This window comes from Microcebus murinus, chromosome 23 (genome assembly GCF_040939455.1).
Source record: "Microcebus murinus isolate Inina chromosome 23, M.murinus_Inina_mat1.0, whole genome shotgun sequence".
NCBI lineage: Eukaryota > Metazoa > Chordata > Mammalia > Primates > Cheirogaleidae > Microcebus > Microcebus murinus.
In genome coordinates, this window is record NC_134126.1 from 23,467,908 (window position 1) to 23,612,086 (window position 144,179).

The window sequence follows — 144,179 nt, forward strand, 5'->3', positions numbered from 1 at the left end:
ATATAATGTATGCACGTCCTCTTTAAATCATCCCCAGCTTACTCAGAATATACCTAATACAATGTAAATGCTACTTAAATAGTTGTTATGCTGGATTGTCTAGGGAATAATAAGAAGAAAAAAAAGTCTGTATATGTTCAGTAGAAAGCAACTTTTTAAAAAATATATTTTTTTGGAGACAGGGTCTCACTCTTGTTGCCCTGAGTAGAGTGCCATGGTGTCAGCCTAGCTCACAGCAACCTCAAACTCCTGGGCTCAAACGATCCTTCTGGCTCAGCCTCCGAGTAGCTGGGACTACAGGCACGTGCCACCATGCACGGCTATTTTTTTTCTACATATTTTAGTTATACAGCTAATTTCTTTCTATTTTTTAGTAGAGACAGGGTCTCACTCTTGCTCAGGCTGGTTTCGAACTCCTGACCTCGAGCTATCTGCCCACCTCGGCCTCCCAGAGTGCTAGGATTATAGGCATGAGCCACTTTGTATGGCCTCTTTTATTTCTTTCCTACTACAGCTTTCTGAGTTCCCTGTGAATCTTCCTTCTATTCCAGAACAAAGGCAAGCTTTCTCTCCTGCTCCCGGAGGGAGTCAAGAGGGGCCGGGCATTTTCAGTCCCCTTTGGCTGGAATTTCCCAACAGTCTCAGAAGTGACTTTGGGTGTGGCTGGAACAAAGATATTTAAGGAAGAAGGTAGGAGGCAGTAAGAACGGAGGGATTGGTGGCTGCCAAAAGAAGGACGAAATGAGTGGCCCAATTTAATATCTATTTGGGTCACAGGCACTATATCCTTACATATGGCACTCCATCAATGGAAACAGTGGCTATTTTATCTGTCCAAATCCACCCCCTCTCTCAAATCCCTTCTTTTTTGGGGGGGCACGGGTAACAGAATTTACACACACCCTTTCCTCTGGGAAATATCCTTTTCCTACACTAAATGATTCTGGTGGGGCTGCCAATCACAAAACCCTTTTCACCTCATGGGGGTAGGCATGTGACCCAGATGTGGCCAATCAGAGTCTTCGTTGAGCTTGTATATACAGATGCTGGGGTTGCTAAGCAGAAATTAAATAGAACTGAAACTATTTGCAACCATTGCCACTCCTTGTGTGTAGGAAGCTCATTTCTAGTAGGAGAAAATAAAGGAAACTCACAGAAAGAAGCAGAGTTGATTGTGTGTGTGTAGGTGTGACAGAGAGAGAGATTGAGATATATATTTCTTTCTATCCCTGAAAACTTTATTTTAGCTTCTTGACTATGTCATAATGTAAACTAGCAATACCTCTGAAAACTGAATTTTTTTTTTTTTTTTTTTTTTTTTAGTGTGAGCTTGTTTGAGTTGGGTTTTCAGTACTTACAACACAGAGAGAGTCCCAATAGACTCCTGCAATCCTAGGCAATCCTATGAAGTAGTCGAGGCTCCAAGAAGTACTTTGTCCAGAAATCACGCAGGCAGCACTGGGAAGCCAAGAATCGCAAGAGGTCTCCCCGATCCCAGCTCTACCACGATGCCTCCCACAAGTGGGTTAAACCTGGTCCTGCCCCAAAGAAACAAATTCTGCAAGGAAAGTTGGACCTTCACACAATTGTAAAGCAAGACGGAACATAATGCTATAACAAAGATACAAGTAAGATTCATTGGGGTCCTCAGGGGAGAAAGTATTTAAGACCAAATTGTGTCTCAAGTCACTGACTCAGAGAAAAGCTTCAGGGAGCAGGTTACTGGATTAAAACCTGGTATGCCCCCAGCTGGGCCTTATCTGGGCCTGGTTTGGGGAGGATTCCTGAATATTTGGATGCCCACAAAAACCCCAAAGTGACCAATGTCCCAAAGTCATTTTGGGTTTTCATGGGCACTGACCATTTGTCGATGTATGATCAACAGCTTTCACACCCTGAACAAAAGCTTACTGCTGCGAGCTGTGGTCACTATTTGCAGCTCTCAGAGTTGTTCGTGACTCTGCCACTCATATTTGCAGTTGCCCCGAAACCTTTGCATTGAAGAGCTGTGCCTCTCCCCATTCCTAATTACTACTCTGCTGCTCTCAGTCGGCTTCTATTACTTCCTTCTCCAATCACGTGAGCCTGCAACTCCTCAGGGCTTGGGAAAAGGTAAGCATTTATTTCCCAAGCATCTACCAAGGGAAATGAATTTGCACGTGCCATTTGCAAGCTCTTTGCAAAGAGTACAGTACATTCAGTTGTCTCCTAGAATCTAAAAAAGTGGCTTTCAATCTTTTCTTTTTCCTACTATAGACCACTTTAAACTGGGTGAAATAGCCCACAATCTACTCCATCTTTTTCCACATGCAAGTGGAAGGAAGAATAACTCAAGAGACCTGGCCGGGCATGGTGGCTCATGCCTGTAATCCTAGCACTCTGGGAGGCCGAGGCGGGTGGATGGCTCAAGGTCAGGAGTTCTAAACCAGCCTGAGCAATAGCAAGACCCCATCTCTACTAAAAAAGGAAAGAAATTAATTGGTAAACTAATTTATATAGAAAAATTTAGCTGGGCATGGTGTCACATGCCTGTAGTTCCAGCTTCTCGGGAGGCTGAGGCAGGAGGATTGCTTGAGCACAGGAGTTTGAGGTTGCTGTGAGCTAGGCTGATGCCACGGCACTTTAGCCCGGGCAACAGAGTGAGAGTCTGTCTCAAAAAAACAAAAAACAAAAAAACAGCCCTACTGAGAGGCTAATGTAAAGTACATTTGGGGTATTAGATGTACATGTGGTTTTTGCAATTAAGGCATAAATGATTCATATTCAAATTGCAATGCATTATTGTCTTTAGGTATAATTACTGGAAAATTAAAGGCTAAAAATACAGTTAAAACAAATACGTATCACTACTCACTTTAAGGTTCAAAGGTATCCCAACTAACTTGATAATGATGAAGCTAAATGAACAGTAAATTATAATTAAAAGCAACAATGGTAGCAATTGGAGATCTTGACCTACACACGACAAACAGCACCGATGATAGACGGAGACAAAACCCCTACCCAGACAACATCAGGGATAGTCAAGTCTCCATGGGTACTTTGTGCTACGCCAGCCTTTTCCCAGAAGCCAAATTTCTTGATGGAATACATAAATCAAAATTCTCAATAAAATTTGGTAGTTCATTGATTTTTGTTTATGAATTCCAGATTGGAATAACCTGCAATAATTCACTTAGCAAGCTGTTAGTAAGCAGGTCTTAGATGTACACAAGACAAGAGTGTATGGATTTGTAAACAGTTCATCCGAAAGGACTAACATTGCTTTTTTGGATCAGTTTGAGGCCCATCAGGTGAGTCTTGGGTAGCATTTAAGAATCACTGGGAGGAAGGCATTGGACACAGCTGAATTGTTATTCCCGAGAGTCGTAGACCACAAAACATGAGATCTGAGAACCAGAGACATTTATTCCAACCCTCTTGCTTTCTATAATAAGAATTACACCAGAACCATGGGCAAAAGCTGATCATTCCAACCTGACACCACCAGTTAGTTTAGCACGGAGGTTGATGTGACTTGAAGTTTTTCGCACTTGCTAATTTAAAAAAAATAAAGCAAGCAATCGCCTCAAAGCAATCAAGATGGAGATTGGCAATTCACAGAAGAGTTATGATATTTTATCTGTGGCTTAAAAATTAGATGAAAGGAAGAATCAGAAGCAGTCTGCCAGAAAATCTAGTAGCACCAGACTCCAAAGGTTGCAATGACTCGGGTATTTCTACCTTAGAGAATAATTCTTTACAATTGCATAACACTTGTAACCTCTCAAAACACATTTGCAATCTCCAGGGAGGAGGTGTAATTTCTCAGGTGACCTGAGACAGTTCACAGTTTCCTGACCTCCTTTTTTCTTTCCTCTTTCCTCAACCTTCTTCTTGGGTCTTCATCTCTCTTAATTTTTTCCTTTCTCTCTCGTTCTCTCTGTTCAGTTTCTCAGCTGCTGCTTTAATGGCTTGGTCAGGCTTTGCTCTTCCTGGAAATGAGCCTACAGGGCTTTTTGGGGTTACTCAAAGTTCAAGAGGTAGCTGAACCTGGAATCAAAGTCTAATTCAACCTAGGTTTCTTGAGGTTTTTTTGTGTTTTTTTAAATCAAAATATTTGGCTTTCCAAAGGAGTCAAGTAGGGCCAATCACATTTACGTTCTGGAGATAGGTTCTTTAGAGAGGTAATCAAATTAAAATAAGGTCAATAGGCCGAACAGGGTGGCTCAGGCCTGTAATCCTAGCACTCTGGAAGGCCGAGGCAGGTGGATCGTTTGCATTCAGGAGTTCGAGACCAGTCTGAGCAAGAGCAAGACCCCAGTCTCTACTAAAAATAGAAAGAAATTAGCCAAACAACTAAAAATATACATAGAAAAACTTAGCTGGGCATGGTGGTGCATGTCTGTAGTCCCAGCTACTCAGGAGGCTGAGGCAGAAGGATTGCTTGAACCCAGGAGTTTGAGGTTGCTGTGAGCTAGGCTGACACCACGGCACTCTAGCCCAGGCAACAGAGTGAGACTCTGTCTAAATAAATACATAAGGTCAACAGAGTGGGCCCTAATCCATATGACTGGTACTTTTATAAGAAAGGAAAATTTGGACGCAGAAACAGAGGGAAGATGGCCATCGACAAGCCAAGGAGAGAGGTACAAATCCTTCCCACACGGCCCTCAGAAGAAAACAGCCCCACCCGCATTTTGATCTCAGACTTCTGGCCTCTAGAACTGTGAGAAAATGTATTTCTGCTGATTAAGACATCCCGTCATAAGCCCTTGTCACAGAAGCCCTAGCAAACTGTCACAGGGAGCAGCAGAGCCTGGGACACTAACTTTTCCTACATCCCCACAAGACTGTTGTAAGAACGAAATGATCTAATAGAACTCAAGCACTTTGCAAATAGTTAAAGCTACAATGAAGAGATTGGTATTGATATGGTAGCATTCTCTGGCTACCATATTTAAAACTACTGTATTTTAAAAATTACCTCTCTTCCATACATACACACTGAATCCCCTTCCTAGATCTATTTTTCTTTACTTAACACTTACCACCTTTTAGCATACTTTATATTTTACTTGTTTATTTCGCTTATTGTCTATCTCTGTCCACTGGAAGCAAGGGTCTATGGGGACAGGACCTTTCTGTTTTGTTCACTGTTAGCCTTTCAGCACTTAGAACTTTGCCTGGCACCAGGCAGGTCCTGAGTACACACTTGCTGAATGAATGATAAATGCACATTTGCATCCTCTCATCTTTATCAGGCTATTGCCTACTGATCGTTTGAGGCTGAACTCAGGTATTTTCACCCTTAGGAAACCTTCCCAGGCCACCTTCCTCTTCCCTAGTTTGGAGTTTCTCTTCCATTCTCTTAAATCGATTTTCCCATCATTGCACTGACAACATTGCAATTCTGTGACTCCTACACCGTGAGCCCTTAAAGGTGGGGACCATCAAGGTATATATACCTGTCACTCAAGAAGGCGGCTTTGTACACGACCCTTGGTGGGCACCCTGGGCTTGCTTGTTGAGTGAGCCAGTAACTAAGGAGCAAGGGAAGGGTGTGGGCAGAGGGTGGATCAGAAGTGGCCTCTAATGGGGTGCTGATCCTATAGCGTAGGCTGCAACCCACGGGATGGAATAGTCAATAACACTGGACACTCACAAGGAAGCTCACCACCGCACACCGTTGGGTGGCACGGAGGAAATCACAAGTGAACAGTGAGGCCATCTGGAAGATGACCTCAGGAATTTGAAACAAAAGAAGTAAAATAAAAATCGACAAGTCAGAGCAGAGATATGCAAAGTGGCCATAAAGATCAAAAATGAAAGGGTCTTGGATATACAAAACAGGAGTCTCCCTTGATTAATAAATCCAGTTAACATAACTGAATACAGGTCGGGCGCGGTGGCTCACGCTTGTAATCCTAGCACTCTGGGAGGCCAAGGCAGGTCTGGATCGCTCAAGATCAGGAGTTCAAAACCAGCCTAAGCAAGAGCAAGACCCCGTCTCTACTAAAAATAGAAAGAAATTAATTGGTCAACTAAAAACATATAGAAAAATTTAGCCGGGCATGGTGGCATGTGCCTATAGTCCCAGCTACTCAGGAGGCTGAGGCAGCAGGATTGCTTGAGCCCAGGAGTTTGAGGTTGCTGCGAGCTAGGCTGACGCCACAGCATTCTAGCTCAGGCAACACAGTGAGACTCTGTCTCAAAAAAAGAAAAGAAAAAACATAACTGAATACAGAATGAAGGCACCTGGGACTGGGATGGGCTGCAGAGGTTGTCAATTAAGACACTTTGCATCTTCTCACCAGGCTATTACCCTTTCTCTTAGGAAAAGGAGAATGGAGGAGACTTTGTCAGCTGAGCCCCTGGGTAGAGAGTGTCCAGACTGGCGATAAAGATATAAGATCTTCCTGGGAAGTCTTTGATGTGAACTCAAGGCTTGGAAAGGGAGTGTAGTGTGATCAGCAGTCATGTGAAGGTGGGGGTCAAATATAATAGAACGATTCAGGGTAAGAATTATCTTCCCCATGAAATGAGGTGATGTTTCCAATTAAAAAGGAAAAAGTACAGGGAAGATCAACCATAAAGGTCATTGTGCTCTGAGGGAAGAATTAAGGATCTCAGCTGATGCTTCTTGTCTGCAAAGAATGAGGAATAGCATCACTTGCTTGCCAGGTTGACCCACCTTTGGGGTTTTACGATCTTGGTTGGGCGGTAGTCATCCTTTTGTCTGTTCATTCATTCATTCATTCATTCATTCAAACATTTTGGAGCTAGACACTGTGCTAAAAATCCCGAGCATACAAAAACAAGTGTTAATGACCAGTCCAACTAAGAACCTTGACCTCCTGGATTTGTGTAATCTATAATCCAGTTCAAACAAGCGTCGCCTGGCGCTCCCCCTGTGTGAGGGGGAGGTGGTGAGAAAGGGTAGCTATGACACCAGCGACAGCAAGCCTGATCAAACAGAGCGGGAGGCCCACGGCCTGCAGGAGGAGTGAAATGCCAGTCCACTGGGGGTGGGGTAGGGTCTGGGACTGAGGCATCAGAACCTCTTGCTGGGAATGTCGACTGGGACCCACTAGAGCAGACATAGCACGCCACTATTGGAGCACCACAGGCACGGCCACTAATAACCACTTAGCCAAAATCATCATGGAACTAAACAAGAGAAGATTTTAGTTAAACTGACCTTCTGAGGATGCCCGCAGAGTCACTGGATTGGGTTGGTGACATTCTTCATTAACAGTGAAAATTTTGCCAGGTTGCCTGAGACAAAACAGATGCATATGATGCCGCTCCTGACTCCCCAGGGACCTGCCCACCTGAAGCAGAAAGATTACAGTCAGCCTGGGCCGCACATCCTGATTTTTAAAAATAAACAAATAAACACTCTCCAGGTTTTGAAAAGTAAATTTCTCCAGGAAATACTTTACATAAATCATTCCCTAAAGTATATGTATTTTGTCTACTCTGTAAATATTTTGAATTTATTTATTTATTTTGAGACAGAGTCTCACTCTGTTGCCTAGGCTAGAGCGCCATGGCGTCAGCCTAGCTCACAGCAATCTCTGGGGCTCAAGTGATCCTCCTGCCTCAGACTCCAGAGTAGCTGGGACTACAGGCATGCGCCACCATGCCCGGCTAATTTTTTTCTATGTATTTTTAGTTGGCCAATTAATTTCTTTCTATTTTTAGTAGAGACGGGGTCTCGCTCTTGCTCAGGCTGGTTTCGAACTCCTGACCTTGAGCAATCCTCCCGCCTCGGCCTCCCAGAGTGCTAGGATTACAGGCATGAGCCACTGCACCCGGCCAATATTTTGCTTTTTAAACACAAGATATTCAGTGTTAACTTTGGGGGTAAAGGAAGCACTTACTTGAGGAGGAGAATAGAAAGTCTTTGCCCAAGTCATCGTCTGTTTTCCATTCATTAGAGATGTGTGGGGCTTCTACTCTGTTCCGAACCGTGCTGGGTACCAGGCGATGGAGCAGGATGGAAGGAGAAGGGAGATAACGGAGGTTGCCACCCGTAGCCCTTTACAAGCTTCCAGCCTAATGCGAGTGTTGCAGGTTGGGTTCCCCGGATCTGAGATAGAGAACTGGAAGCGAGAAGTTTATTGGGGAGAGTTCTCGAAAACAACGCCTGTGTGGGGCAGCAGGGCAGAAGGGGAAGGAGTTGACTGTCACCCAACAAAAAGCTGGTCCCATAGGGCGCTCAGAAGCTGACATGGCCCTTCAGAGATGTCTTGAATTAAGGCAAGGGAGATGTGTCTCTGTGCCCCTTATTGAATGTCACTGGGTGTGGGCTGTCCCATGGAAGGGGGAGTAGCCTTGGGCAAGACAGGTCTCTGCCATGGAGGGAAATTCCAGAAGGAGGGACTCAGCCTTGAGCTCTCAGCCAGCCACACTCCTAGAAGTTGGGAAAATGGTACCCTTGGGGCTGAAGGTGGGGATCCGGGCAGCACACGCAGCATCTGCCCCGTGGGAGGATAACACAAGGTGCGATGCGACGTCATGGCGCTATGATGAAGGTGCGCTACAGTAGAAGGAGCATTCAGAGGGTTGGAGGATCACATCTGAGAGGGAGCAAAGGAAGCTTCCTGTGGAAGCTGAGGTCCCTGGATATGCATGAGTCTCCCGCCCCCAGCCCAGAGGAAGAGCTAAAGTGAAGAAATCACACATTCTGGCTGATGGGGAAGGAGGATGGAGCAGCTGGGAGGAAACGAGATGTCTGCAGCTGTGCCTTCCCCAGCACTTCTGGAGGTGCAGCCACAGCTGGCAGCCACTCCTGACGGCAACAGGTACAGGTGTCCCCAGGGTCAGGCCCTGATAGTGCTGACAGAGAGCTGCCCACAGTGGCCCTTTAAGATCCGCTCCATGCTGCCTGACCGCCCGGCTGGCTGACTGTCGTCCCTGATTGAGCAATCCCTGTTTGGTCCCAAAACAAACTGACCTAAGGTCACCCCAGAGTCTAGAGCAAGGTTCCTCAAAATTTTTAAACAGGGGGCCAGTTCACTGTCCCTCAGACCGTTGGAGAGTGCGCACTGTGGGCCTGGGACAAGTCGGCTGCTAAGCAGGACAGGGAGCGGTGGCAAAAACACCCAGAGGGCCGGATAAATGTGCTAGGGGGCCGGCATGTGGCCCGAGGGCCGTAGTTTGAGGACGCCTGGTCTAGAGTGTGCAGGGCACTTTTCTAAGGCAGTGCCTCCCGTGTTCAAACTCATTTCTTCCTACCAAGCCAGGCTGCTCACCCCTTTTCCAAGAGTGGCTGTCAAGACTGAAGTGGGCCACCTTTCAGGGACCAGAGTGGATTGCAGTTCAGCTTGCGAGAAAATGTGTAAGGCTCCACTGCCTGGCAGAGCAAAGGGCATTTTTTTTTTCCTAAATCAGTGTTGAGATTTTCTCTTCTGTTTGAGATGCCTCCAGACTAAAGGAAAGGAATACTCCGTGGATTTACCCCCAAAGGCAACATGTCCCTGCTCCCATTTTATATTTCTGCTCAGTTACACCTCTTGAAATCCTCTGTCTCAGGCAAAGCAAAAAGCCACTGTTTAAAAGCTGAATAACGGGTTTCCTTTCCAGGGCATTGGATAATTTTGTATACTCCAACGTACAACTTTCTGTGCCAAGATTCAAAAGCATTGCTTCCAGTAGACAAAATTAAACAAAACAAAGAAAAAAAATGCATTTTCCTATGTGTAAAATACAGAGATGGGTCTTACTCAGTAATCTTTGCTGGCTGGGCCCTTCCGTGCTAAGAGTCATTGAATTATATTGACCGGAAACAGCTAAATGGAGACCCTTTGGAAGGTTTAATAGTTACATATTGCTGCATAAGAAATGACTCCAAAATTTAGTAGCTTAAAACAACAAGCATGTATTATCTCACAGTTTTTTGTTTGTGTTTTTTTTTTGTTGTTGTTGTTGTTTGTTTCTTTTAGCTCAGAAATGAGAGCATCTTCCCTGGGTGGCTCTGCTCAAGGCCACCAGGTAGCTGCAGTCAGGATGTCTGCAGGGCTGCCGTCATTTTAAGGCTTGGCTGGGGCTTGAGGATCCACTTCCAAGACGGCTCAACCCACACGCTGCTGGCAGGACGCCTGGGTTTCGTGCCGTACGGACCTTCCCTGCGATAGGGCAGCTGCTTCTGCCGGAGCAAGGGATTCAGGGGAGAGTGGCCAGGACGGAAGCCACACGTCTTCTGTGGCTCAGTCTCGGAAGTAACGCGCCATTACTTCTGTCGCAGTCTGTCGATTAGCAACGAGTCACTGAGTCCAGCTCATAAACAAGGGGAGGCAGATCAAAGAATTAGTAGACACAGTCCAAAGCCACCACAGAAGGAAGAGTGGGGCGTGTTACACAGAGCTACAGGGTGAACCTGAACAAAAGTGGGAATCGAAGTCTCCTCTTGTCGCCAGTGCTGCGCCAGTGCCCCTGCATAACCCTACCCTGCTTCTTGGGCTCAGCTTCTTGGGTGTGTTCTCACCTCCTTTCATCAGTCCATCCCAACTCTTATTTTACCCCTCCCAAGGCTCCCTGTGCCCCCAAAGGAGATGATCAAATAAGCTGATGCGCTAATCTCCTCCCACGTTAACCAGCATTTCATTAGAGGAACCTGCCTCTGCTGATGAAAGTGCAAGTGATCTTCCTGGAGAAAGAATTTGTTAGAGGGCAGCTCCCTGGAGAACGTTGTGGGGTGGCTGCCCAATGCACTCACAATGCAGTGCCTCTCCTAGAGAGCTGGTACGCAGCAAGGATCGAGAATAAATATCCAACATGCTGCGTTTCCCCGAGACTGCTCTGCCCCCTTCTAACCTCTGCGATGGCATAAGCACCAGGCCTGGTGATGGCTCCCCCCAGGGAAGTCCTATCCTATCACCTCTGCACTGAGACCACAAACCCAGGACAACCCCCTGTCCCCCTCCCATGTTTCATCTATTACGCTGAACCACCTCCCATCCCAGAGTGGACAACAGATTGAAACCAGTTTCTTGGAGTCCTTCTGGGCTGGTTTTGGAGGCTACTCCCCCCCGAGCCACCATTAATAACTGTGCACCATCTGGGGCCCACCCAGCCAGGCCTGCGTCCAGCAGGAACATGGGGAGCTGGGCCTGTGGCTGATCAGTAGTTTTCAGATTTGGCTTCAATGGTTGGTTCCAAACACCAGAGGATGGAAAAAGCCCTGCTGATGATTTTATTTATTTATTTATTCTAAAAAATTTTTTGAGACAGAGTCTCTGTTGCCTGGGCTAGAGTGCTGTGGCGTCAGCCTAGCTCACAGCAACTTCAAACTCCTGGGCTCAAGTGATCCTCCTGCCTCAGCCTCCCTAGTAGCTGGGACTACAGGTATGCACCACCATGCCCAGCTAATTTTTTCTATATATATTTTTAGTTGTTCAGCTAATTTCTTTCTATTTGTAGTAGAGAGACAGGAGACTCGTTCTTGCTCAGGCTAGTCTCAAACTCCTGTCCTGACCTTGAGCAATCCTCCCACCTCGGCCTCCCAGAGTGCTAGGATTACAGGCATGAGCCACCATGCCCGGCCCTGTCAGCATTTCTGGCAGCTGTTTGGCCTGGCTTTCAAGTGGAGAAAGCCACCTGTAAGAGGTGCATTTGCCACACAGCCCATTACTGCTCCAGAGCTGGTGATGGCAGCAGCAATTACGATCATTTATTTATAGTCTAATGGGCCAAAGCACTTTTTTAGAACTTTTACCTGAACATAGGTCTACCATTTCCAGATAAAACTATCATTTTAAGAAATTGCATCCAGGAAATTGAACTGGACAAAGACTTAGCTCAGAAACTGGAACAATATGCATACCCTAAATGAGAGGGCTGCTCTTTGGCACATAGGTCTAAGTGATTCTATACTTCTCCCCCCATCTCAGCTGTACTTACTTCTTTTCATTTCCAAGTAATGGGTGCAGGCAGAAAATTGCACTATGGGAGCAGCCAGGGACTCTACCTCCTTTCTCCCATTGAGACCTCTAGATGGATGAAGTAGGCCAGTTAAGGAGTTTCTGGTACATAGTACTAGTTAACAGCTCAGGCTTTGGAGCCCACTGTCTGGGTTTGAATCCCTAGATTGAATCCCAGGACATGTTTTTTTTTTTTTTTTTTTTTTGAGACAGAGTCTCACTTTGTTGCCCAGGCTAGAGTGAATGCCGTGGTGTCAGCCTCACTCACAGCAACCTCAATCTCCTGGGCTCAAGCAATCCTGCTGCCTCAGCCTCCCGAGTAGCTGGGACTACAGGCGTGTGCCACCATGCCCGGCTAATTGTTTTTATATATATTAGTTGGCCAATTAATTTCTTTTCTTTTTTTTTTATCTATAGTAGAGACAGGGTCTGGCTCTTGCTCAGGCTGGTTTCGAACTCCTGACCTCAAGTAATCCGCTCGCCTCTGGCCTCCCAGAGTGCTAGGATTACAGGCCTGAGCCACCGGGCCCGGCCCCCAGGACCTATTTTTAAATATTCTGTACCTCAGTTTACTTATCTGTAAAATGGTATCAATAATAACACTTATCTCATAAGCTTATTCCAAAGACTAAATGAGTTAATTCATTTAAAACAGCTATTATTATCGCCTGGCTGTTATTTTAAACCTGGGCTATATATCCAAATTAATTGGAAAGATTTTGAAAAATGCCAATGCTCAGAGCTCCATCCTAGATCAGGGCTACTCAGCTGTGGCACCATTGATATTTTGATCCAGAGAATTCTTTATTTGGGGGGGTCTCTGTGCACTGTAACATGTTTAGCAGCATTCCTAGCCTTTACCCATTAGATGCCAATAGCAACCATTGCTTCCCCAAATTGTGATAACCAAAAATGTTTCCAGACACTGCTAAGTATCTATCCCCTAGGGGAGAAAATCGACCCCAGCTGAGATCTACTGCCCAGATCAACTAAATCATGATCTCTGGAGAAGGGGGCTTGGGCATGGGTCTTCCTAAGGGTAGATCCAGGTTTTGTGGGGCTTGAAGCTTATAAAATTTGGGGGTCCTTCTTTAAAAATAAGAACACAAATTACAAATACAAACTTAGGTATGGAAGTGAATATTTAGAATGAGTAAAGAAATGACAGCAAAATACTAAAGCCTTGGAGAGTCATATCCCATTCATTTGAGATCACTGAGAGCAATATGCCAGCAAAAATTCTTCTTCATCACAACCTGGCTTTCTCTCCTGCACCTAGAATACTAGTTTCAGCATTCACAGGGGCCTGGGTGAGTGAGAGGCCCTGAAGTTTACATGTCCTGAGCAAGCTTCATGGTGAATCCACCTCTAGGTTTGCCCCTGCTGTGGTGCACTGGCTCTGGATGGAGTCCCAGCCCAGCACAGCAGGCACAAGGCCCACAAGGCCCAGCTGCCTTAATCACAATTTCAGAAAACTTGGCACTGGGAGTTAGATCTGAGGAGGGCAAGGAGCACAGCGAGAGGGAATTGAGATCGAAGCCAAAACCCAAAGTATGGAGTCACTGACCCTGGACTAGAAATTTAAGCAGTTCCAGCAACTGTGCTGAATGTTGGTGTTCGGGTTCAGCACCGATATCCTGGGCAGGCTAACTGGTCAAACCTGGAGGCCAGGCAGCGAGGAGAGGTGAGTCTTGTAGGTCAACATGATCACTCTCCATACATTCGTCAGGAACATTGAGTCCCAGGTCCGCCTGGAAACCAAATGAACCAGGCAATGAATAAGCAGGCCACACAGCGGCCATAACTAGGGAGCCAGACTCCAGGTTTAGAGAGTAGACTTGCTTCTCAGCTCCATGAGATGAGGTTGTGGGGAGAGACCAAGCGTGTAAAATACCTAACTTCTTGCATCAGTCAGGATGGGCTCCAGAACTCCATGCGAGAAGGAGTGGCGAGGCCTGGGCCTAAAGGTCAGCAGTGAACTCAGCTGGGAACTGCAGAGGCTGAGAAAATGAGGCCGAGGCTGACTCAGCGTAATGGCCACTAAACAGAGGCTCTCTTGATCCTGTGGATAGAGTTAGCTAGACCCTGCAAGCTCTTCATAACATCAGCAGGGGCTGCCCATGGAAACGTCATGGAAACTGATAAGATAAAGGGTTGAAATTAGGAGTTTTCTGCAGCCGTGAAATCAAGAGTTGGACCCTGCAGTCACTCCACCGCAATTTGGGTTGGCCAGATACTCATTTTACCAGAACTGGAGATGTGGACTACTTGACTCTGAACTTTGCTCCTCAAGGTTAGACGGGTGCACCAAGGATGATATATTGTAGCTATTTCCACTAATTGCTATCTTTAGCACACTTAATAGAGAATATTATCAACATTATTACCACTTGCTGTTTCAGTAATGAAAACTCCTGACAAGTACAATGCCTTCATTCTAACAGGAATAGACACATTTTCATCTGCAATTCCCCTAGTGTAGAGTTTTGGGGGAGATTGATGACGTCATGTGTGATGGAATCAGGCAAGGCAGAAGGGAGATTTCTGGTCTATTCCCCTGGGAAACTGTACTCATCTCTTCCTCCTACCTGTGTTCCAGTGGTCCTTGGGGATGACTGCATGAGCTCTAACTTTTATACTACGAAGCTTCAAATAAGAGGCAAACTGCAAACTAAGAAGATATGCGTAGTTAATACCCTACCTATTCACACAAGTCATGCCAATGAACCAACAGAATCCCCATTCTGGCTCCAAGTGTTCTTCTAATCATGGGTGATGGAATCACTCCGGTAATCTCGAAAATTAATTTTAAGCAGTGATTTCATCCTCTTCACTGCTCTTTTAAGAAATATTTTATCAGAATTTCTTTCTGGACACAAGTCCATCTTCTCTGTTTCCTTGCCCACCCACTGGTAATCCTGCAGATAAAAATAAAGTGATCCAAAGAAGGCAATGGTAAGAAGGAAAGGAAAAAGTTTGGATTTTTATCAAACTAGAAATTCAAACCATCCCTTAACCAATGAGGACAAGTCGCATAACATTAGAAGTATGTCCTTTTTTTCTCCCCAAATTAACCAAAATCTTCCCTATCATATTCTTTAATTCTAGAAATTCATGTTTTCTATAGGAAGTTGCTGTCTTATTCTTCCGGGTTTTCAGGTTTGTTATTTGCAAAGAACAATGTCCAGGTCTTTCTTTGCATTATGTTAATTCTCTAACACTACCTCTTTCTATGCTTTTTCTTCTAACCTCTCTGACACATTTTAGAGTCCTGAGGTTTCACCCTACTCCCTGACAAGCTGCTATGGGCATCCCCAGCATGCTAAAATGAAGGTTACAAAGGAGTCAGAGAATTGATTGTAAGAAGATCTCTTTAGTTGCTGTTTTCCCAAATGAGTTGAAATCCGATCCTGAGTCTGTCAGAGCCAGGCCAGTCTGGCCTTGACATCCACACTCTACCCACTCTTCCCCCACTGCCCATTCTCGCGGGAGGAGGAGCAAGAGGAGAAACAGAGTTGCTAAAGAAGGATTTGCTTTTGAGGGAATTCAATATCGGCTTTCATACTTTTGAATGTAACTCTACGTCAAGATATTATTAATAGTTAATAAGGTAATATCCTATAAATATCTATGATAGCTACCTCTCAGGGTTACAGCGATGAATAAAGATAAGGCATATAAAGTGTCTGACACACCCGTGATGTTTATTAAGTAGTAATTATTATTGATGCTATGAATTTGCTCCAACTCTGGAGCCAGACAGATCTGATTTAAGTCTTACCCCTGGTTGTGTGATATTGAGCAATTTATTGAAAGTTGCAAAGGCTCGGTTTCCTCATCTATAAATGGTAGGAAATAGTTCCTACTTTGTAGCATTGCCGTGAAGGCTAAATGTGATAGTGCTAAGATAAGGCATTTAGCATTGTGCTAAATCACTTTGTACATGATTAGTGATTATATTAATATTATTATGAGGCTCTTAATATTCTGTTTTTATTTGGTTTCTCCTTAATGTCATCACACATGCTATTTCCTTGTTAATGACTCTACATGGCTTTTTTTTTTTTTTCCTGTTGACATACCTATGCTTTAGAAATTCTGAAATCTACTTCGAAGACTTCCACTGGATTCCTTCCTTCTGGTCCTCACTGTTAGAATGAAGGCATAGTATTTGTTGGGAGTCTTAGTTACTGAAACAACGGCAGTAGTAATGTTGATGATATAGATACTCTCTATTAAGTATGCTAAAGATAGCAATTAGTGGAAATGGCCTACATGATCCTTGGTGTACCCATCTAACCTTGAGGAGCAAAGTTCATAGTCAAGTAGTCCTCATCTCCAGTTCTGATAAAATGAGTATCTGTCCAACCAAAATTGTGGTGGAGTGACTGCAGGGTCCAACTCCTGATTGCATGGGTCCAGAAAACCCCTAATCTCAATACTTTATCTTGTAGAACTAAGACAAAATGAGAATTAAAAGAGTGATTATAGTTTATAATGTCTATATGCTCAGGCAGTATAGATATGGTAAAACTTCAAAAATAGAATTGGGCAGGAATAGTGAACACATATGTACAAATTATTTTTAAATCATTCTCACTAACTATAATTGTAGTGGTAGTTAATATTAGGATCCTGATACTAACTGTTCAATGTTGAATAAAGTATGTGAGTAATTATGAAGTTTTCTAATTCTATTATCCCATGTGTCCTTAGGAACCAGGTATGGAATAAAAATAATACAAATGTAATAAAGATGTAATGTAGGCCGGGCGCAGTGGCTCATGCCTGTAATCCTAGCACTCTGGGAGGCCGAGGTGGGTGGATTGCTCAAGGTCAGGTGTTCGCAACCAGCCTGAGCAAGAGTGAGACCCCTCTCTCTACTAAAAATAGAAAGAAATTAATTGGCCAACAAAAAATATATATAGAAAAAGTTAGCCGGGCATGGTGGCACATGCCTGTAATCCCAGCTACTTGGGAGGCTGAGGCAGGAGGATCGCTTGAGCCCAGGAGTTTGAGGTTGCTGTGAGCCAGGCTGACGCCATGGCACTCTAGCCAGGGCAACAGAGTGAGACTCTGTCTCAAGAAAAAGATGTAATGTAAAAAATGTAAAAATGCAATGAAGATGTAATATAGAAAATGTCAAAAGAAAGTAATAAACAAACAACAGCAACAACAAAACAACCCCGTAGCCTTGAATTTGTGTGGCAGTATATGAGGCCTAGAATCCTAGAAATAAGACCAACCCAGTGGTAACAACCACTGCTGGCACTCAGAATGCAGTCTTAAAATACCATTCTCCCCTAAAAGAAACCAGGCTTTTGGGGGGAAATAGCTGATTCCAAGTCTGGGGCAAGTGATGTACAAACTGAGCCTGGAACATTCCAGATATCGAGGAAGCTATTAAAGATTGTGAAAGTCATGTCCAAAAGGACTTGGGAGCTGATGTGAGAGGCCCTCTCATTGGCTCACGATGGGGTGATTGGTGTTTCAGAAAGAGTAATATGGGGACTTCTGGTTTCCAGTCTGCTATGCAAGGAGCTCAGAAATCCCCACCTCATCCTAATGAGAAGTAACAAGTTGAAAAAACTGAAAAATCAGAAACTCTTCTTAGATCCACCAGAGAAGTGAGGTCACAAGGCAAACTGCTGCCCCAAGATTGGAGAGCTTGACAGGCAGATACAGAGAATCACAGTTTACCAGAGCAGAGACCTGTGAGCAGAAAATACCATGAAAACGCTGCCGCCGTGGGAACCTGCACGGGGTAGGGAAGCCTGAATGTAATTGACAAATTGCTGGGGGCTCAGTGTGGACAAGCTTGACAGATAAAAACCCCAGGGGGGGACCCGGTCATGGGGATGGAGCACAGTATTGTGAGATTTACCTCCCGGAGCTCAAACAGGTTCTCACAGTGAATATCTGAGAAAAAAATCCTCTGTGCTTCTGGCAGGGGGAGGAGAGAAAGAAGCATTATAAAATACACCAGAATGTTCTGTTCTTCTTAACAGGGTCCGCCCTCAGGAGAAACTAAAACCTGCTGGGGTTTTATCAGAGCCTAATCAATGTGGAGGAAGGGAGAGAGCCACCTCCAACAACCTCTGTCCTTCCCCGCGGTGAAAGAGAAATACCCGACTATAGCTACAACCCATTTTGCCATCTTGTTTCACCTAACGAGGGGAAAGCAAACAAAACTGAGATGCACTGGTGAAGGTCACAGTTCAAGGGTACAAGGTCACCAAAAGACTGAGACCTCATCATTGGACTATAGAACACCGTCCCTCCCTGCCACCTCACCACCACATCGCTAAAGGCCCAATCACCAGAGTTCCTCTTACTCAGTACCTTGTGTCCACCTTTCAACAAAAAAAATTGCAAGCCTAGAAAAAGGCAAAAAACACAGTTTGGAGAGACTGAGCAAGTTTCAGAGCCAGAGTCAGATACGGCAGGTTGTCGGAATTACAAGACCAGGATTTCTCTTATTAATGATTAATGTGCTAAGGGCTTTGATGGAAAAAGTAAGTAGACAAAATGAGGGGGAAAAAAGATGGATAATGTTAAGCAGAGAGATGAGAAGTCTAAGAAAGAATAACAAAGAAATGACAGAGATCCAAAACACTGCAACATAAATGAAGAAGGCCTTTGATGGGCTCTGATGATTTTTGATGATTAATAGACTGGGCATAGCTGAGGAAAGAATCTTTGAGCTTAAAGATACTACAACAGTGGCTGGGCATAGTGGCTCATGTCTGTTGTCCCACCACTTTGGGAGGCCGAGGCGGGAGGATTGCTTGTGGTCAGGAGTTCGAGACCAGCTTGAGCAAAGAGGAAGACCCATCTCTACTAAAAATAAAAAAAATTCGCCGAGCATGGTGGCACCACTTCTAGTCCCAGCTACTCGGATGGCTGAGGTTGGAGTACCACTTGAGCCCAGGAGTTTGAGGTTGCTGTGAGCTAGGCTGATGCCACGGCATTATAGTCTGGTCAACAGAGTTAGACTCTGTCTAAAAAAAAAAAAGACTAGAAAGTGGCTAGTCAAATATTTCTCGAAGTAGTCAAGTATTTCTTAAGTGTGGTTCATCTCACCAGTAAGAAGCAAGTGGGTATCATGTGTCTTCAGAGATGACACTCTGAAAAGGACACGTCACTGATGTAGGACTCCAGCCAAAAATGCATAACCTAAATCTAATCACTAGACAACATCAGCCAAACCTGCAATAAGGGATGGTCTATAAAAGGATTGATCTTTAAAATATGTCAATGTCATAAAGAACAAAGATAGGTTGAGGCACTGTTCCAGGCTGAAGGAGAAAAAAGGGATGTCATTCTAAATATAATGCGTGGTCCTGGGTTGAATCCCATATAGGGGGAAAAAGTTGCTATAAAAGGCATTATTGAGACAATTGATCCAATTGAAAGATGTATTGTACATTAGATAAAAGTATTTTATCAATATTAAATTTCCTGAATTTAATAACCAAACAGTGATTGTATACAGAGAATATTCTTATTCTTAGAAAACACACTGAAGTTTTAAAGGGTATAGAGACATGATATGCAACCTACTGTCAAATAATAGAGAAAAAAAAATTTTTTTTTTGAGACAGGGTCTCCCTCTGTTGCCCAAGCTAGAGTGCAATGGTGTCATCATAGCTCACTGCAACCTCAGACTCCTGGGCTCAAGTGTTCCTCCTGCCTCAGCGTCCCAAGCAGCTTGGACTACAGGTGCATGGCACCAAGCCTGGCTAATTTTTCTATTTTTTGTAGAGATGAGATCTGGCTCAGGCTGGTCTAGAACTCCTGATCTCAAACAATCTTCCTACCTCACCCTCCCAGAGTGCTAGGATTATAGGCATGAACCACTGTGCCTGGCCAGAAAAAATTTTATATAGAGAAACAAAGAAAAAGAGAGATTTATAAAGCAAATACAGCAAAATACTTAAAATTGATGAATCTTGGTAAAGCATAGATGAAAGTTGTTTGTGCTATTTTTACAAATGTACTATAACCTTGAGATTATATCAAAATTACAAAGTGCCTACAGATCACCTGAATCAGAATACTGGAGTACAATATTTGCTAAAGAGACAGATGCATGGGACATGCCACCAACTACTGAATCAGAAATTCTGGGGTGTAGAGTCCAGGAATTTTCATTAAAAAATCATTTTTGGTGATTGTTATACATATTAAAATTTGTAAACCACTGGAGTGTATTTCAAATAAAAATCAGTTATAATGCTTTCATTGGTTAATGCATTTTCTTACCTTACTCAACTAAATGATTTGAAGAATACTACTACTACTAGGAAAAAATGTATCCTGTGCTTATCATGTGGTAAGCACTGTATATATTTTATTCAATTCACACAATAATTTCTATGAGTTACTATAATTATACTCCTTAGAGATAAGGAAATGGGGGCATGGAGAGGTTATATAAATTGCCAGGGTCATATGGTTATTAAAGGATAAAGGCAAGATTGGAACCCAAGGACAATCTGACAATCAGGCCATACCCTTGCCTCTCTGCTATTGAGCCTACATGTTAAGATTATTGGCTTTGACTATCGTAAAACTGACATGTTATTCATCTCTTATGAAGTCGAGCTTTAATGGCATATTAAGGAAGAAAGCAGTGGTGCAGCGAATGCAATGAACATTATGACAAGGCATGAAATTTCCCCTGCTAATCCTCTATCCTGGAGGCAAAGCCTTGGCTCTGTGACTAAGATAAGGCTATACTCTAGCCTGTTTTATTTTTCCTGAGCACTACTGTGATTTTTCTCATCACAGATCCTCAGACCCTCTTCAACCTGCAGGCGCCAGGTGGGGCGAGGTCTGGATATACCTTCCCCAAAGACAGATCTATCCTAAGCTGGGGAGAGTTTCCTCAATGAGGTAGAATGTCATAACAGTTTTAAACTAGGAAAGGAATTATCCCTGATGAAAACAAGGAAGGGACTGGAGTATAATAAAAAGAGGTGGGCATCGCCCAAGGGACTGCTGAGCGCAGCCTCCTCTGGCATTTCCATTCTCCTGAAGCCCAGTCCACTGCAGAGGAGACAGCCAGTCCACAGAGGAGAGCCTGAGAAGTATCTCACTAGACCGTCAACAAAAAGCGTGTGACGTGAGTTAGGCAGACATTAGTCTCGTTGTCAGCATTCACAGAGCTGGCCTGGAAGCCTGCCTTTTGCTAACGTTGAAGCAAGAACCAACATCAAGTTTATGGTGAAGTGTGAGTGGAAGAATGGTAAAATCATTGACACTTTATGAAACTTTTATAGGGACAATGCCCCAAAGAAATCAGCAGGTTACAAATTGATAACTCATTTTAAGAAGGTATGAGACAAGGTTGAAGATGAAGCCCGCAATGGTAGACCATCCACATCAATTTGCAAGGAAAAAAATTCATCTCATTTGTGTCCTTGAGGACGACCAACAATTAACAGCACAAACAACAGCCAACACCAGAGACATCTCCATTGGTTCAGGCTACACAATTCTGACTGAAAAATTAAAAGTTGAGCAAAGTTTCCACTCGATGAGTGCCGGAACTGTTGCACCCAGATCAGCTGCAGATCAGAGCAGAGCTTTCAATGGAAATTTTAAACAAATGGGATCATGATCCTGAAGCATTTCTTTCTTTCTTTTTTTTTTGAGACAGAGTCTCACTTTGTTGCCCAGGCTACAGTGAGTGCCGTGACGTCAGCCTAGCTCACAGCAACCTCAAACTCCTGGGCTCAAACGATCCTCCTGCCTCAGCCTCCCGAGTAGCTGGAACTACAGGCATGCACCACCGTGCCCGGCTAATTTTTTCTATATATATTAGTTGGCCAATTAATTTCTTTCTATTTATAGCAGAGACAGGGTCTCACTCTTGCTCAGGCTGGTTTTGAACTCCTGACCTTGAGCAATCTGCCCGCCTTGGCCTCCCAAAGTGCTAGGATTACAGGTGTGAGCCACCTCGCCCGGCCAGATCCTGAAGCATTTCTTTGAAGAACTGTAACAGGAGATGAAACATGGCTTTACCAGTATGATCCTGAAGACAAAGCAATGGCTACCAAGAGATGGAAGCGGTCTAGTCAAAGCAAAAGTAGGCTGGTAGAGAGCAAAGGTCAGGGCAACAGTTTTGGGGGGCGCTCAAGGTATTTTGCTTGTTAATTTTCTGGAAGGCCAAAGGAAAATAACATCTTATTATTATTTTAATATGAGCATATCTTGAGAAAGTAAGCCAAATCACCTGAGAAAGCTTCACTAGAGAGTCCTTCACCACAACAGTGTTCTGGCTCATTCCTCCCATCAAACGAGGGCAATTTGGGGAGAGTTTTGTGGCATCCGATTTTCTTCAGTTAATAATGTAAAAAAGACTGCGTTAACATGGTTAAGTTCCTAGGCCCCTTAGATCTTTAGGGTTAAATTAAATGGCTGGTATCATTGCTTACAAAAGTGTCTTGAACTTGACGGAGCTTATGTTGAGAAATAAAGTTTATATTTTAAATTCTACCTTTTAATTTAATTTTCCCATGAACTTTTTGAAGTCCCCTTGTATATACCGTTTGTTGTACCTACGAAAAGGGTGAAACATCTTGCAAAGAATGTTAAAATTGTCACAAAACCATAATGACAATCATAAGTAAACAGTAATTTCCTTCACTATCTTCAGCATTATGAGTTTAGAAATATGACAGGAAAATGATTATTTGCAAAAACTGCCAGAAGCGCAGTTCTCATACCAATAAAACACAGATAAGCGGCTAATGGAAACTATTGTAACACTTACTAGCAGGAGGAAAAAACATTTTAGAGCATATCCAGGTGAAAGTTTTTTGCTTCATTTGTAGCAGATCTGTTTGGGAGTTAGCTTTGGTTGTTAGGCTATAAAGGTCATTTTTCTTGTGGAATACATTGATCTAAGGTGGTTTAAATGACTCTCATGTAAATATAGCAAGTTAAAGAGCCATAATTTTTCTTTATAGCCTTTGATCCCTGAAACCTATACCAGATAGTTTGTATAGGCATATTTCGTTTTATTGCTCTTCACTTTATTCGGCTTCACAGATATTATTTTTTACAAATTGAAGATTTGTGAGAACCCTGTGTCAAGCAAATCTATCAAGTGCCATTTTCCTAACAGTGTGTGGTCATTTCATGTCTCTGTGTCACATTTTGATAAGTCTTGCAATATTTCAAACTTTTTCATTATTATTGCATCTGTTCCAGTGATCTGTGATCAATGATCTTTGATGTTACTATTGTAATAGTTTTGGGGCACCAAGAACTATACCCAAAAAGATGGTGAACTTAACTGATAAACGTGTGTGTGTTCTAATGGATCCACTTCCTGGCATTCCTAGTATCTCTCCCTCTCCTTGGGGCTCCCTATTCCCTCAGACACAACAATATTGAAATTAGGACAATGAACAACCCTACAATGGCCTCTAAGTGTTCAAGTGAAAGAAAAATCACATATATCTCACTTAAAATAAAACACTACAAATGATGAAGTTGAGGGAGGAAGGCATGACAAAAGCCATGGTGGGCTAAGGCTAAGGCCTTTTGCACCAGTTAACCAAGCTGTGAATGCAAAGGAAAAGTTCTTGAAGGAAATGAAGAGCGCTATTCCACTGCACACATGCACAGCAAGAAAGCAAAACAGCCGTATTGCTGACATGGAGAAAGTTGGAGTGGTCTGGATAGAAGATCAAATGAGCCCCACAACATTCCCTTAAGCCAAAGCCTAATCCAGAGCAAGACCCTAGTTCTCTTCAACTTTATGAGGGCCGAGAGAGGTGAGGAAACTGCAGAAGAAAAGGTGGAAGCTGGCAGAGGTAGGTTCATGAGGTTTAAAGAAAGAAGCCATCTCCACAGCATATTTTTTTTTTTTTTTCTGAGACAGAGTCTCGCTTTGTTGTCCAGGCTAGAGTGAGTGCTGTGGCGTCAGCCTAGCTCACAGCAACCTCAAACTCCTGGGCTCGAGTGATCCTTCTGCCTCAGCCTCCCGAGTAGCTGGGACTACAGGCATGCGCCACCATGCCCGGCTAATTTTTTATATATATATCAGTTGGCCAATTAATTTCTTTCGATTTATAGTAGAGACGGGGTCGCGCTCTTGCTCAGGCTGGTTTTGAACTCCTGACCTTGAGCAATCCGCCCGCCTCGGCCTCCCAAGAGCTAGGATTACAGGCGTGAGCCACAGCGCCCGGCCTCCACAGCATATTTTAAAGGTGCAAGGTGAGGCAGCCAGAGCTGATGGAGAAGCTGCAGCAAGTTATCCAGAAGATCCAGCTAAGATCATTGATGAAGGTGGCTACACTGAACAACAGATGTTCAACATAGAGAAACAGCCTTCTATTGGAAGAAGATGCCATCTAGGACTTTCATATCTAGAGAGAAGTCAATGCCTCACTTCAAAGCTTCAAAGCACAGGTTGACTTTCTTATTAGGGGCTAATGTAGTGAGTGACTTTGAGTGGAAGTCAATGCTCATTTACCATTCGGAAAATTCTAGGGCCCTTAAAAATTATGCTAAATTTACTCTGCCTATGCACTATCAATGGAAATGGAATAACAAAGCCTAGATGACAGTAGAACTATTTACAGCATGGTTTACTGAGTATTGTTTACTGGATAAGCCCACTTTTGAAACCTATCACTCAAAAAAGGGACTCTTCATGGGTGCGGTTGCTCATACCTGGAATCCTAGCACTCTGGGAGGCCAAGATGGGAGGAGTGTTTGAGTTCAGGAGTTTGAGAGACCAGTCTGAGCAAGAGCAAGACCCCGTCTCTACTAAAAATGGAAAAGTTAGGTGAGTGCAGTGGCACATGCCTGTAGTCTCAGCTACTCGGGAGGCTGAGGCAGGAGGATCGCTTGAGCCTAGGAATTTGAGGTTGCAGTGAGCTACAATGATGCCACTGCACTCTGGGCAATAAAGTGAAACTCTGTCTTCACAAAAAAGACTTTTCAAAATATGACTGCTCATTGACAATGCACCTGGTCACCCAAGAGATCTGATGGAGATGTACAAGATGAATGTTGTCTTCATGCCTGCTGACACAGCATTCATTCTGCAGCCCATGGATCAAGGAGTAATTTGGACTTCCTAGTTTTATTATTTAAGAAATACACTTCATAAGGCTATAGCTACCATAGATAGTAATTCTTCTGACGGAGCTGAGCAAAGTAAATTGAAAACACTCTGGAAAGGATTCGCCATTCTGGATGCCATTAAGAATGTTTGCATTGCACTCCTAGTCATTCTGGTAAAAAAAAAAAAAAAAAAAAAAAAAGAATGTTTGCAATTCATGGGAGAAGGTCAACATATCATCATTAACACAAGTTTTGAAGAAGTTGATTTGAAACCTCATGGATGACTCTCAGGGACTCAAGGCTTCAGTGGAGGAAATAGCTGCAGATGTGGTGGAATCAGCAAGAGAACTAGAATTAGAAGTGGAGCCTGAAGATACGACTGAATTGCTGCAATCTCATGATAAAACTTTAACATATGAGGAGTCGCTTCTTCTGGATGAGCAAAGAAAGTGGTTTCTTGAGATGGAATCTACTCCTGGTGAAGATGCTGTAAAGATTGTTAAAGTGACAATAAAGGATTTAGAATATTACATTAACTTAGTTGATTAAGCAGTGGCAGGATTTGAAAGAATTGACTCCAATTTTTATTTATTTTTTTATTTTTTGAGACAGGGTCTCACTGTGTTGCCCAGGCTAGAGTGCCATGGCGTCAGCCTAGCTCACAGCAACCTCAAATTCCTGGGCTCAAGCAATCCTTCTTCCTCAGCCTCCCAAGTAGCTGGGACTATAGGCATGCACCACCATGCCCGGCTAATTTTTTTTTCTATATATATTTTTAGTGGCCAATTAATTTCTTTCTATTTTTAGTAGAGACGGGGGTCTCCATCTTGCTCAGGCAGTTTTCAAACTCCTGACCTTGAGCGATCCGCCCGCCTCGGCCTCCCAGAGTGCTAGGATTACAGGCGTGAGCCACCGCGGTCGGCCTGACTCCAATTTCTAAAGAAGTTCTTGTGTGGGTGAAATATTATCAAATAGCATTGCATGCTACAGAAAAATCTTTCATGAAAGGAAGTGTCAATCAATGCAACAGACTTCATTGTTGTTTTATATAAGAAATTGCCACAGCCACCCCAGCCTTTAGCAACCATCACCCTGATCAGTCACCAGCCATCAACCTTGAGGCAAGACCCTCCACCAACAAAAAGATTACGACTCATTGAAGGCTTAGATGGTAGTTAGCATTTTCCAACAATAAAGTATTTTTAATTAAGGTATGTACATTGTTTTTTTTAGACACAATGCTATTGCATACTTAATAGACTATACTGTAGTCTAAACATAACTTTTATATGCACTGAAAACCCAAATATTTGTGTGACTTGCTTTATTGTGATATTTGCTTTATTGTGGTGGTCTGAAACCAAACACACAATATCTTAAGTTTGATTAAGGTAGTATCTTCTTTCATACACCCTAGGGTTTCAGTGTTTAAAAGAATATAATGAGTAGTCCTATGCAGGATTTGAATCCAAATTTCATTTTTATACTTGAGTTAATCCATCTGGTCTTGGAAGTAGCACTTCCAACCTTTCACCGTGTCCTCCCAATTTTAACCCCTAAATTTCTCTCATATTTCTCCAATTCATCTTCTTCTCCTCAACTCCACTGTCACCACCCTAACCCAGCTATAATACCTCTTGCCTGGATACTCCAATAATCTCCTAGGTGGCCTTATAGGTTGCACTCCTGCCTTCCTATTAATAGTTTCCCACACAGCAGGTAAATATGATCTTTAGAAAACAAATCAGATCACATAACTATTAGGGTGACCATAGCTTGCCTAGGACTGTCCCACTTTTAGCACTGAAAGTCCCACATCCCTCGGTCCGAGGCAAACTGGGATAGTTGGCCAACCTGGGATTCTGATCAAAGCGGCTTCCAGTTATCGTTGGAATGAAACCCTTTATAATGGTCTGCAAAGCCCCACAGGGCGTCTCTTGCTTACTTGCCCAGCTTGTCTCAGACCAGGCTCCCCTTGGATGCACCGCTATGGGTGCACTTGCTTTATCTTAATTCTAAGAACTCATCATGTTCTTTCTTCACCACAAGTCCTTTGCCCTTCGTTTCCCTTCAAGAGATGTACTTTCTGCCTCCCTTCACTTAGTTAACTCAGGTTCATCCTCCACACCCAAGTTTAATCCCACATCAGAGGGATGTTAGATCCCTCTGATACGACCTCTCAGAATGTCCTGTTCCATTCTTCCAGGTCATTTACCATAGTTTGTCATTATATAATTATTCATTAGCAGTTTATCATCTGACTCCCATACCAGACTATAGACTCTTTGAGTATAAGAACCATGTGTGTTTTGTCTATCACTGTGTATTTAACTCTGAGACTACGCCTGGCACATAAGAGCAGCTCAATAAATATTCACTTCAGTTCCACTGCTAATGCCATAGGCCAGACTTGAGACTGTTGAAGCACCTCCCTGCTTCTGGTCTGTTTACTTTCCAAATTGTAATGTCCACTACTGCCATGCTAATCTTCTAGATGTGAATGCCCTCTAAATTTCTACTTGCCATCACTGTGTCTCATATTAATCTGCTGATCTGTCCCTGTATATAATTTAAAGAATATATTTATTAAGAGTATACCGTGCAGCAGCACTGTGATAGATACTTTATATATTGAATAAAATTTGTTTCTCACAACCACCCTTGACAGATGTTCTCCCTACTTCACAGGTTAAGAAACAAAGGCCCAGAGAGTTTGGTAACTAATCTATTAGGGTCATAGAGTTTATAAGAGGTGGAACCAGGATGGTACCTGATCCATAAACCCTTATATTTTTGACTTTTAATTACATATTTTAGTAGTTAGAATTGGGTTAGGCTGTGCATGACAGAAAAGTCCAAAATACAGTAATAGTGGCTTAAGCAAGATAGAAGATTATCTCTCATGGTTTTTCTCATGTTGAAGAAACTAGAGGAAATCCATCCAGGGTTAGGACAGCCTGATCATCAGGGAGCCAGACACGTGTTGTTTGCTCTTCCCAGCCTGTGACTTCCATCTTCACATCCCAAATGGCTACCTGAGCTCCAGTTTCCTCATCCCTACTTAGTTAATAGGAAAAAGGAAGATGTAAAGAAGGATGTGCCCCCATCCCTTAAAAATACTTTAGAGAAGTCACAGCTGATACTTCTGTTTATATCTCATTGGCCAGAATATAATCATATGATCACACCACACTGCAAAGGAGGCTGGGAAATGTAGTATATGTTTTTTGTCAGCTATGCGCCAAACTTTAAAAAAAAATCCTTTCATAAGGAAGAAAGGGTCTGGTAAATTGATGCCTCCCAATTTGATCTTTTTGCTTAAGGTTGCTTTAGCTATATGGGGTCTTTTCTGTTCCATACAAAGCATAGAATTATCTTTTCTAGGTCTGTGAAAAATGATGTTGGTATTTTAATAGGGATTGCATTGAATCTGTACATCACTTTGGGTAGTATAGACATTTTAATGGTGTTGATTCTGCAGACCCATGAGCATGGTATGATTTTCTATCTGTTTACATCCTCTGCTATTTCCTTCCTCAGTGTTTCATGGTTCTCCCTGTAGAGGTCTTTCGCCTCATTAGTTAAATATATTCCTAGGTATTTTATTTTCTTTGTTGCTATTGTGTCTTTGGTTGCATTCTCAGTTCAACTGCTTTTGGTGTATATGAATGCTACTGCTTTGTGTACATTGATTTTGTAACCTGGGACTTTGCTGAACTTATTTGTTAATTCCAGTAGTCTTTTTGGCATAATCTTTGGAGTTTTCTAGATATAAGATCAGATCATGAGCAAAGAGTGATAGTTTGACCTCTTCTGCCTCCAATTGGATGTCCTTGATTTCCTTCTCTTGTCTGATTGCTCTGGCAAGGACTTCTAACACAATGTTGAAAGGAAGTGGTGATAGACGACAACCTTGTCTGGTTCCAGTTCTAAGCAGGAATGCTTTCAATTTCTCCCTGTTAAGTATGATGTTGGCCATGGGTTTGTCATATATGGCTTTTATCATTTTGAGGTAAGACCCACCTATGCCTATTTTGTTACATGTTCTTATCATAAAATGGTGCTGAATTTTGTCAAATGCTTTTTCTGCATCTATTGAGAGGATCATATGGTCTTTGTTTTTACTTCTGTTTATGTGGTGGATTACATTTATAGATTGTGTATGTTGAACCATCCCTGCATCTCTGGGATGAAGCCCACTTGGTTGTGATGGATTACTTTTTTGATGAGCAGCTGAACTTGATTTGCTAGGATTTTATTGAGAATTTCTGCATCTATATCCATAAGGGATATTGGTCTGTAGTTTTCCTTTTTTGTTGAGTCATTTTCTGGCTTTGTATCAGGGTGATGTTGGCTTTGTAAAACATGTTGAGGAAGATTCCTTCCTTCTCGATGTTGTGGAATAATTTCTGCAGGATAGGCACCAGTTCTTCTTTGTAGGTCTGGAAGAATTTGGGTGTGAAACCATCTGGTACAGGACTTTTTCACTGGCACAAGAACAGAGACATAGACCAATGGAACAGGACTGAGAACCCAGATATAAAACCATCCTCATAGGGCCATCTAATCTTTGACACAAAGCAGACAAAAATATACACTGGGGAAAAGAACCCCTATTCAATAAATGGTGCTGGGGAAATTGGACAGCCACATGTAGAAGACTAAAACAGGATCCGCACCTCTCACCTATCACTTCTCACAAAAATCAACACATAGTGGATAACAGACTTAAACCTAAGGCATGAAACAATAAGAATTCTAGAAGAAAATGTTGGAAAAAGTCTTATAGACATTAGCCTAGGCAAATAATTTATGAAGAAGGTCCCCAAAGCAATGACAGCATCAACAAAAATAAATAAATGGGACCTGATAAAATTAAAAAGCTTCAGCATCACCTTTCTTTCCAAATAAAAAAAAAAAAAAAAAAAAAAAGAAGAAAAAAAAAAAATTAAAAAGCTTCTGCACAGCCAAAGAAACTATCACTAGAGTGAATAGACAACCTACAGAATAGGAGAAAATATTTACATGCTGTATATCCAATAAAGGATTCATAACTAGAATCTATATAGAACTCAGGGAAACAAGCAAGAAAACAGTCAAACCCATTAAAAAGTGGGCAAAGGACATGATTACAAACTTTTCAAAAGAAGATAGACTAATGGCCAAGAAACATATGAAAAAATGCCCAACATCTCTAAATATCAAGGAAATGCAAATAAAAACCACAATGAGATATCACTTAACTCCAGTTAGAATGGCTTTTATCAAAAAAATCTCAAAACAATAAATGTTGGTGTGGATGTGGAGAGATAGGAACACTCATACACTGCTGTTGGGATGGAAAACTAGTACAACTTCTATGGAAAGTGGTATGGAGATTCTGCAAAGCACTAAAAGTAGAATGACCAGTTGATCCAGTAATCCCACTACTGGGTATTTACCCAAAGGAAAAAAAGACATTCTATAAAAAAAGACATCTGCACTCAAATGTTTATAGCAGCACAATTCTCAATTGCAAAGATGTGGAAATAATCTAAGTGCCTATCAATACGTGAGTGGATTAATAAAATGTGGTATGTGTCTACTATGGAGTACTACTCAGGCATTAAAAAAATGATGAACTACCTATTGTATTATCCTGGATGGAGCTGGAGCCCATTCTTCTACGTGAAGTATCACAAAATGGAAAAACAAGCACCACATGTACTCACCATTAAATTGTACTAATTGATCAACACTAATATGCCCATATAGGAAGTAACATTTATAGGGTGCCGGGTAGGTGGGAGCGGGGAGGAGGGGATGGATAAATCCACACACAATGGATGTGGTGCATGCTGTCTGGTAGACGGGCACATTTGTTGGGTGGTGCAAAGGCAATATATGTAACAAAAGCATTTGTACCCTTGTAATACTCTGAAAAAAAATAAATTAAAAAAATAAAATAAGGTTGCTGGGGGGGAGTCATAAAAAAAGATAATATTTCAAATAAGATTAATTAACCTAATACAGGATCAAGAGAAATCCTTGTAAAAACAGTGAAACTTTTGAGTAGTTTTGCAAAAATTACTCACTTTATAGTAATATTGCAAAAGTAAGTGAAATAATAAATGTGAAGTAATAAAAGATGTGAAGTAATAAATATTCTTTCAACATTTCAAAAACAAAAGGAAGAAAGAGTGCATATTGGGGAAAATAATCAGCATCTGCTAAACACATGCTATAGCAAGTTCTACTTTTGACTTTCAAAATTACCTACAATTTAGTTTCATCCTACATAACTTTCTATTAATAATTTTCTACCCTTTGCTCACTTAAAACTTTGCCACAATGGGCCACTCACCTTTCTGTGTCCCAGACAAATCAAGCTCATTGTCAATTTTACTCTCCTTTCTCTCTCTCTCTCCTTGTTGGGAAGACTTCTGTCAGCCTACATAAATTCTATGCACACTTTACTGACTAGCTCACGTCCCTCCTCCATGGAAAGACTAAGCCAGTCAGTCTATTTCATCCTTCTTTGAACTCCGATTGCAAACACCAAATGACCACATAGCATAGGGACAGTTCATTACCTTCTAAATGTCTCCTCTCTATCAGCTTTCTTTCCCCCAAATTGAATGGGAGAAGCAAAGTTCTGAATACATAGCAAACGCCTAACAAACACTTACTAATTAATATATCAAATAGCCTTATTTATCTACCTTAACATTTATCTAGACCTCTGATTTATTTAGGATTTTGTCAATCTAAGTTCATTAACACAGTGTGAATTCTATGACTACTAGTCCCTCTCCCATGAAAATATACCCATCTAATGAATATTTATTGAGCACATGTTTAAAGTCTTGAAAGAAGACTTATCCCAGGTTATCCATTTATAGCTCTCACTTGGTTTCAACTTCTGAATTGATGTGATGTTTTTGCTGTGCTGTAGTGAACTGCTTCTCAAACCTATATGCACACAAAATACCTGGAAATCATATTAAGATGCAGATCCTGATTTGGGAGATGCAGGTGGAGCCTGAGATTCTGCATTTCTAAAACATCCCAGGTGACACCAGTGTTGGCAAATGTAAATAGCAAAGCTGTAGAGATCCTCAGATCATCTGCCTCAGAGCACATAAAGATGTACTCACCATTAAAGATGCTTCTTAAAGCCAAAGATCCCCGGACTCCCAGCCAGACTGGCCAAATCAGAATCTCTGGGATGGGGGCCTGGAATCTGCATTTTAACAAGCTCTCCAGGGGATTCACATATACACCCAATTCCAAGTTTAGAAAGAACTGCAGATAATTCCTATGATTAGGCATGTTTAAGAAACATGGAAATAGAGTAGGTAGCTTTTTGGAAGAATGTCATTCAGTACAGCAAAACATGGAGTAACTAAAACCACCAAATCTTGACATAAGAATTCAAACTATATATTAATAGAACTTGAATGGTTCCAAACTTTAAAAATTCCATGCTTTAAGATGCAGCATTTCAGCATGACTTTGTTAGATTCACGGCACTTAGAACAGGAGCTGGTCCAGGTTCCCCCAGCCCCACCCTGAGGTTTCTCAAGTCTGTATGGTTGCCAACAGCTAATTCCAAACAATTTAGATCTCCGTGTACGCTTTGAAGACACAGTTTAAGAGAAACAAAGGATTTGAAGGTGTGTTTCATAAAATGTTGCTTGAAGACATTTCAAGAGAAAATCATTTGTAAAGAAATGTTCTTTCCTTACCCTTCTTACTTCTTTCAACCAATTAGTATCTGCCTACTTAGGCTGTTATTGTTAGCATCCAACAATGGTGTATGTGTGTATAAAAGAGCTTTGTCAACTGCAAAGCACTGGAGAAATGCAAAGTGGCATGACATTCATTACAACAGAGTCTCAGGCAATAGGCTCAGTCCCCCAAACAATAAATTAACCTTAAACACATGCTTGGAGTAGAAGCACAGTGAAAAGTTCTGCTCAAACCCTTTCTGATTTAAGCTGATGAGAACCACAGAAAGAGCCAAGTATTGCAGAAGGCTTGGATGAGAGGGGGAAATTTAACCCAGGGAACGAAAACTAATACGCTTTAGAAGAAACATTAAATACCACTATCAGCCCTGAATGGCTTGTTAACTTCTCATGTATCAGATCATTACGGAGCAAGTATAGCAGAGCAAAAAGAGAATGGTGGGAGGGAAGTTGGACCTCTGTAACCCGACTAAGGGACTGAGTGGGGACCCAGCAGTCAGGAGACCACATCTGGTCACCAAACATTTGCCAGGACTAAGGAATTCCCTGGAGTTTGGGACTTTCAATACTAAAACTATGAAGTTCTGGGTAAACCAGCATGAGTTGGTCACCTTAAGATCATGCCAACTCAATTTCTGATCCACTGTATGTTCAACAAGCTGCATAACTTCTCTGCACCTGACTTCTCCCACTCATAAGTGGAATTATTCTGTGTTCCTTTTCTACAAGGAATTTGCTCTCTTATCAAATATCACTAAATTCCACTGCCCCCAAGATCAGAAAAAAGATGTTCTGATGGTATTTTTTTCTGAATTTTTGGGGAAACCAGAAACTTAGATACTTGTGGAGGAGAGATTTCCTGAAAACGTTAGGAGCGTGTTGTCAATGCTAGGACTTGGAGTTTTGAAAGAAAGCCTGAGATGTGAGATTCAGTGAGTCTCCTGGGGGTGGAGATGAGGGCAGAGGAAAGAGAGTAGAAACCAGTTCAAAGCAGCTAGTCAGGGTACTGTTTCCAGAAGGAAGTCAGTTCTGGGAAATTCTGTGCACAGAGTCCAGGGACATTGCCAAGCTGGAATTCAGGTGACTACAAGGAGAGCGGTTTTGGCTGGAAACAAAGGGAAACCCTGGACCTTAAGAAGACCTAGCTTTCCCAAGGGGCTAGGGAGGCTGAAAAAAGCAGCTTTGGCTTCAAACTGGAGGATGGAGTCTGGACAGACGGAATGACTGAAGGGGTCAATGGCCACTATTCCATTGTTCCCCCCGCCACACACACATAAAAGGATTAAGCAATTAAAGGACCAGCAGGTAAAAAGGTGAGATGGGGAAGCTAGAACTTGCTTGCAGTCTGAATGGAGTACCATGGAGCTGTGCACGTGGACCTTCTCGAATGTGTATAGTTTGCATGCTGGGATCTTCTCAAACTACAGGTTTCTATTTGGGCAGTTAATTGTGGCTCTATACTACAACAAGCATGCAGAAGGCAAGTGTCGAAATGAAGAACTAAGTAAAAAATGCGTGGTGTTTTCTATAAGTGCAGTAGTTACTCAGAGAAGAGTCTCTAGAGTCCTGGGCAAAGAGACAACCTTTACCTGGTAGTTAAAAGATGGCCAGGAAGAAAGAAGAGTTGGCATTGTTGATGGTGGGGAAATCTCCAAAGCAAAGCTGTAGGAATGCACTCGTTTAAAAGTAGAGGCGACTGCTTGGAAAGTAATGAGAACTAAAGTAGAATTTGTCAGTGTTTCCCAACCTTTCAACTTCATGCCACTCACCGAAGAAAATGGTAATAATAGTATGGGGTGAATAGAGGCAACCAGCTTGGTGGCACTTCGACCTGAACCTAATTGAGGCACACCAGTATATATGGCCCCATTGGTTGATAAACTCTAGAATAATGAGTAAGGAATCAGGTATAGCAGGCCCTGGAGTAAACCAGATAGAGATCTTCAGACTTGATTTGGTAGAACATGGAAAAACAATGTTGAAATTTAGAGAGGAACATGAAATGTTAAAAATAGTGCTTTAAGAAAAAAAAAACAACTGCATTACCTAGGATGGATTGGAATAGGTGATGAGTTGAGAACAGAGGACAGAAGATACTTTAATAATAAAAGGGGTAATACTGTTTTGTGCAGTTAGTGATTCAGCAGAGGTACTTCTAGCCTCTGAATATTACTAAAACCATCATTTTTAAAAGCTTGAAATAAATTTTAAAATAAAGTATTAGTAGTATGATTTCTTCTGGTCACGGTTTGAATGATGATGATGTAACATTCAAGGTATCCTATTGTTAACTTAAAAAATGAAAAGAAATTAGTTTGAATCAATTAAACAAACATTGCATTCATAAATATGTTTCCTACTACACATAAGCCACAAAGCTAGATGCTGGGAAAACAATAATGAAAAAGACAGGTGATATGGAACCCCCAATCTCAACAAAAGCCTAAAAAAAGAAAGCATCCAGGCTATTTGAATGTAGTAAGCACTGTCACAGAAGCCTATACCCAGAGGAAGATGCAATAAATTCTGAAGTGGAGGGTATAAATCCTTTGATATCTTAGGTGGACCACGAGGAATGAATATGATCAAATAGACACAGAGAAAGGAAAAGCATGAGCAGAAAAAGTGAAGTTGCACAATTTGTTCTTTTCCTAATGTGGCTAGTATAATGTGGGTGGGGAAGGGGCAGGGGAGGGGCGAGGAGAGAGTATTAAGAGATGAGTCTGGAAAAAAGTAGAGCCTCTGAAACTTGCTATCTCTCTTGGTGGAGCATAGCATGCGTACCAGTTGCTCCTAGAGAGGCACTGGGGTGTGTGCCCAGGAGCACGGGCTCTGGCACCAGAGAACCGGGAATCCAGTCGTAGCTCCCACACCTGCTGGCTGAGTGACCCAGGACAAATTGCTTAATCTCCCCATGTGTAAAATATGGGTAACAATGTGGTCCTTTCAAAGTCGTTGTGAAGAGTAAATGAATAAATGCATGAAAGCACCAAGAACATGGCCTGGAACATTGAAAGTTGAAAGTGGTCACTAAGTGCCAATGATTTATTATTATTTTAACATTATCAGCAATAACATGTCATTATTAGGGTTCTCGTGTTAGGGAGATACAATTTTAAATCTGAGCTTGTCTTGTTCATGGATGTACTGCCTGATTTTGTAGGTTCTGTGAGGGGAGGAACTTGCTGAAATATCCTTCTCCAAAACATCTCAGAAGTATACTCATCCACTGCAATACCCAAGACTCTACCAGCAGAAAATCGTTCAGGTTTTGAGGGTTTTAGGAGTTCTTTAAAAATGTTAATACTTAAGGAAGAGAGAACACTTTTTTTTTGACCCATAAGCACCTCAGCATGGGTTAGTTAACCGCACCAGGCAGGAGAGAGGGCTGAGCCAAGGACATGCAGTGTTGGACAGTTGAGAAAGAAGTTTCCCACTTAGAGTGTCCCTGATGGAGGACGAGGCCCTAGGTGGAGTCTTTGGGGCCCTTTGGAAGCTAGAGATCATCTTAGTCTTAAGAGGGGAAAAGGGAATTTAGCTGGACAGGAAAGTGGCCTAAAGGCCACAAGATTGTTAACTTCACAATATTGTTCAGGGTCAATCCTGTTAATAAAAAGGGTTGCTCAAAAGGCTTAAAGAAAGCTGCAGTCAAGTCCGGCTGATTTGACCCTCCCTGTTTAAAAAATGTGAAGGTTATAAGCCCTAGTGCATTTTATGTAAAATGATTATTGATACTAATATAGAAGAAAACATCCATATCTACATTTCCCTTTTTTGTTTGAAGTTAAAGCTGGCAACAGCCAGAATGCATGACTCTCTTGGGCTGCTGATTTCAAGGTTGCAATTGTTTTCCTAGTGATGTGGGGGCCTGTGCCAAGTCATTGCACATCTCCGAAACTGCTGGTAGCGTTTCCCCCTAGAGAGGAAATAGTTCATTGGAGCTTCAGAGCAGAAACCAGCACAGGTAGGTGAAATGTTTTTATAATTGCCACTAGGAAAAAGAGAGGGCCCAGGGGGACTCTTCTGCCCAAGGGAGCCCCTCCCTGGTTATAACCTAATTTGCTGTGTGTATGTGGACCAGATGGGTGGAATTAAATCTTCTAAGGTGTTGCGGTTAGATTGTTTTCAAATGTCTGGAGACTCCAGGAAACATGAGAAGTCCTCTTTCTCTTTCAAAGGACCATCTTCTTGTGGTTCAAGTGCGGGCTTTTGAAACAGAAACTATAATGTCTGTGGCTATAGGGTGGAGTCTATTTGTTCCCCTATTGGGATGTACATGAAGGCTCTGAAATTTTTGGCCTCATGTTTGTGCTTGATAAAGATGGCTTTAAGGCAGCAGGATAGGGGACTGGAAGCTAATTAGTCATGGAAGAAGGTCTTTGCTTTCTACAGATCAGTCCACCCTGAAGAACTGGCCATCCTGACCTTCCTGTTATAGTGATTCAGAGCATTTATACATCTCTCTGCCCATGGTACAGTGAAAATAAGCTACAGAAAAATCGCAGGAGGCTACCTAAGTGGTTAAAGGAGGCAGGGCAAAAAAGTTGTAGAATAGGCAAGAGGAAGGTATTGTATATAAGGTGAAAGAATACAAGATATACAACTAAAACGAACTTTGAAATACAAGAAATAAACATAAGCATCACATAGAATTGTCTCCTGAAGAGGTCAGCCCAAATACAGTTTCTTGTCTATTACAGGAGCTGAATTATCTTGAAATGGAATGTTTCTGTGATCAGAAAGTTAAGAAGATAACCCTCCTCCCACACCCTTGGCACAAAACCAGGGCATATCTATACCTGGAACACAATGTGTTATACTGTGTGCCGAGCTTTAAGAAAAGTCTAACAAGATTGGAGTCAGTCGATAGAACACCTGAAATGATCAAGGAGATTAGGGCTTCGATATCCTTTCCATGAGGAGCTACTGAAATAACAGAATTCTGCAGTGTAAAAAGTAGAAGGATGATGTTATAGCTGAATTGTGTGCCCCCAAGATTGGTATGTTGAAGTCTTAATGCCCAGTACCTCATAATGCTGCTATATTTGGATATAGGGCCTTTAACACATTAACTGCCATGTAAGTTGTGTTTAACTCACACTAGTTTTGAGCCCGGGGCTTTGTGAAGCATATGTAACTCACACATCTCTTTACCTTGAGCCATGTGAACTATTTTTCAAGTTGCATATAACCCATACACAGAAAACAATAAAAAACAGCACATGTTTTCATTAAATTAGAAAGGGTCATTTTGTTTTCAAAGTTTTTATTCTATTTTCATAATAAAACATGTGAGCCCAAGAAAAAAATTTTTTTCTAGTGTGGCAGTCAATGTGTTAAAGAGGTAATTAAATTATAAATGGGGGTCATTACGGTGGGCCCTAATCTAATCTGACTGATGTCCTTATAAAAAGGGATTAGGAGAGAGACATATACCCACACATCCACCCAACCACCCACCCCAGACAAGTAAATGCACAGGAAGATGACCAGGCGAATACCCAGTGAGCCAAGGTAAAGCCAAGGAGACAGGCCTCAGAGAAACCAAACCTGCCAATATGATCTCTGACTTTGGCCTTCAGAACTGTGAGAAAATAAGTTTTTATTGATCAAGCCACCTAGTCTGTGAGATTTTGTTATGGCAACCCTAGCAGATTTATACAGATGAGAACAGATATGAGCAAATGATTTAGAATTATGAAGGGTCTGGAAAAGGATGTCATCATCTCAGGATACCTCTAGGTCAGGGTTTCTTAAAGCAAGGTCTGCATAATACCCGCATCGGAATCACCTATGATCCTTTGTAAAAAGCAAGTTCCCAGGTCCACTAGACCTAGAGTATTAAAATGGTCTGATTTGAGGCCTAAGACTCTGTTTCCTTGGTAGATTCCCCAGGTGATGTTTTTGCACACTAAAGCTTGTGACCTACCATTCATGGTCCTGTCCAACCTCTGGCTCTTTTCTGGGCCTGGTCCTAATTGTATCTCATCAAGTGCCAGGTGTGTCTGCTGCTCTGGCAGATGTTCCGTGATCCAGGAACCAGTTGTAAATCCCTTTGTAAGCTATCTCCCTCCAGGTGTCAGCAAGTGTTTACCCTGCATGTGGGAAAGCAGAAGGAGATGGACCAAACGGAATCCTTAGGGGAGTTTACTCTTGATTCTGGAAAGAAATAAGCGCCTCACTTATCTTGCTTACTTAAGAATATAATGACATATTTTGAATAATAATCTACAGTACATATATTATTTCACTCATGAGATTTATTTAAAGATCTTATTACCTTGGCACCAAAATTAACACAGAAGATGCAAGGAATAGAATGGGCATATCTGACTTTTCTGTTGCTACGTATCAGTTGAGCTTATATGGAAAGTTCCCTGACATGGCCTGTGCCATTTTATGCTCTGTACCATTAAAATATAATATTAATGAAATAGATAAATAACATATAAATAAAAATAAGCTAATAATAAATGGAATGGAATCTAATAAATACTTAAGATAAGCTCTGTGTTTTCAGTTATTTCTTCATCACCAAAGAGAATGGAAACAGAAAATATTCTTCTGCATGGCATTAAGTGAATTTTCTTTCCTTCACCTGTGGACCAAAGAGGAACTGAAGTTAGAGAGAGAAAGAGTTGAGAGCCCATAATAAACGTAGTGATGAACATTTTCAAAGTAGGCAGAATAGGTTGCCTTCTGATTCAAACATGGCAGTTCCCTAGGAGTGTAAAATCTGCCCTACCCCCCATTTACAAGTGTGATTAAGGGACATAGATTTTATACGTTGGGTTTCTTAAAACTGGAATTTGGGCAGGTCATTGGGCTATTTCTCTGTTTCAGGTGGTCCAGCGTTTGAACCAGAATATAGTTATGGTATCCCAAGAGTAACCAGGCCTGTCTAGGCAGTCCCAGGGCCACCGGTTTCTGAGCACTTAATGCCAGGCACTTGGTTATTCCCTTCTTGACTGACCAAATTTCAATTTCTCTGTGTAAACCATTCATTCCCACCAGACTCCTTTTTTTAGGGAGTGGGAAGGGAATGAATGGGATATTGAAAGTGTCATTAATGTTCCAGGTGCTTTCCAGAAATAAGAATTCTGGTGCTCAAAAGACTTGATTTAAAACTCTAGACCTTGACACTCTGGAGAGATTCAGAAGAAAAGCCATGAGTGCAAATGGGTTTCATTAAGAATGAAAAAAGGACATTCAGTCTTCAAGGAGGCAGTTTCCCAGTTTGGGCAAACAGTGCTCTAACAATGCAAAGCGGCCGTTTGGGCTGAAAAGGGGTTCTCAATTTGAACCAGAGCGCTCCTCGTGTGGTGTAAGGATTGGTGTTTGTTCCTAGACCGTTCCGAGCGGCCCTTTCCCGGATTCTGGGCTGACTGAGGTCCTGGCCTAGCGGCCGGGAAGCCCCAGGGGGCCTGACCCGCGGGCGCAAGGGTCGGGGGTGCGGGCGGCGGCGGCACAGGCGGCCCGGCGAGCGGGCCCGCCGCCGCGCGTTCATTAGAGGGCGCTCTGGGGGCGGCTCTGCCGCAGTCCGGACTCCCGCCGCTTCCTCCCGCCGCCCCTCCCCGCCAGCCCGGGCGAACGCGGCCGGGCCCTGGGGACCGAGTCTCGGCGCCGCCGGGGACCGGGCGCGGGCCGCGCCGCAGCCAGAGCGGGGCCGGGGCCCACCGCCGACTCCTTCTTCCGCCGGCCCCGCCGCCGGCCATGCATTCTTCCGGCTCCTCTGGCTCCCGCAGCCCGGGTCGGGGCCCGGCCAGCCCGAGGTAACCTCCGGCTCGGCGGACGCAGGCCCCGGCGCGGCGGCGGGGCCGGGCCCGGGGAGGCGTGGGGGCGGGGAAGGGGTGTCGTCGTCGCGTGGCCCGGGGCGGCGGCGGCGGCGGCGGCCTGAGGGACGAGGGCGCGGTAGGCCCCGGGGAGGAGGCGGGGGCGCGGGGCATCCGCCCGCCTCCCCGGGACCCGCCCCGGTGACAGGTCCGGCCTCTGAGTCCCCGCCGTCCCTCTGTCCGCAGGCTGCCGCGAGGGGAGTAGGGCGCCCGCGCGCCCGCTCGCGCCGCGCCTCGGGCCGCCTCGGCCGCCGCCGCGTCCATGACCGCGACCCCTCGGCGGGGGACGCCCGCCCCCGCGCTTCGCCGCCGCCTGCAGTCCGCGCCCGCCGAGGTGAGCCGGGAGCGCGGGCCGCGCTCGCCTCCCCGACCCCTTCCACACCCGCGGAAACCGCTGCCGGCTCCACCCGCCCCCCGCGCTGCCGTCGCCTCTTCTTCCCCGCTTCTTCCATCATCCCTCGCCTCCCCGTCCTCTGGTCGGAGACCTAGTTCTCTTCATCCCCGGCCCCTTGGCTCCTACCTCTTGCTCCCCTCCCCCTACTCCCGACCTTCCTCTTTTTCGCCGTATAACCCCCCACTTTCTTCCTCCCACCTTTTAAGCTCTCTTTTCTAGGCCCCTCTCCTTTATTCTAAAAAAAAAAAAAAAATCCAGAAAGAAAGGAAAACAAAAACCCTATTGCTGCAAATGAGAAATGTGAGCTAACTCTTTTCGCTAACGCCGGGGACCTTTGAAAGGAATGCATCCGTGTGCAGGAATGGGAGCGGGTGGTGAGGAGCCCGAGGTGCTCAGTGTCTGGGAAATGTGACCGAGAGGTCTCCGTTTCGGTGGTTTCACTTGTTTCCCTCGTGTCGTCCGTGTGGAGATGACTGAGGGAGTCAAGCAAGTGGGTGTATTTTTCCTCCTTAAAGTCCAAATAGACGACCGACCGCAGTGAGACGCGGTGCGGGGACGGCACGCGCAGTGAGTGGGGATTGTATTATCATCTGCTAAATATATTGTGACATACCGCGTGCCTCGCTGAACAGCTCCCTTGACCTTGTGCGGCTCCTCCTCGAGGCCTCGCTGCCTGTCCCTCTCTGGAATTTCCCAGAGAGATCACCTCAGGTGCTGGAGGCTGTTTCTTTGTGGGTAACTATTTAGATGCGTTTCATCCATTTTCCTTTTTAAGTGAATTTTTCTTTCACCCCAGAAAGACAGGACAGACTCCAAAGTGAGAATGGCTGTGACTTTGGAAGAAGCTCCGTGGCTGGGCTGGATCTTGTTGAAAGCACTGCTGAGATTTGCCTTCATGGTCGCCAACAACCTGGTTGCTATTCCATCCTACATCTGCTATGTGATTATACTTCAGCCCCTGCGAGTGCTGGACAGTAAGCGGTTCTGGTATATCGAAGGAATCATGTATAAATGGCTTTTAGGAATGGTGGCTTCCTGGGGATGGTATGCTGGCTATACAGGTAAGAGTGAGAGCACTTTAGTTTAATGCATATGAAAAGATTTGTCATGTTATGCTTAAGTCAGGAGCCATGATTAAATATACCTCATATATTATACTTTGGGCCGAAGATGCTTTTATGCTTTGGCTATTGAAAAAATAAATAGAAGACAGTTCTGTCGAGTTTCTCTTCAGAATCTCAGTTAGGAATCTGATGTTTTCAGAAGTGTAGCTTCGTGATTATATGTTGATAAATTCCTTCAATAACATGTTTTTAATGTGATTGACATTCATTTATTAAAACCAGTCTGCAAAAGCTCTCATAGAGGAATAGTGTGTTATATAGGACTTGAGAGCTTATAAAGTTAAGATGTAAGACATGTAGCCCACAAAATTGGAAATTTAGAAAATGAACCGTATTTATGCTAAGATAGTTTAATAAGTTTGTCGTTTAATGTACTATCGTACTGTGTTAATTACATTTTAAGCCAATCAAAAAATGGCTTTCTTTTCTGTTATGTATGTTTCTTTACTAGAATCTCTGTTTTATCTCAAATCTGAGAGTATTAAATATGAAAAATTGTTATCTATGTTATGCTAATTTATCTTCTGAGTGTCCTTAAATAGATTTCTATTTCTGCCTTAAATTGCATTTCGAGAAGCAGGAGTAACGCTATTCTGAAGTGGACTTTTATAGCACTAAATGAGAAGTAGTGTTTATTATCTGTTCTAAACCTTATATGCTTTGAGAACTTATGTCTCTGCTGTGAAAATTCTGCATGGCTTATTATATTTGTTTAATTTTTCCTAAGAATTAGGATAATAAAATTCTTAGGAAATTAGGATAATAAAATTAGGATAATAAAATTCTTAGGAAAATTCTTTTCCTAAGAATTAGGATAATAAAAAAATTGAGATTTCTAGCATTTGTCAGACATACAGGCTTTAATTACAGAAATTTATAACTTGTAGGCAGACTCCTTAGAAACCCTGGGGCAGATGCTGTGGTCAGTAGAGTCTGTAAGTTCATAGCTTGGAATAATGAGAAGGGTGCTGTCAGGATCAAGTGCTGTGGCAGTTCTCCATTTAAAATTCTCTATCTCCCTCTTTCCTGCCCAGGCTGCATCTGCAGATTTTATCCATGCACACAAGAAAAGGACTGACAGTATACAGCTTTTATGGAGTCTAATAGACTCTTGCTATGTCTGAGTGTTCTCAGTTGCCCCAGATGAAGCCTTTTCTCCTTCTGGCAGTGCCATTTATTATTATGCAAGAGCTGAAGCCCCTGGGATAGTATATGCATTGCTACCTTGTCACCTGTCTTGTTGTGATTCAAATGCTCTTTGGATACAGTAAGTGAGCTTCTAGTCCTTTTTGAGGACCTGATGGTAGCAGTAGCAGTGCTAGAGAAAAAATGAAGTTCTAGTCTGTGGTGCTGAATTCTCACTTGAATTGTACTGCTGTCTTAAGATTGCTTTGCCTGGTATAGTTTTGAGCATTCCCATATATGCTATGTGGTACTAGTGGCTTTGTTCTTTCTATGGTATACTTAAGTTTTTTTGTTTTGTTTTGTTTTGTTTTTGAGACAGAGTCTCGCTTGTTGCCCAGGCTAGAGTGAGTGCCATGGCGTCAGCCTAGCTCACAGCAACCTCAAACTCCTGGGCTCAAGCAATCCTGCTGCCTCAGCCTCCTGAGTAGCTGGGACTACAGGCATGCGCCACCATGCCCGGCTAATTATATATATATATTAGTTGGCCAATTAATTTCTTTCTATTTATAGTAGAGACGGGGTCTTGCTCTTGCTCAGGCTGGTTTCGAACTCCTGACCTCGAGCAATCCGCCCGCCTCAGCCTCCCAGAGTGCTAGGATTACAGGCGTGAGCCACCGTGCCCGGCTAGTTTGTTTATTTTAAATGAGCTCATAGTATTAATATTTTCAGAAACCAGTTCTAGAAGTTCATTCTACTTAAACACAATGAAATTACTGAAATTTTTGTGCTTATGTGTATGTTATATTTATGTATAAGTGTTAGCATGATGAGAAAGTGAGAAAAATTAATTTGGCACTGACCTTCAGGTCCTAAAGAGTACAGTGGTGCGTTTGAAGTTAGTTATCCTATGGCCATAACATGGCTGCAGCATATTTTTAAGCATATTTTTCTTGGGATGTCTCTTCCTTGCTGACTATAGAACTGTGTGGTTTCTTTTGCCACCTGCTTGGGAAGTGGTCTTGGCACGATCTGCATATTTTAGTCTCTATGAAGCATCTGCTCTTCTTCAGGCTACTGCACTTTGACAATTTGATCAGTTTGTCTCATTTAAATATAGAATATTTTATGTGAATATTTTAAATCATTTTCCTATAGGTAGAATACTTGATTTCATATTGTCTGATCAGAGTCTCATTGTGATAGAACAAGAGGTCAAACAAACATACGAACAGATTTTGTTGGAAGCCACAATTGGGTTTAAAGAAGCAAACTTAAGCAGGGGTTAATGAATAGGTGTACCCATTAAAGCGTTTCAGGGTTATATTAGTCTTTCTTTGGATTATGTATTTCATTCTTCGCTTTGTAACAGTAGGAAGGTAGGCTTGTTTAATTTTTTTTTCTTTTCCTATGCCTAAGTTTCACAGATGGAAAATTGAATGTTGCCAAAGGAATTTTGCCCAGTAGATTTGGTATGTTCATGTTTTTAGAATAAAAATTACCAAAACTTTGGTGAAAAACCACTTCTGAGGAAACCTCAAATATTAATTAGGAAGCTGAAAATTGGATATTGGTATAGATAGAATATGATATTTTCAAATTATGACATTCAGTGTAAGAAGAGTCAATTTCTCAGCACTGTTGCTGAGGACTTGTGTTGATTATCTAACCTGTACTGCCCCATATGGTAGCCACTAGCTGCATGTGACTGTTTAAGTTTAAATTGATTAAAATGAACTAAAATCTAGTTCTTTGGTTTTTACCAACCACATTTGAAGTGCTCAGTACTGGGTGGCCAGTGGCCACTGTATTGGACAGCGCAGTTATAGAACCCATCCATCATCACAGAATGCTCTATTAGACAGAGCTGATAAATAGTGAGTATGACTCTCTCCCTTTTCTTAGGAAAATTGCATTTTTATCCTTTAAAAAGAACATCTTTCTCTAGTGCTAAACAGATTTCTTTTGGGAAAGACAGGAAGATTTATTAACGTTTTATAAAGTCATCTCTTAATTTGAGGCAAACATCACAAAATTGAGTCCTTTAAACTCAGACATGCTTCTTGGATGGGAAATGATGAAGCTAGTTAGTTAGCCCAAGAACTTAAATGAACATTCTTGTACTTTAGTTTGCATTCTTAGACCTGGAGAACTGCTTGTGGACACAGAGGATGGAAAAGGGATGTTCTGGTCTTTCTTCCTGTCTCTGACTCTAAGTCTTGCCAGGGGAACACATTTATTAAAAGTACACATTTATTAAAGCAGACATTGGGATTTGTTGATCCCCAGCTTGCTACTTAGGTAGCGATGGTGGTTGCTGTCACATTTCCTTCAGTGGGAACTGTACAGACATCTCATGTGGAAAAGTTTTATATTGCCTTTGCCCTAGTATTTAAAGGGTAAACCAAAAGAGATGCTGTTTAACTAATGATCTACTGATCTACTTCTGCATGCTTTATTTGGATCTGGGATAAATCAATATACTTCTCCCACCCCCAACACACACACACACACACACACACACACACACACACACACACACACACACAAAACACAATTTAAGTGAAGATTGGCAAATTTCAGAGAGAGATTTTTGTACCAAACAAAACGTGTTTATTTAAAATAGTTTATCTTGATTTTCATTTACTTATTTTATAAAGTCATTGCCTTCCAAACACATTTAATTAAAGTCTCTGTACATGAAATACTTTAAAAATATTTATTGCAAGTAGAAGCTCTAGAATTTCTGTATAGGATGAGAGTCTTAAGGGCCAGATTCTGGCTAGAAGAGAGCTGGATGCCAGGGACTTGCTGCCAAGCTGTTTTGTTTAGCAAATGCTGTTTTCCTTAAACTGAGTATTTACTGGGGAGGCTTTGGGGAAGCTGATGGAGATTAGGTTTAGTTTCCTCCCACTCCATAAGTGGAAGCTGCCATGGCTGTTTGTTAGTCTTTGTGACTTATTTAATTACTTGACAGTGCCTTTTTTTTGGTGGGATACAAATTCATGGTATGAGAATTAATTTTTAGGAATTCTATCTGACCTTGAAATTCTAGAGAAAGTTTTAAAAATATATCTTTTAGAGCAATATTTTCAACCTTTTAAAAAAATTTCCGAATATTATGGGGGTACAAATATTTTGGCCACATAAATTGCATGTGTACCACCCAAGTCAAAGCTACACGTGTGCCCATCCCCCAGGGAGCATGCACTGCACCCATTAGGTGTGAATTTACCCATCCCCTCCTTCTCTCCCACCCGCCCAATCCCTGATAAATGTTACTTCCATATGTACACGTAAATGTTGATCAATTAGTACTAATTTAACAATGAGTACATATAGTGTTTGTTTTTCCATTCTTGTGATACTTCACTTAGAAGAATGGGCTCTAGTTTGGTTCAAGTTAATATGAGAGGTGTTAGGTCACCATTTTTTTAATGGCTGAATAGTACTCTATGGTATACATATACCATATTTTATTAATCCACTCTTGTATTGATGGGCACTTGGGTGGTTTCACATCTTTGTGATTGTGAATTGTGCTGCTATGAGCATTTGAGTGCAGGTACCGCTTTTATAGAATGTCTTTTTTTCCTTTGGGCAAATACTCAGTAGAGGGATTACTGGATCAAATGATAGTTCTACTTTTAGTTCTTTGAGGTATCTCCATACCACTTTCCATAGAGATTGTACTTGTACTAGTTTGCAGTCCCACCAGCCGTGTATGAGTGTACCTATCTCTCTGCATCCATGCGAACATTTGTTGTATTTTTCAATCTTTGAGTCATAAAACCAATTTAGTGTGTCAAAATGAACATTTAACAAATGTGAAATAAAATAGAATTAAATAGAAGAGATCAGAAATATGTGTATCTGTACTGAGTAGTGCTACAGAATGCATTTTTTACTGTGAGTGCAGTCAACATTTGAAAGGCATTGTCCTAGCGGAAAGAGCACTGCAATTTAGCAACATTGTGAGAGTCGGTGGTCTTGATCTATCTTTAACATCTCTACTCACTAGTAGGGGTGAGATCCTTACCTGCTCGATGCCCACTGGGTCCTCTTTGTAACCCTAGAGCCTTAGTTGTTACCAGATGCTCTCAGAATACTCAATAAATGTTTATGTCCAGAATGAACCCTCTTTTGGCCCCAGCTGAGGTTCCTTAGCTGCCTACCTTATTGAAAGGTCTGATACCAAGATCATTGCAATCCACAAAATATAAACCTTGAACCAGATCATGTTTGATATATATATATATATATATATATATATAAAACTTTTTACAATGCCACATTTGTTAATTTAACACACCTTTATTGAACTTCTGTTATGTGTGGGAACAGGTGCCCTGGAGGTGCTGAGATGCACAAGACATAATCACTGACTTTAAGGAGCTCATAGCAGCCTTGGTGGGAAGACAGTGCACCAACAGTGAAAGTATACAGATGTCCCATGGGATGAAAGAGGAGGGGCTCCTGATCTAGCATCAGTGGTAGTTGGTGGCAGGGAGAGAATAGGGAATTTAGGAAAGTAGAGCCTTCAAAGTCCTTTTCTTTTTTTCCCTTAGCGAAATACTTCTCTTTAGGTGTCAAGTCTAACCCTGTCATCAATAATTATAATAGGCCAGGTGCAGTGGCTCACACCTGTAATCCTAGCACCCTGGGAGGCCAAAGCGGGTGGGTGGGGATCAGGAGTCCTGATCAAGGTCAGGAGTTCGAAACCAGCCTGAGCAATAGCAAGACCCCGTCTCTACTAAAAATAGAAAGAAATTAATTGGCCATCTAAAAACATATAGAGAAAAAATTAGCCGGGTATGGTGGCACATGCCTGTAGTCCAAGCTACTCGGGAGGCCGAGGCAGGAGGATCCCTTGAGCCCAGGGGCTTGAGGTTGCCGTGAGCTAGGGTGACACCATAGCACTCTAGCCCACGCAACAGAGTGAGACTCTGTCTCAAAAAATAATAATAATAATAATAATTATAATAGGTCTAAAAGACTTGAAATTTGTGTCTTTCTGGTGATAATATTAGCTAACATTTATTGATATCTAAGGCAAGTGGTGCTTTTTTTTTGTTTATTTATTTATTTTTTTGAGACAGAGTCTTGCTTTGTTGCACAGGCTAGAGTGAGTGCCATTGGCATCAGCCTAGCTCACAGCAACCTCAAACTTCTGGGCTCAAGCAATCCTCCTGCCTCAGCCTCCTGAGTAGCTGGGACCACAGGCATGCGCCACCATGCCCAGCTAATTTTTTTTTCTATATATATTAGTTGGCTAATTAATTTCTTTCTATTTATAGTAGAGACGGGGTCTCGCTCTTGCTCAGGCAGGTTTCGAACTCCTGACCTCGAGCAATCCTTCCACCTCGGCCTCCCAGAGTGCTAGGATTACAGGCGTGAGCCACCATGCCCAGCCTATTTCTTTCTATTTTTAGTAGAGACGGGGTCTCACTCTTACTCAGGCTGGTTTTGAACGCCTGACCTTGAGCGATCCACCCGTCTCGGCCTCCCAGAGTGCTAGGATTACAGGCGTGAGCCACCGCTCCCGGCCTAATGTCCTGGCCACAAGTAGTGTTTTAATTGCTTCAGTCATTCAGTGCTCAGAACAATTTTATCAGGTTGATACTACTATCCTCTCTCCTTTTGTTATTGATGTTGAAATTGAACGAGAGGTTTGTTTCTCAGTTAATTACCTTCAAGGATTAACTGAATTGATGTTGCCACAGTTTATTTTTATATTTAAAGAGCCAATATTGACCTTTAGATAATATTCCTAGAATGTGTGTTAGTTTTTACTACCCATATGCCCTTTTGGTTCTGAGGCATGAAATCTCTTTCTGAAGCTATAATTCTAAATCTGAAAGTGTATCATGGATATGGCTTTCTGTAAGAGGTCACAAAATTATTGCTTCGACAGAAATATTTGTAGTATCCTGAAAATTTCATAAAATTCCCACCTCAAGTCTATACACATATGGATAACAACTCCATTGGAATTTTAATGTTTTTCTTTTTTAAATGAGAATTCCTAGAATTTTAGTTTTTGAGTGCTTGAAAGTAGATTGTCATCCAAGTGAGGAGTTACTGCATGACACTGGTAAGGTCGACGGCTGATCTTGTCATAAATCTAGGAGAAGAGTTTTCAGTACAGCATTTTGATTTTTATATGGAAAATAATACCATTAAAGGTAAGTATTATTAAATGCTTTAAACTCAGCAATCTGGTGGCACTGCAAATTTGATATCTGGTCTTATTTCAAAGATAGCTTATAACTGAATATTTTAGGTAGTTATTTTGAAATACAGGCAGTCCCTGGGTTATAGACCATCCAACATAATGGTGTTCCATACTTACAAACAGGCTCCTAAGGCTCCCTATAAGAATAATCAAACAATTAAATAAAAAATTCGGGAACTGGTTTCTTTGTGCATATGAGCAAACCTGCACGGCATGAGCAGTTTGTTGGCGCAACATCTTTATGCTGCTGGCTAGTCTCATTCCCTTATACATAGCATCATTTTTATCTTTACTTTTTTATTTGATTTTGTGAGTCTGTGTTTACCTTTATGATCATGTCTCCAAAAGCTAATGTCTATTATAAGCCCAGGTGAGCCTGCAGTGCAGAGCGAGGTGAATACACTGGAAATAAAAGTAGAAATAATTAAGTGTTCAGAAAAAGGCCAGATGCCATTATTCGTTGGGAAGGCATTAGGCTTCAGTCACTTGACTATTGGAACAGTTATAAAGGAGAAAGTGAGAATAATGGAACATGTGAAAGGCAGTGCTCCAATGAAAGCATCAATTATTACTAAGCAGCATAGTAGATTAATTATTGAAATGGAAAGGTTATTATTGATTTGGTTCAAAGAGCAAAATAAGTGCAACATTCTTACTAGCCTAGTGTTGATGCAATATTAGGTGAGTGTTAACCTTTAGTATTCTTTTTTGAAATTTCTCTTATCTCCTATCTAAACTTTTTATCTGTTTTTTTGAATTAGAAGAAAGAGCACAATAGTTTCTGTAACTTATTATAGTATAGAGGTATTGTTATTATTACAGTATTATACTGTATTATGATTATAACACATACGAGCCATTATGGTATTGTTGTTAGCATTATTATTACCATATATGTACCATTCATCAGGGATCTGAGTTACATGTTAATACAAGTCCTACCTAGAGGCATTCTCAGGAACGGATCTTGTCTGTAACCCAGGGACCACCTGTGTGTATATTCATGCATGCACACATACCCACATGCACCATTACAGAAGCACATGGGGCATTATTCATAGTGTTTGTGATGGTGAAGACCTCAGGTTCTGAAGTCAGAAAGAGCTGAGTGAAACAGTTCTTGCTTTATTTTTTGTTTATTCATTTGCCTGATAGGTCCTTGCCTATCCTTTTGTTTTAAACTGTTAAAATTACTTTGATTTAGATGTGTCTCTAGTATATAGCATGGAGGTAGATTTTGCAGTACAATTCAATTTGAACATCTCTTAATATGAGTTGAATACTTTTACATTTTTTCATATGTCAAAAATGGTTCTGTCATTGCATTTTATTTTAGGCTGTATTTTCTATATCAATTTTAAGTCTTCCACTGTATAATCTGTTTTTCTTTGCTTTTCTGTTGTTCTGATATTGAGAAAAATTTGTGTTTTTGGTTTATTAGTTACTTTATATAACATTCTTAGTTCTCTGTTGATAATATCTGTTAGGGCTCTTCTATGAACAAAGGTAAAATGCTTTTTAATCCTTCTCTCTTCCTCTTTCTCTGTTACCCAATTTTAGTCAATAGTATTTATTTGCAATAGTATATATACTTTTACTGTTATGTATGGTTATACTTCTACTATTTGATTCATGAGCTTTAAGGCTACTCATTGACTCTCAGCTATGACATGGACATAATCAGTAAGCTTATTACACTTCTCCTTCACCCGATTTAGGTTATTTGCATTTATACAGTGTTATACCCTATAGTATTTTTGTTCTGTTTTATCAACCATATCTCTGTTTTTGTCTTAATTCTCTAGTTAAATGTATGTAATGCTCACCCATTACATATATTTTGTGGTATTTTCACAGATTCATTCTTTGGTTTGCTGAAGTTCATCTTCTGATAGTTTCTCAATAAGGGCTCATGGGAACAATATGGGCTATTTATTCTGACAACATTTTCAGAACAACTTTTTTATTGCTTTATACTTGAAGGACAGCTTAGCAGGTTATAAAATCCTTTGTTTACACTTTTTTTCATTAAGTATCTTCTAGATGTTGTACATATCTTCTGGCATTAAATGTTACTGTGGAGATGTGTGAAGCCTGCTTGAATTTTTTACCATTATTAATGACTTGATCTTTTGCCTATCTGCCCAAAGGATTCTTTCTTTCTTTCTTTTCTCTATTTCTTTCTTCTTTTCTTTCCTTTCTTTGTCTTTTTTCACAGGGTCTTACTCTGTCACCCTGGCTTGAGTACAGTGACATCATCAGAGCTCACTGCAACCTTAAACTCCTGTGCTCAAGTGATCCTCCTGCCTCAGGCTCCTGAGTAGCTGGGACTACAGGAGCACACCACCATGCCTGGCTAATTTTTTTTTTTTTTGAAAGATGGGGGTCTTATTCTTGCTCAGTTTTTTTTTGTTTGTTTGTTTGGTTTTTTTTTTGAGACAGAGTCTCGCTTTGTTGCCTAGGCTAGGGTGAGTGCCGTGGCGTCAGCCTAGCTCACAGCAACCTCAAACTCCTGGGCTCAAGCAATCCTGCTGGCTCAGCCTCCCAAGTAGCTGAGACTACGGGCATGCGCCACCATGCCCGGCTAATTTTTTCTCTATATATTAGTTGGCCAATTAATTTCTTTCTGTTTATAGTAGAGACAGGGTCTCGCTCTTGCTCAGGCTGGTTTCGAACTCCTGACCTCGAGCAATCTGCCCCGCCTCTGCCTCCCAGAGAGCTAGGATTACAGGCCTGAGCCACCGCGCCCAGCCTCTTGCTCAGGTTTGAAGTCCTGGCCTCAAGCAGTCCTCCCACCTTAGCCTCCCAAACTGCTAAGATTACAGGCGTGAAGTACTGCCCTGCCTGATTCTTTATCTCTGATATCTAGTTATTTTACTGATGTTGACTGTTTAGCTTAATTTTTCCTGGTACATGTGTGCCCTTCTAAAATGTAGATTCAAATCCATTTTTATTTCAGCAAAGATTTCTGTAAATATATCTTTAAATGTTTATTTTGTTTTATTGTTTTACTTTTCTTTTTTGGAGACCCTAGTAATATGCATGTTGAATCTCCTTTTATATATCTTTTATATTTATTACTTTTTGTTTAATCCTTTTAAACACTTTTTCATTTGTTTCTATCTTATCTCATACTGTGTTTTCTGTGGTGTCTCTTCTTTGTTCTCCTTTCAGTTTCTTCTTCATTTCTGTGTTGTGTTCTGTCAACTCACATTTCCCTTTTCCTGTTATCTAGACATTTTCCCCTTGAATTCTTATATTTCTGATTTGTGGTCTTGCTCATAGTGGTGGTGTCTTCATTGCTTTTCCTACTCTCAGGCAATAATATTCAGTTACAGTTTTTATCTTCTTCTTTGTAGTATTTTTTGATGATTATTCTTTTATAGTTGGTACATTATGCTGCTCATTTACCATTTTTCTTGCAGAACTTTTCTCTCAGTCAGTGCCATGCCAGTTACCTTTTTATTCCTTGTGACCTAATAGAATTTTCCTTAGTCTGCTATTTGTAGGAGGTTTGGGTAGGGAGGGCCAGGGTAGATTTCCAGGTTTCTGTCTCAGAGATTGTCTTTTTCACATAAGGCACCTAGGTGTGTTTCTCTGTGTTGCCACAAGTCTTCTGCTTCTCCAAACCAGAAGGAGCCTGGGAGGGCTTTTGCCACCAATTCTGGACTTCCCTCTCCTTCCTTTGCAACTGTGACTAGAGGGACACAGCCCCAGCATGGCAGTGTAAACATGCTTTTTGAAAAGAGGTACCCTGTTGCTGTCGCTATCTGAGATCTGCCACTGTTGGGCCCTCCTCGTCACATGCCACACCGGCTGTCTCTATCTCTGCTCTCCACCCCAACATAATTGTCTGCCTTTTTTGATCTCAGCCCTGCTCTCAGGTACTTTGGAGTTTTTATATTTTTGTTTTACTCTTCTCAGTTTGTTGAAAAAGGAGTTTTGTGGAGTTTTTTCTCATTGTTGCTATGTGTATAAGAAGATTCATGTCTGTAACGCTTCTATGTTCATACTAGAAAATACAACACAAGATTTTTTGTTCAACTATGTAATTATAATTCGAACAGCTCTGTACTCTAGTTGATTGTTACAGAATGGAGACCAGTTTTACCATCTAATTAATTTTCTTTGAGGTCTGTTAAAGCAAAAAATATCCCCCCCAAATATATATATTTTTACCCCTTCCAGTGGTTTCCAAACTGTTTTGATTCTTGGACAACTTACCAGCGGCACATAGTTAAGACATCCACTCTATTTCCACTTGGCTACAGTAAGAACAGTCATCAAAATGAATGGAAGAAATGAGTTACCTTTGATACTTTAGGAAGGAATGTGAATGAAATGTGACGTTAATATCTCTAGCGTCTGGTTAGTGGACCACCTTGAGAACTTTAAGGATCATCAGTGCCCCCCAATCTTTGATAAATATTGTTATAGACTAGATTCCTATGTTTACCATCCCTAATCTAAAATTGGGTTTTTTCTAAGTACTTAGCCTTTGTTTTAGGAGTTTCTTTTCAGAGTTTGCAAACCAGTGGCTGTATATGGCAGCTAGTATGTTCTATTTGGCCTTAGCACTAAACTTTAAAAAAAAATTATTTGCCAAAATTTCAATATTAGGGATATTTCACAAAACATGAAAAAAAAAAGTCCATACTTCCAGCTACTCTTGAGAAGTTAGAAGCCTGGCCTAGTTTCTGGCCTAGTAGCAATCTGTTGGAGCTGTGTGAAGGCTGCCGCTTACTCTCCAGTTCACCCAAGATCCACCTCTTCTTGTCTTACTTTGGGCCTGCTTTGGACCCCAGAGACTTGGGTAATGTTTATTTTAAAAAATTTAAATTATGATTACTAGTCTATTTATGTGAGGCATATAATCATTGTTTTGCACTTATATGCCTTAGTAATGCCTAAAACTAATAAACTCTATCATTAAAAAATGAAAGTTTGTTAGAGATCTTAATTGCTGATTTTGTGAAACAGAGGCATTCAGTAGGAACTGAAAAATGAAGCACCGTTACCAAGAGCTGTGGTCACAAGGTTTTTTAAGTTTCATGTACCATATTACTAATCTGGTAAAATGTTTCCTGCTGTTTATACACTCATTAGTGGAATGTCTCATTTCTTCTTATGAATATAAGCATGTAAAATCTAGATTTGTAAAAATTAGTTATTTCTCTTTGCTATTTCATATTTTATTTTATTTTATTTTATTTTTTTTTTTTTTGAGACAGAGTCTCGCTTTGTTGCCCAGGCTAGAGTGAGTGCCGTGGCGTCAGCCTAGCTCACAGCAACCTCAAACTCCTGGGCTCGAGTGATCCTTCTGCCTCAGCCTCCCGGGTAGCTGGGACTACAGGCATACGCCACCATGCCCGGCTAATTTTTTTTTTATATATATATCAGTTGGCCAATTAATTTCTTTCTATTTATAGTAGAGACGGGGTCTCGCTCTTGCTCAGGTTGGTTTTGAACTCCTGACCTTGAGCAATCCGCCCGCCTCGGCCTCCCAAGAGCTAGGATTACAGGCGTGAGCCACAGCGCCCGGCCGCTATTTCATATTTTAAATGTGAAAGACAAAGCAGGCCTTGTTGATTTCTGTTTCTTATTTTAAATTATAATACAGATAACTAATCAGAAATGGTATTATAAAAATATTAGTTATGAGGTTATACTTTTTCTTAAGGTTTAATAGATATCATAAAATTTTGCTAGCAAAACACTCTTCCTAAACTTTTAATTAAGTAACATTAAGAAACCATATGAATCATATATATTATAATACACATTTTGCATATGCTATTAATTTGAAGTTTTCATTATTTGACACTAAGAGAAAAAGATTCGTATATTTAAATACATCAAGATGTTTCTGAATTATCAGAAGACAAAACTGTTCAATATAGCTTTAGTATTAAGCATATATTATATATTTATATTTTTAATTGGGATATAATTCATCTACCATAAAATTCATCATTTTAAAGTATATAATTCAGTGGTTTTTAGTGTATTCATATAATTGTGCATTTATCACCACTATCTAATTCCAGAACATTTCATCACCCTCAAAAGAAACCTTGGAGCCTTTAACTGTCGTTCGCCATTCCTTCCTCCTCTTACCCCCTGGCAACCACTAATCTATGTTCTGTCTATGGATTTATCCATTCTGGACATTTCATATAAATGGAATCATACAACATGTTCTTTTGTGTCTGGCTTTTTTTACTTAGCATAATGTTTTCAACATTCATCCATATTATATGTATCAGTACTTCATTGCTTTATATGGCTAAGTAATATTCCATTGTATGACTAGACCACATTTTGTTTATATATCCATCAGTTGATGAACATTTGGGTTATTGCCATGTTTTGGTTACATTTGGTGAATATTGCTGCTTAGTCATATACAAGTTTTTGTGTGAACATATGTTTTCAGTTCTCTTGGACCTAGGAGTCAAATTGCTGGGTCATATGATAATTTTATGTTTAATTTTTGAGTGACTGCCAAACTGTTTTCCATAGCAGCTGCACTATTGTACATTCCCACCAGCAATGTAGAAAAGTTCCAATTTCTCCATATCCTCACTAGTGCTTTTTTTTTTTTTTTAATTCTAGCCATCCTAAGGGAGTATGAAGTAGTGATATCTTATTGTGGTTTACATTTGCATTTCATGTGTTTATTGGCCATTTGTGTATCTTCTTTGGAGAGAAATGTCTATTCAAGTTCTTTGCCTATTTTTTAATTGGGTTATTTGTTTTTTTATTGTAGAGTTACAAAGTTCTTTCTATATTCTGGATACTAGATCCTATCTATTTTTTCATTGCTTGTGCTTTTAATGTCATATCTAAGAAACCATTGCCTAATCCAAGATCATGAAGATTCATACCTATGATAGTTTCTACTAAGAGTTTAGCTTTCGTGTTTAGACCTTTGATCCAATTTGAGTTAGTTTTTCTAAATGATATAAGGTTCCAAACCTCATTTTTTCTTCTTTTTTTTTGAGACAAGGTCACATTCTGTCAATGGCACAATCATAGCTCACGGTAGTCTTGAATTCTGGGCTCAGGCTATCCTCCTGGTGCAGCCTTCCAAGAATCTGGGACTACAGGGGTGTGCCACCACTCTCAGCTAATTTTTAAAATTTTTTATAGAGATGAATTCCCCTATGTTGTCCAGGCTGGTCTCAAACTCCTGGGCTTAAGCAGTCCTTCTGCTTGGGCCTTCCAAAATGCTAGGATTACAGGTGTGAGCCACTGTGTCATACCCAAGTCTCATTCTTTTATATGTGGATATCAAATTGTCCCAGCATCATTTGTTGAAAAGGCTATTCTTTTCTCATTGAATGATCTTGGTACCCTTGTTAAAAATCAATTGACCAAAGAGGTATGACTTTATTTCTGGATTCTCAATTCTATTCCATTGATTTATGTCTCTTCTTATGCTGGTACCACACTATCTTGATTAGTGTAGTTTTGTAGTAAGTTTTGAGTGTTAAGTATATTTTGTTGCATTTTAATTCTTTAAAATATCATGATCCTTTCTATTATGTATTATGACTTCAATAATGAGGCTAGTTCACTACTCAGAAATGCTAATTTAAAAGTGTTTACTGAGTTAGAACAGTGTTTTTCAAGGATTAATATACATAATTGGGTTAAATGACCCTTTCCTGTCTCCATGTTGAGGAAATGTTTATTAGTTATGTATATATAACAATATTTCCTGCTTTACTCCCTTGAAAAAAAAAAAAGGACATCAGTTTTAGAAGTATTTTGTTGTATGATTGATCAGTCAAGTGTTTATTGACTACTTACTACTAGTTATTGATTTGTAAATACTATGCTACAGAGTGTAGTTCATATTAATTCCTACCAAAACAAATTTTGGCATAGTTTTTATTCTGATGGATGTTTTGGGAATAGTTGAGTTTGGTATAAACTGTGTATTCAAAGTGTACCTGTGACAAGGTTTCTAAAAAACAGATCAATATGCACATTTTTGCCTAACATGATGGTTCCATTTTTTAAAGTTAATTGAGATCCTTACAGAAAAGACAGTTGACTGGGAGCTAAGTTTATTTTGTAAAATAAAGTGTAGGTTACATGGATAAGGAAAAAGAGTATCATTTGGATACTCTTTTTCCAACATTGGATAATTGTTGCAGGTGTTTTGTATGGGTGTGATAGAATTGGTCTTTGTATGTGAGAGACTGAATTGGGCAGCCATTTTAAAGCTTAAATAATTACTTTAACCTCTGAGCCTCAGATACTTGTATACAGATGTATTTTCAACAAATGATATATACTGCTAAGTAAGTATAATGTTAGAGATAGCATGATATGTTGGAAAAGACATTGACTTTTGAGTTAGTATGAGTTTGGATGCTGCCAGCCCACTTGCTGATTGTATAACTTTGAGCTAGTTGCCTAATTACTCTGAGCCTCAGTTTCATCATCTGTGAAAATGGAGGTTATGATATTTATCTCTTGTGAAGTTTGAATGTAAAGTGAATAGCATGGTGTTTGGCACTGTATAAATGATAGCTTTCATTATTATTATTATTTTTTATTTCAGCATATTATGGGGGTACAAATGTTAAGGTTACATATATTACCCATGCCCCCCTACCCCCTCTGTTGTTATTATTAATGGCTAGGAAAACAACTATGTTAACCTTTTGGGGAAAAGCATGTCTAAATGAATAAAAGTTAACTTATGGGATAGCTTTAGAAATATGTTTGAGGATATTCAAGCTTAGCTAATAGTATAACTCAATACAGTTCTTGCTTTAATCAGTAAGTAAAATAAAATAATGTAAGCCATAGTCTAACTAAAATATTAAATAATTAAATTGTACATTTGTAAATTCTGAAATGCTTCAAAGCAATTTATGTTTAACTATCTTTTAATTAGTTCAGTCACTTATTCTAATATAAAATATTTAAGTGCCTACTTTGTGTTAGACATTGTGCTGATGGCTGGGAGTACAGTGACAAACAGGGCAACATAGTTTCTGTTCCTTAAGGAGTTTGCATTTCAGTGTGGGAGACAGACAACAGGAGTCACATGATAACTGTGTAATCACAATTGTGAAAAGTCCTGTGAAGAGCAAGTTAGGAGCTATGAGAGGATGTACCAGGGGACTTAATCTAGAGACGAGTGGTGTCAGGGAGGGAGGCCTTCCTGAGAAAGTGACATTGAGACTGAGACCTGAGGAATAAGTAGGAGTTGGCCAGGTGAAGCTAGGAGGAGGGACAGCATGTTCAGGTAGTAGAAAAGGGTTCGTCATATGTGAGGAACAAAGGGAAGGCCAGGTTGGCTGTAGCGTGGAGGGCATGAGGGCCAGAGGAGCAGGGTGGGCTGGGGAATCTAGTGAGGCCAAATCCTCTGAGGCCTTGCAGTTCATATTAAGGATTTTAGCATTTATCTGGAGAGGAAACTACTGAAGGATTTAAGAATGAAAATGATGAAATCAGATTCTTATTTGTAATTCTCTACTCTGACTGCTTTGTGGAATTGGATCTGAGAGAAGTGAGAGCGTGTGTGGTGCAGAGACCCTCTGGAAGATTCTCACTGTCTCCAGGTGAAGGTGATAGTTGGTTGGTCTAGAGGTGATGGCAGTGGAGAGGGAAAGAAGTGAACTAATTGGAGAGTTTTATAGGAGGGAAAATCGTGAGGACTTGCTGAGGATTAGCCATGGAGGATGCAGTAGAGGGACAGGTGATGGGGATGGCCCTGAGGTTTCTGGTGGGAGATGCTGGGTAGATGGGGAAGCCCAGAGGTGCAATGTTGAGAGAAAAGATTGTAAACATTTGGTATAAGGTAAATGAGAAATACGTCCAGGTGGAACTGTGAAATAGACATGTATGTACAGTCTGGAACTCAGGCAAATTGAGCTGGAAAGAGAAATTGGGAAATTATCTGTGGTATTTAAAGCTGTGGAAATGGATGAGATCACACCCAGGGAGAGCAGAGTACTGAGTAATGACAGGCCTGGTCGACTCCCAAGGGAATGCCAACATTGGGAGGTAGAAAGAAGAGGATGGCACAGACTTAGGAGGAGTGAATAGAGAAGTAGAAGGAATGCCTGCCTTAAGAGTATGGGGTCACAGAAATCAAGTGTTTCAAGGCAGGGGTCTGCTCAGTGCTGCTGAGAGTTTATATTTTGTAAGATGAGAACTGACATATCTTTTATTGCATTTGACAAGAGCAGCTTCCTTGGGGTGGCAGAAGTGGAAACTAGATTGGGGTGGGTTGGAGATGAATGATGAATGAAAAGGCATAAAATGGAAGTAAGAATGTATGACTCTCCAGAAATTTGGATGTGATGAATAAAGATGATGATAATTGTAGGAGGGATGTATGGTCAAGGGAAGGCATTTTGTTTTGCTTAGTTTTGTTTTATTTTATTTTTAAGATGGAAAAGTCTGCATCCTGACCCACTTAGAGTTGTACCTAATGAAACCAGGGTCAGCTATTAGGTCATTAAATATGAAATGTCTGGTTTCGAATAAAAAAATGTGGTTTATTATCCCACAGTCTCACTCTGTTGCCTGGGCTAGAGTGAGTGCCGTCACAGCAACCTTAAACTCCTGGGCTCAAGCAATGCTTCTGCCTCAGACTCCTGAGTAGCTGGGACTACAGGCATGTGCCACCATGCCCAGCTAATTTTTTCTATATATATTTTAGTTGGCCAATTAATTTCCTTCTATTTTTAGTAGAGACGGGTCTCGTTCTTGCTCAGGCTAGTTTCGAACTCCTGACCTTGAGTGATCCACCTGCCTCAGCCTCCCAGAGTGCTAGGATTACAGGCGTGAGCCACTGTGCCCAGCCAGTTTTGCCATCTTAATGGTAGCTTGGTTATGCCAGCAGTGAAGAAGCCTGGAGAGTGAAAGGCATCTTCCACAGCTCATTGAGAATTGAATATTTTTCCTCGCAAGAAGTGGTCCTGGAAGAAGTTGTAATCAGTTGGTGTAAGGTGTGGTGGATACCAGAGAGTTTCCAAGTCCAGCTTCTGTAGTTTGAGCAGTGTTGTTCATACCACATACGGTCAAGCATTGTGTTGCAGGAGGATTGGCTTGTCTGTGTTGACCAATCTCATCGTGTTGCAAGAGGATTGGCTTGTCTGTATTGACCAGTCTCAGCTGTTTAATCGCAACCATCCTCTTCATTTCATCCAATTGGTTACAGTAGACATCTGCTGTAATTGATTGACCAGATTTCATGAAAGTGTGGTGGATGATACCAGCACTGGACCACTAAAAGGATACCATTAGCTTTTTCTGATGAATATTTGGTTTGGACTGTGTTTTGGCACTTAATCTTTATCTAACCATTATGCCGAATGCTTGCAAATGTCAAGGAGTATCCACTTCTCATCACACGTAACAATACAGTGTCATAATGGTTCACCTTTATGTCATGACAGCAAAGAAAGGCAAGCTTCCAGACAATTTCTTTTCTGACGTTCATTTAATTCATGTGGTACCTATCTATCCAGCTTTTTTACATTGCTGATTTGTTTCAAATGGTCCAAACGTGTTAGAATAGTAATGTCAAACCTTGCTGCTAATGCACGTGTAGGTTGAGGTGGATTCGCTTCCACTATAGCTTTCAGCTCATCATTATCCACCTTGGTCTCCTGTCGACCATGTAGCTCATGTTCAAGGTTAAAATCACCAGAATGGAACTTCTGAAGCTATTGATGTACTGTGTGTTCATTAGCCACATCCTTCCCAAACACTTCGTTGATATTTCGAGCTGTCTGTACTGCATTGGTTCCACGATAGAACTCATTTTCAAAAATAATACAAATTTTTTACATATCCATGGTTTTACAAAAGTTGCTCTAAAAAATTTTTGAAAAAAAAAAAGCCAAAATGTACGTTTGAAAGACTGAGGATGTACCTTCACAATAAACATAAAACAAGAAGTATCAAAGTGAAGTGTCAGAGACATCAACTATCAAACTTAGTGCTTAAGGAAGTCGGACATATCATACTTAATCACCTAATACTTACATAGCTAGTGTATTTAGGACACTCTTCTTGGTGAAGATTGAATGAGAGAATGCATATCAGAGCTGCATACATGGAAAGCACTTAGTGTTGGCTCTGGTGGCAGAGATATGCAAAGAGGTCCAGAGCCTCCATGATCTGGTCCTGTTCCAAACGTTTTATTTAGTAAGGCTGCTATCCTGAAGCTCCTGTGCATTGTCACATTTACATTCTTCCTCTCCCTAAAATCTGTTCTTTCATTTCTTTGAAAATTTTTACCTGCCTGTCTAACTCTGTGACACCCTTCCCCACTACTCCAGTGTCCACTGTTTTCTTCCTTCTGAACCTCTTTGGCATCTGTTCTGTAATTGTGGTTCCTAACCATTGGGCTGAGATTTCCTGCAGTGCTTTGAGTTGTCTCAGGGGGTCAGGAATCCATATGCATATTAAGTACCATCTGTGGATGAATAAATAACATGTCTTATAAATATGTGCTGATGTTTTTCAAATGTATGTGTCTGCTGTTTTGATTAATAAGAAATCCTTTAAACATTATCGACTTTATAATCACATCCTGTTATAGATATTTTCACTCAAGGCTAAAAGAACTGCTATAGAGGTCCTCCACAGTTTTCCACCTTAAAAAAGAATGCCTTACTTGAAAAGGTTAGGAATCACTGCCCTACAACATAGGACATTCAGAATTCTGCTTCATGTTCCTCACTATTATTTTACCTTTGCTGTTCCTGTCTTTTTAACTTGTTATTTGCTTAAGGGCAGGGGTTGTGGTTCTGTCTTTTTCCTTATACCTTACAGCAGAGATTGACAAGCTACAGCCCTTGGGCCAAATCCAGCTCCAGGCCTTTTTTGTAGTTCCCTCCAGCTAAGAAGGTTTTATAGAACATTTGCAATCCATCTGATGGCAGGAAAACACTAACTCTGAACCCCAATTAAATAAAATGTTACCTCTCCCAAAAAAGAATTCCATTTTTCTTATTAGTAGACCTGTATTCTAAAAAGTTGTATTCAATTATTAATTTTTTAATTTGAATTTTGTCAATAAAAATCTTGTAGAAATTTGTTAGAAAACAAATTTGTTATGTAGTACCTTAATATCCTCAATTTCGCCTCTTGGCCTGCATAGCTTAAATGTTTACTATCTGACCTTTTACAGAAAAAGTTTGCCGACCCCTGCTTTATAGTAGTAGTTCCCTACACATCTGAATAATTTGAGCTTTAAATAAGTAAAAGTATATGTTTATAAGTATAAATATATATATAGATTCCTCTATGCTGCAGATTCTGATTCAGTACATTAGGACTGGAGCCTGGGATCCTGTATTTTTAACAAACTGTTGAGCTGTTTGAGAATCACTTTTAATACATTCATAGGGTTCAACCCCAAGAGATAATGAAATGAATATTGAGTTATATATCAGAGGATGACTTATTCTTTTACTTCAACATTTAGTAGCTATGAGACCTTACCAAGTAACTACTTGTTCTGCAGGTTTTAAAATTTCTAATTCTCTTATTTATAGTAAGTTTTGCTTTTGCTTTACTTTCTACAGTCATAGTTCTTTTACCTTTTGGAGTTCATTAGAACCTCTTTCAGAATCTGATCAAAGTTATGGGCCCTCCCCCTAGAAAAGTGTGCCTGTACTAGTTTCCTGTGACTGCCATAACAAATTGCCACTGAAGTGCTTAAAGCAACATAAATTTATTCTTTCTCCGTTCTGGAGGCCAGAAGTTCAAATCAAATCAAGGTGTCAGCAGGGCCTTGATAATAGCACCCCCCCCCTTTCTCCCCAGGGGAGATCCCTCACCTCTTCCAGCATTTGGGCTAAGTTTCTGGGCTTGTGGCTGCATCACTCTGTCTCTGCCTCCAGGGTCACATTGCTGCCTTCTCTTCTCTGTGTATCTCTTTTAAGGGCACTAGTCATTGGATTTAAGGTCCATCTGGATAATCCAGGATAAGCACCTCCTCTCAAGATCCTTAACTTAATCATATTTTTTCTTATAAGATATCCTGTAAAAGGTAACATTGACAGGTTCCAGGGATTTGACATGGATATCTTGGGAGGGGTAGATTTTGGGGCTTGCCACAGAACGCTTTGCACATGCTCACAATTTTAGTTTCAAGGGGGCACAACTCTTTGAAGTCCATTTACAGACCCCGTGAACCTAAGAAGGTTTGGGCTCATTTTCAGTGATAACCTATACTGTGCTCTGGTTATGTTATCTCTTCATTCTCCCCTGTCTCTGTGTCATGTCCTTACATTCGTCACCCTATTAATACCAGTCTGGAAATGATGCTTTCACATTGTGACCTTAGATTCTTCCATTTATAGTTTGCTCTTTGAGTTAATTTTCCTGATTCCTTTAGGAACTGTTTATCCTCTGATAAGACTTATTGTTAAAGCCTTTCCCAAGCCTTTTTATACTTCATTCTGCAGCAGGGAGTCTAACTTCTGTGCAAACCATAGATAACTGGCAATGCCAGGGAGAAGAGAAACTACCTTGATTGAGTACCTGGTGTACCTGGCCTTTTAGCAATGCTTATCCCTGGCTTCTCCTTTAATACTGAAAACAATCCTATGAGGGAGGTGATATCACTCCACTATGCAAATGAGCAAATGAAGACTGGTGGAAATTAAGTATCTTGCTCAGTGGGGGTGAGAGAGCTAGCAAGGGGCAGACTGGGTTTTTGAGTGAAGGTCTTGTCCTCTAAAGCCCACATTATGTTTGTTTTACCATGAAAACATAGTGCACTTCACTTTTAGTTAAATGTTAGTAATCTCATTAGGCAGGGGCTAGCTATGCTTTAGTTTCACTGGATTTTGGTCAGATTTTCAGTGCTTACTTATAGTATTACCTTGCACAATTATCTTCTCTGATCCCTAGCTTTAAATAAGACTAATACCTGGATGGTATGTCTTTTAGGGCTGTTGTAGAAATTGAGAAAATATGAAAGAAAGCTCTTCCAAATAGAAAAACTTTACTAATATGTAGTACAATTAATTAACTCGTATTTCATTTGATTATATTTTTAGTACTTTCTTTTATCTTCCTAGATTTCAAAATTTGGGCATGTGGCCAAGCCTCAAACCAGAGGATACATTAGCCCCCACTATGGATTTCTTTGCTTAAGATCTCTGAGACATTTGGCTGGTATGAATGCTTGTATTCTTTTTTTTTTTTTTTTTTTTTTGAGACAGAGTCTCGCTTGTTGTCCAGGCTAGAGTGAGTGCCGTGGCATCAGCCTAGCTCACAGCAACCTCAAACTCCTGGGCTCAAGCAATCCTGCTACCTCAGCCTCCCGAGTAGCTGGGACTACAGGCATGCGCCACCATGCCCGGCTAATTTTATATATATATTAGTTGGCCAATTAATTTCTTTCTATTTATAGTAGAGACGGGGTCTCGCTCTTGCTCAGGCTGCTTTCGAACTCCTGACCTCGAGCAGTCCGCCCGCCTCAGCCTCCCAGAGTGCTAGGATTACAGGCGTGAGCCACCGCGCCCGGCTGAATGCTTGTATTCTACTTCTTGCTTTTTAATTTTAAGGGCCATCTCCAACTTTGTCTATCTCATTTCCACTTAGGATGTCTATATTTGTGATAGCTTTCTGAGCAATTCTCTTTCCTAGGTCAGTTTTTAACTTCTCTTGTTGATTTAGGAATGTGCTATGGGGACTCTTCCCCATTTCTTTTATCCCCCTCCCCTAATTTATTCACAGCCGCTTTCATCTATAGTTAGTCTCTTATCCAAGGTTAATGTCCCGTCTTTCTTGCTTCACCTCACTAATACCATCTCCTCTCATTGCTCTTATCTTCCAGGATGTAAAGACATTCTCATCCTAAAAAAAAAATACCCCCATTTAATAAACAACTACTCTCTCTTCATTCTCACAGTTCTTCATTCCTTCCCTCTGTACCACATATTGTTGGTTCCTTTTATCTACTGTCTTTTTGATGTTTATGAGGTAATAATGTTCCTCTTATCAAGAGCCAGTCCCTTTGTTTGGATTCCATTCTTTCCTGCTTGCTCAGGAACCTGCCTCCACTGTTAATGTCCTCTCTTTAACATTCATAAAATCTCTCGAATTTCCAATTACTCTTAAAGGATTGGAGGATATGGCAGCCTGAATCCTCCTTCCCAAATATCAGCAAGAGACTGGAGCTGAGTAGTGGCTGCCCTCTTCCCGTGGGGCATGCATTCTCTAATCACAGTCCCACCACTCCCCATGGCCACGTGGGGAGCCTACTTCCCCCAGTTGTCACCTGCATGGTGACAAAAAAGGAATTTTATATTCTCTAGCCTAAATTATAGTATCTAACTTTTAAAAGTAACTCTATAATCTGAGTTTGTCTTTACAGATAAAGCCTTATTTCCTCCTCTTCTCAGTACCAACTATCTGTTCCAAAAAGTCTCTCTCCAGGCATGTTCCCCCATGACTTTGGTATCTCTTCCATTCATATTTCAGCTCACATTGATTTCTTCTTTTCCTAGCTCCTGTGGTACTTATTTTCATGTGTATTGTATTATTTCCCAGTTTGTCTTTTATTCCTAATAAGTGAGCAAACTTCTTGAGGGCAGGGATCATATTACCTCGGCTGAAAGGTTTGCTTACGTTTTATATGGAAAAAAGGGTATCTTTATAAAAGTAAAATCGTACAACTAAGCAAGATGCTGAAAATGACAAGGAACAGCATATTCAAAATTCCAGTCTCGTATTGACTGCAGAGCCTATACATCTGTTGATTGGAAAGGCTGGCAAAATTTCATCCACTATTTAAAATGTTTATCTGTTTCTTTCCTCTTTCCTTCCACCCTCTCTGTTCCCTCACTTTCCACTTTCTCTCTCTCTTTTTGCTAAACTCATATAGTTGAATTTCATAAGTTACAATTACTTCATAGAATTCCAATATACTTTTATATCTTCCACAGTGGTAGGACCGTGTGTGTCTATGAAGAGAATTAAAACCAGTTGAATGAATGAATACATCAATAAGTGCTTTGGGGAATAGTGAGCAGGAGGTGATGTAAATTAATTATGCTTACCACCTGTGTGTTTTTCTTTGCAACTAATTCAGTCAGGCAAGGAGGAGCCATGGAATTCTGTTTCTTACATTTGATTTAAAATACCTGTGAAGCAAGTGAGGGGTTTGGATTAAACTATCTCAAAATTCGTTTCTCACTCTAAATTTCTTTAAGGTCAAAACCCCTGCTGGATATCATAGTCCAATTCTAAAGCTTAGAGCTCTGGTAACAAAGCAGAGAGGTACCTATGTTGTATACTTATTTTTTGGCAATTTGGTGTAATCCTTTACCTTTAAGAAAAGTTAGAATTTCTCTTTTTCTAGTAACTCATTTTAGGAATCTCAAGTAGATACTAAATTCCATTACTTTGTTAAAATTTTCCCAATGGAATAAAATTAAAGTACCTTTGATTTAAATTCTAATCTCTGAATTCAGTGGAATGTTCTGTTGGTCAACTTTTAGATAAATGAAAGGAGCTATTTAAAAGATTGAGAAAACAAACCTTTGAGCAAATTGAGGATTTTGCACAGGTTAAAGTACTATTATTGGGATGTCCACTCTTTCCACTCTTCCAACTTGTATGCTTTTTATTTCTTTTTATTATATTAATAAGCTAGACTTTTTTTTTTCCTCAAGCAGAGTCTTGCTTTTTTACCCTGGCTAGAGTACCGGGGAGTCTGCCTAGCTCACAGCAACCTCAAACTCCTGGACTCAAGCAATCCTTCTGCCTCAGCCTCCTGAGTAGCTGGGACTACAGGCGTACACCATCATGCCCCGCTAATTTTTTCTATTTTTAGTAGAGACGAGATCTCATGCTCAGGCTGGTCTGGAACTCCTGAGCTCAAGTGATCCTCCCGCCTTGGCTTCCCTTGCCTACCCAGAGTGCTAGGATTACAGGCATGAGCCACTGCCCCTGATCCTGTAGTGAGCATTAGATTTAAGCAGAAGGCACACAGTAGGTCCTCAAGCAATCAAATCCGTTATTACTGTCATGTTAAGAAACAGTGTGAATAGGGAGCTTGCTGCTGATAACACACACTTGAGAAAATGGTGCTTAAGTATGTTAAGAATCATTCTTTTTTAGTTTAAAAAATTATCTTACACATAGAAAAATAACTAGGAGATACACTAAAAAATTTTAATAATGTTTTCTTATCCCTGGATAGTCAGATTTGGGGTGATTTTTTTTCTTTGTATTTTTTGGTATTGTTCTCATTTACTATAATGAACATATTTTAATATTCAGAAGGCTAACCCATTTTAGAAAAGATTAGCTCTCACCCTATTTTAAAATAATATTTTAAAGATAAATATTCTAATTTATATTTGAATTTTATTATAATTTTGGTTATATCAGTTTTCAGTTTTTATTTATTATGAATATATAAATTTATTTATAGCTGAACCATGTATAAAATTGTTATTTTTACTTTCCTGAAGTTTTACCTAGATTTAATAATTTTTGTTTTTTCCTTTCCTTCTCTATGAAACGATCAGTAGTTCACCCCCAATTCCTTATTAGTTTTAGATCTCTCCTTAAGTCATTCAGATGCTACTCTGTTAATTTCATCTTTTTTGGAAGGTCTTTTTGGGCAACTTCTAACTTGTTTCAGTTTGGACTGGTTATCCACTGAGCCTGGTTTACAGCTAACATTTTGATTGTCTCCTTTCCCCTATCATCCTGGAAAGTCTTTTTGCCTCTTCTGGGTTGCATTCCTCATTTCATATGTGATATGTCTTTCTCTTTCTTGGTTTATTTCCTCATTTTAGTGAAGCACATCATCCATTATCTTCCTGAGAGCACAAGGTTAGTTTTTTAAGATGTTGCACGCTAGAAAATGTTTTTCTACCCTCACACCTGATTAATAGTTTGGCTGGGTAGAAAATTATAGGTTGGAAATAGTTTTCCTTTAGGACAAGGAGTTCAATCTGTAACTGACTGTGAACAATCAGTTCAGATAACTCACTACCTTCAGAACAGCCTTTCTTCAGGATTTTGGAGATAAAACTCTACAATCTTTTAGCTTTCTATAGCTATTGAGAAGTTCAAAGTCATTCTTATTTCCTTGTCTTTTGTATGTATTCTCTTTTTCCTGTCTGACAGTTTTTGGCTCTTGTCTTTGATTCATTGTTTTGAAATTTCATGAGGATGTATAACTTAGTATGGGCCTATATTTGTCTACTGTGCTATAGTTATTAGATGTCCCATGTCAATCTGGAAATCCACAACCTCAGATGTTCTTTAATTATATCTTTGACTTCTTTTTCTCTGTTCTTTTTTCTGGAACTCCTGCCATTTAAATGTTAGATTTTGTGGAATGGCCCTCTAATGTTCAAGTCTTTTCTCTCCTTTTTTTTATCTTTTTATCTACTATTTGGAAGATTTTCCTAACTTTCTCTCTCAGTTTTTCTATTAACACTTTTATTTTCACTGTTATGTTACTTTCCAATAGCTTCTTTTTTTTCTTATCTTATGGTTGTCATCATAATCTCATCTTTTACCTCAATATAGATATTAAGGCTGGTGTCTTTTGAAGTTTTCTTTTTTGTGTGTTGTCTTTGTTTCCCTCAGATTCTTTATTTTTCTGTTTGTTTTGCTATCTCTTACATTAAGGACTTTTTTCCATGTATCTGTTAATATATGATTATATAGGGGAGGAAAAACTTCTCTGCCTTCTTAGGTTTTGTGTCTGGGGCCTGTGACTTAGCTAACAAAAGACAGATGGATAGGAGAAGATCATAAAAAGTTTATCTGATGTTAGTATTTTTATGTGGCACAGGGGGCTTTATAAAAAAGAAGTAAAAACTCCTAAGAAGCACTTAGATTCAGGATCTAACCATATTTACCATTTTAACAAAGGGTAATAAATTGTAGAGAAGTGACTAGATGAAGGAAAGGGGTTTGGGCTTCTAGGGGCAGTAAGTTGTGGGAACGTGAGTAGGAAAGATATGGGGGAAACTAATGGAATAAAAGGGTTATTTTGGTGAGGTTTGTTGTACAGACTCATCTTCATATCGACTTCCCATTTTCAGTGATAGAAATGTTTTCTTCTTCCTGATACTGTAAGAGTAACTTTCTTAAGGGGAATTTATGCCTTGCTTCTAGGCAGAGAGGGGAAGACAGAGATCCCTTCCTATATCTGCTATTTCTCAGTTGCCATCAGCAAAATAATCTATGTGTCATAATAACATATTTTAGGGTGCCATGGTTTTTTTTTTTAATTTAAAAATTTTTGAATTTATTTAATTTTTTAAAAATAAAGAAAAAAATTTTTTTTCATTCAAACTTGTTCCAACAAAGCCTCCAGAAGGGTGCCATGTTTTGATCCCCTTCAACTATTTGTTCTTGTTTTAACAGTAAAGGATTAAAATGTTGATTAGTAGTCATGCAAGTGGCTAAAGCTGGTCAACATTGAGCCTAATTGTAGGGTGATCTGGTTGTAACATTTCATTGGGGAAGCACAGATGATAATATTTTTAAATTTTTCCTCTTGAGCTGGTCAGATTTCTTAGAGAAGATTCTTCCAAACTCTTAGCGGACATATCCTGGGAGCTGAGTGGGTGAAGGGGAGGGGATCAGAGCTGGATCTTTGTTTCCAATAAGCATTTGTTTACTTAGAAGTAATATTGTTAGGGTGATTCTCATTTGTTACTCAACCTCACCCTGCTTTTACCACTGGCTTATATTGACCTAATTGTTTTGAACCTTTTAACTTAGTGGTGCTCAAATGGGATGGGAGGGGGGAGGGGGGATGTTTAGAGTTACCTTTTGGATTGTAACAGACTATTGGCTAGGAATGCTACAGGTTTTGCAATGGAAATGGATATGGAAGGAAAAATTGCTTCCCCAGAATGGCAATAGCTTCCCATTTGAAAACAGTACAACTTTAACTTAAAGCAAATGTCAATATCAGTTAATGACCAATTATTATTTTCTGCTGTTCCTTAATTCATGCTTGCCAGTGGTGATTCTGATTTTAATATTTGAAATCAGAATTCTGGAGATTTCTTTTAAGTCAGTGGCCAGAGTAGAAGTGAGAAAACTAGTTAGGATGTCACTACAGAAATCCAGAATCCAGACCAGATTTATTGGTGGCTGGGACTATGTGGTAGTATTAAAGAAGGAGAGACATAGAAAATGCAGGATACGTTTTGGAGGTAGAGTCTACAGGACGTAGAAATAGATTTAACGGAGATAGATTTAAGTGGAGGATTGAGGAAAGGGAGGAACAAAGGTGGTCTTAGGTTTTGTCTTAAGATGACTAGGTGAACAAGGGCATTCTTTGCTAAGATGGAAAGACTAGGGAAAAGAGCCAGTTCTATATTGAGTGTATTATATCCAAGATGTTGCTTCAGTGCTCAAAGACAATCTTGATTTTTTTCTTAGATAGCCATTACCTCTTTAGATTGGGTTGTTAGTCAACTGTCATTCAAAAAACACTTTATTCTTTAGGTATTATACTTCTCTACCCCTCCTTATTGCTGCCATCCACCAACCTTACTTGTCGAGGACTTTGAGGCTTGGCTTGTCCACCCTACTCTGTGGCATAATCGGGCAACTTTAGGGGTGACATGGGCAGTTTATCCAAGTTCCTGTCCTCAAGGTTGTCTGACCTGGAGCATGCTGGCAATGACAGTATGATATAGTGGTTTTGCATCCCAGTTCCTCTACCTCCTAAATGTATAACTTTGAAAGCAGTGCTTAACCTTTTGTGTCTCATTTTCTCATTTGTAATCTGGGGATGATAGTAACTGTACATCCAAGATTTTGTGAAGATTAAATAAGAAAATAATTTAAAATTATTTTCTGTTACTGATTACTAGGCACATAACATTCCATAGATGTTAGGTATTAAGATTATTACTTGTATATCTATTTAATAATATATGCCACTATTTTTTTTTAGTTATAAATAGTAGCTTCAAAAGCTACACCTTGAGCCTCACCCCCTCAAATTTCCACCTCTTAAATGATAAGTGCCATAAAAAGGACACTGATCATGATTTCCTAGTGTATTCAGGATAGTTGCTTTAAAAAAATAAAACTTACCAACACTTCAATTCCAGTGGTTCTTTTTTTCTTTTCTTAAGATAGAGTCTCACTTTGTTGCCCAGGCTAGAGTGACTGCTGTGGTATCAGCCTGGCTCACAGCAACCTCAAACTCCTGGGTTCAAGCAATTTTCCTGCCTCAGCCTCCCGAGTAGCTGGGACGACAGGCATGTGCCACCATGCCTGGCTAATTTTTTCTATATATATATTAGTTGGCCAACTAATTTCTTTCTATTTATAGTAGAGATGGGGTCTCGCTCTTGCTCAGGCTGGTTTCCAACTCCTGACCTGGAGCAATCTGCCCGCCTCAGCCTCCCAGAGTGCTAGGATTACAGGCGTGAGCCACCGCGCCTGGCCTCCAATGGTTCTTATTTCGAAGTGTACATCAGATTCACCTGGGGGCTTTTCAAATGGTCTGGGCCGCCTTTCAGGAAGTTTGAATAGAATGTTGTGGACATGGGGGTGACATCAAGTACCTTAATTATAGTTGCCCTCACTCTCTACTTCTAGGTAATCACCTCCTAGCTTGGCTTCCTGTCCTTACCAGTCTCCTCCCCAGTAATCAGTACCTTAAGCCACTTTCTCATGGCCATTCTTAATTATCATCCTCACTCCCTTTCTCTCTTGCCTCATTTTCTCCACTAACCCCTAGGCTTGGATAAACCCAGGCCAGTCTGCCTTTAACCTGGGCTAATCAGAGCCACGGTTCTTTGAGCTATGTGAGACCCATTCATGGGTTGTTTTAGCTATTTAATCTTTACTATTCATATTAGAATATCAGACTTAACATGACACAGTAAGCATATGGCTCTTTTCATTAATAGTGATTCCAAAAGTGAATTCACTGTCATGTAGTCCAATTACCCGGGATCTCTATGGTGCTATCAATTATATCTCATTCATTTTCACAGCATGTTTGAGTGGTATTAATATTATTAATGTTTCATAAGTGAGAAAACTAAGGCACAGAATGGTAAAATAGTTTGTGGCATCAGTTTGCAGGCACTAATTCTTCTTGAACTTTAAAAGGTAAGTTATTATGCTTATGTATTAAGCAACCTGTCTTCTCCACATTAATTCTTTTTTGTGGGTCAGCATAATTGCTTTAGTATCACTGTGTTTAAGGAATTTGTGATGGATTTTTGTTGTCTTTATTTTCTTTTTGAAATGTGAACTGTCCTGATAATTCTAATTTATAACTTTTGGAGAAAATGTATTGATATATAGGGGTGTGTGTGTGTGTATAGTTAGGTGATAATCTTTAGCTTTGGCTTTTAATAAGAATGTTAAAAATTCATTACAACTAGAGAACTTTTTTCCAGTTTTTATTCTGTGGCCCTTAATTCCTTTTGGAAATAGTGGACCTGACCCAATTGTTTGTTTTGTTTGTTTGTTTGTTTGTTTGTTTTTGAGAATTTATTTCACAGAACAGTGTGTCAGGATATTTTTGTCCTTCTAATCAAGTGCAGTGTTAAGAACTGTCAGGCTTCTGTACTTTAACATGTGAGTAATCCTATCCCTCAGTTAAGATATTAGCTTTGTTATATTTGCTGGTCCTGCAATAGCAGGTCATGATCTGAGGAACATGGCTACTTCACATATTAAATAAATTACTTTTTTCTACAAACATTTTTATTTTGATTTTGTTAATTACTTAACTTTCCAACAGTGGTCCTTGAAGTATGTTCTAAAAGAAGAATACCCCATATATTGGAAATAAAATTTGTTGTTGAATAAAATTAGGATTATTAAAAAATTCAACATGGCTTTATTGCTATGTCAGGATGATTTCTTGATTAAAAAGTTGATCCAGCTACCTTCATTTCTTTGATTTAGCATGCCATGTGAGTCTTGGCAAGTTGGCATTTAGTCTGAAAATAAATTTTAGCTAAGTTCTGGTTGAATGATAAAACATGGATTAACTCTTAATGATTATACTTTCAAAGTATTTAAAAATGAACATTAAAAACCATTTGTAATACATAATGTTAGATGATTATTAAAATATTCTAGATATTAAATAGTAAAATCTTTTCCCATGCTTGATAAGAAGACTGTAATTTGGAGGGAAAAGAATGGAAAGGGGAAAATTAAGGGAGGGGTTATATTAATTTCTTAGGGCTGCCAAACAAAACACCACAAGCTAGGTGGTTTAAAACAGCAGAAATTTATTCTTTCTCAAGTTTCAGAGGTTAGAAGTCTGAAATTGAGGTGTCAAAGGGCCATGCTATCCCAGAAAGCTCTAGGGGAGGATCTTTCCTTGCCTCTGCCCAACTTTTGGTGGTTGACCATTATCCCTGGTGTCCCTTGCCTTGTATGCACATCGCTCCATCCTCTGCCTCTGTTGTCACATGGCATTCTCCCTGTATGTCTCTGTGTCCACACTTCCTGCTTCTTATAAGGCACTAGTCATGTTAGATTAGGTTAAGGGCCTACCCTAGTTCAGTATGACCTCATCTTAACTTGATTCACAAATTCTAGACACATAGGAACTTTTGGGGTATACTATTCAACCCAGTACAGAGGGATCCAAATTTATGTTATGATATTTAAACCAATCTCACTTACTAGATTTATCTGCTTTATATAAAGCAAGCAGATAAGACACATTTTATATAAAAACTTATTTTTATTTACAGTTATATTCATATATATGCTTTCCTACTATGTGGGTCCAGGTATCTAGTATTTTCCATTCATGTAGCAGAGATTGCATTAAATGAGTATTTGGTTATGTAATATGTATTGGTATAGATGTGGAGCCAGGAAACTTTCCACATTACCTCTTAGTAACTCAATATTTATAGAACCAAGCTATGCTTTTCTTGAGAGTTTTAACTGCTATTCACTTTAGAATAATACTGAAATGCTCTTCTATGTTTTATATCCATGACACCTTATAGTACCTGATGCTGATTTATTGAATGAAGAGTTAATTAATGAAAGAATGGGGTGTGTGTATGTATATGTGTGTGTCTCCATAGAAGGGTGGTCAACAGGGGCATGATACGGGGAGTTTTCATTGAGCAAATATATTCTCCATTCTTTAAATGCAACTGGTGGCATCCTTCACCCTATTCTACACTGTGCATTTATTACTTATATCATTCCATATTGGTACGTAAGTGCTTTGATTGTGTAATATTCCATTGAATAGATATATCATTATTTAGCTAGTCTTCCTTTTTAAGATTTTTAATTGTGGTAAAATATATAAAATTTATCATCGTAACTTTTTTGAGACAGGGTCTTGCTGTGTGACCCAGGCTGAGGGCAGTGATATAATCATATCTCATTGTACCCTTGAACTCCTGGGCTCAAGCGATTCTCCCACCTCAGCCTATCAAGAAGCTAGGCATGCACCACTACACCTGGCTAATTTTTTTTTTCTTATTTTTTGTATAGTCAGGGTCTCACTTATGTTGCCCAGGCTAGTCTTGAACTCTTGGCCTCAAGTAGTCCTCCCTCCTCGGCCTCCCAAAGTACTGGGATTACAGGTGTGTGCCACCACCACTGGCAATCTTAACTATTTTTAAGTGTACCGTTTAGTATTGTTAAGAATATTCACATTGTTATGCAACCATGTCCAAATTTTTTCCATCTTGCAAAACCGAAACTATATACTCATTAAACAAAAATTCCCCCCTCCCTCAGCCCCTGGCAACCACCAATCTATTTTCTATTTCTGTGAATTTGAGCTGGTCTCCCTTGTTTAGTTGTTTTCATCTTTGCTTTTACAAATAGTGCTGTAATAAATAGCCTTGTATATGTGTCATTTTGCACATCTGTAGGATGAATTCCTAGAAGTGGAATTACTGGGTAAAAAAGTTTGTGCATTTCTTAATTTTGAAATACAGTGCAAAATTGGCTTCCAGTGGACCACCCCACCCTTATTTCATTAGAACTGTTACACACAGGGAACTTGACGTGAGGGTAGAGTTAAAGTGAATGCTAATGTAGAGTCAGCCTTTGGTAATTCATGTCAGGCATTTGAGGAACCCTAGGTGTTTCTTTGTAGAATCCTGATGCTTGAAAACTATGCTCAGTTTTATTTTTTCCATGAAGTTTATTTACTATAAAATGAGGCATAACTACATAGAAATAGCACTATTTTCCTTAGAGTATACATACAGGTTTTGTTGCAATGACTTTTCATCTGGTGATTTTAAATAAATTTGGCATTTTTATTAGTTTTCTTATGGTGAAAATGCATATTTTTATAATTCTTGAACATTTTTGTATAAAGTAGAATTTGAAGGGTTCAGGGAACCACCTACCATTGATGATCAGTATCAATAGTTCGAAATTCCCTTTTCCAGACTTTTTTCAGTGCATTAAATAACACATAAATTGTATTCCTTCTTTTAAAAAGTGGGATTGTGCTATGTATACTGTTTTGTGATTTGCTTTATTTAGTTAATAATATGTCTTTTTTGGGTTAGTGTATAGTGATACCCTCCATTCTTTTAATAGATGTATACTCTTCTATTATATCATACTTTTCTTGTTCATTTCCTTGTTGGTGAACATTTAAGTTGTGATGAACATTTTCATACCTAAATATCTTTGTTTATTTGGACAAATGTCCTATAGGATAAATTCTAGGAACTAGAACTTCTAGATCAAAAGTATGACCATTTTATATTTTAATGGATAATTTGGGGTTCTATAAAATGTTATATCAATGTTCTGATTTTTGTAGGAAATAAACTTAGTCTAAACTTTGAGAAATTTTAGCTAGTTGATGTGTCATCATACATGCACATCATTTATTGCTAGTATAAGCTTTTTAGTAATGTAAAAATCTTTAAAATGACACCTTTGAAACTTTTTATTCTTACAGTGATGGAATGGGGTGAAGATATTAAAGCAATTTCAAAAGATGAAGCAATGATGCTGGTGAATCATCAGGCCACAGGAGACGTGTGCACACTGATGATGTGCCTGCAGGACAAAGGACTGGTAAGCCATCCTTACGGCAACAGGGAGGCATCCCAAAGGTGAAAGTTAACAAAGAATCAATTCAAAAATCTAACTATGGTTTGGAATATGGACTTCAATTTTAGCATATATACTTTTCCTGACAGTTTAGAAAATATTAAAAAATATGTATATCATCCTAAATCAAGCCAGGAGGGGAACTTAGATACTTAAAAATAATAAATGGGATAATGTGAATTATATTTCACTAAAACTTTTAAAAAACGATTGGGATGAAAGCAAAGTTAATGTAGTTCAAATGGAGGGCTGCTCTGAGGTGAAGTGGTGGAATACCAGTTTGAAAAATACAAACACAAAAAGCAGTATTGAGGCCGGGCGCTGTGGCTCACGCCTGTAATCCTAGCTCTTGGGAGGCCGAGGCGGGCGGATTGCTCAAGGTCAGGAGTTCAAAACCAGCCTGAGCAAGAGCGAGACCCCGTCTCTACTATAAATAGAAAGAAATTAATTGGCCAACTGATATATATATATAAAATTAGCCGGGCATGGTGGCGCATGCCTGTAGTCCCAGCTACTCGGGAGGCTGAGGCAGAAGGATCACTCAAGCCCAGGAGTTTGAGGTTGCTGTGAGCTAGGCTGACGCCACGGCACTCACTCTAGCCTGGACAACAAAGTGAGACTCTGTCTCAAAAAAAAAAAAAAAAAAAAAAAAAGCAGTATTGATATGGCACACACCTATAGTCCAAGGTACTTAGAGGGCTGAGGCAGGAGGATCACTTGAACCCAGGAGTTCTGGTCTCTAGTGTGCTGTGCCCGTTGGGTGTCCACATTAAGTTTGGCATTAGTGTGGTGACCTCCAAGGAGTGGGGAACTACCAGGTTGCCTAAGGAGAAGTGAACTGGTCCCAAACAAAGCAGTTCAAAACTCCCATGCTGATCAGTAGTAGGACAGCACCCATGAACAGCCACTATACTCTATCTAGTCTGGGCAACATAGGTGAAACTCCCTCTCTTAAAAAAATAAAGGCAGTATTGTTTAAGAGAGAAGAATAAAACTGGTCATTGAATTAGGTGATCTTAGGGATCTTTAGCTGGAAGAAAATAAGGTCAATGTTATTTTGGATTTCATTTACAAAGTGAATTGAAAGGGAAGACATTAGGCCCATTTTATCCAGGCTATGTTTGAATTATTGATTTTATGTTGCTTATATTGATAACTAAAAATGTATCTATAAATTGAGTGGGTTTAAAAAAAATAAATTTTGTCTTTAGTATTAAATAATTATCACCTTAGAAATTAAAGAGGTTATGTTCATGGAAAACTAAATATATAAAAAGTGTAAGGCCGGGCGCGGTGGCTCACGCCTGTAATCCTAGCACTCTGGGAGGCCGAGGCGGGCGGATTGCTCAAGGTCAGGAGTTCAAAACCAGCCTGAGCGAGACCCCGTCTCTACCATAAAAATAGAAAGAAATTAATTGGCCAACTAATATATATATATATATATATATAAATCAGCCGGGCATGGTGGCTCATGCCTGTAGTCCCAGCTACTCGGGAGGCTGAGGCAGGAGGATCGCTTGAGCCCAGGAGTTTGAGGTTGCTGTGAGCTAGGCTGACGCCACGGCACTCACTCTAGCCTAGGCAAGAAAGCGAGACTCTGTCTCAAAAAAAAAAAAAGTGTATAAAATTGATGGGGTTGATGTTTGACCTAAAAGTAAATAAATTAATAGATGTTCAATAAGTGCTTAGTAGTCAAGATCAGTGCCTATCCAGCCTTTTTACCTTGCCAGTTTGTTTCCAATGGTCCAATATTGTTGGAACTGTAACATCAAACCTTGCTGCTAATTGTTGGATGCCAGAGAGTTTCCAAGTCCAGCTTCTGTAGTTTGAGCAGCGTTGTTTGCGTGACAAATGCAGGTTGAGATGGATCCACTTCCACTACAGCTTTCCGCTCATCATTATCCACCTTGGTCTCAGGTTGCCCATGTGGCTCATTTTCAGGATTATAACCACCAGAACAGAACTTCTCAAACTGTTGACATACTGTACGTTCATTAGCCACATCCTTCCCAAACACTTCATTGATGTTTCTAGCTGTCTGTGCTGTGTTGGTTCCATGGTGGAACTCATATTTGAAAATGACACAAATTTTTGACTTATCCATGGCTTCACAAAAATTGCTGTTAAAAAAATTTGGGCCGGGCGTGGTGGCTCACGCCTGTAATCCTAGCACTTTGGGAGGCCGAGGCGGGCGGATTGCTCAAGGTCAGGAGTTTGAAACCAGCCTGAGCGAGACCCCATCTCTAACAAAAATAGAAAGAAATTAATTGACCAACTAAAAATATATATACAAAAAAATTAGCCGGGCATGGTGGCGCATGCCTGTAGTCCCAGCTACTCGGGAGGCTGAGGCAGTAGGATCGCTGAGCCCCGGAGATTGAGGTTGCTGTGAGCCAGGCTGATGCCACGGCACTCACTCTAGCCTGGGCAACAAAGTGAGACTCTGTCTCAAAAAAAAAAAAAAAAAAAAAAAAAATTTGAAAGATAAACACAAGCCAAAACTTGCATTTAAAAGATTGAGGGGCCGGGCGCTGTGGCTCACGCCTGTAATCCTAGCTCTTGGGAGGCCGAGGCGGGCGGATTGCTCGAGGTCAGGAGTTCAAAACCAGCCTGAGCAAGAGCGAGACCCCGTCTCTACTATAAATAGAAAGAAATTAATTGGCCAACTGATATATATATAAAAAAAAATTAGCCGGGCATGGTGGCGCATGCCTGTAGTCCCAGCTACTCGGGAGGCTGAGGCAGAAGGATCACTCAAGCCCAGGAGATTGAGGTTGCTGTGAGCTAGGCTGACGCCACGGCACTCACTCTAGCCTGGACAACAAAGTGAGACTCTGTCTCAAAAAAAAAAAAAAAATAAAAGATTGAGGCTGTACCTTCACAATAAAAATAAAACAAGAAATGTCAAAGTGAAATGTTAGAGATATCAACTGTTAAACATAGTACTTAAGGAAATCAGGCATTTCATACTTAATAACCTAATAGTAACACTCTTTAGTCCTTGTAACAACCAAAATTGTCTTGCCAAATTTCTATACTCACCCAATGAAGAACCATTGACCTTATTATAATTTCAAAAGGACATAAAGAGTGAAGTTACTTATTTAAATCTCTCTAGTCTAGATGATGTTTTGATATTTAAAAAATTCGTACTTCCAGATAAAGAATAATTGATGTGGACCAATTTTGTCTCTTAAGAAATAACAAAGTGACAAACCTATCAAACATTAGCAGAGTTGATGTAGGCATCTTGTGTTTACTGATCTTTTCTTTTGAGGAATATGAAAAAGGATTAATTGTATTTTCTGAATGTGCCAGTATCTTTTTAATAAATGTCTATGAATTGAAGATTCTTATCCTTTTATAGCAATTTAAAGATAAAACTAAGAATTTGTATTTCTATCAAAATAACTTTATTAAATGTTTCATAAACATTTATTGGCTTGTAACATTTTCCCTAAAATAAGTTAGATGGAGTTATCCATATAAATCTCAGAAGATAGCTTGGCTATCCTACTGAATTTGTTTTAGGTGATCCTTCTAACTGATAGTAAATCCACCATAAATGAAAGATTAAACATAAAGGCTAGTTATATTAGTGTTGATATTTTAAACCCAGAAACCAATAAATTGTAGCTACACTTTATACTGATTATAAAGCTAAAATGTTTTATAGGTTGAATCCCCTGCTTTTTGTTTGTTTCTTGGGGCACTTTTCAACAAGTTTCATTTAGTTCAAATCTCAGTTTATTTAAACAAAGTACTATAGTTGTCGCTGCAGAGCAAAACAAGATTGAAAAATGAGATGCTGGTGATTATTTTACTCTTTATTAATTGACTTGGGGACTTAGTTCTTCACTTGGCATGTGTCTTTATTTTTTTAAAGTAATGTGATACAGTAAGTTGATGGAATGGGAGTTGTGTAACTGAAAAACTAAGGCAGAAGCTGTAATATTATATTATTAATATCTGTGGGCTTTTATAAAAGAAGCATATGGGTATCAATGTTTTGGTGTTTTCCTTATATGTAAGTTCAGTTCACATAATTTGGTGCTTAGAGATGATGTTTACTACATTTATTATCCCCATGAGAAACCAAAGTAGAGCTCATTGCATTCTTGATTGAGGCTGTAGCTTTCACTTTATTTAAGGCTTATAAGAAGGAATGCTACTTCCTCAGCAGGAAAGAACAATTAACCAATTCATTAGTTATATCCTGTTTATACTTTTAATTTTTAAATTTGCATGAAATGAAGTCTTCTACTCTTGATATAGGCATTAACTCTTGTCAGTAATGAATAATATTTTTGTAGCTTTGTATTGAGGCACTATAAATATTTTTATTCTGAGTATGACTTTCCATAAACTAACAAATATTCTTCATAACATAAAAGAATGTGTAAATCATTCTCTTATATTAGTTTTTAAGTGTTTTATTTTCGACATTGACTTTTTATATATTAGCCACGAAGGTACACTCACATTTTATAAAAGTTCTGTGCTTATTAATTAAATGTATAGCTCTCATTTGATAACTCTCACCATTTTATTTTATTGTTTCAAAATAATTTTATAATTTGTATAAGAATTGCCAGAGACTTTATTTAGAGGAGAACAAATTTGAAATCATTAAGTCCAAATTTAAGAAGTTAATTCTTCATTTGTTATACAGTGTAATGTATATACCTGTGACTTAGGATTTGAAGACTTGGAATCAAGACCTATAATGTTTCATGTAGACTGTATTAGTAACTGTGCTGCATTTGTATAATAGAAATAGCATTAGATTTAGGTTAATTAAGAGTATGCTTGAATGATTATATTTAAAAGTTGGAGACTTGGCTAGACCATAAGTCAGATTTCGTCTATCCAACCTTAAATTATGTTTTGCTTTTAAATATTTTAGGTTGTTGCTGAAATGATGTGGTTGATGGATCATATTTTTAAGTACACAAACTTTGGAATTGTTTCTCTAATTCATGGAGACTTCTTTATAAGACAGGTAAGTAATGAGCATTTTTTTTCATGGTGATAGCCTGGTCAAACTGATTCTTGATTATAAAAAGAGGTATAACAAAACCAATTATAATGGGTTGGGCCTGTTCTAGGGTCTCAGGGAGCTCTTCCTCTGAATCTTTGTTCCCTAAACATTTATTGCAGTCAAATTTGAATATGCATAAATATTAAAATGTTTATAATGCGGATATTCTAATCTCTTCTATCTAGAGGGTTACAATTCAGTTTAGTAAACATTTTTCAAGTACCTTGCACATTCCCTGCTCTTCTACTTTTTAACTATGTGAATTGGCCAAATTACTTAAACTTAATTTGAGAATAATAGATAACACCCCCAAGATGGTTGTTGTGGAGATTAAATGAAGTCATACATGTAAAGCACTCAGAACAGTGCCTGCTACCTTAAGATCATTTTCATCATGATTACCACTATCATTATCTATATTATCACTATTATTTGCATTTATAAGATACTGTTGTATGATATAGAAGAGATCTAAATTACTAGTAGAGAGATCATTAATTAATTAATATAATAATAATAAGAAATGTTTTGGGAATTCATAGTAGGAAAAGTAAGTACATCAGATTTCTGTGAATCATGAAAAACTTTAGAGAAGATGATATTTGGCATAGATCTTTTTTTTTTTTTTTTTGAGACAGGGTCTCACTGTATTGCCCAGGCTAGAGTACAGTAGTGCAGTCATAACTCACTGCAACTTCAAAATCCTGGGCTCAAGGCTTGAGCAATCCTCCTGCTTCAGCCTTCTGAGTAGCAGGGACTATAGACTGGCACCAGTGCACCCAGCTAATTTTTCTATTTTTGGTAGAGACATAGTCTCCCTATGTTGTTCAGGCTGGTCTTGAACCCCTGGCCTCAAATGATCCTCCCGCGTTGGCCTCCCAAAGTGTCAGGATTACAGGCATGAGCCACTGTGCCCAGCCTTGGCGTAGATTTTAAAGAATGGGACAGATTTGATGGAGAAAGGTGAATTGGGAACGGTCCCAATCATTAGAAATAATTCAGTATAGGAAAAAGAATCATAGCCTCTTTTCAAGTCAGTGCTACATTAGAGGGATTTATCTGATATGTATATGTAATAGTATCACATGCTTTATTTTTTATGTATGGTAATGCCACACTTATTTGGTGTTTATATACTTAGCAACTTTAACCTGGATTGTGCAGTGCCTTGCACATAATAAGTACTTAATGAATAACTGGTGAATCTGATTAAGCCTATTCTAAGAACCACAAATTCAGAAATAAGCTGGAAATGAGTAGAAAAACTTGTAAGCTCTGTGTGAAAATAGGTGTCACAAAACACGTACTTTACTCCAGATAGTTTTATGTACAGACATATTTTTGTTTTTCACATGCTGTGCAATTATTTCTTTGGGAACCCTCATTGGTTTTTCTGAGCAGAGAAATGGATAGAAACACAGACTGGAACCTGAGGAAGAAGTGGCAATGGAGATTGGCCACAAGGTCAAGACAAAATGAACAGTGATCAGAGTGACTTAACAAAGAACCTATCCTTTGAGAAGGCAGCAGAACCAACAATTGGAAAGCTTAGCAGTCTACAAAAATAAATAAGTGAGACCCAATCAAATTAAAAAGCTTCTGCACAGCCAAGGAAACTATCACGAAAGGAAACAGACAATCTACAGAATGGGAGAAAATATTTGCATGTTTACACATCTGAAAAAGGGCTGATAACTAGAATCTATATAGAACTCAGGAAAATCAGCAAGAAAAAATCAAACAACCCTATTACAAAGTGGGAAAAGGACATGAACAGAAACTTTTCCAAAGACAGAATAATGGCCAACTAACATGAAAAAATGCTCAACATCACAGGGAAATGCAAATCAAAACCACAGTGGGGTATCCCTTCTCTCCAGTGAGAATGGCCTTTATCAGAAAGTCACAAAACAATAAATGTTGGCATGGATGCGGAGAGATACACTGCTGGTGGGACTGCAAGCTAGTATAACTTCTGTGGAAAGTAATGTGGAGATACCTCAAAGAGCTACAAGTAGAACTACCATTTGATCCAGCAATCCCATTACTGGGCATCTACCCAAAGGAACAAAAGACATTCTGTAAAAAAGACATCTGCACTAGAATGTTTACAGCAGCACAATTCACAATTGCAAAGATGTGCAAACAACCTAAGTGCCCATCAATACATGAGTCGATTAATAAAATGTGGTATATGTATACTATGGAGTACTACTCAGCCACAAAATCCAGTGGTGATCTAGCACCTCTTGTATTATCCTGGATAGAGCTGGAGCCCATTCTACTAAGTGAAGTATCAAAAGAATGGAAAAACAAGCGCCACATGTACTCACCATCAAATTGGTATTAACTGATCAACACTTACAGTAATTATATTCATCAGGTGTTGGGCAGAGGGGAAGGGCATATACACACCTAATGGGTGCAGTGTGCACCATCCGGGGAATGGACACACATGAAGCTCTGACTTGGGTGGGGCAAAGGCAATATATGTAACCTAAACATTTGTACCCCCATAATATGTTGAAATTTAAAAAAAAGAAAAAAAAGCATAGCAGTTTAGTACAATCCAATGGAAAACCTAGCTGAGCCCCTTACATCATTTTCAGTTTAAGAAAATTTCTGCATTCATAATGTAGTGTAGTTAATCCTATTGATGATCCTCAGACAAGAAGAAGCTAAATTATACTAAATTATTGTTATACTTCGAAGAGATAAAAATGGAAAATAATATACTCCAAAATATTTTCCTTGTTATTACAATGCAAAGTTTTGCATGCTTAAAGACTACATTTCAAAAAATTCATTTCTAAAGAGCAACATTCTTTTCCCATCTAGATTAATAATAAAAATCTATAACATGGGGGAGCTAAGAAAAAAAATCTCTTGGGACTTTGCTACTAGACCATTTTAATAAGATTTTCCAAGAATAGTAAAAATATTTGTAGTCTTGGGAATTTAATACCTATCTTAATCATAATTCAATTCAGTAAACTAGCTAAGAAAATGTCTTATTTGGGATACATTTACTCTGAAGACTGAAGGCATACTAATTATTTTGAGGAGCTTCTATAATTGTGTTGGCTGGAAAATAATTAGCAAACTGAGCATACTGAAAGGAAGAAGCTTTGTGATATTTAATTGTAAGTTTTGGGCCTTCCTACAAATTTTTATGGATTCTTCTTTGCAGTCTTCAAGTCATCCTCTTTTTTCACCTTCCTTCACAGTTAAGATCAGTCTATCAGAATGTCCTGGTTGCTTTACTTTCAGTTTTTTCCCTGAATGTACCAATTTCTCATCAATACACTATAATTAAATCTCATCAGAGTCCCTTGTGTGGAAAACTGCAATAATGGTCTCCCAACTTATCTCCTGTAGTCTTTTTGTTACAGGAGCCAGCAATTTTTTTAAAAAAATATAAATAAGATTATGGCACTTCCTTGTTCAAAACTATCCAAAGATGTCCCCTCCAAAACTATCATTCATGCACTGTAAGTATTTGGTCTCCACCTCCCTCTGCAATTTCACTGACTTCACCTACCACTGACTTCCTCATTCATCACAAGTCCGCCACTCTGGCCTTGGTACTGTTCTTTACACGCCAAGGTTCTTTACACCAAAGGGCCTTTGTCCTTTTTTTGCTCATCCCCTGGAATATTCTGCCTCTCATCTTCACATGGCTTATTCCCTCACGTTATCAGCTCTTTGCTCAAACATCACCTCCTCACAGCAGCTTTCCCTGACCTTCTTTACCCTCTCTTTCCTCTTACTATTTTCTTCCTATCATACATCACAATTGAATTTACACTCCATAGTTACTATCTTCCCAAACTAGGGTATAAGCTCCATGAGGGACTCTTATTTAGGACTCTAGCCCTAGTGTCTAGGGTAGTGCTTGGCAAATAGTAGGCACTCAGGAAGTAGTCACGGAATTGATGAATGACTGAACTGTCAGGGGCAGTCAGAACAATTTCCTTTTTCTTCAGAAAGATTTATTTATATAAGTGCTAATAACATCTCTCTTTTTACCACTGTGTTCAAAAGGGAAATAAGTGGAGTGGGGAATCACTATTCTATTCTATGATTGGATTTTAATTTAGAAGCTGTTACTTCTAATTTTATGGCATTTTAATTTCAGATGTACCTGTACTTACTACACCTGTGTACTTTCTAGGGAAGATCTTATCGTGACCAACAGCTGCTACTTCTCAAGAAGCACTTAGAAAATTATTACAGAAGCAGAGGTCGAAAATGGATTGTTTTGTTTCCAGAAGGGGGCTTCCTCAGGAAGAGGCGAGAAACAAGTCAGGCATTTGCCAAGAAAAATAACTTGCCATTTCTTACACATGTCACTCTGCCAAGGTGTGGGGCAACAAAAATTATTCTGAGTACACTTGTAGCACGACAGGAAAATGGAAGTCCCGCAGGAGGAGATGCTAAACAATTAGGTATGATGGTTTTTAGCATTTTTTTACCTTGTTGGAATGAAAGGATTTTCTGAAGTTCTAGAAAATTATAATTGTTTTTTATATATATTTATAGTTTTTATATATATTCATATATATTTGTATTTAAATATATATTTATATAGATTTTTGTTAAACAGAAATAATAATTAGGGAGAAGATGAAACTGTAATTTTTAAAATGTTTCAGTGTACAAAAGTAGTCCGTGCTTACAACAATTTATTCAAATAATACAGAAATGTGTAAAATCAAGGTGTCTTTCTCCTGCCTGCAATAAACATTCTGTAAATATCTTTACGTGCTGGTGGAACTATTGCTATAGTACAGATTCCTAGAAGTGGAATTGCTAGGTTAAAAGATATACATATAGGAATGACTTACTTGAAAAACTAATCATAGATATGCAAATGCAAGTAATAATGATACATGTATTTATTTATCAAGTTTAGAAAGTTTTTTGTTTTTAATATAAAGAATGAATTTTATGTGGTTTGATGGTATTTATTAAGAGCCTTAAAGTGTTAATAAATGATTCAGTTATTCCACTGCAAATAATATTTATCAAAAGGAAATAATATGAAGTGTAAGCAAAGAAGTTTGTCACAGATTATTTCTTTTCTTTTTTTTTTTTTTTTTAAGACTAGTCAAATGCAGTAGTGAGAAGGGGGGAAGTAGTAGAAGAAGGAATTCAGTCTGTAACAGACTGTGAACAATCAAGTGAGATAACTCACTACCTTTGGACCAAGCCACGGATATTTCTAATGGCCAAAAATTGGAAATAGCCAGAAGGGAGAATGGATAAGTAACTATCAAATTTCCATGCAACAAAATACAATACAGCCATTACAAACAGTGTTATGGAGAGTTTTTATTGCCTTGGGAAAATGTTTATGCTATAAGGTTAATAGAGTGGGGGGAATATACAACTATTATGAAAACAATTTGAGCTCAAATCTGTAAACAATAAGGCAGTAGGAAATAAGTGAAAAGAAAGATACCAAAGTATTAAGAATTTTTCTCTGAGTTGTAACATTATGGATGATTTTTTCCCCATTTATTAATACCTTCTGAATTTTCCATTTTTTAAATAATGAGTATATATTATTTTTATCACTAGGAAAAAATAAATCACACTCAAAGATGCAACTATCTTGGAAATAGTCTGGTGAATTGTAAAGTTTTGCAGAAGGTATTTATGCCAATAGCTTGAACCAGTTTATCTAAGATACTGCTATGAAAATTTGGTTATAAATTTAAAAACTTGAAAGGCATTTACTAGGCTTATTTCCTTTGTAGCATCTTGCAATTTTTTAAAATATTCTTTAGATAAATAAGAATTGAAGTGATTGGCCCTCAGAAATATGTGTTTTTAAATGCAGTAAGGACCAGATATAGAAATAATGCCCGGGAGATTTAACTCGTTTTCCTTTCATTTGTTTTTCTCCAAGCAGCTGCTTGGCAGTCAGCTCTCTTAATCTTTCGTCATCTATTAAAAAGACAAATTGAGAGTCTTTTAATAGAAAAAGAAAGTTCAGAATAGCTTCACTGCTGGAGAGACACTGTGGCAATGTCAGCCAAGCCAAAGCTTGAAGGCAAATGTCTTCCAAACAGGATTAGTTGCTCTAATAAAGACTGCTGTTTTAAAATAGTTCCACCCAGTCAATACCCTGTTCTAGATCTCAAAGGTAGGGGAAATCGTCATACTGATTGCATAACAGTGAAGAAAAATGTTTTTTTTTTTTCCCTTTGGGAGATAAATAATTTCTCTGTATAACCAAAGCAGAGTAGTTTATTTTTTATCCTACCTTAATTAAAAATTTTTATTCTAGCTCTTTAGAAAAAAATCATAAGTATACCTAATAACTAGTTTTACCTGCATTTTACTATTTTCTTCTGTATGTTTTGGTATTTTGCATTTTATTTTCGTTAGTGTTCATATTCACAAGCATTTTATTCCCTGTAAACACAAACCATGCCTATGTTTAATATGTGATCTATATACCTAGATCAAAATTAAGTTTTATCTGATTAACTTTAAAAGGATTAGTATTTTTTGTTGTTTATCATATGATTTAACAGATATTAAACTGAACTGGTCATTTTTTCAGTATCATTTTATTATAAAAATATTCAAACAAAAGTTGGAAGAAATTTACAGTAGATATACATGAGTTGATCAACTAGATCTTATAATTAACATTTTAATATATTTGCTTTATCACATCTCTCTCTATCCTTCTATCCATCCATTAGTCCATCTTGGTTTCTTCTTTTTAATACATCTCAAAATAAGCTGCAGGCATCAGTTTACTTTATTCCTAAACACTTCAGCATGTATCTCATTGGTAGCTGTCCTTTAGCAATACCTCTTATTTAAAAATTAATTTTTTTACTAGTTTCTTTTTTGCTTGTTTTTTCTTTCTTCACAATGTTGTTCTAAATCTTTAAAGAATTTAAGGCCAGTTTTAATATTTGACATACAAAAGTAATATATCACTGGTTCCTAGCACACATTTGGACTTACGCTTGAAAATTAGTTTTCTTTTTTCTCTTCAAACAAAGACTAGACCATTGCACTTTAAAGTTAGGCTATCAGCAGACTCAATTCTTGCTCAACTTTATTCCATACCAGGAATAAAAACACTATGCAAAGGATCAAACTAAACCAAACCTCCCTATCCCCTCTCCACAATAGCAGTTACCTGTTGTACTTTACAAAGGGAAGGAAGGTTTATTGCTTTATTTATATATATTAATAACTTTTGCTAAAATAGGGGGAGTTTTTTTTTACTTTGTTTAAACGAGCAGCAACTGATAATGTATGTCCAAAAGGTGCTTAATTTTATTGCCATATTCCAGTATTTATTAATGTCTCCCAAGTGTCATGAATCTTGATGTTTATATTGTATTAGATTATATTTAGTGAACATACTTGCTTTGAAGTCTGTTTTTCATTTTTGTGATATGATACTTTAGTTTCTGACTCTCTCATAGGCCAGTTGTTTTATAGGAGTGTTAAATATAAATTAGACCTTCGTAGTGCATAATTATATTGAATACTTGAATGGTGCCTGTCCAGTGAGTAATAATGTTCTGTTGTTTATTAATTTGTTTTGAGGTTTGTCCATTTTATAACATAATAGACACTGCTTAATTTCATCTTAAGTGCATTATAAGACAATAACACCAAGGTTTATCCTGTTTTCTTAAAGCAAAAGGTAAATTGATATGCTTTACACTACTCAAGTAAACTATGTTATTTGCTGCAGATAATATAAAATTTGATCTAATATTAAGCTGTTTTTCTTCTTTGTTCTCAGGCAGCAAATCAAAGGGCCTCCAGTGGATAATAGATACAACTATAGCCTATCCTAAAGCTGAACCTATAGATATTCAAACCTGGATTCTTGGATACAGGAAACCAACAGTGACACATGTACATTACAGGTAAAAATTCTTTATTAGTATTCAGGGTATATCCAACAATACTACCTCAAGACACTGCGAATGTTTTAATATTTAGTTTTTAGTCAGTGGAAATAGTTCACTCAAAAATATGAAAATATCAGTTGAAGTAATTTTTTTCACTGAGTGTTAAACATGTCTACAAATAACATTCTAGAGCCACTATGATTATTTGATTACCTAAAACTTTTGAGTAAAAGTCAACTTAAAGAGCAAACATCAAGGACATATATATACACACACACATGCATGCACACACACATACTCAGATTAAGAAGATATGTATTAATAGAGATAGAATTGTTTTTTTCTTTTGAGACAGAATCTTGCTCTGTTGCCTGGGTTAGAGTAGAGTGCTGTGACGTCAGCCTAGCTCACAGCAACCTCTAACCTCTGGGCTCAAGAGATCCTCCTGCCTCAGCCTCCCGAGTAGCTGGGAGTACAGGCATACGCCACCATGTCCAGCTAATTTTTTCTATATATTTTTAGTTGTCCAGCTAATTTCTTTCCATTTTTAGTAGAGACAGGGTCTCGCTCTTGCTCAGGCTGGTCTGGAACTCCTGAGAAATGGCTAAATAAAATGTTACATATTCTTCAAAGGTATATACTAAACAGATTTTTATATCTGACTGCGTGACTTCTTCACTAGATTGTCTAGTAGTCATCTCTGAAACTGAACTGTGGATTTTCCTAAAAAGATACACTCTACCATAGCCTTCACCAGCTCATTATAGTTAGCAACTCCCATCCTTCCAGTTGCTCAGATCAAAACCCTTGGAGTCATCCTCTTTTTCTCTCACATCCCACATCCAGTCAGGAAATCCTTCTGGTTCTAAATTCAGATATATATCCTAGATCTAACCACTTCTTCTCACCCTGGTCCTAGCCACCATCCCCTCTGCCCTGCTCCTAGAATACTGTGCAACCTCCTAATGGGTTACCCTGTTTTTACCTTTGTCCCTCTAATGTCTATTTCCAACACAGTATCCAGAATGATCTTTTAGAAATCAGATTGTGTCAGTCTTAGGCTTAGATTTTTTCCATCATGGCTTCTCACCTAAAAACCGAAGTCTTATATGTAAGGCCCTGTTTGATCCGTTCCTGCTCTCTGACCTTATCACCTGCTTCTCCTCTTTATTCACTCCCCTTTGGCTCTGCTGTCTTCCTTGCTGTGCTGAACATGCCAAACATGTCCCCACCTCTTGTTCCTGCTGACTCTTTCCTCCTCCACAAAGAGTCTTCCCTTGGAAATCATGATTAATTCCCCCTCCCTTTAAGTCCGCTCAAATGTCACCTTTCACCCTGCTTAAAATTGTAGTTGTTCCCCTCAGCCCCGTATGTGTAACAGTGGCAGTGAGATGATTTTCTAAGTATATTTCTTACATTTGAGAGTTATCAAAATGATATTCAAAGCGCATTCCACAGAGAGAATGTCACTTATTACATACCAGAATTAAGTTCTGAAAACCACATAATAAGAGAGGAATCATAAATCATATTTCATAAATTAAGATGCATATTTTGTCACATATTAACATCCCTAAAATTGGGAGACATCTTAAAATCAATATAATAAGGCATTGGTTATAATTTAATTGGCTGTTTGGCAGGCAGCACTTCAAACAAATAAAAGTCTAAAAGATAATTGCTGTTCCTTTCCCCTCCCCCACAGAAAAAAGGCAGGCAGCACAGTGACCGCCTTATAGTTGGCATTCAACTGTTGACAGGGGTTGCCTCTAGGGAGGGACTCTTTCTTCTCATTATACTATTGGTGGATTTTGGATTTTTTTTTTGTAATGCACATCTAATTCTTCAATTAAAAAATTGACTGAAAAAAGAAGTTACCTATAGAATTTAGAATTTTGATGTAATTATTTGAATAAATGCATTATAAGCATTTTATCTGGTAGTTATAAAAATATAAGTTCACATTTATAATGCATGACATTTAGTAGATATGAAATAGACTTTTCCCTTTTAAATCAAGTATATTGAAATATTCAAATTACATAGTCTAGATTCTTCTATTCTAGTGTTTTATCCATAATTTAAAATTGAGCTTTTTTTTTTGAGACAGAGTCTCACTCTGTTGCCCAGGCTAGAGTGCCGTGGTATCAGCCTAGCTCACAGCAACCTTAAACTCCTAGGCTCAAGTGATCTTCCTGCCTCATCCTCCCAAGCAGCTGGGACTACAGGCATGCACCACCATGCCCAGCTAATTTTTTTTTCTGTATATTTTTAGTTGGCCAATTAATTTCTTTCTATTTTTAGTAGAGACAGGTTCTTGCTCTTGCTCAGGCTGGTTTCGAACTCCTGACCTCGAGTGATCCACCTGCCTCGGCCTCCCAGAGTGCTAGGATTACAGGCGTGAGCCACCTCGCCCAGCCAAGAAATTTTTTGTGTTACCTTAGTATATTAGGGTTTTGCAGAGAAACAGAAGCAGTAGGATATACAGATGGTCCTTGACTTACGATGGTTCTGTTTATGATTTTTTTGACTTTACAATGGTATAAAAGCAATAGCCTTTCAGTAGAAACCATACTTAGAATTTTGAATTTTTTTTTTGTTTGTTTGTTTTTTTTTTTTTTTTTAAGTACATCCCCCAAAGAGGATGAATTTTGAATTTTGATCTTTCCCTGGGCAGCAGTATGCCATGTAATAATCTCTCAAGATGCTGGGCAGTGGCAGTGAGCCCTGCAGTATTCAGTACTTTATTATAAAATAAGCTTTGTGATAGATGATTTTGCCTGTTTGCTAATGTAAGTGTTCTGGGCATGTTTAGGATAGGCTAGGCTAGGTTGAGCTATGATAGAAATTCAGTAGGTTAGGTGTGTGTATTAAATTCATTTAGACTTTTTATGGGTTTATCATAATGTAACCCTATTGTAAGTCAAGAAGCATCTGCATATAGCTATACAGAAAGAGATTTACTAATGAAGGATTGGCTCATGTGATTATGGATGTTCAGAAGTTCCACGATTTGCTGTCTGTAAACTGGAGGCCCCAGAAAACCTCTGGTCAAGTTCTAGTCCAAGCCTGACGGCCTGAGAGCCAATGGAGCCTATGATGTAAGTCCCAGTGCAAGTCTGAACATCCAAGAATTGAGGAGCTCATGGTGTAAGTCCTGGTCCAAGTCCAAAGGCCTGAGAATTGGGTTACCAATTGTATAAGTCCTAGTCTAAGTCTGAAAGCCCAGGAAACAGTAGCACTGATGTTGAAGGACAGCAGAATATGGGTGGCCCAACTCAGGCAGAGAGAGTGAATTTGCCCTGCCTCTGCTTTTTTGTTCTACTTGGGCTGTCAATGGATTAAAGGAGGCTTAGCCATCTTGGTGGTGGGCAGCATGTACTGTACTCAGTATATCAATTCAAATGCTAATCTCTTCCAGAAACACCCGTATAGACTTACCCAGAAATAATATTCTATCAGATATCTGGGCATCCTTTAGCCCAATCAAGACTTAACCCAGACCATATAAAATGAACCATCATACATAGTAAAGAACCAAGATAATAACAGATAAGGCTAATTTACTGTGATATTATCAATATATGAACCTGGACATAATATGATTTAGAAAATGTTATAATCTGGCAAGTGATTGGAAATAAACATTGCAAATGAAGATCTCTCTCCCCACCTCCTTGTCTTTTTCATTTTTAGTCTCTTCAAGGTCTAGCAAAGTACCATTGGCTTTCAAAAAATATTTTTTATTTTCTAATTCAATTTAGTTTTGTTGGAAGTATTATGCCCCCAAATACAAAAATTTTAGGGCTTAAACTTTACTTGAACAGTGATAAGCATAACTTTACTGAGGATCACTTTTATCTTTTAGTCATTAAATCTGAGAAGTGGAAAGGCTACCTAGAGCTTTTCATCTAACCCTTTCATTTAACTTACTTTCCCTGACCATGAAGGGAAGCAGTGGCCTACGCACCGAGTACTTGCCATCCTCCCGCCTACACAAACTTTATCTCCGAGTATGTCTCTAGGTTTCCTACCTATAAAGTCTTTGGAAATATCTGCCTTGGTTTATCCCCTGTATTAAAGTAGTTAAATGTTTATATCTGAGTTTATGATTTTTACTTTCAGATAACTGACTGGTTTTTTAGAAACCTTTCTGATGGTTCCATGGGGAACCTGTACATACTACGTTTGAGTATGTTGTTAGGCCTGAGCGGCTTACCTCAGGATAACGGCTCAAAGTAAAACTGGGAATTGAGTGCTGAGAGATATTCTGCTATGTTAAATTTGACAGTATCTGTTCTTGTCCATAAATCTATTTTTTGTAACAAGCAGTTTCTGGATTTCCAAGTTATCCTTGTCACACTAGCCGAGGTAGTGTCAGTTAACTATGCCCATGATATTGATGGCTTCCCACAGATGGCACCGAGTAAAGTTTTATGGTGGCAGATTCCTGTAAATGTAGTTCAGCTCAGCAAACCTGAGTTCCCACTAAGGACCAGGCGCTGATTTGTACATTGGATATGCAAAGATGAGGGTAGCACAGTCTCATAGAGGAAACAGCCATATAAGAAAATAAAGAGGGATTGCTCAAGGTCAGGAGAAAAGTATAAAATAATAAAAAAAATAAAAATTAAAAAAAAAAAAAAAGAAAAGAAAGAGAGTACCAACTGATAAGTATAATCCTAGACACAGTTACAAAGGACAGAGTTGGCACTGAGAAAGAATTTTTAACTATCTAGGAGAGGAGGAAGAGGAAGCTGAAAGAGGACAAGGGTTTAAGATAGACAGATTCTTATCTGCCATAGTGGGAAGTCAACAAATAAATTTTAAATGGGATAATCTGGAAACAGTGGTATTAGCATTAGCATGTGTATAAACTATATGGGGGTAAACAGCAAAAGAAACAAGAGTTGGAAGGGGCTGTGTCTGGGAAACAGGTATCGGAGGAGGGACAGTATAGGGCCGTTATTTTTCATTGTCGACCTTGTAGTACGCTTTGACTCTTGAAAATTATATGTTTATGGCCGGGCGCGGTGGCTCACACCTGTAATCCCTAGCTCTCTGGGACGCCGAGGCGGGCAGATTGCTCGAGGTCAGGAGTTCGAAACCAGCCTGAGCAAGAGCGAGACCCTGTCTCTACTATAAATGGAAAGAAATTAATTGGCCAATTAAAAATATATACAAAAAATGAGCTGGGCATGGTGGTGCATGCCTGTAGTCCCAGCTACTCGGGAGGCTGAGGCAGGAGGATCCCTTGAACCCAGGAGTTTGAGGTTGCTGTGAGCTAGGCTGACGACACTCACTCTAGCCTGGGCAACAAAGTGAGACTCTGTCTCAAAAAAAAAAAAAAAATTATATGTTTATGTTACTAGGTTAAAAATTTTTAATACTATGTCTTGGTTCCTTTTCTATTGCTATAACAGAGTACGAAAGACTGGGTAATTTGTAAAGAATAGAAGTTTATTTCTTAAAGTTCTAGAGGCTAGGAAGTTCAAGGTCAGGTGGCCATGTCTGGTTTGCTTCTGATGTGGACCTTGTGCTCTATCGTAACATGGCAGGCGGCATCTTGGGGTGAGAGGGGCACACCTAGAGCCAGCTGGCTTTTATAACAGACCCACTTCATGATAACTAATTCAATCCCATGATAACCCATTAATCCATTAACCTTCGATCCTCAACTCCCTGGCCGCAGATCGGTATTGGTTTGTGGCCTTTTAGGAGCAGGGTCTCACAGCAGGAGGTGATCAGCAGGGGAGCAGACAAAGCTTCATCTGTATTTACAGCCACTCCCCATTGCTCACGTCACTGCCTGAGCCCCACCTGCTGTAAGATCAGCAGCAGCATTAGATTCTCGTAGGAGCCCAAACCCTGCTGTAAGCTGCACACGTGAGGGATCTAGATTGTGCTCCTTATGAGAATCTAATGCCTCATGACCTGAGGTGGAGCTGAGGTGGTGATGCTAGCGCTGAAGAGTGGCTGCAAATACAGATTATCATTAGCAGAGAGGTCTGACTGCACAATAAATGGAATGCGCTTGAATCATCCCCAAACCATCCCTCCCACTGTCTGCAGAAAAATTGTCTTTTCTGTTTGCAGAAAAATTATCTTCCATGAAACCTGTCCCTGGTGCCAAAAAGATTGGGGACCACTGCATTAAACCATGAATGGATTAATTCATTCATAAGGGCATGACCCAGTCACCTCTTAAAGTCCCCACCTTTTAATACTGTTACATTGAGGATTAAGTTTCAACATCATTCAAACCATAGCATCCTCCTTAATCCTTTTAGGCAAAACTCAAATGATACCTTTTCCTTATATCCTGTGCTGTATGTAAAAATGTACATTCCTTCATTTAGACTCACACGGCAATTCTTGAAACTCCTTATACAGCATCTATCATATTCTGGTTGTTTACTTTTGTTATTCTTCTGCTAGATCATTAACTTTTGAAAGCAGGAACCATTTATCTCAGAATCTCCTTCAGTGCTTAGTTCCTTGTGTGAAGTTGACATAACTAACTTGAGGGTTTAGCCATGTTGTCTGTTGGCTCACATTTTGGAGTCTTGGCATAAAAATTTAAATATTCTAACTCAAATAAGGTGGTACCAGCTGCTAAGCACTACTTTTTTTGAAAGTGTAATTTCTTTTTTTTTTTTTTTTTTTTTTTTAAACCCAATTTGAGAATCTCAAAAAGTGTAATTTCTTGTAGTGCTCCTAAATCTGATCTGTAGATTTTGGTAGAATACTCCGTATTTAAGACTATTCTGGATTATTGATAAGAATTTACGTTTCTCAAAAATTAGCTAATTTTTCGTTTGGAAGGCTATTGGTACTGTGAAGGTTTATTTCTGATACGTATGCATTTATTTATTTAAATATGATAAGAACTCCTCATTTGATTCCAAGAGGACTGGTATTCAATAAATTTAATCCTTTGCCATATTAGGGGATTAGTCGTTTTAACATTTTAATCTTATGGTGACCAACCAATCAGAGTAACAAGTAGATTGCTCGTGAGGGAGCATTTGCTCTGCCCTCCTGGCTGTCTCTTCAGGCAAGAGAATATCCAAGCTATTCTGGGCAGATGGTAGGGTAAATTCTCTGCCAACACACAGCCCCACCTCTGTGCTAACCCCCATTTAAAGAGATAGATGCTTCACCAACCTCATCACTGTTCTTTCAAGAGTTCAGTTGGTAAACCTAAACTCTCTCTGTTTACTTCAGCCTTATTTTTAATGTGAATTTTTTTCCTCGTAAAGATATTTTAAATACTATTTTGAGATCTTCTTTAGCCCTTTGGTTCTTGCTAAGTTATCCTTAGGTTGATTGGGCCTGGTTTTATATTAACAGAAACTAAATTAATCTTACACAACAAAATGTATACTACAAGCATTATCTGATGTGATTCAACAAGTTTTTATCTCTGTCACAAAGAGTACCTGTTCCGTGCTAACCACTGGGCTTGTGGCCTTACTAGACCCAAGAAAACTTTATGGAGGACTTATTTGTGCTAGTCCTTAAAGGATGATAGATAGAATCTAGATAGGTAGAGATGAGAGTGGTAGATTTGTGGGCAAACAATGTGCAGTAGTACTGTATGAACAAACACATAGAACTGTGGAAGTGTAGCACATGTGTAGGAAACAGTAAGTAGTCTGTAATATAACATGCATAAAGGGAAGTTGTAGGAAATCAAGTTGGAGAGTTGAGTTCAGATTTTGGTTTATCTTAAAAGTCAAGCTAAATATTTGTATCTCTAAGTAACCGAAAGCCCAATTCAAACAGTTAGGCTCCTATAACTAGATATGCAAAACAGGACAAGTTCTGTGATACGCTCAGTCTGGTGACTGAAGCTCAGTTTCTCCCTGCTCTACTCTCCTCTGCATGTTGGTTTCATACTCAGCCAATAGCTGAGTGGGTGTCCCAGAAATTCTAAGCCTCATACTTCCCATGAAAGATAACAACAAGAGGAAAAGTAGATTTTATTTTTCTTGTGCTCTCTTAAGATTTTTCCTAAAGCCCCATTAGTGATAACTTCCATTATCATCTCCTTGGCCCTAATTGGTTCTGAGCACATTTCTAGAACCTGGTACCTGTGGCTAAGAGAATGGTGTCTGATGACAGGCTCTGACATGGGTTTCTTAATAGGAAGGGTGCCAGGACTATCACAGTTAGCTGAGTGATAACAGATTGGAAAGACATTTGCTTTGGGTGGATTTATTTTATTTTTTAAAGAAAAGCTGGAGAATCTTTTCTCTTGGTGAGAGATTCCTAAGAGTGGTTGCATACATAAACTTTTTATACTAAATATTGTCAAGAAGGCAGAAATAATATATTTTTAGGAGTCAAAAAGTAATGCAAATATTTGGCTGCTACTCAGTGTGGTAGAGGTGAATAGTTTAAAACGTTCTATTAATACTTACACTGCAAACCTGTGTTAAGATACTATTAAATTATCTGTAAGTTAAAACTCAGTAATTTGTAATACCATTTTCTTTAAAAATAAAATCTGATATTTTGGCCGGGCGCGGTGGCTCATGCCTGTAATCCTAGCTCTCTGAGAGGCCGAGGTGGGCGGATTGTTTGAGCTCAGGAGTTCGAAACCAACCTGAGCAAGAGCGAGACCCCATCTCTACTATAAATAGAAAGAAATTAATTGGCCAACTAATATATATAGAAAAAATTAGCCAGGCATGGTGGCGCATGCCTGTAGTCCCAGCTACTTGGGAGGCTGAGGCAATAGGATTGCTTGAGCCCAGGAGTTTGAGGTTGCTGTGAGCTAGGCTGACGCCACGGCACTCACTCTAGCCTGGACAACAGAGTGAGACTCTGTCTCAAAAAAAATCTGATATTTTAAGTTTTAAATTTATATCTTAAATTTTAAGACATACCTCTAATATCAGAATGAAGTTAATTTAAAGACATTTAAATTAGAGGAAAGAGAAAGAAACAAACAGTTAAATTTCCTGTGTAGCTCTGAGCACCTCCCTTGTGCCCAGAACTGTGCTGGCTAAGAGTTGTGGGGCTTTATTCTGCTTTGAGTCAGCCCCATGCACACATACATGGTTCAGGGGTCATCCAGAGATGTGAGTGGGGCTCATACTCGGAGTTTATAGCCCCTACTCTGTGCTTACTCCTCTCTGGATTCCTTACTTTGAAGCTGCCATGGTCACCCTAATCTCTGTCCTCGATTCTTCAACCAGTAAGACTTACCCATGTTTCTGTGTAAGTCTTAGCCTCCCTGCATAGCACTAACTGGGTTCTACTCTCAAGTGAAAAGCTATAAAAAATGAGAAATGCACCCAGTGCCATACCTGTCTTCCCAGTGCTGACTCTCCAGTATCTGCCTGCTCTTAGTCACTCTCCAGTGCCATCCACTAATTATTTTTTATGTTTTATCCAGAACTTATCACTGTTACAGGAAACAGAACTCTCTTATTTTAATGGATATTAAAAGTCATAGGGAGAGTTTCAGCTACATCTCAACTCTTAAGGGGTGAGAGAATAGGTTTTGCTTTTAAGTATGCCCATGTTTGCTTTTCTGGACTTTTACTTTTAAAGTAATACTCCATTATACCAAAATGATTGTAAACATAGGCACCAAAATCACATGGCATTACTTAAATATAAGATGTTTATGGTTCAGAATGTTCTTATTAGTTAATGTTGAAATGAAAGCACAATGTATCTTTATTCTTAAAGAGAACTCATGGATGGATCCCCAAGAATATATCGTCAACCTGGCATAGAAGAGTTGAGAAACAACACTAGCCATCCTCTATACTTAGAGCCTTCTGACTTTGTTATTCTCCAGTTTTAAAAATCTTTCCATAAAAGACATTCTCATAAATTGCTAGTGGAAATCTAAATTGATACAGTCATTTTGAAGACAGTGTAGCAATATATTTCAGAATTACTAATGCATTTACTTTTTTATTTTTTTAGTTTTGAGAGTATTATTTTTTGAGACAGAGTCTTACTAGAGTGCGGTGGCGTCATTATAGCTCACTGCAACCTCAAACTCCTGGGCTCAAGCAATCTTCCTGCCTCAGCCTCCCAAGTAGCTGGGACTACAGGCATACACCACTATGCCTGGCTAATTTTTTCTATTTTTAGTAAAAATGGGGTCTTGCTCTTTTTCAGACCGGTCTTCAACTCCTGATCTCACCCAGGAGTCCCACTCATTCACACAGTGAGGCATATCAGAACCTGAGGTGGAGAATGTAGAGGGGAAATTTTTAGTTTGAAAAGAGATCTTTGAATTACTTAGGAGTATAGGTTTTTTGTTTTTGTTTTTATTTTTGAGACAGAGTCACACTTTGTTGCCCAGGCTAGAGTGAGTGCCATGGTATCAGCCTAGCTCACAGCAACCTCAATCTCCTGGGCTCAAGCAATTCTACTGTCTTAGCCTCCCGAGTAGCTGGGACTACAGGCATGCACCACCATGCCCAGCTAATTTTTTGTATATATATTTTTAGTTGGTCAATTAATTTCTTTCTATTTTTAGTAGAGAAGGGGTCTCGCTCAGGCTGGTTTAAAACTCCTGACCTCGAGCAATCCGCCCGCCTCCCAGAGTGCTAGGCGGAGTTTAGTTTTTAAAAGGACTAATAAAAATATTAGCCTGTAGGATGATTTTATGTACTGTAAGCATTTCCAATATTTATATTTTCTCTTTTTAAAAGTTAAGATATTCTTTAATTCATCTTTCTGTTCACTATTCAGAGCAGGGGAAATTAAAGTTTTAACAATAAGGGATGATAGGGGATTTTAGAGGAGCAGGCTGAAAATTGAAGTTTCTGGACCTTAGGACCACATACTCCATTGAACTATTTGGCCAACCAAAACACTTCTATATTATTACTTTAGAGCAATGTGTTATGTTTTGGGAAATAGAAAGATGATTAAGAATGGAAGAGTTATTTTCCATGTAAATAAAACTGTATTTTGGTTACCTTTAATCCTTTTAAATTTTGAAAGCAAAATTTTAATCAAAACCATATGAGTGGGAAGGGATGGGTATATACATGCATAATGAGTGTGATACACACCAACTGGGGGATGGACATGCTTAAAGCTCTGACTTGAGGGGCGGGATGGAGGCAAGGGCAATATACATAACCTTAACATTTGTACTCCCATAATATACTGAAAAAAAAACCATGTGAGTTTTTGAAATTGATTTTTAATAGAGTTTTCATACCACGCACCTTTCTTCTTTACTCTCTTTTTCCTGTCCATTCATACTTAAATTTGGATATTAAAATACCGCCAATGTGATATTTAAATGTATAAATAACAAGAGAAAGGGATCTGATTATAATGTAATTCATAAGTAATGTTCATTTCTGATTGTTTTTTCAAGTTACATGCAAATGACTATGCCATGAACAATTTTAACACTAAGTGGTTTTTTTAAGCTGTAAAACCACAAGGATGAGAACAGTGCGAAAGACAATGGCAACAAAATTTGGGCCAAAAGCCAACCTGACTTATACCGTAGAACTTCCAAACGGCTGGCAGCACGAGTACCTGTAGAAATAAGGTTGAAAAAACATTACTAAATTTGGAAAGACTGCTTGAAATCTGTTTAAGAAATGCTCAGAGCCCCCAAACCCCTACCCTGCATCCCACAGCTGGTGATTATTCTTTCCCTACCCTGGTAGATCCTGGAATAAATTTACTTGGGAGAAGGAAATTGAGGCTCACTGGACTGAGGAACAGCAGGTCCAGCTGAGGCACAGAGGTTCCATAACGAAAACAGTGTGGTAAAGCCATGTCACTGTGCCGCGTGCTGAGATTCCAGCCCTCCTTTCTATCTCACCAACTCCCAGAGAGCTAGCAGTCAGGCCTTCAGCTGTCCAGGCAGGACATTAGAGGCTCTGTCTCTGGGGAAGGGGTTGAATTCTAGAGGAAAGACCAGTTAAACAGTGCAGCCAGATAATCCTCAGTGAGGCTCATGGGCAACAGATTCTACTCATGTGCTGAGAACTTTCAGTCGCTATGTAGTCCCACATCTGTAAATGGGAGCAGACAGCAAAGAATTACCAGATCCCTGGCAACCTAACCAACCTGAACTCTAAAAGATCAAGACTGAAACAAACGGAACAGAGAGTATACATGGAGAGGACCACTTCCAAAAATTCTAATAGTACATGGGAGTTCATTAACCCTTGTCTCTCCTTTTTTGAATGTTTAAAATTTTCCATTATCATTTTAAAAACTTCTCATAAAGATATAGCACAAATAAAGCAATATTAGCATACTGTAAAAAAAAGGAACATTCCAAATAAAAGAGCTCTTAAAAGTTAAAAATGCAATAAAATAAAGACTCAGTAAAATGTTTAGAAGTTAAATAAGAAATTTTCCAGAAAGGAGGACAAAAAGATAGAGATGGAAGAAAATGGCTTTCTAACCCTGAGTCCTATATCTAGCCAAATTATAAACTAAGAATAAACAGTGGCAGACATGCAAGATTTCAAGTACCCTTTCTCAAGAAACTGCTAAAGGGATGTTCCATCAGAATAAGTAATTAGAGAAAGAGGAAGCCATGAAGTATGAAAGACATTCTGTCCATCATAGGGGTGCAGGGACTCACCAGGGTAATGGTGAAGGGACTTCACAGAATGAAAACTGCAGGTAACAAATCCAAAGTCTGGGTGAAATTTCTTTAGAAAGGTGAAATTGAAAGAATATTTGATGCAAGGGAATATCTTGGGAGAAGATCTAGACCACAGATCAGTCTGGCCCACTGCCTGTTTTTTAAATAAAATTTTGTTTGAACACAGCTATGCGCATCTATTTCCACATAGTTTCTGGTGGCATTTGTACTGCAGGGCAGAACTGAGTAGTTGCAACCGTGACTATAGCCTGTAAAGTCTGGAGTATTTTCTTTTCAGCCCTGTAAGAAAAAGCTTGCAGACCAGATCCAGAGAACTGACCCTAGACAAGTGGCTGAGAGCTTGTGGTTGAATTAGTTATATGAACGTAGGAAATTAAGCAAACAAAAAACAATATAATTGCTGAATGCAGGGAAGATAAAAATTAGACAAGAAGGCTGGGCGCTGTGGCTCATGCCTGTAATCCTAGCACTTTGGGAGGCCAAGGAAGGAGGATTGCTTAAGCTCACGAGTTCAAGACCAGCCTGAGCAAGAGCGAGACCCCGTGTCTCTGCTATAAATAGAAAGAAATTAGCCAAACAACTAAAAATAGAAAAAATTAGCCAGGCACGGTGGCACATGCCTGTAGTCCCAGCTACTCGGGAGGCTGAGGCAGGAGGATCGCTTGAGCCCCGGAGTTTGAGGTTGCTGTGAGCTGGGCTGACACCACAGCACTCTAGCCCGGGCAACAGAATGAGACTCTTGTCTAAAAAAAAAAAAAAAATAGGACAAGAAGGGAAAAATAGCCATGATTTATTCCATGGCTTAACTATGGATATCTTTACTTGATTTTAATAATATAAATGCCTAATTTTGAGCTCACTGAAATTACTGTACAACTTACTCTATCGGGAAGATGGGAAGGATGTGTGTGCATGGTTGGAATAGAAGGAAAGGGCTTGATCTTCATCTGCCATAGTGGGAAGACAGTAGACAGGCTTACAACTGAAGAAGAAACCTGGTAGTAAACACCAAGGGAACTGGCTAAAAGAGGTGAAAATCAATCCCTCTAGGGAGGGAGAAACGAAGGGAGAGGGACAGGACTGCCATTTTCACACAAACCTTTGCTGACCTTTTAAACTGTGTACTTTTATACCTTTGATAAAGAAAAAAAATAGACCCCACACTCAACAGAATTAGAAAACAAACAAGAAAAGAAAGTGTTCCTCAGGGTCAGCAGATACATAGTGCTCGCGCTGCCCCTTTCTCCTCTCACTTCCGTAGACGCCACTAGTCATGACAACCTCATGTCCTGGTGAGTCGACACGCGGTCTCAGAATCAGTTCCAGTAGCCACTCACTCCCAAGCAGCAAAAGTTGTCTCTATTCATGAAACCGATATCTATCTTTTGTAGAATTAGTGAAAAGCTAATAATTTGTGCAGATTCTGCCTGGTTCTCAGACGTTCCCACTAAAAGAACATTGCTAAGATACATTATTTGGCCGAACATTTAACTAAATGACTAAACGTGTTCTGGTTTAGCTGCATTTGAAAACTTCTCTAAATACCATTCCTACTTAAACCCACAAACATAGGAAGACAGTTATTCTCGGTAATTGTTCATACATAAAAGATAATTCAGTAGATAAATTTTCAGCACTTAGCATTGGACCTAACATAGTAGGCTAGTGAATGTTTGAATAAATGCATAAATGCACTGTGTCATGTAATCAACAACAGCAGTTTTGCAAAACCAAGATGCCTTGAGAAGTCAAAGAAACCAACACTTGCAAAAGCAAAGGATGATAACATAATTTTATTCAGCTTTCCATCATCCATGTGTTTCTGAATAATTTTGACTTCTGGATTTAAAGTAGTCTTAACCTTTTTTTTTCTAACTCTTAATAGGATCTTTCCAATTAAAGATGTACCCCTGGAGATTGATGACCTTACCAATTGGCTCTATCAACGGTTCATTGAAAAAGAGGACCTCTTATCACATTTTTATGAAACAGGTACACAGCATCCTCTAAATAATTGCTAAATTATAGCTACAATAATGGGAGCTTCTTTTTATTATTAAGAAAGCTGTTTGCATATTAGATCTTGAAACTTGAAAGTACATTCTGTAAATTGCCTGTGAGAAGCAAATCCCCGCATGAATCAGCTTACCCTAAAGGATTATCAGCAAGGACAAAGTCTATTTGAAATGCTGGAGAGTGTTATCAAGATGACCTTAGGTAATATTGCTCTGAAGCCACCTAGCTTTCCTTCCCAGAAACAAATGTAGAGATACCTGTTTACTTTGTATTTCTTTATATTATTAAGATGTATTTCCTAGAGCATATTGCCCTTTGAAAATGTCAGTGTTATACAACCACTTTTTTGTGGTGAAAAAACCCTTAGTTTATAAATAGAGGACTTAGTATAAATTATGCTATTTCAGAAATGATTTAATGTCAGTGTCACACATCCTGTGTCCTGATCAACGTGGAAATCTCTAGGGATCCGGTGGGAAACACGCAGCTGGAATGCCTGCTCTCATGCAGATTATATTCCAGCGGGAGACAGATAGCAAGTCTGCAGAAAGAACAAAAGCTAGATCAGGACCATTACAGAACAGGGAAAATGCCAGGAAGGAAGTAAACATGGAGCTGAGAGAGAGTGACAGAGGCCGAGGAGGCAGGTATTTTTTCTAGGAGAAGGATGTCAGCCATTCACCAACATGGAGAGAGAGCATCCCAGGCAGAGAACAAAGGCCAAGGCTCAGAGGCAGGAAACAGCTAGAAAGTTTGGAAATTTGTATTTCAAATGAGATCTCTCTTCCAGAGCAATGGAAACTCACAGAAGAAACTTTATACACACACACACACACACACACACACACACACACTCTCTCTCTCTCTCTCTCTCTCTCTCTCTCTCTCTCTCTAGTTAACTCTAAAATAAAACAAATTAATATTTATATCTTGTTTCCTAGGAGCTTTTCCACCTTCCAAAGGCCAGAAGGAAGCCGTGTCCAGGGAGATGACCCTCAGCAACATGTGGATATTTCTCATACAGTCTTTTGCATTTTTGTCAGGCTATATGTGGTACAACATCCTTCAGTATTTTTACCATTACCTGTTTTAGAAATTGACTTGGACTTGTCAAGGTCACCATAGGAGTTCAGACTTCCTTTCATAAGTGTGCATTATTTTACATGTGCAAATCAGAATAAGTAAAAAAAAAAAAAAAAAAAGGCAAAGGAAATTCAATGGATGGATTAATATTTATCCCCCTTTGGGATATTTTAAAATTCTACTAAAGTGAGGCTTAGTAATATAATGACCTGCTAATATATTTTAAGAACTGTTCATGTTTTAAAAAGATACATTCTACCGCGTATTTACACAAACATCACATTTGGAGAAGAGGAGAAATCATAAAATCATCCTAGAAGACCATCTGAGAGAAAATCTGTTGACACCAGATATACTTGCTAATTTAGTTCAAGCTCAGAAAGTTGTATTAGTCCCTCTTAGCTAGTAGTCTGCATTAGGGCACTACTCTAGGACGCACCTCATTTCTACCAACTCGTGCTGTTACTAGAAACCTTAAGGGGAGCTGGTTAGCGCTTTCTGAAGAACTGTTCCGTCATTTGCAGTAACAAACTCCAGTCCTCAGCAACTAACAGAGGTACATTGTTGGCATTCTCTGTGGGGGAAAAGCAGTGTCCACTGAACCCACTCTGGTACTAGAATGTGTTCTTTACAAAGGTTAGCTCAGTCCAACACTGTGTTTACATGCACTAGTGCTTTTCCTTGTCTGATTTCTCATTTTATGTAGAAGGCATATCATAGACTGATAATTGTATTTTACAAAATGCACTTTTATCAAAGGCAGATAGAGCAAAGGATTAGTGACACAGCCTGAAAACAAATGTAGCATATCCATGAGAGGCTGCCTTGTGTCTGGTGTTCACTTACCTGCCAGCAAAGCACCGCCCTGAGTGGTCACCCCTCCCACCCCCCCATGTGATGCCTCTATTTGTAGCTTAGAGACTTGTTTGGGTTTTTTTTTTTTTGTCATTTTGACATTTATACTAAATGCATTTGGGGATGGTCAAAACAAATTGATATAAAACATTTAAATGATCAATTTAAGGGGAAATAGTCTACTTTATGAGAAAAATGGGAGCTCGTGGCTTATAATGATGACAGGTTCTCACATGGCACCCCCAGAACCTGTGCAGTCAGTCAGTAGTCTGTTCTGTCATCACATGAGGAACCGCCCCTCTCAGGGTGAGGATAAAGCCAAGTTTCGAGTTCTAGAAAACATGTTTAAAAATTTTTCACTATGTTCACGTGATTTACCTCACAGGAGAACCATACTCTTCTCACAAAGTGCTGGTGCCGCGTCAGGGTTGGGATAGAGTATGAGTTTTGGTTTGGGATGGTAAGACTATTAAGATCCTAGCAAGTCAGTGGTAGTTTCCTATGATATGAGCAGCGTAGATCCCCCTGTTGTCGCTAGTCACACAAATAACGATTCTGAGAAGTAGGCTATAAAAAAGAAAGGCTTGATGTTTTACTATTTTAAAATAAACCAAAAACACTGAAAAGATGTGAACCTTCCCCCAGTTATGTGGGAAACGTAAAGCAACACCAAATAAAAGCCCACAGCAGCTTCATCTTTAGAATAACTCAGTGCATATGTGAAAGAGAATGACGTGTTAACTGAAATACCTCATCGAATATTCTACTGCTACTGGTCAAATGCAGAAGACAGTGTTAATGTGTTTGGTTTGGTACTGGTTGTTATGAAAGGTGATTTCCTTGAAATCTAAGCATTTCATTCTGTGTCCTGCAGTGACAGTGAACAAGTGAAACCAGTTTCGGTTTAGAGGTATGGATGAAGGTGGGAAGCCGCAGAGAAGTGTGACAGTGCTTCTGTGTGAGCCCCGCAAGCACTGCTGAGTTACACAATGAACGAAACTGTTCATTTGAGCGATCAGCCAGCCATCTGGGGGAGAGGGTGCTCGCTGTCAAGCGTAGCATGCGCAGTCTCAGCTGATAGACCTTTTCCTCATTGCTAAAGCAAACCATAGGGTAGAGTAGCCAGTTCTCCTATCCAAATAAAAATGCATACATAAATGTGGCTTAGGGCCACTTTGACATCACTGTGCTCCAAAGGAACATGACATTGTTTAGTATATGTACATGTTAAACAAACTGTCTTGTAAAATGCTTTACTTTTCAAATGCAGTCTCATTTCCACAGTCTCCAGGGTGACAAATACCAATAGATGTGTGAATTAATTTTTGAAAATAGATGTGTGTATTGTAAATAGATGTTTATTTGATCTGTCCTGTTCCTCTTTGATTCTTTATCAACATGTTCTATCTCTTCTGTTTGCAAAACATGTTTGTTTGAGAGCACTGATAGTGCTTTCCTTGCCAGTAACTGGAGTTCTGCTTGCACTAGAGAATGTAAAGAGAGAATCAGTGTTCTTATATGGCAATCTGGGGAAGCAGCAATATGCCACTGTACAGAACCGAATAAAAATTCCTAATTTGTACTTTCTTTGTGAAGTGGGATGAAAGCAGGTTTAAAGGATATATATTTTGTCAAGGGGAAAGAAAATAAAATTGTGCCAGTTTTATACCAGTAGCGTGTAGAATCTCAGCACTTCTTGTTCTTGGCTGAACTGCCTAGGTTCCCAAGCAGATGGAGTTGAGAACTCATTGCTGGAATCCTGGTACCAACAAGTCACAGTGATGGAGCATCTGCTTGGCCACAGGCAAGTCCAGCAGCTATAAAAGTGACCAAGCCAGCAGTTCACTCTTAACTTCAGAAACAATTATTGGTGTTGAAATATATTATAGAGAAGTAATGGGAAAGGTAAAGAAAAATTACAGAATGGAAAATGATTTTTGGTTGGACAAATTAGTTCAGAGTCTAAATAGTAGATTTTTAAAAAGATTGGCCAGGCACTGTGGCTCATGCCTGTAATCCTAGCACTCTGGGAGGCCAAGGAGGGCGGATTGCTTGAGATCAGGTGCTTGAAACCAGCCTGAGCAAGAAGTGAGACCCCATCTCTACTATAAATAGAAATTAATTGGCCAACTAATATATATACAAAAAATTAGCTGGGCATGGTGGTGCATGGCTGTAGTCCCAGCTACTCAAGAGGCTGAGGCAGCAGGATTGCTTGAGCCCAGGAGATTGAGGTTGCAGTGAGCTAGGCTGATGCCATGGCACTCACTCTAGCCTGGGCAACAAAGTGAGACTGTCTCAAAAAAAAAAAAAAAAAAAGCTGTGAGTTCAGATCTATCATATTATTAGTTTTTAATATTACAACCAACCCTTAATTTTCTTCCACAGTAAAGGAAGTAGGCATTACTAATTTATTAATTAATAACTGGATAGTTAATCCAGTGATAACTGATAGGTAAGCCAAAAATCTAATTTGATTCAGCAGTTTGAATTTTTATTCCCATCAAACATTTTTTTTCTCCTAGGGATGCTTACTAATTTAAAAAAATTATTTCAGTTGTTTATTAGTTTCTTCTGCATATGTATTTATGACTATGTTACCAAGTAGTGAAATGTTATGGAAAGACAGACAGCTATCCAGAAGAGGAAATACAGAAGCCTGAATAATCCACGGGGTGGAAAAGGCATCCCTAAATAGTCAAGAGTTGGCGGTATTGAAATTGTTCTAAAGCTTTTTTATGAAAATGAGATCTTAAATCACCAAGTGTGAACCTCAGAACATCACTCTAGTGTTGCTGTCTTGGGAGTCAATGTTAAGAATGCCTCTTCATTCTTTGCTCATGTTGCGCACTTCTTGTGGATTTGTCTCAGTAATGTTTTTTGACAATCACTTCCCTAAAGACTCTTCTGAACTAGTTAGACCTGGTTATAATCCTAGAAAGTAGTCTAAAAATCATGGATAGTCTTCTTGGATTCTTTTTATATTTGAAAAGAAAATGTTTTATTTGCACTACTGAATAGGAAGAGTTAATTGTTTTCTTCGTTCTTTTCTTTGAAATCATGACACAGGACTTCACTCCAGAGTCACCATTACGAGCATGTTCAGTTCTGGTCCACAAAGGATGGATAAAATGGTTTGTTATATTTGTTGCCCTGCAGTGCTGAGAGCCTTACATCTGTTAGCATGAAAGGCAAAATCAAAAGCAGCACCAGGCAGCAGGAGGCATAGAGACTAACAAGTTTAGGACCAAAACCACCTGAGTTGGAAACTTCTAGATCACAGAGGGGCCAGATATTCTCTGGAGCAGTCTTTGGTTGGTGCTTTATTGTAGTTAGTTTGCACCAATCCCCAACAATTAGGAACTGGACCCTGGGAATAAGCTGTGGGTGCTGAACTGTTGGGGGAGGGTGACTGTAGCCATATGGAAGATAAAATATGGGTTTTTCTGCAAAATTTCCATCTGAGGATTTTTACATTTAATATTTTTTAAAGACAGTTTAAAGAGCAAAAAATTTTTTTAAGTGTATCTAGTTGTGAAGTATGCACACATATCTCAAATGGCTTTATTTTTATTGTGTAAAACTGTTGAACACATGACTGTGATGCACACATTCTTTACATGTAAGGAGTCTATGCATTTTACAGTAACTTATTTTATGATCAGGTAATGAGATGGTTATACATTCAACTGCCATTATTTTTGTTAAATGCTTTCATTTTCTTTACAGTTATTACAAAATTGTATTTATTTTATACAGATAGATTTTTGTTTTCCTGATGCCGTCATGTTTACTTCAGCTTATCGAGACCTTTCTTTCTTTGTGTATCTGCATGTTGTAACGTGTGATAAGAATGAATGTAAAGGCTGTGGCAACTGTAATTAATTTTTGTAAAGGGCTGGTCACATGTGGATCTGGTTTATGAATGCATTTGGGATGATTTTAATAACCAGATCACCTTTTCAGAAACTTAGATGTGAACACCAAAAGAAGCATTTTCTCAACAAAAATTAATAGCTGGTTCTATTTTTTTTTAACCTAGAAAAAATAAAGTTGATTTTTTTCAAGTAAAGTGCTTTTAATTCTTAGTAGTGGGAATGGGGTACTTATGATTTACTGTAGCTGTTTGGGCATTAACATCTGTAGGCATGTACTAAAGCATACCTTGGCAGTTGGATGCTGAGGGCAAACTGCAAAACCAAATGAAAAAATGTCAGACTTCCTTCTTTGATTTAAAAATATTTCCCCCCTCCTTTCCCTTCTCCCCATTTGGTGCTGTGCTGGTAAATGTTTAATAGTCTGCTGTCCTGGAAAAAAAATATGTATACAAGTGTACATAAGTTTGTTGTAAATTTCACTGATAGCAAGGATGGATAACACAATTAACAAATAAGATATAAAATACTTCATCGTAAATCCTATATAGCCTAATTGATTCTCACAGGATACTTAATTGCTTTTCATAGAACTCATAGCCAACCTATGATTGCATTTCAACCATAATTTGAAAAATCTAACTCATTTCCCAATAAGTTTATTGTCATTCAATCTGATATGTGATCTGCTGTTAAACTGTTTCTTACCCTTCTACAAATTATACTCATTAAACTGAAACCACTTTGAGCTTCACCACAAATTATAAGTTTATATGATTTAATTTTAATAATGACTGCTTAACAACTGCTGGCAAAATTCTAAAATTTAACCATTGGCTTTTAGAAGCCAGTAGGAGCTGTATCCAGCATACCACTGCCCCATCCTATTTTTGTTTTGTTTTTTAACTATCAGTTTAAACTTCTCATAGTTAATCTACTCGCTGATCTCAGGAAATTCCTATCACTGACCCTGGCAGGGGCTTTTTAAAGGGTGGGAAAAACATTAACATTGGTCCTATAGAGCGAGCTTTTGATTTTGAGGAATTTGATAAAAGCAAGCTTTTCCTGAAATACATGGGAAGCTTGCATGTTTTTAAAGTTGGTTTTATACTTTCATTTCTCAAAGCTAAGTAAACTGTGGTATGGGCATCTCTAAGATTTTGTTAGCATTTAAAACGTCAATCGTTTAGGTATTTGCAGAATATATATTTGATCCCACTGAAAAATCGAAACATTAAAATATCTTGCACACGGTCTACCAAACGAATTAAATAGTTACAGTTCAGTCTACCTCTTTTTCTATCTGGATTTAGGCTGCCATTGTGGGGAGGTTCTAATTTCCCCTCCCCCCCAAGTACTTTCTGGAAGACAAAGACTAGATTGGGGACGGAGGCCTGAAGGCAGGTGTGAAGCCTCAGAGATCTGTTGCTGACCAGCCCTGTTCATTCCTCTTGAGTTAGGGGAAAGCCATTGTTTTTAATTACCACTTAATATGGAAATGTTTGTTTTTAAAATGTTTCTTCCTGCTGGAAAAAAAACCTGTATTTTTAAAAGGAAAAGAAATTCTCTTGGCTCTCTAAGAAGTCAGCTGTATGAGCAGGCTCACGTGACCATATCATAACATGCTGATATGATAGAAATCAATAAATCGTTACCTCTCAGGATTCGAGTAACCTTGTTCTTAACTCTTAGAGGCTTCGGAAACATAAACTGAGTCTCAGCAGTTTTGAACACAAAATGGAGCGCAGGGGAGGAGGGTTGGCTAGCCACTGGAAATGAGACAGAGTCTTTTTATAACCAGAAAAATATTCTTAAGGAGGTGTGATTAAACCCATTTTGCAGGGAAGAAATTGGAGCAATGTTCTGCTAGTACTGGGAGCGTGACACAGAGCTCATTCCTGAGGTTTCCCCTGGAAAGAGTTTGTTGCCTCCCTTTGGGATACTTTTTGCCATTTAGATGTGAGACTCACTCTGGAGACGGAGGTGGGAAAATTCTCAAGAGTTTACTTACCTGAGGCGAGAGAGAACATCAGCCATTCCAGCATCTGTCTTAGTGGTGTCATTAAAGAAACATGGGCCTGGGATACCTCCCCATAAATATCAACTATTGCATCTTCATCCTTTTGTTTGATTTGGGATGTAAAAACTCCCTGAAAAGAGTCTCATCTTCAGGTTTTTGCCAGTCAATGCTGTATCAGGACCAGCTGATGAGCAGTTGAGGGAAAATAAACTAGATACCCAGAAGTAAAGGGATCAGAAGAGCTTGGAGTGCCAGGAAGAGGGACCAGGAGTGCAGGAAGACAAAGGGAAGGCCAAAGGCTGCTGTCCACAAACAGGTACATGCACCCCCGGCTTCCAAGGAAGGAAATCGGCCTCCATGGATCTCTGTCCTAAGAGCGCCATCCCTAAGGACTCACCCACAGAGGATCCCACTTCACCAGCGAAAGGCATACCTCTCAGCCATTAGGCATCTCCCTCCAGGGTGCCAAACAAAGGGACGATTCAAAATATGGGTGACACAGAAGCTTCTTTTAATCAGGGCATCTATAGCTCACAATAGAGCTTTTTGTCTTTCCCTGATTTATACACATTTCAGTAAAGACAAAGGATGGCATTAAAAATGGGGCCTGTATTGATGTGTTGAATTCTGACACAGCTAGTGTGGGACAACAAGCTGCAGTGGCAGCTTGGGGCTCCGAAAAGCACAGAAGTAGAAGCTACCAAGACTTCTTATGGCTTAAGCCCAGGGCTGGCACAGAGTGCCTTCTGCTGCTGCATTCATTTAGTCAAAGTGAGTCACGGGGCCAGTCCAGATTCAACGCGTCTATGAAAGGAGGTGAGTACGGAGAGGCATGGTTCACTGGGAGCCATCCTTAAAGATCAACTATCACAGTAAAAAATTCCTCAGCTATTTGAATAAAGAACACTAGATGGGCCCAGAAGAGTTCTTGTACTTCAGTAAGTTTGCCCATAGTTTCCCTTAGTTGGAAATGTTTTTGAGTTTCCAAATACTTTTAAGAGGGTTAGTTAGATCTGTTGATCTATCCCTCATTCATATAAGTCACTTTAATCAAACACCTAGCTGAAAGAATTAGAGTTTTGTTTAGGAGTAATCTTTGTATTATTTTTGGCACTGATTGACGCATGACTCGTTGGCCCTTAGAATTTCACAGCTGGTAGGAACTTTAGCATTCACCTTGTTTGGGGATGGTATAGTTCATTTCTGGTGCATTTTGGTCTATTGCTGGTAGTATCAAATGGCTACTGGATAGAATTGTGGGGACGAGAATCGGCTGTCTTGATTCCCATTCAAACATTTCCCCAAAACAGCAGATTGCCTTTTTCGGATTTTTGGGTTTTGTAAATAGGAGTTAGAGCTAAAGGATTAAGCACATTTATCCAAGGGGTGATGGATCTAAAAGCTAAAGCTTCTGTAATTTCCTTTTCCTCAATTTTAATAATCCCCAAACACTAAAAGATAATGTTTTTATCAGTGTTCCCCTCAGCTGTTGCAGAGATACAATTAATCACTAAAAAAAAGTCTGAAATTCATGATTTTTATCTTTTTGTATATGGAAATGAAATGCATTCTGTTTTTATTTTTGCTCTGGATATTATAGAAGATAGAATGCCTTCGTGTCAACTGAAGGAGATAGAAATTTCAATCTCATAATAGTTCCTTTCATTTCTGAATTCCAGGTATGAGGCTTGCAGTGGATAATAATAAATTCTACGCCATGATTGCCTCTAGTGCCCAAATGTCTCTTCGTCATGGTGTCATTAAAATTCAAGGTCTTGTCCAAGTAGGAGCCCACAGAAGGGCAGCAGAACTCAGCCCATGAGCTTGAATCCCAACTCTGCCCTTTGGCAGGTTTCTTATCCTTTCAACCTCACTCTCCTCATATGCTAAATGGGAACCTTTCAAAGATTTATTTTCAATATTAAATGAGATAATGTACAGAAAGCACACAGGACATTAGCACATTGCACTGCATGCTCAGTAAGGAGGCTGTTCTTATCTCATCCCAATTGGGTTTAACAGAGGATGTAAATTATACTTAGCCGTGCCTAAACACCAAATGAGCTGTTCCATGCATAAAAACTATATTATTATACTAGCACTATTAATGCTATTGAGGCCACTAATGCTCACGAGCCTATATTCCAGAGCCTTGGGTCCTTTGGGTTTCTAAGGTGGACAAATGCAATCAGCATAGCCAAGCTTCTCACCCCACCCAGTCAGGCTGTATCCAATATATCTGAGGTTCCAGACAGCAGCAAGAAAAAGCTTTGAGGTTGGAGAGCCAATTAGGAAGGTGAGGAGACTAGAGCATAGAGAGGAAACAGGATCTGCTAGACAGAAGACGTTGCATAGTCCTAATAGGGACCTATTTTTGCTTCTGAGACATGATGTCACTTGCGGTGAAGACCTTGAACTTAATTATCAATAGGGAGGGAAATATAATTTCTAGTATAATATTTGGAAGCTATCCACCAGCCCATGGTTCTCTGTATAATTCATATGATCCTAAATATAAAACTCTGCATCGAAAGTATCCTAAAGCTTCAGGAAGTTGAAAGTAATTTTGAAGACTTCTTTTCCTTTTCTATTAGCAGAAAACTCCGAAGTTGAGATCTTGAGAATTGACATTTTATCTTCCAGTGGAAGATGCCGGGTGCGCAATTCTTAGGAATTTGGGTACCAGAAGGAAGTGGGCAGATTGGAATCGAATATCGTCAGTGGTTCTCGAGGTATCGTGGCGGAGCACAGAGGAACTTGAGGGTTTCCAAGCCCGGCGCTGCAGGGGGTGGGAGCGCGGAGGTGGGGAGCTGGCGATGCGTGACTCCCCAGCCGGATACCTGACAAGCTGTTCAGCCCCCGTTCGCGGAACTGCTGAGTAACGCCAGAAGGTGGGAATTCCAGGAGAGAGAGGATGCAGGGCCGAGGCCGCATTGCAGAGCAGGTCTCTCAGAGGAGACTGGGAAATAAGCAGAAGCCATCGTCCCGGGGGAAGCTTGGCATGAGCCACCCCCCTGTGGAAGCACAGATGTCTGCCTGGGTGTCACCCTGCCCAGAGCAGTCCTGGGCCAACCTATGGTGAAGAAGACCCACCTTTGTGTTCCAAAGGATTTGCTAGAAAAGGTGAGGGAAAGAATGAGCTAGTGAGTGTGGAATTTATAGAGCTGTTTTTCCTTGGAGGCAGAGAAATGGGTTTGCTACTCAAAGCCAGCCTTCAGAGTCTGTTCCAGGTAAGACCAGGAACAATGACTGCAGTAGGAGTCGGAGCTCTGTCTGAGAGAGGGAAACCTGCTGCGTCAGAGGAGCATAGCCCCGGACTCTGTGACAGCCAGGCTGCCTGGCCAGCCCTGGGGAGGTACCTGTGGAAGGCACACAAAGGGGCCCCTGTGTAGCAGGGCGCCCAGATTTTCTCATTTGAAAAGTATGTAGGCCGGGCGCGGTGGCTCACGTCTGTAATCCTAGCACTCTGGGAGGCTGAGGCGGGAGGATCGCTCAAGGTAAGGAGTTCAAAACCAGCCCGAGCAAGAGTGAGACCCCTGTGTCTACTAAAAATAGAACCAAATTAATTGGCCAACTAAAAATACATATAGAAAAAACTAGCCGGGCATGGTGGCGCATGCCTGTAGTCCCAGCTACTCGGGAGGCTGAGGCAGGAGGATGCTTGAGCCCAGGAGTTTGAGGTTACTGTGAGCCAGGCTGAGGCCCCGGCACTCTAACCGGGCAACAGAGTGAGACTCTGTCTCAAAAAAAAAAAAGAAAGAAAGAAAAGTATTTACTGTTGGGCAGGGGTGGAGAGGAGAGGAGTGGCAGGCAGTGGCCTGGAACTTAGGTACAAAGAATCTGAAAGCCAAGAATAAAAGGGAAATAAAGGCTTGAGCTGAGGAGGGTTTGCTATAAGCCATGGAGGCAGGGAAGGGCTAGGCCTAACAGCAAGCGGGGAGCAGACGAGCCTGTCTCCTTCAAGGGGCTCGGGTGGGCTGCTCAGCCCCAGACATCCGGTGGCACAGTGTGGCCATCCGCCTGCGCACGCCTCTGGGTGCCCACGGTGAGGCTTCTTCCACCCGGGCTGCAGCTCCGGGGGCTCCAGCGTCCCCTCGACCCTGTCCCCCACCCCCATAGACAGCGCGCCAAGCCTCAGCCCAGCGATCTCCACTCTCAGACAGTTCCTTGCGCTGCCCGTCCCCTTGGAACCGAGGGTTTTGGTGACCTGCTCAGGATGTTCTCGATGGACGTGTTTCCTCCGGGTGGGGGTGGGGTAAAAGCCACATGGTTCTAGAAGCTTTTGTTTCTTTCTTTGGCACATTCAGAAGTGTGTCCTCTACCTTCTTTCCTTGTGTGATGGAGCTTGGTGACTCTGGCTGTTTGAGGTTGTTGTGCTTTTTTTTTTTTTTAATTTCTGTATTTCGGTGTGGTGGGGTGGGAGGGGGCACTGGAGGAGGGAGGCTTTATGGTCCTGCTTTATTCTGCCAACTTCAAACTGGGGTCTCATCCGTTTAAAACAACAACCCTAAAACAAGGCCGCTTAGCTCCTGCCCTTTTATGACTGTTATTCAAAGTGAAGCACAACTGGAAAAAAAAAAAGGCATTGCATTACCTACAGCCCAGGGCGGAAAATGATTTAGTACAAAGAATCAGGACTTATTCATTCTTTTTTGACAGGCTGAAGGGTTTCCTAGGTGAGGGGAGGTTTCCATGCCCGGTAGAAGGAAGGGAAGGGCTGAGTGGGAGGAGCCAGGGCTGCCAATCTGGAAGTTTCCTCCGTTTCCACTCCTTAAGCAACACCTGCCGCCCAGAGGAGGGAGAGGTGGAAATCCCGTGGGATAATCCTGGGGAGGGGTTTGGGGAACCCGAGGGCACGTCCCAGGAGTGAGGGACAGTTGCAGTCAGCGCCCACAGTGAAACAGGCCCTTTCTTGTCCCTAGAAGAATCCCACAGAGAGACTGGGCGAGCCCGTGCCGGGGGTGCTGGGTGGGAGAGCCCAACTCCGGGTGGGGGGTAGGCCAGCTGGCCCCCGGGGCCTGCCTGCCCCCGGCCCCCCAACCCCACGAGCCCTTGTCACAGGGACCCTGATAAAAGCCCCCACTGTGCCTGCGTTTTCTGTTGTGCTCAGAGGAGGGAAGAAACAATGAGCTCAGCTTGGCCAGAGGACAGGGTTCATTTCGCTCCCGGTCACTCGTCACTCGCGGAGGCCTCTCCTGGAGCGTCAAACCGCCAGGCAGGACCAGCTGCGCGGTTCGTGCGACCCAGTGCAAAACAAAACTGCGCAGCCCCCGGCTCAAAACCTATTAAGAACTTCAAGATGACGACAGCAGAGCATTTAAAACAAGGGCGGCTCGTGAGGCCAGGCCTGCCACCAGGATCACCAAGGAGGAAATACGGATTGGGAAGGAGCCAGGCCCCTGGGGCGTCCTCAGTGTCCCCTCTCTGTCCCTTATGCCAAGGGACTGCACAAGGTGCTCTTAGGGAAGAGTAAGAGCAGCAAACTGTGGACAGGGGAGGCTCAGCCTGCCAAGGCCTCGCAGAGCGGTGCCCCGAGGGTGGGGGACGGGGCATCACCCCCAGCCCTCGCTGGAGAAGGGCTGCCCCCGCCGGGCGGAAAAGGCATCCTTGGCACCCGAGAAGCCTCAAGGTTAAAGGCAGACAGACTCGGGTGTGTGCTGGAGGTGGGATGCTGCCCCTGGAACTGGAGTCACCTGCCACAAAGACAGCTGAAAGCAATGAGCCAAGAGAATGTGGCAGGGCCACCTTAGACGTCTGTACCAGGGCCACCAGACTTCCCTGGTGGGGGAACCAGCTTCTCAGCAGAACGTGGGCCCAGGGCTGCCAGAAGGTCTGTGGACGGACTCTCACGGGCGTGGTTCTGTGGGTTCACGTGTCCCTTCCTCCCCTCACCGACGGCAGTCGTGCGTTTCTGGGGCGACCCCCTCTCCCCACCAGCTGCCGGGCCGCACGGAACCAGCACCCAGTCAGCTGTTGCTTACGGAGAGCGCTCACGGAGCTGGCTGGGAAGGCGCTCGGGAGGGGACACAAGCTGTGCCACCACACGGCCCCCTGTTGACATGCGGAGATGGCACCGCAGAGGGGGTGGTGAGGGGGGAGCTGTGGCAGTGCTGAAGGACGTCAGGGGAGGGGCTGCCCCCAGGCTGGAGAGGGAGAGGGAAGCCCAGGGCAGGGCTGAGGGTGAACCTCGCTGCAGGCAGACGGCTGGAGACTCCAGCAGTCCCTCTTGCGGCAGCTCGCCTCGGGCTCTGCCTGGCTGCTGGCCGGGGCTGCCCTGGGCCCCGCGGGCCAGCTCTGAGCCTCTGCCAAGTCCTCCTCCCTCCTCCAGGCCCTCTTCCTCGGCCACATTTCCTCGAAACCACTTTCTGGGCCCTCGTCGCCTCCCGCATTGTTCTGAGAGACTGGCTGGCGGGTTGCCCAGGCCAGAACCCCTGAACCCGGGCGCAGAGGCGCAAGTTGATCATTGTTCTTCGTCTTGGACGGGGAGGAATCCAGGCACAGGAAATGGGAATCCTGGGGTCTGATCCCAGCTCGGCCTACTTTCTAGCCAGACAGGTCACATTTCCTCAGTTTCCACATCTTGAGACAGTGACCAGCCCTGCTATGTCTGCCCCACAGGGCTCTTGTGAGAGCGAATGAGCAGTGCCTGTGAATGGCATTTGCAGAGCAGTGGAGTTTGGTGTGAATGTAACGCGTGGTGCCCGTCGTGTGTGGCCGTGGTGCCTGTGCCCGCTGGCACACACAGGGGACTGTGCCACTTGGAACTTGGTGGCTTGGCAAACCCCTGTTTGTCTGGAATCCAAACTGGCCAATTACGAGTCGTCGCCAGGCCGTGTGGGCACTTGATCTCTGGGCACAGACGGAAATTCTCCCTCCAGATCCACCTCTTAGGAGCTCTGTGATTTTTCTAGAGCCTCACGTGACTCGTGGGACAAAAGTGGTCATTGTTCCCGCCCCGGCTGCCCCCGGGCTCTCAGGAGGGTCAAGCCCAGAGTAAACAGAGGGGATTAAGAGGGGGGAGAAAGCTTTCTAACTTGGTTCCACAACACACACCCTCCCATGAGCCCTACTGTGCACTTGAGGGGACAGACGAGGTCCTTAGGTGTTTTCGAGGTGCTCAAGGTCAGGAGGTCGAAACCAGCCTGAGCAAGAGCGAGACCCCGTCTCTACTATAAATAGAAAGAAATTAATTGGCCAACTAATATATATATATATATATATATATATATATATATATATATTAGCCGGGCATGGTGGCGCATGCCTGTAGTCCCAGCTACTGGGGAGGCTGAGGCAGGAGGATCACTTGAGCCCAGGAGTCTGAGGTTGCTGTGAACTAGGCTGATGCCACGGCACTCACTCTAGCCTGGGCAACAAAGCGAGACTCTGTCCGAAAAAAAAAAAACAAAAAACGGCCCCCACACAGTGCTGAAGTGCTGTCTCGTGTCCCTGAGTGCAAGGAGGCAGGGATGGGCCTGCCAGAGGAACCCGTGTGTTGGGTAAGCTTCGCTCAGGCGCCAGTTTACAGTGTGATATGCCGTGATTCGATGCTGATGAATCAACGCTATGCACAGTCGACACTTGAACCACATGGGTTTGAACTGCACGGGCCCATTTATACGCAAATCCTTTTCAGTAAAAGTTATACCGAGTGCGCCTGCGTCTCCAGCCTCCCCTTCCACCTCCTCCTCCTCTCGTGCCTCTGCCACCGCTGAGACCACAGGACCCACCCCCTCTCCCTCCCCCTCAGTCTACTCAACGTGGAGACGACAGGGTGAAGACCCTTATGATGATCCACTCACACTTCATGCGCAGTGGATACATGTTCTCTTCCGATTTTAATAATATTTTCTTTTCTTTAGGATATAGAATATACTCTTTAAGAATATAGTATGCACAATACATATAACACCCAAAATGTGTGTCAATCGACTATTTATATTATCAGTAAGGCTTCTGATCAACAGCAGGCAATTCATAGTTACATTTGGGAGGAGTCAAAAGTTAAAAATGGATTTTCTTTTTTTTTTTTTTTTTTTTAAAAAAAAAAAATGGATTTTCAACTGCACAAAGGGTCAGTACCCCTAACCTCCCCCTACAATCGAGAGTCAACTGTCTTCAATAAGGTGTCTTTTCTTTTCTTTTTTTTTGTGTTTTTTTTTTTGAGACAGAATCTCGCTTTGTTGTCCAGAGTGAATGCCGTGGTGTCAGCCTAGCTCACAGCAACCTCAAATTCCTGGGCTCAAGTGATCCTCCTGCCTCAGCCTCCCGAGTAGCTGGGACTACAGGCATGCGCCACCATGCCCGGCTAATTTTTTGTATATATATTTTTAGTTGGTCAATTAATTTCTTTCTATTTATAGTAGAGACGGGGTCTTGCTCTTGCTCAGGCTGGTTTCGAACTCCTGACCTTGAGCAATCCGCCCTCCTTGGCCTCCCAGAGTGCTAGGAGTACAGGCGTGAGCCACCGTGCCTGGCCAATAAGGTGTTTTTTTTTTTTTTTTTTTTTTTTTGAGACAGAGTCTCACTTTGTTGTCCAGGCTAGAGTGAGTGCCGTGGCGTCAGCCTAGCTCACAGCAACCTCAATCTCCTGGGCTCAAGCGATCCTTCTGCCTCAGCCTCCCGAGTAGCTGGGACTACAGGCATGCGCCACCATGCCCGGCTAATTTTTTTTTTTATATATATATATATCAGTTGGCCAATTAATTTCTTTCTATTTATAGTAGAGACGGGGTCTCGCTCTTGCTCAGGCTGGTTTTGAACTCCTGACCTTGAGCAATCCGCCTGCCTCAGCCTCCCAGAGAGCTAGGATTACAGGCGTGAGCCACCGCACCCGGCCTCAATAAGGTGTTTTTAAACAGAAACACTCATAGAACAAAGGTACGTATTGATCGATCGGTGGATGGAAATGTGGCCAGAGGCTGGCAGGAATGTAGCCCTCTATTTCCCCACTAGTTCAATATCCACTAATTCAGTGTTCGTGGCGACTTTGTAGAACACAGCTGGCACAAATAGTGAGGAAAGACTAATTGTATTCATGAGAGCCACCAGGAAGGTCAAACAGGGGGATGGATTAGAGTGTGATTGGAAGGGGGGTGGTGATCGAGGGCCTGTCTGGGAAGAAGACACCTCAGCTAAGGCCTGCATGACAAGAAGCAGGTAGCCCTAGGAGGACCCGGGCTGAGCATTCCAAGGGGTGGGGACAGCAGGGTCGCCAGGCCTGGGCTGGGAAAGGTGGGCATGGCCAGGGAGACCGGGAGCCCACGTGGCTGGACAGGGACAAGCAACCCAGAGAGCAGGGCCTGACACAAGGCCAGGTGAGGGAGAAGGCCCCTGAGGACCGAGGAGGACTCTGGTTTCGATTCTGAGCCCCCTGGAAGCCACTGGAGAGTTTTCAGCAGAGCGACGAAACTGACTTACGGGTTTTCACAGCTGCCTGGCGGCTGTGTGGGGGTGGACCACGGAGACCACAATGGTGGCAGGGCCCCAGCGAGGAGGGGGCCGCCGTGTCCAGGCTTGAGACGGGGGAAGCCCCCACCAGGGTGTGGCACTGAGACAGTTCAGCGTATATTCTGGAAAAAGAGTTCAGCTTGACTTGCTGACGAATTGAATGTCGGAAGTGAAAGAGAGAAAGGAATGAAGATGACTCCTAGGCTTGGGGCTGAGACAGCGGGGTGAACTGTCATGCGGTTTGCTGAGATGGGGGTGCCTAGGGCAAGAAAATCATGAACCTGATAAGCTTCAGACACTTCATATCTGAGGGGACGTGTCACTGAGTGACTGAATACATGAGTCCAAAGCTCAGGGGTATGTCAGGGCTGGAGAGAGAAATTCAGAAACTAGGCCAGGCACGGTGGCTCACGCCTGTAATCCTAGCGCTCTGGGAGGCCGAGGCAAGTGGATCGCTCAAGGTCAGGAGTTCGAAACCAGCCTGAGCAAGACCCCATCTCTTACTAAAAATAGAAACAAACTAATTGGCCAACTAAAAATATATAGGGGAAAAAAATTAGCCGGGCATGGTGGCACATGCCTGTAGTCCTAGCAACTCGGGAGGCTGAGGCAGGAGGATCACTTGAGCCTAGGAATTGGAGGTTGCTGTGAGCTAGGCTGAGGCCACGGCACTCACTCTAGCCTGGGCAACAGAATGAGACTCTGACTCAAAAAAGAAAAGAAAGAAAGAACAGAAACTAGATGAGGTCGCCAAGGGCAGGTGGGCAGTGGGGTACCCCAGCAGGACTCAGACAAAGGGGGTTGCGGCAATGAGAGGCTGGGTGTGTGCGGAGGCTGAGAGGCAGCTGAGGGTTTCTAGTTGTGGGAGTGATTAAAGGGGATCTGGAAGATTCAGCTGCTCAGCGCCTAGCAACTAGCAACGCGGGAGGCACCCCCTGCAGCCCTGCTCCATGGACACTGGCAGGAAGCCAGTTTCCCGGTGAGTAACAAGATCTACCACCCCGCCTGGGGCCAGCAGCCACTCCCGCAGCGCCTCGAGCCGTCCCACCTGACACTGAGCACCTGCGCTGGCGTAGACCTGGCTCGCATTTCTAAGCAGCTCCTTTCCCTGCGTAAAGGATTTCTTTCTGCTACTGGGCTAGACACCCAGTGAGGAGGAGGCAGGGGCTGGCCTAGGCGGCGTTGGAGTAGAGACCACGGGGTTTTCAGAACCTGTTACCCCTTAGATGTTGGGGGAGGAGAGCGGGGAGCAGGAAGGCTGGCAGCCCAGGGCTCCGGCCATAGCTGTACTGTGCCCAGTAAGTCAGGAAGGGGTGACTCCCAGGGCCTGCAGGCAGCACGGAGAGGTGGCTAACGGGCAGGCTCTGATCACCCGCATTCAAATCTAACCTCTTACTAATTGTCGTGCCTGTTTGCACTGGGATAGTAATTCAGACTGCTGTGTGTAATTGCCTGTGATCGAAAACAAGCGTGAACCTGTTTGGGCAAAAGAGGAGAGGCACATTGGCTCGATGGAAAGGCCTTGTCAGCTTGTTTTGACAATAAGTTTGGTTTTCAATAAAATACTTGAAAATAAAGTATTATTTAAGTAAATCACAGAATGCTTTAATCCGGGGGTTCATACAAAAGTATTGATGGAGCTCCTTTTTATTCAATAAAATAGAAGAGCAAAGGTGACGTTGAAATACTACAGTTTCTTTTCTTTGTTTTTTGTTTTTTGGTTTTTTTTTTTTTTTTTGAGACAGAGTCTCACTCTGTTGCCTGGGCTAGAGTGAATGCCATGGTGTCAGCCTGGCTCACAGCAACCTCAAACTCCTGGGCTCAGGTGATCCTTCTGCCTCAGCCTCCCGAGGCTGTAGCTAGGACTACATGTATGCGCCACCATGCCTGGCTAATTTTTTCTATATATTTTTGGTTGGCCAATTAATTTGTTTCTATTTTTAGTAGAGACAGAGTCTTGCTCAGGCTGGTTTTGAACTCCTGACCTTTAGCGATCCTCCTGCCTCGGCCTCCCAGAGCGCTAGGATTACAGGCATGAGCCACCACGCCCGGTCCTGCAGTTTCATTTTTAATGGCTCTACCTTGCGGGAGGCAGACTTCTAAGATGGTCCCAGGGACCCCTATCTCTTGGTACTCACCCCCTGTGTCAACCCTTCCCCCGAGTGTGAGTTGAATCTGGTAAGTCGCTTCTGACAACGGAATACAGCAAAGGTGGCAGGATGTCACATCTGTGGTTACAAAAGATTGTGACATAGACACTCTTTCACTGGCTTTGATGAAACAAGCCGCCATGTTGAAGAGGCCCAAAAGGCAAGGAATTGAGGCTGGCCTCCGGCCAACAGCCAGCCAGGAACTGAGGCCCAGCAGCCTGTAAGAAGCTGAATCCTACCACCAACTGCTTGGAAGTGGATCAGGCCCCAGTTGAACCTTGATTGCAGCCAGGTGACAGTCCCCGAGTCAGGGGACTCCCAGCTATGCCATGCCTGGATTCATAGAATCTGTGAGATAATTAATACATGTATGTGGTTTTAAACTGCTAAATGTTGGAATAATTTGTTATAAAGCAAAAGGTAACTAACACAACCCTAGTAATAAAAATCCCATTAAAAAAAAAAAGCAGGCCGGGCGTGGTGGCTCACGCCTGTAATCCTAGCACTCTGGGAGGCGGAGGCGGGAGGATCATTCAAGGTTAGGAGTTTGCAACCAGCCTGAGCAAGAGTGAGATCCCCGTCTCTACTAAAAATAGAAAGAAATTAATTGGCCAACTAAAAATATATAGAAAAAATTAGCCAGGCATGGTGGCTCATGCCTGTAGTCCCAGCTACTCAGGAGGCTGAGGCAGGAGGATTGCTTGAGCCCAGGAGTTGGAGGTTGCTGTGAGCGAGGCTGACGCCACGGCACTCTTACCCGGGCAACAGAGTGAGACTCTGTCTCAAAAAAAAAATAAAGGAAATAAAAAAATTATTTAAAAATAAGCAGTTCCTTTAAAGGTCAACAGAATAAACAAATAGAAGTGATGTCAATCAAGGAGCTGCTCTGTGTGCTCCCTGACGTTGGCGTCAGCTGGCTGTGCGTCTTTGGCTGGGGTATACACATCGTAGCCCTTCCCTAAAGTCAACCCTCAACAAACTATCCCCACGGGTAGACGCAAAGCACACTCTGATCAAATGTGTTGGAAGTAGTGATACTCACCATAAAGTACTGATAGATGGAAATTATTACGATTTTTAAAAAATGAAATACATTCAAGGTTATCTCTATAATTTACTTCCATATGGTTACCCTTTGAAAAAGAGGTAGAATGTGTTAAATGCTTTAGTGCTGAGCACATGAATGTCATCTGTCCCCTGCACTGCAAAGGGTTGATTCTGTGAATATCTTTCCTATGGCACAATATTCAGTTCAGAGGATCCAAGTTAAAAGGGTTTCCTTAGAAACATACTTGAAGGACCCTATACCAATACCTGTAACGTGGACCACATGAGGATATAATGTGCGTGCGTGCGTGTGTGTGTGTGTGTGTGTGTGTGTTCATGTACCTAGCTGAAGGAGTGTTTTTATACATCTATGTTAGAAACGCAGAGCCTCTGGGGATAAAACTCTACCAAGTGCTACCATAACATGAAAATTAAAACTCAAACTCACAACTCAGAATAATTACATGACCATTCACTTTTTCAAATTAATACAGGTAACATAAAACATTTCCTGTACACACACACTGCAGATTTCAGTTCTATTTCAGGCATGGCTAGACAGGGAAGAGAGTTACAGAAAGAGAGGAGATAAAAGCACAGAGAAAAAGAACATGAACATTGGAAGCTGATGAGGAAAACACCTTTGTTCCAGAGTGGTTCACTGAGGCCTTAGAATGTTTTCTTTCTTTCTTTCTTTCCTTCTTTCTTTCTTTCTTTCTTTCTTTCTTTCTTTCTTTCTTTCTTTCTTTCTTTCTTTCTTTCTTTCTTTCTTTCTTTCTTTCTTTCTTTCTTTCTTTCCTTTCTCTCTCTCTCTCTCTCTCTCTCTCTCTCTCTCTCTTTCTTTCTCTCTTTCTCTCTTTCTCTCTCTCTCTTTCTTTCTTTTTAAAGTTATGGGGTTGCTTGTATTTGCAATCTTGGTGACAGGGCTGGGGTTCATTTATTCATTTATCTGATGCCTGCAGTTTACTGGGCACCACTCCTGCAGCTGCGGTAAGAAATGACATGCAGGGCTTCTCAGACACCCGCAGAGCACATGTGCACAGAGCACGTGGTGCAGAGCCAGGCGGTAAAGAGTTACAATGCAGGGTGGTGCCTGCTACGAGAGGGACGTGTTCTAGGAGAGCAGAGGGAACCGGGTCTGACCCAGCCTGGGGTGGGCACAGGAAACTCCCTGCAAGAGCAGATGCCCCGGTATACGTTAGGAGGTCCCACCATTGCAGTCTTGGCAAGAACAGGTGCATGCCTGAACTATGGTGGTGCCACAGAACAGAAAGGAATGACTAATTGGGAGGGGACCCAGAAAGGACTTGGCAGAGGGAGATGATCCCAAGTTGCCCTCTGTCTCTAGTTCATCAAATTGGGGAGATGGAGGGTGCCCTTGAATGAAATAAGGAAAAAAGGAAGAGAATAAGTTTATGGGCAAAAGAATTTTTTTCCAAATGTAAGAATCTGATTATATAAATATCTTACATAACATTTTTCAAAAGATCCTCCATAGCTTTCAGGATAATTCTCATACTCTGGTGTTTAGCCCATCTGGCCCTCTAAATTCTTTCTTCTTCTCTAGGTTTATTTCTTGTCGCTCACCCAAGATCATTCTTAGACGCGGCTATATATTAGATAATACTGCTAGTGATTCCCAGCACACCCCATGGCTGTCGTATGGTTTGGCGTATGTGTTCATTCTGTCTGTAAAGTTCTGTGTCACGAACATCTGTTGTTTTAGCGTTCTCAGCATTGCTTCCTTGGGGTTACCACCCCTCTCATTCCATGTGGTCCTGATGGATCTACCAACCACTGTATCCTGCCCCCCAGCCCCAGTGATGGGTAGGAGATCCAGGCCTGGGCAGTCGCAGTATCCCATCCCCCTAGTCACAGTGATTGGCCCAGGATCGGCACATGATCCAGCTGGACCAATCAGAGCCCTTCTCTGGGATTTTATATACAGGTGCTGGGAGAGTTCCCTCTTTCTTCTGGAACCAAAAACCTGTGGTGATATAAGTGTGGAGCTACCCATGGCCATACCCCTCCTGCTCCTAAAACATGGAGGAAGCTTAACCGATTAGCAGAGAATGAGTGCAATACAGAGGAAGAAGCCGCAGAGGCAAGCGTGAGGAGAGCAGCAAACCTGAATGCCTTGTGTGGGTCTGAGGCCAGCTTCACCTAGTCGTCCCAGTTATGCGGTCCCCTGGTTTGCTTACTCTAGTCTGAGTTGGGTTTCTGTCACTTAAAATTGGAGTTCCATAGCCAAAATCCCAATTTCTTTTTCTCACTTCCTACATATCCTTCAAACCTCAGTTCCAGCCCAGTTCCTACAGAAAGCATTCTCTGAAGGACCAATTGCTCCCTCCCATCCCAGCACGATGCCCTTCTTGGGTTCCCATCACATCTGGACATATGTCAGTGGTAACCCTTGGCAATCACATTGGTAATGGTTGGTTTACCTCTCTGTTGACTACCAAATCATATGCTCCTTGAACTTAATTGTGTTCGCTTCACAGTTCAATGCCTGGAAGAGGAAGGTGTTCAATCAACTTTTGATGAATATCAAATTCGGAGTTTGCCTGTGGAGCATCCAGGTGTCCAGGAGCTACTTTGGGTATTTAAATCATGGGGTTGCCTCTGCTTGAGTGGAGCAGGTGCAGGAGGCTGGGGGCAGGGGGCAGTGGGTGGTACAGAAGAGGGTGCTGCCCTTAGTCGCTTTCCAGTGGCTTATCCAGGAAGGGAAGGACAGAAGTAAAGTAGCAACTGGAGGGCAAGTGGGGGGTTTATGTGAAGATTCCAAAGATCTGAGTATGTTTGTGTTGAGGGATGGAGGCAGTGGGGAGAGGATAGGAACCAAGAACAAGGGACAAGGGGAGGGGACGGGCCCAGAGCACAGGGCAGGAGGAAAAGGAACAAGAAGGACCAGCAGCCACTCCAGTTTAGACAATGCCCTAGACTGGGTGGGGAATGGGGTCCTCATGCTAGAATAACCTCAGCCGGCAGCCCATAGGCTAGTGAAGTTGGGCAAAACAGAGCCTCCATCTTTTTTTTTTCCTCAGCCTCCCAAAGGCTTCCTTTCTCTCAATCATTCTCTACCTCCCAGCAAGTGGAAGCCCATTGCTGAGTCTAAGTGGCCTTTCTGGTTCACTGGCCTCCAGCCAGGTCCAGATCTCCCATGGCTTTGGCCAGAGTTCAGGGTAATCCTTGGTATTGTTCCCTTGTTGTTGTTACCGGATCTAGGAGATTAGGTTTCCGGGGATAATGTTCACTGACTTTGTTCAGTGCCAAGTGATCCTGTAAAGGGAGGAACACTGATGTAAATTATTGAGGAAATCTCAGGTTCTCAACAATTCCCTAGCGATTCAGATATGCCAAGAAACCTGAGAGAACTCAGCCCTGGGGTGCTGTGGTTGGGATTAAGCCAGCAATCACTTCCTGGGCCTGCAGATCTCTGAGCCTACCAATGACTAAAACTCAAAGTCTGGGGGCTCACCAGGGCCCCAGGTGGAAAGCCCTCTGCAGCCAGGACTTCCCAAAAGATCTGTGGGGGAGAGACAGCAGCAGCCCACTGATAGAAACCCATCCTGGGCCCTCAGCAGGTGTGAAGACAAGGAGAAAGCAGTGCCTGTCTCCCACTGGAGGATGCCAGGGGAGACACAGTCTCCCCTAAAGAGACGCTCAGTCTAACTGTGGGAGGCATGATCCCTTCCCTCAGGAGCTCCTGGCCAGACAGAGAACACCTCCCCCCGCTCATGTGATTGTAATGTCAGCAGCTGGAACCAGTCACAGACAGGTTATAAGCACTGAGCAAGCGGCCAGAACTAACCAGACCACGGTGGGGGGAGGGGGTGCATGGCCCAGAGGTGCAGATTAGCATGGAAGTCGCCCCCTTCCCTGGGGCCTCCCTGTTGTCCAGTGCAGAGCCGTGCAAAAAGAGCAAGCCCCCTGGCTCGGCGCTTGCCAGACATCCTCACAGGATGCCGTGGTTCCTTACAGGAGGCAATGGCTGCGAGGATCTGGCTTGCCTATCCCTTAAGTCAGTCCTAGAACTGCTTTCTAGAAAAGGGAAAGGGAGGGCAGGGAGCAGCTCAATACTCAGCCTCTCCAGCTTTCTTTGACTTTGGTTATCAAGAGGGTGCTCAGGTGTTTGCCCAGAGCTCGTGTTTGCTTGCTCTTTAATACCTGTTATCACACTCAGCTGTGTTTCTTGGGCCACAAAGACTGCTGGGCGTGTGTGTGTGTGTGTGTGTGTGTGTGTGCCCCTCACAGATACCTCTACATGCCCGGCCATCTGAGTGTGTATCTGTATCTCTCCATGTGGGTGTGCCCATGTGTGATAATCCCTGTGTTTGCCTACGTTGCCCCTGTGTGTATCAGTTAGTCATGTGTGCTCTGAATCCTACTTCATAAACATGCTAAGCATTCATGCACCAGGTTTTAATGTCCAGCGGCCTGATGACATCACCATAGCAGAGTCTCACCACTTCCCCAGCTTGGCCCAGAGCTGACACACGTACCCTAATATCCCAAACTCCTTTCCTCTCTTGTCAGCCTGCCATGAGTTCTGGAAGAACTCTTATATGCTACACCCAAGACATTCCCGGAAGGGCTGAGAATGCCTGCTCTTTGGGGTTTCCACTGGATCTCAGTTCCTTTGTTCTTTCATTCTTCAGACAATCACTGAGCTTCTGCCAGGCCAAGCCCTGTGTTAAGAACCAGGGATATAGACATGAGTAAGACATGGCTCTGGTTTTCATGAAATGCACACTCTAGTCAGAGAGAAAGGCCTGGACACAGTTAACCATGTTCAAAGGCAGACTCAGGTAAACCATGGGAATACACAGAAAGAGGATAATAATGTCCCTTCAGGAACCAGGGAACACTTCCTTAAAGCTGCATTTGACTAGGCCATGAAGGTCAGATAGAATTTTGACAAGTAAATAGGCAGAATAGCATTCCAAGGAGAGCAATGGTGTGATCAGAGATCTAGAAATGAGAAAAATACATAGAGTTTCTACTTGTAAACCCTTCCTTACAACTCCAGGGGACTGGCCGTCATATAGAATGCAGTCTTTAGTTTTAAAGGGGTTTATATTGACTTAAATCTAGCCAGGGTATCAAGGTCCTGAGGAACAGATCACTTTTAGTGGCCTCCCTAGCAACTCTGCTTGTGGCCTGATTTCTCTTTGCAACATAAGCATCTCCCTTTTTGGTGACTAGGACAATGCCTGATGGCTACCCACTTGGGCTTAGCCACAGCCTGTATCAGGGACATTATTTCAGTGGCATACTTAGTATCCTTATTTCCTGCTGTCAGGAGACCCCTTTCCTACCAAATGGCACCATGAGTATGCACAACTATAAAAGCATATGTAGAGTCCATATAAAGGTTTACCTTTTTTTCCCTCTGGATAACTGAAGAGCTCTGGTTAAAGCAATCATCTCGGCTTACTCGGCTAAAGTCCCAGGTGGCAGTGCCATTGTTTCCAGTACATCATTCCATGACCACCACATATCTGGCCCTTCATTCTTCATAAAGCTGCTCCCATCAGAGAAAAGATCCCAGTCTGGCTCTGGCATCAGCTGATCTCACAGATCCATCCTGCTAGAATAGATGGCCTCCAGAACCTCTAAACAGTCATGCTGCAAAGGCCATTGTCTTCAGCTGGTAATAGGATGGCAGGATTGCACAAAGGACCTGGCCAGCTGTCCTTGTGCATTCAAGCTCCCTATCTGATATTGCTGTAATGGAAATTGCCCTGCCCTGTCTGTGGGTACCTCTGGCCAAATTGAGTTCCCTGCAAGGTCTTAGGAGGAGAAACCATTCCCACCCCTGAGTCATAACTTAGTGGGCATGGTGCTGAAGAATTAATTTGAGTCATCCATCCCTGGCCCTTTTCATGGTGCCAAGATGGTGGCAGCAGCAGTTGCCCTGGGCCAATGTGGTGGGGAGCTGGTGCATGGGAGCAGGTAAAGGGCTCATGCAATCCAACCTGGTTAGATATGGGATCTTGTCTCATTTACCTGATCTTTGACAGAGTAATTCTAGTTGTAATATAGTATAATAATTTAAGGTTCCATTCAACAGCCACTTCTCCTCACATTCCAGCATGTACATTGGATTACAATAACATCATTTTCTTTTAGACATAGACTTATAGCAATAAGTTGGCCATTCCGCCAAGATTCTCCTCAGATGGGCTTTCAGATGGAATAGAAACAGTGTCTCATTTGAGCACCAATGGGCCCCCACCCAGGGATGCCAAATTCTGTTACCAAAAGTTTGGTATTTGTCTCTGTGGCTGAACAAAGAATGAGGATAAGTGGTTTGAGGAAAAGGAAAGAGAAGTTTTATTAATTTGCCAGCAAATGATGAGAATGGCAGACTCTCATCTTAAAGTACCATTGTCCTATCTATAAGCAGAAATACAGAGCTTTTAAAGGGAATTTTCAGCTTCAGGCTATTGCTGATTAACTATAGCATCTCCAATGAAGACAATCTCATGACCCCCACCCCCTCTGTTGAGCTATCTCCTGTGATACAAAGAACAAAGGACACTGGGCTGCCCCTCTGATTATTGGCCTCAGGCAAGGATGCAGACTTTAATTTCCAAAAGGAGTGAGAGGGTCTTAAGGAGACAGCTCATAAAACATTTTGCTGTCTTTCAGGCCTTTGCCTCTGTTACACGTTGATACTTGCAACAACAGATAAATCTCAAAATAATTATGCTGAGTGAAAATATCTGAACCAAGAAAAAGTACATAATGTACCATTCTATGTATATAAAAGTCTATAAAATAACATGAATCTATAGAGATAAAAAAAAAGCAGATCAGGCAGGGCGTGGTAGCTCACACCTGTAATCCTAGCACTCTGGGAGGCCGAGGCAGGCGGATTGCTCAAGGTCAGGAGTTCGAAACCAACCTGAGCAAGAATGAGACCCTGTCTCTACTATAAATAGAAAGAAATTAATTGGCCAACTAATATATAGAGAAAAAATTAGCCAGACATGGTAGCGCATGCCTGTAGTCCCAGCTACTTGGGAGGCTGAGGCAGCAGGATTGCTTGAGCCCAGGAGTTAGAGGTTGCTGTGAGCTAGGCTGACGCCATGGCACTCACTCTAGCCTGGGCAACAAAACGAGACTCTGTCTCCAAAAAAAAAAAAAAGAAAAGCAGATCAGTGGTTGCCCAAGAGTGAGGGTAGAGGATTTGGAGGTACAGAGGGGAGGAAAGAATTACAAAGAGGCACAGGGAAGGTGCCTCTTCGGGGAAGGTGGATGTGTTCACTGGCATGTATGTATTTCACATACATGACAATTTCACAGGCATGTATGTATTTTAAGACGTATCAAAGTATACACTTGGAAATATTTGCATTTTATTGTATGCCAATTATGGCTCAATAAAGCTATAAAACAAAAGAAGATAAAAGAAAAGCCGATGTCTCCAGCATTCCCAGCTGCAGCCACTGGGTGAGAATGGAGACAGAGGCAGGGGTGAGGCTCTGAGGGGCTTCTCAGCCCTCTCTCCCAGGCAGCCGTGCGGGCCCGCCGTGTACACACACCCTGAGGACGGGCTGCGCAGCAGGCAGCGCCTCCCCAGCCTGGCCCTGGGTTTGCCAGCCTGCCCTGCAGGTTGGCTGGAGGGCGACTGAGGGGAAACGAGGCCAGCAGAGTACTCAGAGCGGGATCCCGAGAGAGTTAGCTTAGTGCAAATGTCAGAAAACATTTGGTCCCACAGATGCTATAAAACCCCTTGGAGTAATCTTCTTTCTTTGCTTCACTTATCCTTGCTACCCATCCACAGCTGGATCTGCCCTTAGAACCGGGGGGCCCTGCTCTGTAGCTGTCCCCCCCAAACACGGAGAGGCTGCTGGGAGGAGGGGAGAGTCCAGGCCTCTGGCTTCATAGGGCAGCACCCCAATATTGGGCTCTGTACTTCTCAGGTTTCCAAGGGTGTGACTTCTCTCCTTTTAATAACACTTTTTTTTTTTTTTTTTTTTTTTTTTTTTGAGACAGAGTCTCACTTTGTTGTCCAGGCTAGAGTGAGTGCCGTGGCGTTAGCCTAGCTCACAGCAACCTCAAACTCCTGGGCTTGAGTGATCCTTCTGCCTCAGCCTCCCGAGTAGCTGGGACTACAGGCATGCGCCACCATGCCCGGCTAATTTTTTTATATATATATCAGTTGGCCAATTAATTTCTTTCTATTTATAGTAGAGACGGGGTCTCGCTCTTGCTCAGGCTGGTTTTGAACTCCTGACCTTGAGCAATCCGCCCGCCTCGGCCTCCCAAGAGCTAGGATTACAGGCGTGAGCCACAGCGCCCGGCCTTAATAACACTTTTTAAATTAAATGTAATTACATTTTATGGTTTCATGAGACCTTTTTATGAATATACTTCTTAAAATTGCACAATAATGCGAATGTACTTAACACAACTGAACTGTATACTTAAAAGGGTGAAGATGATATATTTTATTTTTTTTTAATTTTTTTTCTCCACCCCTCCTCAAGATGATATATTTTATGTTATGTGTATTTTACCAAAATTAAAAATATTTTAATGTCTTAAAGAATGAATTAATTGGGAAAAAATTGCTATAAGGGTCTGCTTAACTAGCAGTTGAGACGGTTTGCAGCCATATTCCTGGAAACCCCTGCCGAAGGTCTTGGAGACAGTTTATTCTGTTAAGAAATGTAGAAATCTCTTCTGCATTCAGTCTATCTGGTTTGTGTCAAAAATGAGGTCAGCTCACTTTTTTTTTTTTTTTTTTTTTTTTGCCTGGTAAAAGACTCAGAAACATCAGCCTGCTGTATATAAATGATCACAAATTCAAAATTAGAGTCTACATAATTGGAAAGCCTAGGCGGTGCTCCTGGGACCCAGATGTTCAGACAAGCACTGATGAACTCCTCCATCTGTCGGGGTAGATTCCCCAGGTCCCAAAATAGACTTCCCTGCCCCCTCGCCACCTCTGCATGTCACCCTGTTATCCCTGTCCCCTTCCTCAGAAAAGCTCATCGCTAATATACTCCTTCCCTGCCCTGCTCAACATGAGACATTAATAATAATAACAGCTGACATGAGGGCACTTAGCTGGCCAGACACTGATGGGAACGATCACCGGGGAATCTTCAAAACAACCATAAGGAGTAGCTGGCCTAATTATTCTCCTTTTTCAGATGAAAAATATTAAGGCAAAAAGAAATGAGGCAAGGGAACAGAGTTTCAGGGTTTTTTTTTTTTTAAGTTTTTAAAAATTCTTACATTTTAAATACACATAAGATTTACCATTTTAACTATTTTTATTTATTTATTTAAAAACAGGGGCCGGGTGTGGTGGCTCACGCCTGTAATCCCAGCACTTTGGGAGGCCGAGGAGGGCGGATCGCTCGAGGTCAGGAGTTCGAAACCAGCCTGAGCAAGAGTGAGACCCCGTCTCTACTATAAATAGAAAGAAATTAATTGGCCAACTGAAAATATATACAAAAAATTAGCCGGGCATGGTGGCGCATGCCTGTAGTCCCAGCTACTTTGGAGGCTGAGGCAGCAGGATCGCTTGAGCCCAGGAGTTTGAGGTTGCTGTGAGCTAGGCTGACGCCACGGCACTCACTCTAGCCTGGGCAACAAAGTGAAACTCTGTCTCAAAAATAAATAAATAAACAAACAAACAAACAAATAAAAACAGGATCTCTGTCACCCAGGCTGGAGTGCAATGGTGCTGTCATAGCTCACTGCAGCCTTGAACTCCTGGACTCAAAGGATCCTCCCGCCTCAGCCTCCCAAAGTGCTAGGGTTAGAGGCAGGAGCCACTGCTCCCAGCCTCATCTTAACCATTTTCAGGTGCACAGTTCAGTAGTAAGGACACGCACATTGCTGTGCAACCGATTTCCAGAACTCTCTGTTATCAAAACTGAAACTCTGTACCCTTGAAACAACTCCCTGCTCCCATCTGCCCCAGGCCCTGGCAACCACCCTTCTACTTCCTGTCTCTGTGAATTAGATACTCTAGGAACCTCACAGAAGTGGAATCACACAGTATTTGTCTCTCTGTGCCTGGCTTGCTTCACTTCACTTAATGTCTCCAAGCTTTGTTCGTGTTGGAAAATGTGTCGGAATTTCCCAGAGCTACAGTTCTGCAAGATGGAAAGAGTTCTGGAGATGGACGGTGGCGGTGTGCACAGCACTGTGAATGCACTTAATGCCACTGAAATGCACGCTTAAAAATGGCTAAAACGGTCAACTTTATGTTGTGTGGATTTTACCGAAATTTAAAAGCAACAGCAACAAAAACCAGGGAGGTTGGCCGGGCGCGGTGGCTCACACATGCAATCCTAGCTCTCTGGGAGGCCAAGGCGGGCGGATTGCTTGAGCTCAGGAGTTCGAAACCAACCTGAACAAGAGCGAGACCCCGTCTCTACTATAAATAGAAAGAAATTAATATATTAATTTATTAATATAAATAATATATATAGAAAAAATTAGCCAGGCATGGTGGCGCATGCCTGTAGTCCCAGCTACTGGGGAGGCTGAGGCAGGAGGATTGCTTGAGCCCAGGAGATTGAGGTTGCTGTGAGCTAGGCTGACGCCATGGCACTCACTCTAGCCTGGGCAACAGAGTGAGACTCTGTCTCAAAAAAAAAAAAAACAAAACAGGGAGGTGATTTGCTCAAGGGCACCCAAATAAACGGCAGATTCGAGGCCAAGAAGTGGGCCCCTCCCTTCCCGTAGTGTCACTGCCTCTGGGAACAGATGTCACACCAGTAAAGGGCCTGGCGCCCGAGTTCTTCTGTGACATCACGTGGGTGTAGACTCGGGTGTAGGGGTTCATCACCAGGGGGCATTGGCAGCCCCCGTGGGGCTACCAGTGGGAGAGAGCGGGAGATCCGGCCCTATACTGGCCGCTTCGGTCACACCGAAGAGGGGGTGGCAGTGTGGCGGGAGGGCGGGCGCCTTGGGGCCACGGAGGGGCCTGAGACAGGGCCGGGCTGGGGACGGGAGGGTTTCACAGGCGCGTGGTGGGGGGGTATGGGGGTTACAAGCCATGTTTAATGAGGGGTCTCGGTGGGGCCGACAGAGGAGGGCGCCCTCTTCCCTTACCTGTGTGGGGTCTCCCCGGGTGGCATCCGACCCCTTTTCTGTGGGCAGGGAAGAGGGGAAGAGAGTGGCAGGGACAGGGAGAAGGGAGAGGAATGAGAAAAAAGGTATTTCTGGAAGCTGAGTGGGCGTAATGGCTAGCACCCCAGAGACTGCCCCTATACCTCTTCATATATCTTAGACATGACTGTGCCCGTCACATGCGGGGTCATTTTCCCCCAGAATGAAGAGTAGATTGCTATTTTCTACACACACACACACACACACACACACACACACACACACATATAATCTAGCTTTTTTTTTTTTTTTTTTGAGACAGAGTCTCACTCCGCCCAGGCTGGAGTGCCATGGTGTCAGCCTAGCTCACAGCAACTTCAAACTCCTGGGCTCAAGCAATCCTCCTGCCTCAGCCTCCCAAGTAGCTGGGACTACAGGCATGTGCCACCATGCCCGGCTAATTTTTTCTCTATATATATTTTAAGTTATCTAGCTAATTTCTTTCTGTGTTTTTTTTTTTTAAGTAGAGACTGGTTCTCGCTCTTGCTCAGGCTGGCCTCGAACTTCTGAGCTCAAACAATCCTCCTGCCTTGGCCTCCCAGAGTGCTAGGATTACAGGCGTGAGCCACTGCACTCAGCCCATATATATATATAATCTGTCTTCTTCATAAAGATTTTAGGTGGCTTTCAAGAATCCAGATTCATAGAAATCATAAAACAAAAATCAGGATGACCAGAGAACATGCATATCTGAATGTAAAGTCAACAGGGATTTATAACCTTTTATCCCTGTGTTGGACCCTGGTCTGGCATATCTTTTGCTGGGGCATTATCTCACTCGGCCCGTTTCATGAGCCTGGGAGGGGAAGCCAGCGTAGCATGCCGCCAGGGCATGTGCAGGCGCCTCTGCCGGGTATCTGTGTGGGGGTGGGGTGGGGGTGGGGTGGGGGAGGGATCGGAGCCCACTGCAGAGAGAGACCTGAGTCAGGAGCAGACCAGGAAGGAGCCACCTGTGCACTCAGGGCCAAGGCCCGTCAGCCTCAAGTAAGGCCACCGCATCCCAGACAGCCCCGCAGGCAAGGGCCCTGCTATGGTTTGAACGTGGCCCCCCAAACCACATGGTGGAAACTTGATCCCCCCTGCAGCTGTGTTGGGAGGCAGGGCCTAATGGGAAATGCTTAGGTCACGAGGGCTCCACCTTTATGAGCAGATTATGCCAATCATAAAGGGCTTGGGGCTGTGATTCCATCTCTTGCCCTCTCTCGGGTGCTCTCTTGCCCTTCCGACGTCAGTCATGCAATGACGGGGACAAGAAGGCCCAGGCCAGATAAAGGCCCCAGGACCTTGGACTTCCCAGCCTCCAGAACTGTCAGTACTAAATCTCTGTTCTTTAGAAATTATGCAGTCTCAGGTATTCTCTTACAGTAGCACAAAGTGGACCAAGACAGTCCCCAACCTGGCCTGTTTCCTCTTCTGCACAGGATAACCACCCTGACACGTTGGCCCAGTGACTCAGCTGCCTCCCCGGGAATTCTTGGAAGGAGCCAGGAAACCACCTCCCGCGACAGGGCTGTGGCTGGGCCCTGTGTGGGCGGAGACAAGGTGCGAGTGTCTCTGGCCCCGTGGCACCTCGGAGCAGCCCTGGACGTCCGCGTGACGTGGGAGGCCTCCTCCAGCATCACCCAGTTACAATTTCATGGCAGAGGAGTGGGGCCAGGCCAGAAGTGAACGTTCTGGAAATTAGCTCAGCGCATTTGCAAATCTCTCTTGGCCTTTCTGACCTGCCTGAGCACCTGTTCTGGGCACAGCGGCGCAGCTGATTTGAGCTCAGAGCTTTATGACAGCTTAGGACGGCCTCCTATTTGGGTCGATAGATAGAGGTGCTTAAAGGGACAAAGTTATCTAGAAGTCAGAGCGGCAGCACAAACGCTGAGACTACCCTTGGTCCCTGGGCTCCTCCCTGAAAGCTTTATGGCACCCTTCCTTTGCACACACTTAACAAGCACTTCACCCTCCCGTGCCCTCGCCTCCCTAAAACGCCAACGCCCTGCGACGCCACCGCCCTTCTTTGTTTAGATCATGCACGAGGCACTGATTTTGCAGTCTTGTGTTGAGACGACAGTTTGCATACGTAACCGGATCAGAGGCCACACTTTCTGGAGCAAGTTCAGGCCCAGATTCCTGACAACCCATGTCCTGTAAGCCCTCAGGTTAAGGAGGCACCAAACCAGGTGGCATCTCCGGCCTCACCAGTTCTGCTCGGTGGGCAGAGAGCACAGGGCCAGCCAGGCAGTGACCCCAAGAGAGGGCTCCGGTCACACTGAGGTTTATTTGATAACCTCCTGCCGCTCCAATGTTTTAAGTAGGTGGGGCGGCTCTGCACACACATATGGAATAATCGTCACAGTACAGTCATCGCTAGCTAATGTGTCTGTACGTGTGCCAGGTCCCAGGCGCGTGACATACGTCACCGAAAGTCAGCTTTTCAATTTTAGAAGTCGGTACTAGAAGTTAGGTGCTATTTTTATCCCCTTATTAAAGATAAGAAGGAGAACTAAGGCTCAGTAAGCAGAAGGCCAGTTCTCAAACCAGAGTGTCTGTCCCCCAAAGCATGTCTGTGCCTCTACCGGCCTGTTCGAGATGCACGAGACTTCACAACCGGCAAGACGCGTGACAGCATCTCGAGGCTGTTCTGCAAGTCACTTGAGTGGTTCTTGTCCTCGCGTGGACTTACGGGCTTCACAGACGGGCGGGGGCCCGTGTCAGGGTTAGCTGGGAGATTAAGACCCCCGCAACACCCAGCTAATCTCTCTTGGCACCCAGTTTCTGTCGTGGGGAGCACTCACCACCGTTGTCACTTGACACTTATTTCAGGATTGTTTCATCAGTCACATGTCCTCCCAGGATTGTGAAAGCCATGTGAGGACGAGGCTCTTGTCTGTCTTGCTCTCCCCTGAGCGCCCAGCAACCGGACCGGATGAATGAAAAAAACAAATGAACAGGTGCGCAAGCGAACAAACGAATAAGCGAATCAACACATGCAGAGAGAGGGTCACGGGCAGACGGTGGTGTCAGGGACAAATGTGACTTTGTCCCTACCCCACAGTGTAGGTGTAGAATATTAACTCGGCTGGATAGAGAGACCAGAAAAAATATACTCTTTGGGTTGAGTAACCTCAACTTTTCCTCCTCCCTTTTTGAAAGAGGCCCGCTTTGCACAGCCGTGAAAGGTGTGGCCCTGTGTGTGCTGCCTCGCGGCGGCCTGGACACAGGTGTGTTAACGGGCCGGGGCCGCCGCGACACAGGAGCACGGCCTGGGTGGCTTACGCAACAGACGTTTATTGCCGCATGGGTTCTGGAGGCTGCAAGTCCAAGATCAAAGTGTGAGCAGAGCTGGTTCCTTCTGAGGCTGCAGGGAGAACCTGTCCCAGGCCTCTCCTTTAGCTCCCGGCGGTTGCTGGCAGTCTTCGGGGTTCCTTGCACATGCGACACCTGGACCTCTGCCTTCATCTCCACACGGCGTTTTCCCTTTGCGTGTGTCTGTCTCCAAATGTCCCCTTTTCATAAGGACACCCGTCACCTTGGATGAGGGCCCACCAAAGTGACCTCATCTCAACTACATCTGCAATGACCCCATTTCCCCAGGGTCTGGGGGCTCCAACACATCTTTTCTAAGGGGGACACAATTCAACCCATGACAGGGTATAGTTAGCGGTTGTGCTTCCAGGCACACTTTGCAAACACAGGTCCTTCTTGTTAGTTTCCAGAGGTCATCTGTTGGCGTGACGACTTTTAACTCAGTTAGCAAATATGTTGGTGGCCATGCACAGGTGCGACCTGACCTGCTGGGAAGGTGGTCAGAGGTGCGTGTTCCCCGCTGGCCAGTGGCCAGGCTCTGGCTCTGCACCCTCAGGCAGCAGAGAGGAGCCCTGCATAGCACACCCAGGGCGGCCTGGGACTGGCAGGTAAGAGCTGAGGGCCTGAAGGGGTCGCCGTGACGCCTCCTGGCCCGGGAGCTGCCCGTCCTGCAGGCGGCTCCCCTGCTCAGGGCTGCCCCAGGGAGCCCTGCCCGCCGCACCCCTGGCAAAAGCAAAAGTGGCCAGAGAAGTGGCTCCTGCTCGAATCCTGTACTCCCCTTTCTGGGCCTGCCTGTGGGTGCAAATTACAGCACCCAAGTAGAAAGGAAGGTTATTTCTGGGGTGTAGACGCCTTCCCCCACCCCGGCCAGCTTGAGCCATTGCCTTCCAGTGCCTCTGTCTTCCTGCCTTAGGTGCCCGTTTCAACCCCGCCACCCCCACTTCCGTCCCTGGCCGTCACCATAGGGCGAGTTCACACTAGCACAGGGAGCCAGGGCAGGCGAGAGCGCCTCTAACTCGCTTCTGTATTCTAATTCTCCTTCTCATTCAATCAGGCTCCAAAAACCCACTTGTAACGCTTTTACCAACAGCTCCTAATGAAAGCTGCAGCCAATAATCACATAAATCATTTATTAAGGAGCTATTTTAGACCCCAGGCACCATTCCGAATTTAATGACTAGAGGCAGAATTTAGCTGGTTTTGGATCGATCAGAATGGGGGCTCGGCAAAGTCACACAAATTGAGACTCCTCTCCCCATACACCCTGCCTTGCTGGTGTCCGTCTGCCTGTGACCCTCTGCTCACCTCACTCTGCCCTGCAGGCTCCCCTGCACGCGCCCCTCCGGCCACCTCGTCCACACCTACCTCTGTGGCTTCCGCTGTCATTACCTGCGGGTGACCCCAGGTCTCTTTGTATCTCCTTCCCGGATCATCTACCTGCCGCCCACGGGGATCTCCACGTTGGAGGGACAGGCCTGCCCTCCTTTTCCCCAGACCTGCTCCTCCCTTCTTATCACAAGTGACATCATTCCCCTCCCAGGTTGCGTGTCCAGACACGGAGAGGTTAAAACACTCGCGCAGGGTCACATAGCCAGTCAGTGCGAAAGCCAAGATTTGGGCCCAGATCTGGCTGCTCTCAAAGCCCCTGCTAGTTCCTAACAGGCCATGAACTGAAAAAACGAAAAAAGACAAAAAAAAAAAAAAAAAAAAAAGCCCCTGCTAGTACCAGCGCACTGTGCCACCTTAGTGACCAGGGGAGCGTGTGACCTCCCCCCACACCTCCCCCCCCTCCACTGCTCCTTCTGTACAATGTAATGTGACTGACAAACCCAAGCTACCCCTTTGTAAAATGCCAGGCTGTGTTCCAGGTGTTGGGGACCCCAAGATGGCTAAGACATAGCCCTGCTCTCTGAGGCTCAGAGTCTGGCTAAGCTGAGAAAAAAGGAGGAAAAAATCATGGCCATACAGCAAGCGTCCTCAAACTACGGCCCTCGGGCTACGTGTGGCCCGCCGAGGACATTTATACAGCCTGCCGGGTGTTTTTGCCACCGGGGTTTTTACCCCCCACACTGACTGATTCGCTGATACCAGATGGGTGACCTACAGTTTAATTCTGACACTAGCAACCTGGAGTTAGTGTCAGATCCCAGAAGTTAAGGGCTCAGTCCCACCACACTTCCCCATTTCAGATGCCAGTCACAAATTGTCACACAATCAGCCCTATTTTAGTTCAACAGTGAAAAGACCAAAAATTATATATTTCAGCAGACCTGGTACATTCTCTCTCTCCCTATATATATATATATCTTTTTTTTTTTAAAGACACGATCTCACTCTGTCACCCAGGCTAGAGTCCAGTGGTGTCATCATAGCTCACTGTAACTTGGCATCCCCTGGCTCAAGCGATCCTCCATCCTCAGCCTGCCGAGTAGCTGGGACTCTAGGCCTGCACACTATGCCTGGCTAAGTTTTAAATTTTTTGTAGAGACAGGGTCTCACTGTGTTGTCCAGGCTGCAACATTTTAAGCTGACTTAAAAATCGTCTTCTAAAACTAAGACAAAACAAAACGGGGGAATGCTATTTCCTCGTGGAGTTGTGGGGAGGGTGGAATGAGATAAACGTGCAAAGGGGTTGTACGGTGCCAGGCACGTAGAGGACATTGGCAGGGGAGAGTCCCCAGTGTTGGGAGCACTGCTGGTGCAGGGGCAGCCTGCGTCTCTAGCAGGGAAGAAGCAAAATGAGGCTTCCCAAACGAACTCCTCGGAACTCGCATTGCAAGAGCACGTTTGCACTGGTGTGTCCGGTGTAAGTTCCCGGCTGGTGCATTGGTGGACGGGGACCCTTGTCCACATGAAAACGTGGCTCACAGAACCGTGGCTCTGTAGAGCTGGAACACAACTCAGAGGCCATCGGGACCAACTCGCATCACAGGCAGAGGAGAACTGAGGCCCAGAGAGGGGAAGGGATGGCCCGGGGCCATGTAACTCAGCCTGTTGGGCAAGCTGGGACTAGATGCCAAACTCCTGACTTCTCATCTGCTTTGCCTGTCCCCACCCCTGGGCTCTGAGGCCAGCTCCTTGAGTGCTGGTGGGGAAGCTCACCGCTAGAGCCCCCGAGGGCACCGAGGGAGAGGCTGTGCCGCAAAGGCTTCTGGGAGGAGGGTTCATGGCACTTCTTGAGAAAAAGTCACGCAGAAATGGAACGCACCTTCACCTCATCTGGGCTCTTCCCAAAGTCAGGCCATAGCAGGTGGGAGGAGAATTGGACGCACAGAGAGCGAAGGACACAGAGTGAACCCCTCCGGGCGTGGCGAACAGGCCCCAAGCCACCTTCAGGAACATCTCTGTGCGTGAAAAGCTGCCGCTTGCTGTTACTGATTCAGTAACGAGGTCAATGTTTCTGCACTCGGACACTGCAGGGTCTGAGCCTCTCAAGGGTTTTGAGTCCTCTAGAGTCCAGACTCTAATAATCCAGACCTCACTCTCCCGGCAGAAAAAGCCTGCTGGCCCTAGTAGGGGAGGGGCGGGGTCGTGCCTGTCCTCCATCAGTGCCAGGAGGGAGGGGGCGCCCCCGTCTGGTGACAGGCAGAACGGCAGAGACAGTGCGGTGCTGGGCAGGGCGCAGAGTCCTCTACTGATGGTTCCTGATGTCCCTGGACGCCCTAGGAACCTCCTGGGGGACTTCTACAAAATCACAGAAGCCTGGGCCTCACCAGGGACCCTGACTCAGGAGCTCCCAGGTGTGGCCCAGGTATTTTTTTTTTATTATTATTATTAAAACAAGCCGTATTGAGCTTCTTATCAACTCAAGTTGAGAACTGCAGTGCATTGAGATCAGAGATGAGGTGTCACAAATACCTTCTTGCTAATAACAGTTAAAGTGCCAGCAGTTTCGAGTCACTTGTCTTTCTTGTTTTGTTTTACCCGAATGCTGGCAGAGGCGAGTACATTTGTCTTTTTTAATACACACATTAGAGCAGATTGCAGGCTGTTCCTCTAGCTCTCCCTGCCGCTTGTATTCTCAGGGGGGAAAGGCCGGCATGGCAGCTCTGCCAGGCACCCTACAAGCCTGCAGCCCTCCTGAGTCTTCCCTGTGACTGTCACTGACCCTTGCTCACAGTTGGGATGGTTTCAGATTGGTCAAGTGTTTTATGGGCTTCCCGAAAGCTCTGGGCTAAGTTCAAATGGGAAAAGCAGATGTCGTGCAGGTTGTGTGTCTCAGCAGAAGGCCACCCCTCTAGGGCAGCTGTTCTCCACTTGACAAGCACAGGCTCCGCTAGGGACACTCCAGTTCAGGAGGGCCGGGCTGGGCCTGAGCACCTGCATTTCTAACAAGCTCCCCAGGGATGCCTTGCCCCAAGGACCCCCTTACTAACAGCACTGCTCTAGCTATGGCTTGGGTGCTTCCAAAGAGAAAGTTCCATAGCTAAGGTGACCGCTGGCCCTGGTTTGCCTGAGGCTGAGGGGTTTCCTGGGATGATGTTAGAGGCAAGGACCCTCAAAGACCCTCAACTCCCCTATGACTCGTCCTACACACGGACTTCGCCCTGGAAAATTCCAGCTATAGCTCCGAGAAGAATGCAGTCCATGACGTGCTGACCACGGGATGCTCCAGGGTATGCTGACTGCAATTGTTCCCGACCACCTGCCAGGTTGGAGATGAGTAACCAGTCAAAAACAAGATACTGATAAGACGCTGATTGGGGCTGATTAACCCAGACCCAAGCCTCATCGTCAACACTCTATTTTTTTGCTTCTACTTCCTTGTTTTTGTATGCTTATAAAACCTACTAAGAATCTAAGTAAAGCAGACCTTGACAATCATTCGCTTGGTCTCGTTTCTTTCTCTCGCTCATCTCTTTCAGGCACGGTCCCCCTCGCCCCCGCGAGTAACAGAAGGTCCCGCGGGCCGGGACAGGATGAGAAATGTTCAGCATTGAAACCTGGGACAGTCCCAGACAAATGGGGATTCTTGGTCACCTTGTGCACAGCCATGGCCCAACACGATTAGCTTGGCTGAGGTCTTGAAATAGACGTTTGAGAAAGGCTGGAGAAGGCTTACAGAGGAACAAACAAGGTGTTAGAAATCAATCGAGCATAGGAAGTATTTTTATTTATTTGTTTGTTTGTTAGACACAGGGTCTCATGTGTCACCCAGGCTGGAGTGCAG

At 41.8% G+C, this 144,179-nt stretch overlaps 1 protein-coding gene across 7 annotated transcripts; it reads left to right on the forward strand.

The window, feature by feature from the left end:
• The first annotated feature begins 40,278 nt into the window (after positions 1-40,278).
• LPGAT1 (lysophosphatidylglycerol acyltransferase 1) lies at positions 40,279-106,081 on the forward strand. Of its 7 annotated transcripts, none has more exons than XM_012781671.3 (9): positions 40,279-40,494; positions 40,741-40,888; positions 41,749-42,009; positions 76,359-76,477; positions 81,420-81,515; positions 85,729-86,002; positions 89,341-89,467; positions 103,960-104,066; positions 105,032-106,081. In XM_012781671.3, exons 3-9 carry the CDS (start codon positions 41,772-41,774, stop codon positions 105,181-105,183), a joined length of 1,113 nt encoding a protein of 370 aa, XP_012637125.1. In that variant the 5' UTR covers positions 40,279-40,494; positions 40,741-40,888; positions 41,749-41,771; the 3' UTR covers positions 105,184-106,081. The 7 variants fall into 7 exon arrangements, with proteins under 7 accessions (XP_012637125.1, XP_075853193.1, XP_075853192.1 ...); XM_075997077.1 differs by having other exon boundaries at positions 40,356-40,494; positions 41,745-42,009; XM_075997078.1 differs by lacking the exon at positions 40,741-40,888.
• Positions 106,082-144,179: the final 38,098 nt, after the last annotated feature.

Bases quoted from the DNA above. Each gene is read 5' to 3' on its own strand.
- LPGAT1 (XM_075997077.1), top strand. From the start codon at position 40,817: ATGACCGCGACCCCTCGGCGGGGGACGCCCGCCCCCGCGCTTCGCCGC. The intron at 42,010-76,358 runs GTAAGAGTGAGA...TTATTCTTACAG, and splicing joins ATGGTATGCTGGCTATACAG to TGATGGAATGGGGTGAAGAT. The intron at 81,516-85,728 runs GTAAGTAATGAG...TGTACTTTCTAG, and splicing joins GAGACTTCTTTATAAGACAG to GGAAGATCTTATCGTGACCA.